The sequence below is a fragment of the Cydia strobilella genome, chromosome 9 (assembly GCF_947568885.1).
Source record: "Cydia strobilella chromosome 9, ilCydStro3.1, whole genome shotgun sequence".
Classification (NCBI taxonomy): Eukaryota; Metazoa; Arthropoda; class Insecta; order Lepidoptera; family Tortricidae; genus Cydia; species Cydia strobilella.
Genome location: NC_086049.1, coordinates 15,148,992 through 15,263,951, shown reverse-complemented (window position 1 = coordinate 15,263,951; position 114,960 = coordinate 15,148,992). Strand labels below are relative to the sequence as shown.

General features: G+C 37.7%; 7 protein-coding genes across 8 annotated transcripts; 5 read left to right on the top strand and 2 right to left on the bottom strand.

Moving 5' to 3' along the window:
* Positions 1 to 24,638: 24,638 nt before the first annotated feature.
* LOC134744356 (uncharacterized) lies at positions 24,639 to 27,650 on the top strand. The gene is made up of 2 exons (XM_063678134.1): positions 24,639 to 24,770; positions 26,189 to 27,650. The coding sequence occupies exons 1-2, from the start codon at positions 24,720 to 24,722 to the stop codon at positions 27,482 to 27,484; spliced, it is 1,347 nt and encodes a 448-aa protein (XP_063534204.1). The 5' UTR covers positions 24,639 to 24,719; the 3' UTR covers positions 27,485 to 27,650.
* Positions 27,651 to 28,234: 584 nt separating this feature from the next.
* LOC134744357 (uncharacterized) lies at positions 28,235 to 29,294 on the top strand. The gene has a single exon (XM_063678135.1). The coding sequence runs from the start codon at positions 28,520 to 28,522 to the stop codon at positions 29,276 to 29,278; it is 759 nt and encodes a 252-aa protein (XP_063534205.1). The 5' UTR covers positions 28,235 to 28,519; the 3' UTR covers positions 29,279 to 29,294.
* A 3,870-nt stretch (positions 29,295 to 33,164) lies between these two features.
* LOC134744355 (E3 ubiquitin-protein ligase RING1) lies at positions 33,165 to 37,780 on the top strand. The gene is made up of 4 exons (XM_063678133.1): positions 33,165 to 34,009; positions 34,990 to 35,162; positions 36,518 to 36,690; positions 37,646 to 37,780. Exons 1-4 carry the CDS (start codon positions 33,264 to 33,266, stop codon positions 37,688 to 37,690), a joined length of 1,137 nt encoding a protein of 378 aa, XP_063534203.1. The 5' UTR covers positions 33,165 to 33,263; the 3' UTR covers positions 37,691 to 37,780.
* A 6,282-nt stretch (positions 37,781 to 44,062) lies between these two features.
* On the top strand, positions 44,063 to 57,416 carry LOC134744418 (large ribosomal subunit protein eL22-like). Of its 2 annotated transcripts, XM_063678229.1 has the most exons (4): positions 44,063 to 44,179; positions 44,269 to 44,555; positions 45,316 to 45,499; positions 57,405 to 57,416. In XM_063678229.1, the coding sequence occupies exons 2-3, from the start codon at positions 44,276 to 44,278 to the stop codon at positions 45,477 to 45,479; spliced, it is 444 nt and encodes a 147-aa protein (XP_063534299.1). In that variant the 5' UTR covers positions 44,063 to 44,179; positions 44,269 to 44,275; the 3' UTR covers positions 45,480 to 45,499; positions 57,405 to 57,416. The 2 variants fall into 2 exon arrangements, with proteins under 2 accessions (XP_063534299.1, XP_063534298.1); XM_063678228.1 differs by lacking the exon at positions 57,405 to 57,416 and having other exon boundaries at positions 45,316 to 45,510.
* LOC134744386 (exocyst complex component 6) lies at positions 47,360 to 65,147 on the bottom strand. The gene is made up of 16 exons (XM_063678183.1): positions 64,948 to 65,147; positions 64,665 to 64,811; positions 63,955 to 64,060; positions 63,500 to 63,638; positions 62,752 to 62,932; positions 57,590 to 57,665; positions 57,249 to 57,387; positions 56,314 to 56,467; positions 55,481 to 55,617; positions 53,587 to 53,722; positions 52,314 to 52,399; positions 51,523 to 51,733; positions 50,776 to 50,868; positions 50,196 to 50,407; positions 49,564 to 49,764; positions 47,360 to 48,224 (listed from the first exon to the last, which is right to left on the bottom strand). The coding sequence occupies exons 1-16, from the start codon at positions 64,966 to 64,968 to the stop codon at positions 47,984 to 47,986; spliced, it is 2,280 nt and encodes a 759-aa protein (XP_063534253.1). The 5' UTR covers positions 64,969 to 65,147; the 3' UTR covers positions 47,360 to 47,983.
* On the bottom strand, positions 60,149 to 62,135 carry LOC134744396 (uncharacterized). Its single transcript, XM_063678200.1, has 2 exons — positions 61,894 to 62,135; positions 60,149 to 61,786 (listed from the first exon to the last, which is right to left on the bottom strand). Exons 1-2 carry the CDS (start codon positions 62,031 to 62,033, stop codon positions 60,409 to 60,411), a joined length of 1,518 nt encoding a protein of 505 aa, XP_063534270.1. The 5' UTR covers positions 62,034 to 62,135; the 3' UTR covers positions 60,149 to 60,408.
* A 990-nt stretch (positions 65,148 to 66,137) lies between the features above and the next one.
* Positions 66,138 to 88,328, top strand: LOC134744425 (probable aconitate hydratase, mitochondrial). The gene is made up of 16 exons (XM_063678238.1): positions 66,138 to 66,322; positions 66,634 to 66,714; positions 66,853 to 66,996; positions 68,128 to 68,319; positions 69,375 to 69,561; positions 70,402 to 70,488; positions 75,822 to 76,000; positions 76,328 to 76,450; positions 76,878 to 77,075; positions 77,695 to 77,814; positions 78,866 to 79,046; positions 79,394 to 79,543; positions 83,864 to 84,065; positions 85,490 to 85,708; positions 87,067 to 87,196; positions 87,624 to 88,328. The coding sequence occupies exons 1-16, from the start codon at positions 66,290 to 66,292 to the stop codon at positions 87,765 to 87,767; spliced, it is 2,370 nt and encodes a 789-aa protein (XP_063534308.1). The 5' UTR covers positions 66,138 to 66,289; the 3' UTR covers positions 87,768 to 88,328.
* The last annotated feature ends 26,632 nt before the right edge of the window (positions 88,329 to 114,960 follow it).

The following is a 114,960-nucleotide window of genomic DNA, read 5'->3' as shown; positions in this document are numbered from 1 at the left end:
ACAGCACTCCTCTCTCAGACATTTTTCATTTTTATCGCTCTTCGAATCACAACTAAAGGACATATCGCTACATATTAGCTTCTTATTTCACTGAGACAGCTAGCAATGAAGGTTTGGTTTAAGTTATAAGCTACTTTATTGCTGCCCAATAACTTTTATATCTCAATTCAGTGTCACACGTACCACATAGATACACGATATATTTCTCATGGTGCTTTTGCGTGTTGTTTTCCGGGTTTTGTACGTGCCCGTAACTAATGTTACCCATCCTGCTGGTAAAAGGTTCGTTATATCTTTTCTAAAGGAATTTTTTTATAGGTATGTTCCGTTACTTGCCTCATGTTAGGTGCCTAGTTGCCTACATACCTACCAAATGTTATGTTATGTTTCATTTTACAGTTTAGGTATTTACCTATATATATCGATATATTTTATTTGTTGGTTTTATTTCTTTTTATCTTTTATTAGAAGGGGTATTCTTTTTATAACTCTCATATTACATATCTTTTGGTATTCGTTTTATTTAGAATTAGTTTATTTTTAAGTAATTATATTTAATGCTAGTTTAGTTTTTGTTTTGTTATTCTTGTTTATCATTTTATCATTTATCATTTATTTATTGTATTGTCATGTACATAATAGGTGTTACATAATATAAAGTCAGATCATGACACCCTGTAAGGGCACACAATAGTAATATTATTCTAGGCTAATTACATTTACTTATTAGTAATCAATTTAAATTAAAATAAAATAAATGACCGCAAATCTTAAAACTAAATCTAAGAATATATCTTCAAAAATAATTATATTGGTAAATAATTAATTGAATTGATTTGTCAGTTTATTATTAATAGTTATTACTTCAATTTATTGATGTCGTATAATAATAAGTAGGCTAATGGTAGAAAAAAAATGTCAAATTGCATTGTAAAATCCTAATTTCATCAGTGTCTTATTCACAACATTACTACATACTTAGCTAAAATAATAATATAATGTATTACTGGAATTTATTATGCGCATTACATTGCTGTGAATAGTGTGAATAGAGGCAGACCGACGATTTTTATTTGTTATGTTTCTTCGATATCATCAATAAATTCTTGAAGGCTATAGTAGTTTTTATTTATTAGAAATTGTTTGAGTTTATCTATGATTTTTTTTTTTCAGATGTTTCGTTCTTTATTTTATCTGAGAGCTTGTTATAGATCTTAATAGCCATCATGTTTGGGCTTGCTTGGTACAATTTTAAATTAATATTTGTTGTAATTGCTAAATTATTTTTGTATCTCGCGGGGTATCGTCGTGGTTGTTCATAGACTTTTGTGAATAAGTGGGGATATTTCCGAAAGAATTTGCATATTTCGAGAATATAGATTGATGTTAAGGTCAGTAGTTTGTGGTTCACAAAGAGCGGCTTACAACTCTCTGGGCTTTTGATGTTGCCTAGAATACGTACGCATTTTTTTTGAAGGATGAATAAATCTTCAATATTTGTAGCATCACCCCAATGTATAATACCGTATTTTACCGTAGTTTAACTTTATTGTAGTCTCCTATTTAGGTATTATATTGTATTGTAATCAAGTAGGTACTTAACGAAGTAATACAAGTAATGCAATGCTCGAATTTTCAAGAACGATAGAGAGGCAGATAACGAAATTTCGATTCGGTTTTCATGGTAGACCCTTGGACGCTTTCAGCATGCACTAGTTCAGTTCAGTTCAGACAGGGCGGTAGTGCATCACTGCAGCTGGCTGTCTTTATCAGATATTTCGCACGGGTTGCACAATTATACACAGAAATCTTCCTCAAGAATCAAGCAATTGATAGGTGAAAACCGCATGAAAATCCGTTCAGTAGATTATTTTTTATCGCGAATATACATACACACAGACAGACGCGGTGGGGGACTGTTTTATAAGGTGTAGTGATTATTATAGTGCTTCCTACAGCCCTAGCAGTACCGGATTTTCACAACAGTACGGGAAAAAATCAAACGCACTTAATGTACTTTCACGCCTTGTAGGTATATTGCTACTTAACTATTTATTATATGTATCTACTTCCTCAAACTGGGTGCAAAATAGCGCTTCAAACATGGAGCCGCGACCACAGAGTATGATTGAGTTACTAGCTGCCCGACGGTATTAGGCCTTATTATAGATCATTGGAGCAAAAAGCCCCGCTCCTAAACCATGCTGCGATGCAGGTTAAGTGAACGGGAACGGTTGCAATATATAGTCCTACAAGGAATTTTAGTTGAATAAAATGGACCAGTTGACTAGTCACAACGATCACATAAAATCAGACCGTAACTTCAATTGTATGATGGTGGCTAGGTTAAGTGCTAAGTATACCACGAGAAAACCACGAATTGTGGAGAAAACCCTACACATAATAATAATAAAGACTAGATACATTTTCTTGTGATTTCAGATTTCCGTTTCCATGAACTGTTAAACCATTTCCCGTCATAAATTCTCCAAGTAAGGTTCCGTCGATTACTTCTACTTATTGAGAGATAACAGCAAGTAAGGAGAAATATGTTCTACTTTTGTATTATCTTATTGGAAAAGCGGGAAAAGCAGACATACCTACCGATAGTGGCGTTAGCCACGTCACAGCATGTTATTCCGAAAAGTCGAATAGAACCCAAGGCGTAATGCGAACAAAATTGGTCTGCTGTTACTAAGTCCACGCAGACGTAGTCGCGGGCAAAAGCTAGTAAAAATGTAAAAACGGATTATATCGCGTATATTGAATTAATATAGGTACATCCCGACGTTTCCAACCCTTTACAGCGTTCGTGATCAACGGGAAATATCAAATACAAATTAAACACTTGTTTTTGGAACAGTCTGATCCAAATTAAAAAGTTGCAACACTGTAGTGTCGTCCCGTTTTTCTTAGATTGATTTGAAAGGGACGACACTACAGTGTTGCCACTTTTTAATTTCTACTCTTTTTTGCCAGACTGTAGTGACGTCACTAATAGCCAGACTGTAGTGACGTAACATACAGATAATAAAACTACGATTTTAATTTTTAAATTAAACATAAATCTTATGTTTTTATAACAAAATAGTATTAAAGTCGTATTTCTTTGGTGAAAACTATATAAATAACATACATTCATAATTTAATTTTGATAGATGAAACTCCTGTATTTTAAATTTAATTCTTAATTTATAAATATCGCGCCTACATTTTTCAAAATTGCCGATATTTTAAACTGACAAAGCTGGCTTGCCAGTTGTTTCCAGAGTAAATCTTGTAAATTTTCTAAAATCGTAGTAATCGTACTTTTTCAGGAGTTTTAAAAGAACATCACATCACATCACATGCATGCACAATCGTGTAAGTAAACCAATTCAGAGGAAAAAGCTGTATAGAAATAGGATCATTTGGAAACGATTCATTATGGGAAAAAGTTTATGTCAAACGTAAGAGTGAAATGCAAAGTGAATGTAGCAGTAATTATTACGCACTAGATCAAGAATCATAAATCTCAACAGTTTAAAATGACTATATTTTTAAAACTAACTACATTTTATATTTAATAGCCTCGCAAATCTCTATATTTATGGGAAATGTATGCAAATACAAATGACCATGAAAGAAACCGACTTGTAATAATTACGAGTAACGTTCGCTACAGCTAATTATTACTTACAAGATAAAGCTATTTCACGAAATATAATTAAAGTACAATTTATTATATTATTTATTACCGTAGAGCCGTACCGTTTTTATGAGTCTTTGATTATTATCGTTATTTGTGAGTAATTTATACGATATGGGCTCCTGGAGCCCAATTCAGATTTAACAACTTGTTACGGTTTTGATCTTATTTTGATACGACTTTGAAGATTGCTCACGCTGATTGGCGCATGCGAAATGAAGTCGTGCGTGACGTGAGATGCGCGCCAATCACCAAGACAATGTCGTTTCAAAACCAGTTCAAACCTAATTGTTAAATTGTTAAATTGGAATCGACCTCTATGGCATCTAAGAATCCGTTCAGGGAAAGAAGCTGTAACTGAGACAAGAAATTAGATTAAAAATAAACTTGCAAAGGGTGATAATACCATTTTTACTCCTTCTGAGTAGGAGTTAATTCTTTCATATGCTCTGATTACACCTGACCAGTACAGTGGCGAGTCAGTGCTCTTGACCGAGCTCTGGCAATGTCTAAACACTTCGCCCCTCGCCGCTCGCTGTCCGTCTGTTTTTAAGTTACGAGTACCGTGATCAGCCGGCCTAGCCAAGGTGACAATCGATATCGCTTCGACAACGAAACGCTTTGTGTCTCTTTATCACTCTTCCATATTAGTTTGACAGTGACAGTTGCGTTCCGTTCGCTCCGTAGCGTTAGCGATTGGCATGTTGTCTACAGGGCCAAGTTTCCTTAAAATCCATGGCCTCGTCCAAATAGGACCCTTTACCCGCTCCAACAATTCTTTTAATTTCTCTTTTAGAGGTAGTATAACAAGCTTCGTATATTTCCAAAATATTTCTGTGCGATTCTTTTTGAACAAACTGACTGGCTCTCCACAAGATTCAAAAATAGTCATTCGGCCATTTTATTCTCTCGGCCGAGTGACATTTTGTTGTCTCGCCAGTGTACTCGTTAGGTGTAATCCAGGCACTAATCTCTATTTGCAACGCAATGTTAATCTTATTAATTAGATGAGTTGTGAACACATAATTTTCTATACAACTTGCAAACTACCTAATTAAATTACGCTGATAACATAATATGAATGTAAAATTAAAGCAGTCATGCATGTGGCTACATTTAAAAGTATGAGTTTCTTCGCGATTATAATAGAAAGCGAATAAGTAATTTAATTTGTTTAGTTTCGTACCGAACGTGCGAAACCGTGACAGACTAAGAGCCCAGCTCCGAATGGTCTGTCTGGTACAAACGATATGAGTAAGTAGTTAGGTACTATTCCTCAATTGCTGGCAATTCCGGGGCTAGCTCTCCGGCTAGGCTAAATAGACGGTTAGACGTAAAAAAAGTAATATTAAAAAAATTAAGACGATAAAATATTGAGAGAACATGTAAGTGGGCATAGTACGTAACTGTCAATGTCAATTTAGTATGGAATTTTTTCAGTTCCATTTTATTTAATTTCTACTATTTTATGTCGCGCTATATGTGACATAATTTCTAAAACCAAATATCCTAAGTACGAAATTCCTAAAGACAGAACATAGAGAATCAAAATTTTTAATGTACGAAATTCCTAAAGATACATGTCCTGAAACACTTAACCGAACGATCTCATTTTCGAAAATCAATATTCCTTTGTACAAAACGCCTAATGACAATACTTTGAAAGTCAATATATCTAGTGCTCAAAATAGCTGCACGACGTACAACCGCCGCGGACACTCGTGCCTGAGGATGGATTCCCAAATAATCCGAAACATGTCGCCAAAAGCGACTAAAAATAATAGTGAGTAAAAACCGTACTGATAAATATTTTGAAATATGTCTCACGATAATTTAAGTGCGAGTACTTTGAAACTCAATATTTTCGAGAACATTTCCTTCTTGCCCTTAGTCGACTCCTATTTCTGGCCGGTTTGCCCTTCGGGCATCTGAAGCTACCTAACTAACCCATACTACCTATCGACAGTGTGACTATCGTGTAACTTGGGGAAAAAAGCGACTATGACGTACACCTGTAATCAAATTCTTCTTCTTCCTCGCGTTATCCCGGCATTTTTGCCACGGCTCATGAGAGTCAGGGGTCCGCTTGACAACTATTTTTTATTTTATTTTTCTTTATTGGGGAAAAAAACAGACATAGGAAGATAATATAAAACGAAGAGAATGGTTTTTACATTAATAGGTGCAACCTACATCCTGAGACAATTCCCACTAAGATTTATAAATCAAGAGTGTATAAGTGGCATTGTCATCGGATTGAGATACTTATAACATGTGTGGTAGGTATAGTAGATAGGTACTAAACTAATAATGATACACTGACGATTATAGTAGTAATTACAGTGCTGACAAGATTCAATCACATAACATTTGAGAACTACACATTTATTATGATGAATGTAAGGCTAAGTTTGTATTGGGCCAAAATTATTTCGTTAATATGATGAACCAAAGTTTAAGGAAGTAGGTACATAATGCTTCATAACAGTAAGTTTACTTTACGTTTGAAATTTGCACGATTTTCGTTAAAAATGTCAACCGAGACCAGGTCGTTATTGTACATTTGACATATTCTGCGAAGCGGAGCACGGACTCCAGCGTTGTTCGATGCAGCAGGCAACGCGAACAGGGCTTTCGTTCGTGTTCTATAGGTAGGAGCACGGAAACCAATACAATCTAGCAGTTCTGGACAGTTATAATGACCCCTACATATGTTGAACAAGGCAACAGCGTCCTGGGCGTTACGTCTGCTAGTCAGAGTTTTGAGTTTGTAACGTTCGAGGAGCTTGTCGTATGACAATGGAGCATGGGTCATTCTATAATGAAGAGCTCTCAGGAATCGTTTTTGAACGGCTTCAATCGCGTTTTTGTAAATTTTGTAATGGGGGTTCCAAACTTGCGAGGCATATTCAAGGTAGGGGCGGACTAAGGAGTTATATAACAACAAGTAGGATGAGGATTTTTTTAGTGGTTTGGCTGCCCTAAGAACGAAACCTAACATTTGATATGCTTTGGTTGTAATTTTATGAACGTGTTGATCGAGAGTAAGTTTTTCATCTAACGTAACCCCTAGATCCTTAACATGATTAACTCCCTGGACAGGTTCTCCTCCTATGTTGTAATTTGTTAGTATTTTACATTTGTTTTTTGTAAAAGTTATATGTACGCACTTATCATAGGCTAGATACAGTTTGTTGGTTAGACAGTAGGCATGGAAGCGGTCCAGATCATCCTGGATAAGTTTGCAGTCGCTTTGGTCTTTCACAGCTTTGTAAATTTTCAAATTGTCTGCAAACAAAGCAAAGTTACAGTTCAAAAAGCACTCATTAATGTCGTTAATAAACAAGGAATACAGCAACGGCCCCAGTATAGATCCTTGGATTACCCCAGATGGCACCAGGGATGCTCGAGATTCGAAGCCGTTTATGGTTATTTTTTGTGTGCGATTATCCAGGTACGAAGCGAACCATCTTAGTAGGTTACCTTTGATGCCATTATACGCTAGCTTACGCAGTAGCAAGACATGGTCGACCTTGTCAAAAGCTTTACGAAAGTCTGTGTAGACCACGTCAACCTGAGTCCGCTTGTCCATAGAGGTAAAAAGAAAGTTCGTATATACAAGGAGGTTCGTTAATGTCGATTTTTGTTTCATAAAACCATGTTGTTGAGGTATAATGTTATTTTGTACCAGTGGATAGATTACATCGTGGATTAGGGATTCTAGCAGTTTGGGGATACATGATTGTATAGAAATAGGCCTGTAGTTGTTTATTTGAGATTTAGACCCGGATTTGTGAATAGGAGTAACATAGGATATTTTCCAGCATTCAGGAAATATTCCCTCTATTAGGCATTTATTGAACAAAATTACAAGTGGGAGTATTATTGCTGGGGATGTATGTTTGAGAAAATAGGGGCTAATTTTATCAGGACCTGGGCCTTTGTTGGCGTCCATTTGACGGAGCTTGCGCTTGATATCTGCGCCGCGTATGAGTATGCCGGGGATAATATTAGCATACGATGAACATGGAAGGTCATCGAAATCGGATATATTATATTTACTTTTATTTTCGAATACTGAGCTAAAAAACGTCGAAAATAGTTCGCATACATCATTCGGGGTACTGGCAGAAATATTGTTCAAAGACATGGTATGAGGGTAGTTTGATTTAGATTTTTTTAAGGATGAAATATATGCCCAAAAAGATTTAATGTTAGTCTTCATCGCGTTTTCAGTGTTATCGGTATAATTACGGAGGCACGTTATCATCATATTTTTGCAGCGTGTCCTTAACAGAGAGAATTCTCTATAATCCCTAAGGGACTGGTACGTCTTCCACTTTAGCCAAACCTTTTCCTTACGTTTGAGTGTTTTAATAAGTGCTTTTGAGAACCATTTGGGGTAAGCAAGATTTTTATTTTTACAAAGAGGAACATAACTATCAATTATTTTATTAATTATGTTATAAAATTTGGTAACAGCATCATTTGTTTGTAATGCATTTAATTCAGCCGACCAGTTTGTGTTATTTATTTCGTTAATGATTTTCGGGTAGTCAGCTTTGTAAAAATTATATTTTGGTACGTTCGTTAAGGACAGTGTGGGAGCAAGTGCCAGACTAATATTAAATTGAAAGGGTGGATGGTGCATATCCATATTGCTCAAAACTACATCTGGAGGGGAGAGGTTACAGTCCATATTTGAAAATAGCAGGTCTAGTGTTCTATTATTCTGGTTGGTCAGATAATTGTATTGTAGCAGGCCGAGGAGATTACTTGTATCAAGCAGATGTTTAGAGGCTTCACTAGGGGTAGACTGTAACTGGGCCCTAACCGAACCCTGGGCCGCAACCCATTTTAAATCAGGTAAATTATAGTCCCCTACTATGCAAATTTTACTGTTAGGCTCTAAGTCGCATATTCTTTCGAGATTTTTGAAGTGTTCAAAGTATATATCTTTATGTGACGCGGGAGGGATATAAACAACACATAAAATCAATCTAAAGTTAGCGGTAGGTATGACTAAAAAGAGATCCTCGGCGCCTTTTGATTCATAGTTCGCGTATCGGGTCGCCTGCATGGATTTCCGCACTCCAATAAGAACCCCACCACCGTCCTTTTTACGGTGGGTACAAAGGTCGCGGTCCCGCCGGTGAACAACGTAGTCACTACCTAGTACCTCGGCATCTAGTATGCCAGATTTTAACCATGTCTCAGTTAACAAAATTACATCATATGAGGAGTTTAATACGTTGAGTCGTAGGTCCACCAGCTTAGAACGCAATCCACCGCAATTTTGGTAGTAGAATGATATTGCACTTTTACCGTTTATTATATCTATATGTATATAATTTATAAATCAAAGCAATTTCTAATAATAAATGCGCGGTGGTTTTTGCGTAGCTGGGACCCTCGTAGTGACACAACAACATAAATGTGGTACGATAGGTATAATATGTTATTTGTGCTTGGTAAACATCAAAAGTATATTTGTACATATTTAAATAGCAATAAGCAATATTTAATTTTTTAAGTAACAGTTTTGTTATATACGAGTATAGTGCATTATTACAATATTTAGTGGTGGCCAGTGTGGTTATATTTATTATAAACTTAAATCTATCATAACTAACATTCATTCGGAGGCTTTTGGGCCAAACAACAAACACAGGTGAATGTAAATAGACGCGTCACAAACGATCTAGTTACTAATCCCAAGAAATGACGTAAGCACTAGTTTTTACGAAAGCGACTGCCATCTGACCTTCCAACCCAGAGGGTAAACTAGGCCTTATCGGGATTAGTTCGGTTTCCTCGCGATGTTTTCCTTCACCGAAAATCGAATGGTAAATATAAAATGATAATTTCGTACATAAATTCCGAAAAACTCATTGGTACGAGCCGGGGTTTGAACCCGCGACCTTCGGATTGAAAGTCGCACGCTCTTACCCCTAGGCCACCAGCGCTCTTCCTAACACCTGTAATCAAATTAACTACTGTTAAATGAACGACTGACGGGGAAAAATGCGAATGGAACAAAAAATATTGGGGAACAAAAATTTTGGGTAGCTAATCTAAACACTCATTTTAAACCAAGGTCAGCTAAACGTAGGACAACTGCCGTTAGAAATTTTGCAATTTATTATACGTTTCAAACTTAGGTCAACTGGACGTCGGAAAAATGTTATTTGTATTTTCGTGCACTAGCAGTATAACCGTAGGACATGCATCTTTAGGAATTTCTTACATTAGACATTTTGAATTTCGATGTTCTGTCTTTAGGAATTTTGTACTTTGATTTTAGAAATTATGCTACGGACTCCATTTAGTACGTAGCTACTAAGAAGTAATGTCATGCCTGTTGAGTAAAATGCCGTGTTACAAATACATTGCGTAATCACATCTAAACAAGATGTGGGCCAAAAACATTTACAGTTTTATTACAAGTACAATGTAACGTACACGATAGTAAATAGTACTCAAATAAAGGCTCGTAACAGGCCAAAGCAGCATTTCATAGTTTCCATTTACTCTAGAGAGCCAAAAACCGAGCTTCTGGTAGCTTTTTAAAAGCCTACTTATTCAGCTTGCTTGTCTTGGCAAGATTTACCACGCGATTTTTTTTGTGATCTACAGAATAGAACGGATTACTTAGTACAAAGATTCATACAAACCTATCCATTTTATTTGCTCCTGTGTCGAGTGTCATTTACACCCGGACGAAGGCAAGGCACTATGTAGTTAGTCCATGTTCTTTAAACATGTAAGCCATAACGTACGTTGCGTACGCAAATGGTCCTTTAATTACTCTCATTAGCGAGTGCGAATGTAGTTTTAATTGCGACAAGATCTAAGACGAGTTATTTTTGTCACGCTCTAGTGGCCGCTAATTACAAGTCAAAATAGGGTTAAACTTAATTCGTAAATCTGTGTACCTACTAGCTAATTAGCTAGTCAAGGGGCAAAGAAGCTGCTTTACCGCAGAATGTTTTGCAGTAGGTACGCAGAACCGCGCACGAACAAAGAAGATTTTTGATTAAGCATAATTTTTACTAAATTAAGAAAACAATTTTTGTAAGTGAGGTATTTTTCTAGACATTTATCTATCCAACCATCACGTTGTCTGTGTATTTAGCGGTGTTTTGTGATAGTACAAAATATTAGATAGTACACAATTTTACCGAAACTCTGGAATCTTTAATATTTATTTTTTTATAATGAAGTGAATTCTACGATCTGGCTACGACAAAATACCTAGGTAGGTACCTAGCCCTCACACTCTTAAGATAAAATCCATCTATTTAAGTATCACTATTGTTTTTATCAAATTATACAGAAAACGTTGTAGAGCTGTTGTTGTTGCTTACTTAGCGTACGCATGTCTTTCCCTAGCTTAAACGGTAACCATAAACATTCATAAAAGCTAAGCAAAATGTTCGTAAATTAAGTTAATTAAGCAAAATGACTGGAAAGTAATCAGTTTCCAATACAGTACGTGCTGTCCGTTACACTTTCCAGCTTGGACGAGTCAGAAAGACGAAGACTTCGTAATTTCAGTATACAGTGACAGTGATTCGTCGACTTTGAAATGTGAATTTGCATAAGAAATTAGAAAATCGTTTATATCTCAAACATGAATAAATGAGACAAACCGACTTCTTGTGATTTAAATCAACTAATACCTACTACGTAAAGCCTGACCAGTAAAGGATGACTCACGTTAGACCGGGCCGTGTCCGGGCCGGAGCTTCCGGCGCTTCGTTTTCTATGGAAAGCATCACGTGATCACCTGTCATGTCATAGAAAAGTAAGCGCCGGAAGCTCCGGCCCGGACACGGCCCGGTCTAACGTGAGTCATCCTTAATATGATCACGGGTCATGTTACGGAATTTCACTGGAACTAATTTTGTCATACTATAACCTGTCACCGTTAAATTATTCAGAATAACAGCGCCCTCTTGACAATAATCATATATTACTGGTCAGGCATTATATTTCAATTGATTTCAAGATCTTTCCATATTTTGAATAGGTACTGTTTGTTGGTGGGTGCCTAGAAATAATTTTCGTTTGTGATTCAAATAACAATGAATTCGGTATTTTCCTTATTTATTCTTGTAAGAAGTTAAGCTCAGTGTTACAAATCTATACAAATCTAAAGGGCTTCTAAGACTTCTAAGACAAAATTAACGAGATGGCTTCAGGAACATTGTTTCTACTCTGTTAAGGAGTATCTGGACATGTAATTATTTTTAAGTCTTGTGCTGCTGATGTTGCCAAAATTTGCATGCCAAATGGCTGAATATTGTTACTCACTATTTATAAGGACATCTTTGTACATACATATTCTTGCAAATAAATTATTCTTATTCTTATTCTAAGGAAGATTCTAAAGGTATATCTGAATCATGGATTAAAACTTCTGATACAAAGTTTCTGATTCATTTAAATCCAAATAATTTGCCGAATTCTAAATAAGCACAAGGTTAAAAGAGACCCGTCATTCGAAAAGTCGAACAATCCACTACAGTTTCAGAGAAATAGAGAAATTTTCCACTCATTACTAAAATGCTTGTTAGTAATCTACCTACAATATACATACATGTGTAGCGCAGATCGCTTTTCACTAGAGAGATCTTACCCATCTTTTACTAACTGTATTCAGTAGAGAGGGCTGGGTAGTCTATCTCGCGGGCGAGATACTGTCGCGCCAGAGCTGCAAAAAAAATTACCCTCCCGTAGAAAATGGACCAGCCAAAATGTATGAAACAGCGAAACTTTTATTCGTGATTCCAGGGTTGGTGATTCAACTTTTGCTCAGTATAATCCCAAAACCTCCCTGGCAACGGGAATGCACTGATTTTTTAGCCACCGTGTATTGACTGTGCCTCCATAGTGCGGTATCTGCGACAGGAAATCTATGATATATAACCACATACGATTAGGTTAGTAAGATGAGCTCTCGATTATCCCTAGCGTATGAGCTCGGTGAGTGGGTCAGCCTGCTTCTCGGTACCAGGACCGCTATTACATCTGGACTGTTAGGGCGCGCTTGTACTGACCACCACGCTGCAGGCTCTATTGAGTAGCTGCCGATAGATGGTGCAATGATGTGCAATCCTCTGGACTTGGATCGTATTACCGGGGATCCTAGCAAAGAATCCGAAAATCCCTATGCAAATCCTGGTATCGGAAATGCCGTGGACTCTTTTGCAGAAGAGAAGCATGTGTGATTGCCTCAAATTCTCAAACTTTAGCCATTTTTATTTAGAAACAAGTAGCCCAATATGTTTGCAAATTCTACCATATTCACTTATTCTACATTTAATATGCATTTTAGTTATACTAAAAAAATATACACTATTATATTCACACCCACTCACCTACACTCACACACTAATTAACATATACACACTCAATATCTCAGGCTACAATTATAATTATCAAGTGGATGCGCCGCTACACTATACTAGTCTCGCACTTAACCGCCGCTTTATTAAGCCATGGCCGGACTAGACTTATTAGGAAATGAACTTGATAACTCATTCCCTGTAAACTGTCATGTTGCTGAATCTCCGGAGCACTGCTTGAATATTATAAAGCCTAATTTTTCTTTTAAAGTCCTTACATTTAATATCAGAAGCCTTCAACACAATTTTGATCAGTTCCTTGTAACATTCAACCGAATAAAGATAGTTTTTGACGTTGTAGTCTTGACAGAATGCTGGCTGAAGGAGGGCTCGGTTATAGGTCAGCTCGAGGGTTACTCCTCTTACCGCACTGAAAGATCTCACAATCAAGCTAGCGGAGTAGTCGCTTATGTTAGAAAAACCTTAAATGCCACAGTCACCGAACCAGTTATACAGGATACAGATAGTCTTTTTATATATGTACCGGAACGTTTTTCTTTGCTGGGCTTATACCGTTCCCCCTCTTTTGTAAATCCTATCCCATTCATACACTCATTAGATTCTTTCGTTAATAATAACTCACTAAATCCTAACTGCTTTATCGTTACGGGTGATATTAACATTAACATTAACTCTCTCTGTTCTGACACTCATGCATCCGAGTACTTATGTATGCTGGCTAGTCTGGGGTTTATGCCTGCAATTGATAAACCTACGAGGAACAATACCTGCCTGGATCACTTCTTTGTAAGGTCAGTGACGAATTTTGCGTCGGTGGTCTGTGTCTCTGATATTACAGACCATGACCTAATTATGATTGGTGTTACAGCCCCCAATAAGGTTAATCGCGCCAAGCCATCCAGAACCGTGATCAGCCATGATTTTGAAGCCATCGGAGCGGAGCTTAAAGAAGAAAACTGGCAGCCGGTCACTAGTAAAACATCAGCTACTGAAGCCGCAGAAGTTTTTTACTCCATATTAACTAACCTAATTTCAAAACATTCTTCATGTAGATCTGTAAGTAATTCAAAATTAATTTTGAAACCATGGATGACTCCAGGCTTGATTAAATGCTCTAGAGTCAAGGACAAACTACATGTCAATCACAGAAAAAACCCCTATAATGAAATAGCCAAAATTACTTATACTAGATACAGAAATTTTTATATAAGCATTTTACGAAAAACCAAGGATGATCATGACCGAAAACAACTTTTGGATAACAAAAAAAACCCGAGGAAACTTTGGAAAACTATTAGAGACATAGCTCACCTCAATCAGGAGAGGCATACTCCCCATGAACTAGCCACCATCAAGCCTAACTTTTCTGACTCCCTTAATCACACCAATGAATTTTTCTCATCAGTGGGCAAAAACCTAGCAAATGTTATACTCTCTGATAAAAACACGAGTGAGATGACACTTGCGACTAAAGTAGCTTTAACCAAATCCCCTCTTAGATCTATTTTTTTAAATCCTACCGACGATACTGAAGTAGAGAAATTAATCATGTCCTTAAACCCAGATTGCGCGTCTGGCATTGATAAAATAAACACTCGTATCTTAAAAAATCTAAAAAACTATATCGTCAAACCACTCGTTCATATTTTTAACCTCAGCATTTCATCGGGTTCTTTTCCGGAGTGTTGGAAAGTAGCTGCAGTGGTTCCCGTTCATAAAGGAGGTGACAAGAGCTGCCCCGGGAATTATCGCCCTATTTCTCTTCTCAGCAGTCTATCTAAAATGCTGGAAAAGATTATTAATAATCAACTAATCAATTTCCTTGAATCAGAACACCTGCTCTCCCAAAGACAATATGGTTTTCGAAAAAACAGATCTTCTGAACAAGCCGCCACCTTACTAGTTAACCTTGTTTCTTCCTATCTTGACAGAGGAGAAACCTGCGTGGGAATTTTCCTAGATCTGGCTAAGGCATTTGATACTGTCTCAATACCGATATTGCTAAGGAAGCTTGAACTGTTAGGCATTCGCGGTATCGCATGGAACTGGTTCAAAAGCTACCTTACAAACCGGCAGCAGTGTGTAAGACTTGGCACTTTAGTCAGTGACTCAGCTCCGATAACCTTCGGTGTCCCGCAGGGAAGCATCCTCGGTCCCACTCTTTTTCTGATCTACCTCAATGACTTAATTTCTCTGCCCGTCAGTCAGGCAGAAATTATCTGCTACGCAGACGATACTGCTCTGCTGTTTCACGATGTGTCCTGGGAACGATGTTTTGCGGTAGCTGAGACAGGTTTGTCTGTGATTACCAAATGGCTCGCTAACAACCTGCTCTCACTTAATATTTCAAAAACAAAATACTTATGCTTTCATAAAACGGCTTCTTCTGCCCCCAGCTCCCGGCCAGATCTCAAGTTTTCTCGTGCCAATGCAGACGTCGATTCAGCCAGTCACTCGAGTAGAGTTTTCGGTGTTGTTAGTAATTGTACCACCATAAAGTATCTGGGCGTTACGCTTGATGAAAATCTTAATTTCAAAAAACACATCGAAATAATGTCTACTAGAGTCAGAAAGGTGATATTTATTATGAAGCTGCTACGAAATTCTGCTACGAGGGAATTGCTTAAGATTGTATACACTTCGATATGCGAATCCATCCTGTCTTACTGCATTGGCGTGTGGGGTGGCTCCACTAGCTCTGCACTACTGCCTCTCGAAAGGGCCCAAAGGTTTGTGCTCAAGGTCATGCTTGGGAAGCCTCGGTGGTTTTCAACGGTCACCCTTTATAAAGACGCGGATGTTCTTAGTGTGAGACAATTATTGATCCTACGAGTTGCAACTCACGTGCATCGAAAAACTATAAATTCCGAAGAATATCTTACCCTAATCCGTAATCGAATCTTCAAAGTTCCTACTCCCATCACAAAATCCGCATTCGCGAGGCGTTTGCCTAACTCCCTGCATCCTTATATTTACAATACAGTAGTAAAGGCCTGCAACATATCTAAAAAGTCTCCTCTTGTAGCAAAATTCGTAATTAAGAACTGGTTGAAAGGTCTTAACTATAGTCCAACTGAAATGCTGCTGAAGGTCGTCACCTAATCACTTACGTATGCTAACAATCTCTGTAGCCTTAATACATGCGCAACCCAACACACACTCACACACATACACACACACACACACACACACACACACACACACACACTTACACACACACACACACACACAGAGAGACAAAGTTTTTCTTTAATTTTCTTTCTTTAAATTACTTAATTTCTTTAATTATTACTTCTATTAATGTCACCTAGTTTTTTACTTAACCTTTGGTTGTTTAATGCGAACCCGGCTACCACGTGACAGGCATTGCCTAGTGTGGGGCCACTGGATATTGTCGAATATTATTAAGGTTTTTTCTTTTAAATAAATATATTCTTATTCTTATTCTTAGATTAAATTATTGCTCAAAGGTTCTTCTTCTTCTTGCTGTGCCATATCCTCAGCGGATGTCGGCGACCATCTTACGGAACTTGGTTCTATCCTGTGCCAGTCTAGACAAACTGGCAGTGTCATTAATATTGGACCAGCTCAAAGGTTAGCTGGAAGAAATCACTGTTTTGTTTTTCTTATTTGTACAATAAAGTACTTACCTACTACTGCATACTATAAATGGTTTGTTGTAAACCAGCCGTCCCGAAAGGAAATACACAGAATAAACAAGATTAAGCCTGTTTTTGTGCTTTGTTTCATTGTTCGAACAACTAATAACTGCCTGAAAATATATTTACACGGATGATCAGCCTCAAAATAACTACACAGACTCATACTCTCTTTCGAGCATGTTCAGGGGCATTCCACAAAAAGGTCTATTTTGTCTGGAACGCAGCTACCTTAATAACCTGCAGAAATCCGTATTTTATACCATTGAATTTAAAGTTAACAAACGTTATCATGCCAAATATTGGCTTTTTAGCTTCAGGTTTTTTTTTATATACCACGTCGGTGGCAATCAAGCATACGGCCCGCCTGATGGTAAGCAGTTACCGTAGCCTATGGACGCCTGCAACACCGGAGATATTACACGCGCGTTGCCGACCCTATCACTCCTCTCCCTCGTTGAGCTCTGGGAACAACATGATGGGATATTTCGAGAAACCCAAAAATGTAAATGTGACACTGATACGCCGCTTAGTATTAGGCCGGCCCTAAGCTCCGTCGACCCTTTAAAAACCTGTACACTCCTTTTTTGAAGAACCCCATACTGTAGCCCCTCGGGAAAACCAGGTACCACAAGTGTTAAAAAATAGCGTCATGTACCCGACACTTTTCTGGAATGCCCCTTATGTAAAATCCTGTTGCCTCTGGTAAGGCCAGTGGACGGCGGCCCTAGTAAATTGATGGAAATGATTGCCCGGCTCATTACCCGTGCGATTTGCCTGCGGTAAACACGTGGCCAGGCGGCCGGGTTTGTTTACTGACGAGCACAAGAGGGCTTACTGCGAAACACGAAAATCGAAGTTTCGTTATTTTCGTTATCTGCTCGAGTGATAGAGAGGCGGATAAAGAAATTTCAATTACTTATCGTTTTTCGCGGAAGTGCCTCAGACACTGAGGATCATCTTATATGGAGAAATTGGCTTGCTCGGGCCAATCGATCATTCAATCAATTGTGTTGACATAGACAAGCGTAACCTGTGTTACCATCAGGGTAACCATCAGGTTTTCAGTTAGAGTAAATTAAATTGTCTCCGCAATATCATTTCATAACTTTCATAAGAAACGTTGCCCGATGTGCTGTCGGATAACTGCTAAATTTCCACATAGTAAAATTTCGGAAGCTACTCATATTTTTGTATGGGAATCTAGATTTTCCATGTCCGAAATGAAAGTTTCCTTTTTTTCTTGAAAGTTTTCTTCAACTTTTAGGTACTTATATATTGTACCATTTGTACCTATTGCAAGTACGTGCTGTTTGGATTAGTCCGGTTTCCTCATGAAGGTTACCTCCATCGAGCTAGGGATACCTATCTTATAGTATGTATATGAATTGTGATCGTATCTACTCATATTAAATCATAATTGTAGCCTCTACCACCATCATGCCATTCATGCCCCTGCCTAGCCTGCGTTGAAACGTAGAAAATAGGTACTTAAACAAAATAAATTCGTGGGAGACCGCTAAAATTTGATTCTTTTATGTGTTCAAAACGCGAAAGTTTTAAATGCTATTGATTTCGTACTCATTAGTACAATCCAGAATTCGAATCTACTTACATTCAAAATCTGTACCTTATATGCATGTATGAATAACGAATGAGTAAATAGACAAAGTGGCAAATACCAAACTTAATCAAGTCGTTAACAGTTACACTCCACAACCGCAGGAGTAGCGTAAGAAAAGTCATTAGGAACTCCCAAATTGTCTCTGAGAAACCATTATTAATTTGTTAGATTAATGATGATTTGTGTAGTGGATGATTATGAACTATAATCGTGTTTTGCGCTCGTAGGTACCAATGTATAGTTTATTTAACACATTCACAGCCCCCAACGCACATGTGCGTTCACCGTCATACAAGTTTGTTCCTAGGCCAGTGTACATAACAAGAGCCTGAAAAAAATTGACTTGAAAGAGATAAGGGATTAACTACTAACTACTAACATTCGTTTAAAAAGAAATGCGTTGAAGTCTAGTATATTACATACCTAGGGCAGTAAAGTAAAAAGTGTCTCAGATCACATGGAATTGTCGGTCGAGACGAACCCGAGGTCGACAAACATGTGATCTGAGGGTTTCTTATTTACTGGCCGAGGTGTATATACTATTTTTCTTTTCGGCGAAGCCGGCAAGCAGCAACTTCGTTAAGCGCAGTGTGCCCAAAGTTGACGCTTTGTCAAAAATTGTAAAATAAGTATATATGTCGCAGGCATTTTGTAAGAATCCGCCGTTTATAAACGGCGCCGTCATTTTTGCAAATTGCAAATTACCGAAGGCATTATGTTAGTGCGTCAACGTCAAACGTTGTGGGTTTTGTTAGGGTGAACATGACTTAAAGAAAACTTAAACTTTACACCTAGACGGAGCTCCGCAAAGGTTAGGATCGTTAGGTAGTTACAATGCCCGCAGGGCAAACCGCCCAGAAAGTTGTGAAGGAAATATTTTTTGAAAAGAAACAGTCCGACGAACTTCAGATTTAATGGAAACCCCGTTTTTCATAGTTTTGATGTGCAGCGCCACGCGTGGTAAATCAAAGAACTAATTCGACTCCAAATGCCGCGGCAAAATGCAAACGGCGCCGTTAATGCCATAAGGTGTTTTACCTTATGCTTCGCGTTTTTTACATTGACGGCGCAGTTTGTAAACGGCGGATTTTTACAAAATGCCTGCGACATAGACATATCTACTCGTAGTTAGTTTAGTTAGTGGTTACTGACCGCCTATACGTCCAATTCTAATATATGTCATAATAGCTGTTATTGTCGCGAAAGACGGTCTATTAAATGTAACACGTCCTGTAACCTTTGTTTAAGTATTTTTCAAGTAAAGCAAATTACTATTTAATAATTTTTATCACTAAAAGTGTAAAAATAAAGTGCTAGGTTTAAAGTTCTATTTAAGTAAGTAGGTACAGTTTAAGTTTTAACTGGTAAATCAATTTAAATTTCTAGCCTCACGATATTCTTGGAGAGTTATGATTAAGACTCGCGGAAGCTCCAGTTATGATGAACAATTACCCTACATATATAATATATGATAATTCCCCGATGTAATAATACTCAGAAACAGACTTAAATATTTATAAGTTAAAATTATTAAGTTTAAGTATATATTAAGAAATAAAAGGAAACTGTAGTACTATTTAAACTTTCTAGAAAAGTCATTGGCTCATTGGGATATTTCTCCGTTCCAGCTTGGTTGGACGTAGATACGCCGTAAAAAATATAGTGTGCCTACAACAAATTCAATAAAAATGACAAAAAACGTAAACCGGTATAGATAGACTGAATTTGGCTTGACGCTTTTAGTGACATAGTAACTTTAATATGTGTAACGAAATTAATTTATAAATATTTATCAGTACGGTTTTTACTCACTATTATTTTTAGTCGCTTTTGGCGACATGTTTCGGATTCTTTGGGAATCCATCCTCAGGCACGACCGTACCGATAAATATTTTGAAATATGTCTCACGATAGTTTAAGTGAAATTAATTTATTTTTATTTACATTTTTTTGCAATTTCTATTTTTAAATTTCATCTTAAGATCAGCAGTCGCCTGTCACTTTACTTTTATTAGATTAGATTGATCCACATGTTTGACACGGCGCAACGCATCTTGACACATCGAGAAAGATCTCTGTACTTAATTGCATTACACTTTCTTTGATCATGTCACTTTCTTTTATACTTTGACAGCTGTCATCTGTAGCTTTCTGAATTAAATATAAAAAGACTATTAGAGTGATAATTGAATAAATTATGAAATAAATTTTAATCTATACCTATTGCACACGCAGTTAAAAGATCCTAAAAATCAAATCAACAAAATGTAGGTACCTACTGAACTTAGCCTATACCACAGCTGTATAGTCCTACTCCTATTTGTGCCATTTTCAACCAAGAGGGTACTTATTGTCGGTTGTCAATAAGGCGCTATTTCCATATAGCTTCAATTCGAAATCAACCTTATCGACAAGCGACAATGTCACATTTATCTTCATGACGGCGTGATAAAGACAATTTAGGTATCTTGTCTCTTTCAACCGCGTTATTTCAACCACGAGGATCAATCCATCCATAATTTGCCCGCTGATTGACACATTTCACGGCCTATACGTGGTTGTGCGTGTATGAAACTGTCAGTATCATTTTAAACTTGTATTTATATCTCCATACTTTTTCCACCTGTGTGTGTTCCGTTCATTCATCATTCATCCGTACTGTCATTCGTATAACTCATACTAGCGACCCACCTCGGCTTCGCACGGATAGTTCAACTAATTTACACAAAACCTTTACAAACTATACATATAAACCTTTCTCTTGAATCACTATCAAAAAACCGCATCAAAATCCGTTGCGTAGTTTTAAAGATCTAAGCATACAAAGGGACAGACATACAGACAGCGGATAGTGACTTTGTTTTATACTAAGTATGTAGTGATTTTCAAGACCCGGTGGAAGTATTGAATTTTATACATAAATTCATACCGACGAAGCTTAGGGCCGGCCTAATACTAAGCAGCGTATCAGTGTCACATTTACATTTTTGGGTTTCTCGAAATATCCCATCATGTTGTTCCCAGAGCTCAACGAGGGAGAGGAGTGATAGGGTCGGCAACGCGCGTGTAATATCTCCGGTGTTGCAGGCGTCTATAGGCTACGGTAACTGCTTACCATCAGACGGGCCGTATGCTTGATTGCCACCGACGTGGTATTAAAAAAAAAGAGTGTTTTTTTGACTGTACCTACTTTGATATAAGTATTAACAGCACTCTCTAGTCGTTTACATAAAAAAATATGTCATTTTAATTATAAAGGTGCCTAAGTATAAGTAACATTATTAGCGTTTACGAGGGAAACTCTTTGGCTTAGAATGGCGAGTGGATATAATTAAAACAAGGCTGATTACACTTATTTAGAACTAGGTACTTTCAGTACTTTGTTATCTTAGAAGAAAAAGGGTATAACTTGTTGGAAATTTTCAGACGTTACAACCTTTCTTGGACGTTTTGATATATTTGAGGACATGCAGGAGAGTGAAAAAGAAAGTCATCGCGTGTTAGTTTCCCATTTGCGATTGATTATTGACCGTACTGACCATATTGATACCTAACCTAACCATCGGCTTATCTAATTTAAGTCAATGACCTAATTTCTAAATTAAAACTGAAGACATGATGCTCGAAGAATACCTATGTATCGTACGCAATACATCAAAAACATAATTAAGTAGTTACCAGCTTACATAAGCCTGGTACTCTTCACTGTGCTGCATGCAGGTCCGCAGAGAGGCAGCTATGTACTAGACTCTAGTGTAAAAAAAAGATACTTAAAAAACTAGAGTAAAAAAAATGATAGTTATTACCATCACACTCTTGACTGCTAGTAAAACTAATAGGATGAGTAGGTACTATTTCTGCTACTAGGTCTGCTTTACAATTTCGATACAAAAGCTTGTAAAAACCATAATTGCTAGAGATACAACTGACAAGTGGTAATTCCCGATGTCAGTTGTGTACTTACATCCTGTATCGAATGATGGATACTATTAGGATTAATTCCAATTGCTTGCTGAGTTGAACCAAAGCTAAGCGCTCGGTCAAACATACAGGATGCTCGGAAAGAAAGAGTTTTAATAATATCGTCAGCTTTCATGATTTTAGCAAAGTTTTATAATCTTTTATCAAAAAGAGGTAAGGCGGGTATTTTTTACATTTGTATATACGACCATCTTACGGTCTTCCCATCGCGATACAACCGGCTGACGATTTTTTTAAATTTACAATAACATATCTAAAAACTGAAATAAATGTCATATACGAAGGAAAAAATTACCAAAGCCTCCAGTGTCCAGAGCTGGAATCGAACCAGCATACCCCGTTTACCGGACAGGTGCCTGAACCGCTCGGCTATCAGTCACGGTGGTTCAGGCACCTGTCCGGTAAACAGGGTACGCTGGTTCGATTCCAGCTCTGGACACTGGAGGCTTTGGTCATTTTTTCCTTCGTATATGACATTTATTTCAGTTTATAGTTTAAATAGTAGTGTGTCTACTTGAAAAACCACAAATTAAAATATTTTCATAGAAAATAATTTAATTTGTTCTTAGAACATATCTAAACTATATCGGGAGGCGATGACAAATTTTTTTACGTGTGTGGTTGCCGTTTCTCAACTCACCAACAGAGAAAACTTTTTGCATGCGATAACTCAAAATAGTAACATTTCGATGCTAGTGCGGAAAGTATGTATGTATTACTTAACGAGTACCAAGATATCTTGCCACGAGCCGTAGGCTCGGGACGCGTGAAGAATGACATTTCCGCACGTGTATCGAACGACGTTTTTTAATACAGTTGCGAAAAAATAATAAAACCAACAAGGAACTTTCGCAGTGGAATTTTTTTGACATTATGAAGAGGTGTTTTTTTTAGCTTTTATTCAACTAGAATGGATTTGGTTATTATTATTGAACCCACTTCAATGAAAGTTTTTTTTTTTCAAATGCATCATGTTCTATAAGACAGAAACAATTGTATTAAACATTGTACTATTATTACCTAAGTATAAGTACCTTTGGGTACGAAAGCCTAAAAATGGTTATTGAAAACCCCTATTCGTTTTGAAAGACTAATCCAACGACACTCCATACCATAGGGTTGAGGTGAAAAAAAAAACACTTTACGTGCACCCAATTTTTTACTACTTTTTGTATAACTTTGTCGGCATGATTGATTTTTCATCCATGGCAAATTGCAGCTTTCTAGCACTAAAGATCTCCGTGATCGTTAAAGTCTTGGACGGACAAACGGACATAGCGAAACTTCCGAAACCTTCCAAGCACCATGTACACGGCCTGTACTGTACCCAGTACCCGACGATAGATCAGGTAGCGAGCGCATCGTCAATCAGTATCGGTGCGGAGTGATGGACGATGGGCTGACTGTGGAAGGTCGAACAAATTATCCCTTTACAGTTAATAACGCTACTTGACACCGAGCCGATTCCGAACATTTTTTAAACTGAGCGCTAAAGCGAAATGGGACACAGGAAAAATCAGAAACTATACCTAGGTGGTTAGTTTTCAAAATTATATTCAATGTTTTAGTGACATGTATTCGTTTCAAAGTTATAAAAAAGAAACTCACATATATACATACATGAACGCTGAAAACATTACACTCTCTTTTTTGCGCAGTCGTGTAAAAATGGCAACTCGTCAATCGAGAACGAATGAAGGCATTAGCTAAATAGTTCCGAAGTTGGCGGGTCGTTGTCTATTGGCGGAATATTAAAAAAATACAAAGAATTAGAAGTTGTTAATATTATGATATACCACGTTTTACCTCTTTCACATGTGACACACTTATTCAATCTCGGTACGTGATCAAACACCTAGGTATAGGCACATGTCACAATATAACATGCGTATTACCTACACTAGTATTTCGTATTTGCCAGACACACGAACATAAAAAGACTGTTATTCTTCATAGTTACATTTTATGTCATGTAAAAACACTTTTGACAAAACCGTAGTCCATAAAGGACTAATGGCTGTCAAATTAAATAGTTTTATTGCATGTAAAAGCATATTTTTGTTATTCTGCGAATTTACCACATTCAGAGAAATCGAGTGACTTGGCCATACTTACTTATAATAATATATTGTTCAGCCATAGTCATCCGTGAAGGATAGTTTGTGTAATTTGTGTTACGGCGTGAGAAGAGAATACTCGTAAACTACGCAACCGTAATAATGATATTCAGTCTTCATTATTGACTTGTACTTGGTCCTATTATCGGGTTTTGTAGTGAACCAATGTAGGTCACTAGGTTGTGATGAAATTGCCCTAAATAAATTCCTATATATATTATATATATAAATAGAACGTGCTTCTTTTTTTTAAATATCAGCCTTACGTAAACCATAGCTATGGTGTACGTTAGACTTGTTTTCTTGGCTTTGATAGCAACCCTATGGGAGGTGAGTGCCCTAAATATTTTATTAACATAAAATACCTAAAGTTTATATCCGATTACTATATGAGTAGGTACAGGTACTGTTGAAAGAAACATTTGACGTTAAGACCTCTTGCATCCAAAATAATTTACAACTGGTTTCAAAATTTCGAAAGAAGGAAGAATATCGTCGTCAATTCATGGAGGTTTTCGTTTTTAGGTTTCCGTAACAAAAAGGTACAAAAGGAACCCTTATGTTGTGACTGTCCGTCCGTCCGTCTGTTACATTGCTAAATATCTGGAGAACTTGAAATTTAGAATAGTCATGAATAACGCTAACCCAAATACATTGACAGTGTTATTTTTTTAATTAATTTTTATTAACCATGGAAAATGCCCAATATGAAGAGGGGGCAAATTTTCAAAGTTTAGTTACTAGGTCAAATGGGGTGTCATTTGAAAGAGCCTAATTTGTACATTCCAAAACAATTATTCAACGACGGGACTTTTGTCGTTTCGAGGACAAAATCGTCCGAGGTAAATTTAAAACTTATTTTACGCGATTAAGTCCCGTTGTTGTGAATAGATCGATTTATGAATGAAAATGTGAAAAAAAAATACCATTCCCCCTTATCTCTGAAGTTTACCAACGAAAAATTATGAATTTTTTACATAACATTAACATTATCATAAATATTAGACCAAAAATATCGTCACACCTCTATCTTGATAACCTTTTTTTTTTATTATCAAAAAACATTTCAAAATTTTATTTGTTATTTAACCCCCTTTGCAAGTGTTTATCATACTTGAAATTTCTATAAGATTACACTAAAAACACATTTTTCAAATAAAAAAAAAAGAAATGGAATTCGGTTCACATGATAAAGAATTATCCTTGAAAAACCAATATACATGGAGGTCGCGCAAATTAATCAGATTTATAAATCAGTTTCTAATGAAGGGATCCTGAAGAAATCAATCTATTAATATGACGAGGGGCTAGCCAAGATAGCGATCGTTGTTATAAAACGCCATACAAACTTAAATAATGTATGGAAATTAAATTAAATCAAATTGTGGTGGTAGCGAAGGCAATGGTGGATCTGGCTCTGTATTAGGAGTCGATGTAAAAGCGATCGGACGGTCGCTGCTAGACTTGGAAGTGCTGCCTGACAGCATTGTCGGCTAATATATGTAATGTTCATGTCAAGAACAAAAATAAACAATAATATTAAATTAGTCACGCGAGTTTTCGTAACACCTTGTCATCCCGTTTTTTTTGTTTGGCCTTTGTCGATGTAACTACGCCTGACGATGTAGGCCTGCACAGGTATTTCTATCGTACCTCGTGTTTACCTACTCTCGGAAGAAAAGTCGCTTATTTTTTTTCTCAAAAGTTACTTTGTCAAAAAAAATTACCTATCAAATATTTTCCTCCAGGTATCGGAATGCAGGTACGTACTGCGCCGCGCCAGGCCCTGCGGTCTGCAGCCGCGCGTCGTACCTCGCGTTGTCTGCTCCTCAAGATACGAGCACGCACTGGAGAACATCGTCTCTAAACTGATACAGGCTTTAGTAGTCACTAATGTTGAGAGTGGAGGGTCTGGAGGTGCCGGCGGCGGTGGTGGTATCGGTGGTGGAGCTGGCGGATCTGGTAGCGGATCTGGTGGCGGATCTGGTGGCGGATCTGGTGGCGGATCTGCTGGCGGATCTGGTGGCGGATCTGCTGGCGGATCTGGTGGATCAAATAAATCGCTATTAGGTGTCGAAGTAGATGCGATCGGACGGAGGCTGCTAGACTTGGAAGTGCTGCCTGAGAGCATTGGCGGATCTGGCAGCGGATCTGGTGGTGGATCTGGTAGCAGATCTGGTGGCGGATCTGGTGGGACCGGTGGTGGTAGCCAAGGAAATGGTGGATCTGGCTCTCCTTTAGGATCGGTATTAGGAGTCGACGTAGATGCGATCGGACGGTCGCTGCTAGACTTAGAAGTGCTGCCTAAGAGCATTGGCGGATCTGGCAGCGGATCTGGTGGTAGATCTGGTAGCAGATCTGGTGGCGGATCTGGTGGGACCGGTGATGGAAGCGAAGGAAATGGTGGATCTGGCTCTCCTTTAGGATCGGTATTAGGAGTCGACGTAGATGCGATCGGAAGGTCGCTGCTAGACTTGGAAGTGCTGCCTAAGAGCATTGGCGGATCTGGCAGCGGATCTGGTGGTAGATCTGGTAGCAGATCTGGTGGCGGATCTGGTGGGACCGGTGATGGTAGCGAAGGAAATGGTGGATCTGGCTCTCCTTTAGGATCGGTATTAGGAGTCGACGTAGATGCGATCGGACGGTCGCTGCTAGACTTGGAAGTGCTGCCTAAGAGCATTGGCGGATCTGGCAGCGGATCTGGTAGCAGATCTGGTAGCGGATCTGGTGGGACCGGTGGTGGTAGCGAAAGAAATGGTGGATCTGGCTCTCCTTTGGGATCGGTATTAGGAGTCGACGTAGATGCGATCGGACGGTCGCTGCTAGACTTGGAAGTGCTGCCTGAGAGCATTGGCGGATCTGGCAGCGGATCTGATGGTGGATCTGGTAGAAGATCTGGTGGCGGATCTGGTGGGACCGGTGGTGGTAGCGTAGGAAATGGTGGATCTGGCTCTCCTTTAGGATCGGTATTAGGAGTCGATGTAAAAGCGATCGGACGGTCGCTGCTAGACTTGGAAGTGCTGCCTGACAGCATTGTCGGCTAATATAACTATTTAATGTTACGTTAAAATTACAAGCATGTTGTGTTCATATCAAGAATTAAAAAAAAAACAATATTATTAATTTTTAAATTGTCAAAATTGTTAGTATAAACTTGTTTGTGTAACGTCCACTTTTATGAATCTAATAAATAACTGGAGTAGTTATTTATTATTGCTTATTCATTCATGGTAGTGTTTCAAAAAAATCAGATCTGTAGGTACGCACCTTATCAATTTGCCCGTGTTTTTCCGGGGTTATACCCATTGATTTATAATGCCTATAAATAGCTATTAATCGTGATAAGTGTTAAATTCATTATGATCAAATTAACACTGTTAATGAAAACTATAAAGCGAATATCGCTGCCTTCAAGGCTCATTAGTGAGATATTAAGGCTGCGATATGGACCTCAAATTAGCAACTGTTTTAACGGTAAGTTGACGTAGAAAATAGTACTTAGAACTAGTAAATAGTAAATACTATATTAAAGCTGAAATAACGACTGTATTTTAGATATAACTTGCTTGATGCACGCCAGCCGCACTGATTCATTTGTCTTTTTAGTGGAAATTTTAATTCTAATAAATTAAAATTTGGCAAATGAAACCTTCACTGGTATTACTTATTTGGCAAATTATTTTGACATTATAAAGTAGGATAATGTGTACTTGTAGAGTAGGAACTAGAGTAGGAGTGTAACTGTGTAATTCTTTTCTTTTGTATGACAATACAGGATGTCATTTTTCTGATCCTTATTCCAGATAACGGCAGCATTAGCCGCTTCTGCGACCGGTAACCCAGTTCCTCCTGGCAACCCAACAGCCTCCAATAACCCAAAATACGTTCCAGTGTTCATCTCCGCTGATGCCCTCAACCGTATAAACGAGAAAGACGGACAAGCAACCCAGCCTGTCGAATCTGAGCAGAACAAATTAAACGATATCAACAAGGAAGCACAGAATGTTCTATACGGCCCCCCAGCGCCGGTTTACGAGCATCAGCCTGACCAACAGAAACCCAGCTACACCCCACCACCAATGCCACAAACTTACCAAAACAATCAGCAACAGTACCAAAATATGCAAACTCCTATACAACAAGCTTATCATAATCAACAACCGTATCCTAATCAACATCCGATTAATCAGCAACCTTTCCAAACTCAGCAACCAAATCAGATCCAGCAATATCAAATCAGCCAACCTCAGTCTCAGCCTTTTTATCCGATGAATCAACAACCCGCTCAGCAAAATCAACCGATCTTAGTTGCTCAACAAACAGGGTCACAACCTTTATACGGCAACCAACAGCAAATATTACCTCTTAATCAGCAACCACTTTTAAACCAGCAACAACTGATAGCTCAACCAATTCAGACATATCAGCAACCAAACCAGCTACTCATCAGTCAACCCGGAAATCAACAGACATTGTTAACCCAATCCACTCAGCCTATTTTGTTAAATCAGCATTCTCCAATGCCGAACCAGCAAATACTTCTGCAGCCAAATCAGAACGGACTAATTCAGCAAATACCTAACCAGCAAGGGCAGCAAGCCATAATCTTACAGCCAAATCAAAACGGACAAATAATTACCAGCAACATCAACCCGGCGATTAACCCCCTTCCTAATCAGGTAAATCCAGGGTACATTCAAAACCAAAACCAACATGTGTACGCGGTTGTACCTTTAAATGGGCAAAATTTGGGATCGAACCAGAACGTGGGTTCGAACACTTATCTAGTGCCAGTGCAACAAGTGCCTAAGCAAGTTTTTGCTATAAATTCTGGATAATAAATTACTTTACCACTATATAACTGCGCGTTTCTATACCATTGCTTAACGTATGTAATATCTAAAATAAAGTTTGCAGTCTTTGTCAATGTCCAGCCAACTCCTACGAGTAAAAATCTCATCTATACCCTAAACTAAAAGGTATCTCTGGTCTATTTAAATACGACTCTCCATTTATTCTCTCCCTCTCTTAATAGTTGTCGACAATGTGACTATTAAATATACTAACAGTAACAATTTTATCTTCTTCTTCTTCTCAGCATAGGTATTTATTTGCGTCCACTGCTGAACCTATGCCTCTTTCATGGACTTCCACATTGTTCTGAAATTCCTGAATGCAGCGGTTCTATGCCAGGTCGGCCCTGCCGTCTTTCTAATGTCGTCCGACCATCTGGCTCGTGGTTTTCCGTCCCTTCGGCTTCCCAGCCGAGATCTCCAGATCAGTACTCGCTGGCCCCATCGGTCGTCATCCCTGCGACAGATATGGCCGGCCCATTCCCACTTTAGTTACGCAACAATTATAACAAACAACAACTATTATATACTGTGTAGGTACTGTAAGTATACAGATACAACCTTTGACAGATATATTGTTTTACATTTTAAACACAAGCGCAGTTGTAGATACTGTTCGGTTCAGACGGCTAAGTAGTTTGCTATGCACTCACGAAGTGTATCTATTTAACGTTAAAACCTACACTTACGGTAATTTCTGTAAAGTACGAATACCATTTTATCTAGGGCCGGCACACATTAAAACCGTTAAAACCGTTTCAAGGAACATAATGGCCAACCATTTTACAATCTAATTGCACAAAATGACCATCTTAATCCTGCAAGGGATGCAAATGTTAATGTTAGCATAAGACTGTCGAATTAATACATTTATTGTTCATAAGCATGAGTAGCATGGCTGCTTAGCGATTAGCGGTTATAGGTTATGGGCCACATTAAGTTCAGATAATCCGAAATTTTTAGATTGCGCATAAGTTGCGCACGACCACGACGCATATGGACGCACCTTTGACGGGGGGAAAAAAACGTATAAAATTCTCATACTTTCCGCAAAAGTTTACAATGTGAATATTTATAACGTCCATGGCTACGGTGAACGCTTAGGCGGATCGTTTTATTATTTACCATTATCATGAAAATTTAATAGTAAGTGGCAAGTTGGCAACCCTAAAACTAGGTTAGCTGGCTAGATAGACTAGTAAATGGTAAAACTTAATTACTCCCTAACGTACCTATACTCGCAGGTACTTACTTTACTTAGCATTCTAATGCGCTTTAAACTCCTCTGTCTAATTGACTAAATGTACCGAATGGGTCTTCAGTTACATAATACCTACTCGTTGCGGATTTAGTACTTTTCGCACTTATATCGTAAATCGTAATGTACTTAGCACCAATGTGGTTTGTTGAGCTAGGTAGATTTAGCTTGAAAGTAATGAAAGTTAGGTACATTCAAAGATAAAATAATGGCTACATAATCTCCAATTATTATTTTTAACTATCTTGATATTTTAGCATGCCAAAACAGATGTGTCACGTCATGTGTGTAATTTGAATTAAACTAATTATTTTATAAATTATGAAGCACTTATTACAGTTATTACATCTACAGGGAGGCCGACTGACTTTCCTATAAAAAGTGCCCGGCGACCGCGTAAATATAATAAGCGCTTAACATTAGTATATGAAACTAGACTAGGTGCCTACTTACTTAGTCAAAACAGCACCTCTCTTAGTTTTTTTTTATACACTTTAACACCTTTTATCAAGTCTAACAAGCTGCTGCGGAAATGTAAATCCCTAATTAGCCAAGTTTTTTCTTAGAGACATCCTACAGTTTGTAACTAGCAAATAACACTCATTACACTTCTTTGCCAACTGTAAAAACGGTGTAATAATACACACGTCAGCCAATCCCTAACGAGGGTAACCAGTTCTACATCACTTTACTTACATAACATTTTCCAAAGAAAAACTAGATCTTTGTAACTGCTGCGTTTAGCGAGATGGGTTGGCGGTTCATAATAATAAAGCAAAACGAATTATTGTAGCGCGCTTAGATAAATTGAAATGATAAAAGGAGAAGCAATTTAGTCTGGCTCGTGAGGTTGCCGAGGCAGCGTGACACTTTTTACAAAAATGGAAACAAAAATGGTTATAATGGTTATTAACCCTTAAATGCATGATTTTTTGTATAACTTTTTAATAAATTGAAATAGATGTGTCATGCTGTATAAAAGTAATAAATGTGATTTTGGATAGCTGCATATTGAGCCACGGACCATCAAATATACGATGCATATATACATCATTATGCATTTAAGGGTTAATGTCATTATAGGGATATAGGGATTATTAAACGAGGTATTCTTTTCGGAGACTGAGCACGAAGATGGCACGAAGTTTAAGTTTTGTACGCGTGGACGCTAGATTCTTCTTATCGTGTGAAGGAATTACTAGATATTTTGCCAATATCTTGCCAACTCTAACCCCCGGGGGGTAACTTTTATGAGGTTCTAGTTGGACACAGGGAACACTGCATCATATGTTGCGTTGCGTTGTTTTTAAGTCGCCACATTCGCGTAGTAAATTCCCGGGTTGATTCCCCATTTCAGAAAGGTTGTCTTTGGATCGGCCAACTCCCGAACTTAAATCTCTTCAAAGACTTCCAGGTCACCCATATTTCTCTTGCGCGAGGGCGTAAGTGCTCGTTAGGTGTTATGTTTAGTGTTTAGCGAGTCTTCATTGAGCTGCGATTTTCATGCTTCAAGACAGGCATAAGACGGGCCAGACTGGCCAAACTGGTCAGTTTGATCATCCCGTCTGGACGCGCCTTTATATTTTATGCTGCGAATACTGTGAATCTTCTTCGTGGTATGTTATAGCACACGCAGTGCAAGTGTTATTTATACCTACGTCATAATGTCATAGAAGTTTGATCAAAATCGTTGCAGACTTTTCTTGGTCAGGGATCTGCCCAAACATTCATTATCATCTCTTGTATCTCTTTCTTTAGTATAGCAAACCAAAGTGATGCACCATGCACCAGCACCACGCTACGCAAACCCGAACCCACAACACAAAATGAATAGCGAAGGGGGAGCCACTACCACAATCTGAGACACGAGAAACAAGAAAATCGAAATTTCGTTATCTAACATCTCTGTCACTCTTGCATTATTCGAGCGATACAGAGGCAGATAGCGGAATTTTGGTTTCGCGTTTCCCGGTAGGTCCTCTTGAGTCTGTAAACAAACCGCCTTGATGCATCAATGTCATATTATATTATCTCTGCAATCTTGTCAAAAACCTGTTAAAGGTACAGTTACTATATGGTTTACTAAAAAGGCTAGTGCTGCACTCTGGTGGCAGAACATTGCAGTATTGCGCTAAGGCCTCCTCACGAGCGCTTTGTAACGTGCGTTAAAAAAAGTGCTTGAATCTGCCCTCACGCTAAATGAGGGCTATCGTTTTTTGCTCACCAGTTGGCGCCTCTGTTGATGGTGGTCCAAAAGACAAAAGAACAACTGAAACTGTCATTGAAGTGACAAGTGACATTTGACATTTCGAACTATGGAAAAGACCACCATCTACACTAGCGCCCCTAGCGGCGAATTCATACGCGTTAGCTCTCATTCGATTTAAAGACCAAGGCTTAAAGTTGAAAATCAATTTGATAAAAAGCGCTACCGCCACCGTGTGAATAAATAATACACAGGTTTCCATATTTGTGTCATTCAAACGCTTTTTTAACGCGCGTTTAAAAAGCGCTCGCGTATGAAGCCTAAGCGACATTGTATTGGCTGAATGGTTGGTTACTCATCACTGCAACTTTAGTGACAGCCGATAAAAAAAAAAATTGAACATGGCGGCGGCGGCTCGCCCTCGGTAGGAAGTGTTATGTCAAAATTGTCAAAATAAGTTGTAATTGGTGTTTTTAATTGGGATAAACAAATATTTCTGAGTAAAAATGTCGTCAACAGAGCCACCACAGAACAAAACATGGGAATTATCCCTTTACGAGTTGCACCGGACTCCTCAAGAAGTGATAACGGACGCTACCGAAATCGCGGTGTCCCCACGAAGCTTGCACAGCGAATTAATGTGTCCAATTTGTTTGGATATGCTGAAGAAGACGATGACGACGAAAGAATGTCTCCACAGGTTCTGCTCTGATTGCATCGTGACCGCTCTGCGATCAGGGAACAAAGAATGCCCGACATGTCGTAAGAAACTAGTGTCGAAACGTTCTCTGAGACCGGACCCTAATTTCGACTTATTGATATCAAAGATATATCCCAGCAGGGATGAGTATGAGGCTCATCAGGAGCGAGTGTTGGCCAAACTGAATATGTCTCACTCGCAGGCGTCTTTAGTGAATTCGATAACAGAGGGGATCAAATTGCAGTCTCAAAACAGGCCTCAGCGGTCGCGTAAAGCAGGCGCGGATGATAACAGCAGTCTGTCTAATTCTAATGGGGCGTCGGACGCTCAAAATGGTAGTAGTTCGTCGGCTCCTAAGGATGGCACTGCGACGTCAACGGGTAACCCCACACCTCCTGGGCAGTCAACGTCCAACCCCCCCTCTGTGAGGAGCACGCCATCGCCGGTGCCGTCCAATATTAGCTCCATTTCAAAAAACACGAGCATCACTAAAAGAGCCAAGTCTGTTTTGACTTCTGAGCGCAGCGAGGAAAGTGAATCTAGTGATGGCAGGTGAGTAAAAGACTTTGTTTCCACTACCTTAATTTTATCGTCATAATGTTTTCGCACTTAAAAAACCTATGAAATTATCTAATTTTTTTTATGGGGTTTCGTCACTCAGTGACGATGTCACCCCCGTGCTATGGCACTAGTGTTTCTGTCAAGTCACAACTGTTATGGTGCCTTTTCTACTTTGATTTTGTTAATAATTTACTTGTATACATCATTTTAGGCCTTCATAGGATACAATAAGATATCCCTGACTCCGGGAGTATAGATATATTTAATGATTCTGAAACTAAATACAGAAACTCTATTGTCTCGCACCTAAAGTCACATTAGAGGAATTGTCTCTACATTTAATCCCATGGTACTTTATTGTTACTTTAAGTCTATGTCTGCATGTTTATCTTCTCTACCTTAAGTAAATGTAATATTTAAGTTAAGTTAATTTATTCAATAAGTTACATTAGTTGTTTATATACTCTCTTTGAAATATACATGTGTGAGCTGTGGTCACCTATAAGTGGCTAAACATCAGTCAATGTCAATTATCCTTGTTGTAATGTACTAGTGTTGATGTATTATCCGTTGGTGATCCTTAAATAAATAAAATAAATAAGGAAAAAATGCCAACCCTATAACATCATCTTTTTGTATTTTTTCCTTAAATAGAATTTTTAGAACTATAAAGTAGCAATCAGACTTCAATTAAAGATTTCTTATAATCTGGTCTGTTAAAGAGTTAAAACAAAACAAAACACTTTTAAAAGCAACAAAGAGTGTACAGCCGGGCTAGTACATAATTGGCGCGAGAGTATCTCGCCGCGACATAGACTACCCATCCCCCTTTAATTCATACAGTTCGTAAAAGACGGGTAGTCTATCTCGCAGCGAGATACTGTCGCGTCAATCATATGCTCAGCCTACAGAAAGAATTTAAGTATTTTTCACATGTCAAAAATCTTCAAAACCCAAGGTTGTTGTTTCAGGACAGAGGGTGAGAACTCCATGGACACAGAGGGGGAAGGCGAGCCCCTGAACCCCAATGAGATTGAGCTGGTCTTCAAGCCACACCCCACAGAGATGACCGGAGACAACCAGCTCATGAGGGCACTGCGGGATAGCTCTGTCAGATACATTAAAACTACTGCTAATGCTTCTGGTAGGTTGTTTTCTAATACATTGTTTTATCAATTGTATACTCAGTTATTTTAATCTCTTTGCAATACAGATATTAACATTAATGTAAAAGTACATAATAAGTTAAAGTTAAGTTTTAAATTTATTCTAAGCTACATAATAAGTATTTAGCACAGTCTTGGTCCTGACTGTAAAGCTGATGGTTGTGGGTTCGAATCCCAGTAAGGGCATTTATTTGTGTGATGAGCACAGATATTTGTTCCAGATTTGAGAGATTTGTTTTCTATGTATTTAAGTATTTATATATTATCATTGTCTGAGTACCCATACCACAAGCCTTGGGTTTACCATGGAACTTAGTCAATCTGTGTAAGAATGTCCTATAATATTTATTTATTATTTATTTACTGTTACAGACGTTGTGAACAATCCTTAGCCGTCGTATTTTCTTTGGAAACATTCGTACTTGTCATCCTAGTTCAGTCTACCTCAGTACTTTTTGTAATGAGACCGGCTGATAGCATTTTAACACTTTAGTGTGTTTCTGTGAAAATACGATCGTTCACTACATGTGTATGATATAGTCAAAATTTAAGTATTATAGTACAACACACATAACTTTGCTAGTAAGGCAAAGACAAAGGCAAACCATTAGTAACTTTGTCTGTCAACACAGTAGGTAAATTAATACAATTCTTATTAGAAAAATTTGAACCAACCAACTCAAATGCTCATTTCAATAATAATAATAAAAGGTTTGGTTGGATTGAAAAAACCTTGACTAAATAAACATGACATATGACAAATAAACATATTGTAGACATTGTAGTAATTAGTATAATATGTATTAGCATAGAGTAACTTATACTAGAGCGGTACTGTCATAGTAAATTTTGTAACCCCAGTAAATTCACTGCCATCTGTCGACACACTTTGAAACTAAAAATGAAGATTGATAAAAATATGATAGAATGTATTTAAATATAGATAAAGGTTTTTTTTATTTTGCATTAAATTATGATTTTGACCCATGTTCTTTCACTGATATGTGTTAAAATTGTTAAATAACAAACGAAACCGTCAACGCCATCAATACGACTATAGGCCAAAACTAGTAGCGCCCTCTGAACGAGAATCAAATTTTCTTGATTTTCGAGGCACGTTTTTTCCTTAGACTGTATCCATCTATTACGGAGTTATATCTATCTTTGGTATTAGTTGTAGTGGCTGTTTGTTTACCTAAATAAATTGAAAAAAAAAAATACGAAAAATCCTAACTACCCCCCCTTGGGACCTATTTTGCTGCTATTTAGTTTATAATTTCATCTTAATTCTGTCCACACTTCTTTGATTCCAATTGACCACCAATGTTTTCAGTGGACCACCTGAGCAAATACCTGGCAATGAGGCTCACGCTGGACCTCGATGCAGAGCTTCCTGAAGCATACCGGTTGCTCAACTTCTGCATATATGTTGCTCCAGCACCAGGGCAGTTTGTGCCACTATCTGGCTCGCAGACCCTCCGCCAGATTAATGATAAGTTTTGGAAGGTAATTGTCAAAACGGAATAGGCAGAGTATAAATACCTAAACTTGGTATAACTAAGTCATAAAAAAAAATAGTATGTTGCCGGGACTTTAGTCCAAAAAATTTTATCGCAAGGCAGTCTCCACTTTATGACTTTGTTCTACCAAGTTTAGGTATTTATACTCTGCCTATATCACTGATTATAATGTTTATTTAACCTTTCCATACTCTTATCACTGACCCCCTTGCTTGGATCTATCTAGAGTTCAATATTGACAACTTGGTCATTATTCATTCTTAAACTGAAAACCTAATAAACCTATTGGGACCAATTTCTATTTGGCTTATTTCCAAATCAGTGTTATTGTGATTCGTAAGTATAATAATATTTTTATTTACAAAGGGTATGTGTAGGTACTTATATTTAATAGACTGTAATACTACTGCTGATCATGACATTCATGAGTTTCATGACTAATTATGTGTTAACTAGCAACCCTACTAATGTGCCTTCGGAAAGTTTCCAAGATTGCGAAATTTCCTCATGACAAAATTTCGGAAGCGTCTCATATTTTTGTATGAGAATCGAAGTATTCCATTTCCAAAATGAAAATGTTAGCTTTCTATAAACACGAAATACCTTCATTTAGACTTTGACGCGTTAGGCTCCGAAGTTTGAGCGACGTGCAAATCGGACGCAGTGTGCCACGCCCCTGAGTATTCCTCTCTGAACTAAAAGGATGTAAAAAAGTAGTAGTTTAACACTGATTTAAACTTTCACGATTTTTACTCATTATTTTATTCACAACGACGGGACTTAATCGCGTAAAATACGTTTTAAATCTACCTCCGACGTTTCAAGAACGGCGTTGTCCCTTTATTAAGACTTATTTTACGCGATTAAGTCCCGTCGTTGTGAATAATAATGAGGAATAGTTCAGTTTTTAAGTGTAGCACTAAATCAATTATTTATTTCAGGTGAACAAACCACTGGAGATGTACTACTCATGGAAGAAGACCTAGAAGTGCAGGCAACTTGAATCTAGAACCTAGTGATTTATTTTAAGCAGATATATATGTATTTAAAACGAAATTATTCGAGAATTGGACTCTACTATTATTGTGATAAGATTTTATTGAAGTTTATATAATTTGTAGATAAGCAGGTAAATGTATTTTTCACCTCAGCAGCTCGAACAAGCCTACTTTCCTTACTCCAGGGAGTGAAACAAAGTAGCTTTTTAATTTAGTGAAGTCCATGAACTGCCACTTCATACTTTGATAACATTTTTTTTTTCTGAATTATTCTGTGTAATTCGAAATACATTTTAACCTTTAATATGTTCTCACTACTGAGGTGAAAAATTATGTGTGCAACACGAGAGCAAATTTATTTTACATCTCGTGTTTTTGAGTCCCTCGCTGCGCTCAAGATTCTAATTTAGAATCTCTCGCTTCGCACGTGATTCAATTATAGAATCTTTCGCTTTCTCGGGACTCAAAATAAACACTCGCAAGAAAAACCAACTTTCCTCTCTTGTTGCACAAATAACTATTGTAAGTTAAGAGGCCGGTGTCGATTTTAGTCGCAAAAATGTAAAATTGATAGATTTAGTCGGTGAAATTGTACACCTTTTGTTACCTAATTGAAATAACAAGTACTGGTTTCTATTAGCGCATCTTCTTATCTTACCTTTTATCAGATCAATTTGTTGAAAACAGACTCACTAAATTAGTAATGTTTGCTTTTCTGATGGACGTTTAGGTAAACGCGCGTAAAGCACTGATTTTGTCGCTCTTATTTGTAAATTTCGTAAAGTTTGGACGGCTAAACATGGTAATTTTGTATTACACATATCCTGTACTTGACGATTATCAGTCTACATTTTTATTATTATGACTTTGAAGTAGTGTAAATGAAAGTTAGACGAAATCAATTTTCTCCAGAAATTACTTCAAAACAAGTGACAATTTCTCTGAAAATCGACTTAATTTCAACGTAATTTTGATACTTAAACAATCTACAACATTTGTTGAAACTATTCTTATACATAAATTTGTATAATATACCACCATAAATTTTTGATGAATTTTTAAAAACTGTCCCTTGTTTTCATATATTACCGGTGACGCACGCTTGCGACCTCATTATTAAAAGGCAAGATGAGAAGACGTGCTAATAGAAACCAATACTTGTTATTTAGATATTACGTAACAAAACGTGTATAATTTCAACGACTAAATCTATCAATTTAAAATTTTTGCTCCAAAATCGACTACGGCCTCTTAAATGAAAAGCAGTAATTTATATAATTTGATGTCAGTAAATTATGCATTTACAATATTTTAACAATACTGATTGGATAACATTAATAAAGGTAGGTGTCATTTTAAATGTTAGTTACTATGTCTGTATTTTTAAGACGTTAAATAAATGTAAACAATGTGTTTTTACATTTTTGGGTACTTGAAACATTTATCAGTTAACCAACCAAATAGAAAACTGCCTGGATCTGTTCCTCATCATTCTGGCTTTAACCTATTTCATTTAATCGTGTAATGTTTTCATCTACCCTCAAATGGCTAAATATTCGATCTCGTTTTAGGTTCTTTACTAGGGCAAAGTAATAGCAAATATTACAAAACTAAGTTATTATTGATTAATCAAATCATCCCGATATATGTATTCCTATTAACAAAACAGCACGATTACAACAGCTTCGTTGTTACGTTGAGTAAGTAATATACTTTAAGTTTTGGCACATCAAGTTAAATTAATTTTTCTTGCCCAATAAAATACCTAATTGTGGTTTGTTTACATTATTTTAAATACCTAAAGATACAGACTATAATTTAATGTGCAGTATTGCAGTGTTTTAATCTCATTTTAGTCAGGTTATAATAAACAATTCTTAATTATGATTTGTTTGTATTGTAACTTTATGCTTAATACTTTTAGACCACATTGTGTAGTATTGTGGACATGGAGACTATATAAAGGAGCCAAATCTCTATGTATGAAAAGTGTCCATCAAAAAAGAGTAATTAGGCGGCGCCACCATACACCGAAATACTACCAAAAACAACCTACGTAATTTGGTCGGGTTATTTGTTGCCTTATATCTCAGAATAATGACTTGAGCCTTATATGGTTCATGTTATTCTCATGTCCCAGAGCCTAACTAGCGCCACCGGAGAGATTAGGAACTATTATTTAAAGCTGAAAGCAGTCACTTTTGCAACAATTCTGCCATAAGAGATTGGCATCCTTTCTATACCATCCATAATTGTGGACCTACTGAAAATCTAAATAATTTGACAATTGACATACAAGCAAAGAGTTCTCTACATACATGCTATGGAAGGTAAAGATAATACATGCCCCTCAGCTTGTCATCCCTAATGTTTTCATTTACGCATACGACAGTAAAGGAAAATTAATTGGAAGTATTTATACCCCACCAGCTAATTATTAAACGTCTCAAGTCTCAATTGTGTCAGCTTTTCATTATATAATATTCCTACAAGATATTTTATCCCGTTAGGGCATTCAACTTTTGTGATTATGTAAAGTCGCCATCAGATATATCGGAGCGGCCGGGGTGCTCGAAAATATCTGAACACGCAGAAAATTACAGACTTGGCGTCTCCGTTTGGTTATATCCTCCTAGGCAGATATCGACAGATATAGTTTGTCAAAGGACTGTCTCATTTTAAACATAGAGAGAATCATACTATATTTGTCTTACACTAGTACTAGCATACAAAAGAAAAGGATGAGTAGTTTTTTTTGTTCTTACATACTGACAAATGGGTTTGACCAACTATATCTGCGAGTAGCGCTAAGCACCGCACACGCAATGATACCAAAATATAGTTTGTCAAAGGACTGTCTCATTTCAAACATGACAGAGAGAATCATACTATCTTTGTTAGTAGTAGTACCCAAAAGATAGTTTTTTAGGGTTGCGTACCGCGTACCCAAAGGGTAAAAACGGGACCCTATTACTAAGACTCCGCTGTCCGTCTGTCTGTCTGTCACCAGGCTGTATCTCATGAACCGTGATAGCTAGACAGTTGAAATTTTCACAGATGATGTATTTCTGTTGCCGCTATAACAACAAATACTAAAAAGTACGGAACCCTCGGTGCGCGAGTCCGACTCGCACTTGGCCGGTTTTTTTTGTTCTTATTTACCGACAATTTGGTCCTCCTGTCTAGCACCTACATTGTGAGTTGTAAGATAGACGAAATATACCGACCGATACATCGCAAGGCATTTGCAATGCCTTGCGATAAGCAAGGGCCTGACACTCTTTGATAGAGAAAGACAGTTTTATTGCGATTCCGACAAGAGGAAAGAGAAAATAGTGCCATGCTTTGTCTTTATTACCGACCGGGCATTTTTATGGTCGGGTTATAGCATCATAGCAAGGAGGCGATGGCGAAATACCGAAATTTACAAGTGAAAGAGAAAATGGATGGAATGGATTATGCTGCCATACATGAATATGGTCGCTCGGTTTCATGTCTATAACTACTTGTATATACTATGTCTATGGTGATAAGGGTGATAAGATATCGGCAGATACCAAAATATATAGGTAGGGTCATTGTGGGATCAGTAAATCACCTTTTTTTCAGAGCGACATAAATACGACACATATATACCTACATATTATGGAAAGAGGTAATTAAAAGTCGCTTAAATGTAATTAAATAATGTATTTTCCGGTGAATTGTCTGACTAAACACCACTTAACAAGGCAACTAATTTATTAGGTGCATAACTGACCTACTTAAATTAAAATGTACATCAATTCCATCATGTTTGTACTTTTCTTACAATAGATAAGCATTACGTAGGCTAAAATATACGTGTCCAATGAATCATGCTTCAAACACCCATATTTTTATAAAAAACAGTCTAACAGGGATGGCGCCAATTTTAAAAATGCTTCAAATGCAAGACACTGCTAGTGCTCGAAAAATCTCATTTCTTAATATATTGACGTCTGAAAGCATTATATTCTCTCCTAAGTGCTTTAGTGGATTCTACTTTCAGTAATCTGAGTGCTTCAAATATCTGTTCTTTGTCTTCAGAATCGCGGGCGATCGTTAGTTTCTCCATAGTAGCGAAATCAAGTTCCTCTATCCTCTCAGCTTCATCTATTAACCGGTCCAAGTCTCTCAGATACGAACGATAAGATCCACTTTCAGTATTTTCTTTGTAATTAAGTAGCCTCTCGACATGTTCCCAGAAATCTAGTGTACGCCGACCGTCTTTCATCCTCGATGTAAACATAAAATTTCTAAAGAACTTCCTGCCTTTCTCATCGTTGAGCACATTTTCTATCTTGTCCGTATACCGGTCCAAATCGGCTGTGGTTACTCCTCCGTTATCATCACAGCCACATGCGACGAAACAATTATCCATCTTTCATTTGTCTGACATCGTGACCGCTCTCTTATCGATTTATTTTAGTTTCTCGCACGTCATTTTCTTCTAAACTAAAACCGATGCCGCAACTTTTCACTGTTTTGTCTCACATAAAGTACTATATCAATTTTACATTGCTCCAAAACACTGTTGTTAAATGAATCACCTCTCACAGGTAAAGTGAGGTTAACTTCAAAAATAGGTTTACATCACTCGCGATCACGACGGAGCGCGTAAATAAACTGCATTTGTGTGCGACCATTTTTCCTTCACGACGAAGTTCACGATTTCGAGATAAGTTTATTACGCATGCGCTAGTTTGTTTAGTTTGAAAACTCGCGCTCAATTTAAGTCGTAAATCTTAAGCACACTATCAATTTTGCTAAAATCTGGTTAGCAAATGAAGCTTCAATTAAATCTTAGTTAACATAACGCTGAGAATGCGAGTATCAAAAACTCAAGGGCATTACATCACGTCTCAGGTAAAAAAAATGTCGTGACCTCGACAAGCGAATAGCATGGTTCATTCATGTCATGAGAAATAAAAATCATCGAGGTGGGGCGAAGACAATAGCAGTACAAGCGGGGCAGCTACGACATTACGTGCCCTCTTTGCACTGATTCTTTTTATTATTTAGATACCTACCAGTTACTTTAGTTAATGTAGGTAGGTACCTAATGTCTAGGTACTATTAAATCATATAGGATAGGTATATTAGGTATGTTATTAGAACTAATTTTTCGTTAAAACTCAATTTGTTGATAGGTAAGTACAAGTACCTACCAATTTTATTCTAATTCTATGTACATACTAGCTAGTATGATGATGTAAGTAGACTGCAAACTGCAATGAAAATGCTACTATATACATCCCTGTTATGCCGGGGCCACACTAATGGGCAACGCCGGGTATGGGGGGCGTTTCCCGTTAGTGTGGCCCTGGCCCCGGCATTACTACCGTCGAATAAAACAAACATTCTTCTGCGCATAATTATTATTAATATCTTAAGCCCACTCCAGGGCCCTTTAACTTATTAATTAGTTTTGGTTTTATTTATAAATTACAGGAAACGATTCATAGGTGAGGGCAATCATGAGTCAGGAGCGTAAAGCGTGATCAATGATCATGTATCTAGTATAACTGGATCAGACATGATGGGTGGGGGGGAAATGACCGAACGGGATAGTCTACGTATCTTTTGGTAGGAGTAGCAGAGAAAGAGCTATCATTGTTTGTCCTTGTCACAGTCTCACATTTTTTTAATTCCCCACCGTAAATGAAACATTTTGAAATTGTTATTACTATGGAGCTATGGAGTAAAAACGTCTGTTCGGAAAGAGAAGAGTCGTGGAATGTATTGGGCTCCATAATTTTTCACATTGTATAGTTTGTCAAAGGACTGTCTCATTTCAAACATAGACAGAGAGAATAATACTATCTTTGTCTTACACTAGTACTAGCGCCCAAAAGAAAGGGATGAGTATAATTTTCCTGGTTGTTACTGACTGACAAATTGGTTTGACCAACTATATTTTCAATATTTCTTTAATTGAAATGTGATTATGGCAACAATTATAGCTATTTATTGGAGAGAGCAACATCTCCTTTTGACATTTCTTTCTGAATTGCCACAAATGAAAAAAAGCGTTGCGTTCCGTTAACATTATTATATTTTGTTGAATAAAATAAAACAGCTTTCGTAAAACATAGCTTTGGAAAATGTGCTTCATATGTATTGAAATGTTTTTAAACTTTATTTGATCAACACTTTTTTCAAGTGTTTTATCAGAAATATTTTATTCCAGAGATACTAAGAACCAAATTTCAATAACCTGTAATATTTTTTTGGGTTTATTGAAATTAAAAAGAACAGAAGACCTACTGCTAACATCGAAAATAGTTATCTGCATCTCTATCGCTCGAATATGCAAGCGCAATATATAGGTAATTCATTCGTGGAACGAGACGTTTCTGTCAGATAGTTAGACTTGACTTGTGGTCGCTTGGTGTAGCAACACAGCTCAATTCGGCCATTTTGCTGTTAACGCCGTGAACGCTATACACGTGTTCGGTAGGTTAACGAGATTATTTCACAAATAGTTTCATTCCGTTTAAAATCTCGTTGGTGTTGTGCAGTAAATAACATTTTTTCACCTATAGGTCCAAGATGGCAGTGACGAAGAAACCGGCACCCAAGAAGACCCAGTTGCACCAGAAAACTGGCAAGAAAGGTGTGAAGGGCGGTAAAATCCGCGGAAAGGGAGCCAAGAGGAAGATCAGTCTGAAATTCACCATCGACTGCACGCACCCGGCCGAGGACAGCATTCTCGATGTAGGAAACTTCGAGAAATACCTCAAGGAACACGTAAAAGTTGAGGGCAAGACCAACAACCTGGGCAACCACGTTGTCGTCGCCAGGGACAAGACCAAGGTCGCCGTTAACGCAGGTTAGTGTCTAATCTGGCTTTTCTAATCCCATTTTTCCAAAAGTTTCACATGACAAAATTTTCCTTTGATACTGTGCCACAAAATTTTGAGGTTATGTCGTGCAAAATGGCGCAAGTATTTTCAACTGATATTTTTTAAATGAGTCGCTAAAGCCTTCATATGCAACCAGAATCTTTTTTATTTTTATAAACATTGCATTGAAGAACTATTGCCTCGTTGTTGGATGTGACAATGAGCCCAAAGATTAATGTTATTGGTTCAGGGCTATAACCGCGAAAATCGAATTGCGGGCATCTTTCTCTGACACTCTAATTACGCCTTCATTGGAGTAAAATTACAAACAGGATTGTATCTCTCCTATGCTGGGGCCACACTAACGGGAAACCGTTGATTATCGCGATAATCCCAGTATGGCCGTATGAAAAACGTCGAATTAACGCGTTGCCCTGGCACTATAACTTCCACACTCAATTCTCATTGTATAATGTTTGTAATATAGTGTTAAAATGGGTTAAGACAACATATATCTTGCAATGCCTTTGGCTAGTCAGCCATTAACCCGGCCGTAGGAGCTTCAGAGCCCATTCTCTGTAGCTCACTGCGGCAGCCCTGCCGGCGCGTCCACGCCGCGGGGGTGGGCACCGCTCACCTCAGTAGGCCGGGGTGATTCGGTGGCAGAGTCCGGCAGGGACCCAACCGTGGGGTATATCACGGTACAATCAAATTCCAGGTCATTGAAATGTTTCCAACGCTTTACAGACATTCCTTTCTCCAAGAGGTACCTTAAGTACTTGACGAAGAGGTACCTCAAGAAGAATAACCTCCGTGACTGGCTGCGTGTGGTCGCTTCGGCTCACGACTCCTATGAGCTCCGCTACTTCAACATCAATGCCGACAGCGACAATGAAGATAACGAGGATTAAGCTGTTTGGATAATAAATTAGTTATAAACTATGATTTTGTTTTATTTCCTTTTAAATCTTGCTAAAAAAAAATTTTTCTTAAAATCACTGTCCCAAAAGTATTTCTAAAGTTTGAAATGATTCAGAATTATTGTTATGGAACTATGCAATCTGAAATAAATATATTGAAATTTAAAATTATGGTGACTAGTACTTGGAGGACTAGTATTCCCATTTTCTGGGAAATCCCATTTTTTGATTAAAATTAAAAATTTTAGCTTGTCTATCCTTATACTGAACTTTCAAATATAAAATCGGTTAGACGGAAAGAATAGATCAAAACCGATTTAAATTGCTAAATACGGGAAAAGAAGATGAACAATTGTCATTGTTCCGAGGAAGGTAAAGCAATGTGTAGATCTACAATATTATAAATGTGAAAGTACTTAATTCTGTCTGTTACCATCTGTTACTCAAAGAGTAAAGTAAGTATGCCGTGTCAAACACAAAAGCTGTCACTCGGACGCCACGTCACCAAAGTGTCAAAACTGAAATTGAACTTTATGCACATCCACATAGGTCTATGGTTGCTCTGTGGTCTTTGACCGATTAATCAGTCTTGGCGTTGGACCTGCGGTGCCGATATATCCGTCATTGGCGTCCAAAAGGTTAAATCGCTGAAGACATTTAGATGATATCTGGTATAGGGATAGTTTGACGCCCAGGGAAGGACATAGGATAGTTTTCATCAATTATCATCCCATGCAGACGTCTCGGGCAGAGGCTAGTTTAAAATTAACTAATTTCACTAGATTTAAATCTGGAAAAAATGATAAATCAACTAAGTGACCAAAGCAAAAAAGTAGGTCTTTCAATGAACAAAGACAAAACAAAGCAAATGACCAACAGCTCCGCATATATAATAAAACTCGAAGGGGAGACACTAGAATACGTAAATAAATACATATATTTAGGAAAAGAAATATCCTTCGAAAAAGAAGAGGTAGACCGCCGAATAAAGATGAGCTGGAAAAAATACTGGTCCCTGAAAGAAAAAACAAATATCCGCTCCACCTAAAAAAAAACAGTAATGGATACATGTATTCTACCGACCCTTACGTATGGCTGTCAAACGTTGACCTACAACAACAGAATAAAAACAAAACTAGTGAACTGCCAGAAAGCGATGGAGAGAAGCCTTTTAAAAATAAGGAAAATTCACAAAATAAGAAGCGAATCCATACGGAAGAAGACAAAATTAATTGACGCCCTACACTACTGTCTACGCTTAAAATGGCGATGGGCTGGCCATGTAGCACGCTACAACGATAAGCTATGGACAGCAGAAATAACTAGATGGAAAGGTCCCAGTGGAAAAAGACGACAATCACGACCTGCTAAGCGATGGAGCGATGACATCATAGCTACAGCTGGAAAAGAGTGGATAAACCAAGCAAAAGACAGAGAAAACTGGATAAAACTGGAGGAGGCCTATACCCAGACAGGGGTTCCTATCCAAGAAAATGATAATGAAACAAATAAATAGTAAAGCAAATAACCTGAGATGGGAAATGAAACGGCTTAATAATAAAATAATAATAATAATAATTTCACTAGAACAGTACAATTTATTATTTAATAAGCAGGCAGGCAGTTATGGCAACTGATATGGCCTGTATCCAGTAATCATAAAGATATGTAGTTATCATGAACGAGTATTAGATGTAGTAATTTCGACAAACAGTTTTTCTTTTACTCTATTTTGAAACCATTTGAATCATTTATTTCCTGTCTAGATTTCTAAAAACTACAGGCTATAAATAACCTAACAAAGGTTAAAAAAAACTCACAAAAACGGTAGGAAGAAAACAACAATAGAAACAATACTCTATATTGACGATAAGTATGTATATTATAAATAAAATTGCCATTACATAATTCAAAATATGTAAAATTGAATAAAATATATCATTTAACGTAAGTAATTTATTGATATTATTTCTAAAAACCTATAAATGCTCTCTATCACTACATTAGTTGATTTATAAATTACTTAAATAATATCAGACAAGAGAATAAAAAATTGCGTTCATCCTCATAACTGAAGATGACGTCACTGAACTCTACAATAATGGTGTACAGATGTGCATAATTTTTTCCATCGTATTTTCTCGGAAACGTTCGTATTTGTCATGCCACTTCAACACATGTTGCTCTCGCATGTTGATGGCGTGTATGATGCCACATGTTTTGTGGTAACTTTTGACAACCAAAGTTCACTACTTAGATCGTCTTCTACTTATAGTATTATTCAGTAGTAGTTATAGTGTTTCTCAGTACTATTTTGCAAGATATTTGAGTTATATATAGGTAATATTTTCAAACCGCACGGGTACGGTGACAGATGTCAACTCAGTGCATTTTTGCATGAGCGCCTTTTTGGCGACGCATCCGTGTGAATCTTAGCTTTGACATGAGTACAAACCTTCACGAAAACTATTAGGTAAGTTTTTTACCTAGGTGACCTAGCCATCCTGATTTTGCAGCTGTTTCAACTGCTTCAAAACGGTATCGAGCAGCTTCCTCCTGTCCCTCTCGTTCTTCTTCAAGACAGCAAAGACAGAAGATTTCGACTCTGCTTCCTTCAGCTTTTCAAGGAGCGTGGCGGCGTCTCGGGGTGTTACGAGGTTGTACTTGTTGCCCTCCATGTTGATGTCGTGGAGGTAGGACGACCAGTCCCAGCCGGTGATCAGGTCGAGGAGTTGGCTGGAAATAAAATGTTATTAATGTTAGAGGCCAATACCTCTTAGGAGGGTTCTGGAGTAATCTTTCAATATTATACAAATTAGGTTTAATTTTTTTAGATTAAGTTTCATTACCCAGAAATAAAAGGCTTTTATTTTATTTATATTTTATAATATGAATTAACCACCCGCCCCGGCTTCGCATAAAACCTTAACTAATTATACACCTTCCTCAAGAATCACTCTATTGATAGGTGAAAACCGCATGAAAATCCGTTCAGTAGTTTTTGAGTTTATCGCGAACTTTTATATAGGTACAGACAAACAGACGCGGCGGGGATTAGAAGAAAGCATTTTTTTTTAGAAAATAACTTTATTTTATACCCAATGCACTGCAATGGTATGCTGAGTAATGATATACAATTAATAATAAACGAAAATAAGACATGTTTTCGTGTCTGTCGGAAAAATTAGTCCCAGTAGTTACCACCAACTCGGTAATCGACTTGTAATTATTTATTAAAGCACTATATTTATACTATACTATTTATACTGTTTTTATTAGTTTTGAACTCTAAATTTTGGTAAGGAAAAAAATCCCTAACTTTACCAGTGGTAACTACTGGGAAAATTTATTTCCAGTAGTTACCACCAACTCGGTTTGGTAGAAACTGCTGGGAATTTTTTTCCTAGTAGTAAAAGGTGGGAAAAAATTCCCAGTTGTTACCACTGGTAAGGTAACAACTTGGTGGTAACTAATGGGAATAACCCATTTTTTCTATCGAGCCAACTTTAGACGTGCACGTGCGGCCGTGCGTGCACGCTAAAATGTTGAAGCCGTGCACGCACACGTCACACAAGTGCGTAATACAACGTGCATGTAATGTGCACGTTACGCATCCGGTGTGCACAGGCCTTTAAGGTTTGTTAACAAAGGGCCTACCGGGATACGCGAAAATCGAAATTTAGTTATCTGCCTCTTTATCGCTCAAATATGCAAGAGTGATAGAGAGGTTAGAAAACGAAATTTTAATTTTATTGTTTCGCGATAGACCATCGGATTGTGGTAGTGGCGCCCCATACGCAAATTTCGCGTAATATTCCCTATTAAGTCCCTCTTAATAAGTATGTCGCGTCGGACATCTTCGTCTTCGTCGGGCTTCTTTTAAAATGTTTATCACCATACCTATATGTAATACAACTATGTTCTTGCAATATATTATTGTTTGATTGATTGACACTCCACTAGTCGCCGCTCGAGCATCCACTCAGCTTCCACCCTTATCTGCTTACCGAAGACTAGTAAACTACTCCGGTAACTTCGAGCAGGTCGAGCTGGTGCTGGGTGTAGGTACCCTTACCGTAGACTAGTGAACTGGTCCAGCAGCTCCCCCTCCCGGAGGCCGGGCACGGGCTCGCCGGCGGCGAACTGCTCGCACTGCATGACGTCCAGGTCGAGCTGGTGCAGGGCTCCGGAGGAGATCTGCTTGACGGCGGGGTCGAGCAGCAGGTTGCGGAGGCGGGTCGCGATGCGGTTGGTCGCTGCGCGGACTGCTGCCACTCTGTAAGTGAGACGATTAGGGTTCCGTACAAAAAGGGTAAAAACGGGACCCTATTACTGTCCGTCCGTCTGTCACCAGGCTGTATCTCATGAACCGTGATAGCTAGACAGTTGAAATTTTCACAGATGATCCAATGTATTTCTGTTGCCGCTATAACAACAGATACTAAAACAGAATAAAATAAATATTTAAGTGGGGCTCCCATACAACAAACGTGATTTTTTTGCGTAATGGTACGGAACCCTTAGTGCGCGAGTCCGACTTGCACTTGGCCGGTTTTTTAAAGTTGTTCCAAAGAAGTCAGTACCCCGGACAGGTAGCTCAGCAAGTCAGTAACAAAAGACGAGGGCTGTCCAGTCGATTTGACTAGCAACCAGTTGTGGTTCTTGAGATTTAACTCATCGACATCCTCTACATGTTGTTGTACTTGCCTGGCCCGTTCTGGTAGCTGTTCCAAAGAAGTCAGTACCCCGGACAAATAACTTAGCATGTCTGTAACAAATGCCGAGCCCTGTCCGGTCGCTTCGACCAGCAACCAGTCATAGTTCTCGAGGTCGAGGAACTCGTCGACTTTCTTTTCGAGGTTGTCGCAGATTTGTTTCTCTGCGTCGTCGCGGGCCGCTTGGAACATGCTGCCTGCAGCCTGCAACACAAATGGGGATGATGACATGTTGAATTTTATAACAAAATCAAGTAAAATATATAACAAATGAGCAATTAATCGCAATAATGTGGATATTAAAATAATATATGGAAATGATAAAAAAATACATGACCCAAAAGTTGAACCGATTTAGTTGAAATTTGGTATAGAGATATTTTGAGTCCCCGGGAAGGACATAGGGTAGTTTTTATCCCAGAAATCATCCTTTATGGGGGTGTAAAGGGGGGTGGAAGTTTATATGGGGAATCGATAAAAAGCAGATTGGATAAAAAATTATCTACCCAAATTACTAACTCCACGCAGACAAATGAAGGCAAAATCTTGTAATAAAATGTAAACAAAATTACCTGTGTAGTGACAAGCTCTGAACCAGTGATGTTGCTAATGAACTCGTAGAGACATATGGTCGCGTCTTCCAGATAGTGGGTGTCCACGATTATCTGAAAATAAAATGACGTCGTCAATGAAATAGTACGAAAAATTAACAGGTCAAATTCAAACGTACACTGATATCAGACTGACATCTAACTGATGTCATTCAAATATCGCGCATTTCGCTTGTACTTGTCCTTACATGTTGTACGGGTGGTACATCTGAGATTTATATTAAATGCTGACGCGAGAAATGTGCGATGCTTGCATTGTACACATGTATTGGGGCGGGCGGGACGCATAATAACGATGATGTACTTTTGTTGCCGCTATACCAATAAATACTAAAAAGTACGGAACCGTCGGTGGGCGAGTCCGACTCGCACTTGTTTATGTTGTAGCATAAAAACCGGCTAAGTACGAGACGGACTCGCGCACGAAGGTTTCCGTACCATTACGCAAAAAACGACAAGAAAATTACGTTTGTTGTATGGGAGCCCCACTTAAATATTTATTTTATTCTGTTTTTAGTATTTGTTGTTATAGCGGCAACAGAAATACATCATCTGTGAAAATTTCAACTGTCTAGCTATCACGGTTCATGAGATGAGGCTGTCCTGGTAACAGACAGACGGACAGCGGAGTTTTAGTAATAGGGTCCCGTTTTTACCCTTTGGGTACGGAACACTAAAAACAGTTGTTCATAAGGTAGATAAGAATACCTGGACAAGTTGCATCAGCGGCAGTGGATGTCGGAACAAGGCCGACAGGCAGCCCGTGAAGGAGCGGCTCAGCAGCAGCGAGGCCGAGTGCCGCGCCGCGGCCGCGCGTCGGCCCCCGCCGAGGCCGAGGCCGGCCGAGTACTTCAGCCACGCGTATATGAACTCCTTCACCTGCACGTACACCGAGGGGACTATTGACGAGAATGGGAACCTGGAACGATTAACGTATGCTTCACCACAGAATAAATAATAGTACTACCGTACGTAGAAAGGAAGCTTCTTACAAAACCGAAGTTTGACAGCGGTTCAGGGTCGAATCATGATATCCCTTTCTAATATTGTGCGACGCACCCATAAGTGCATAAGTGTTGGTGCGTCGCACAATGACCTTGGTGCGGTGCGATGGTGTGTTACCGCTTTTAAAGTACAACCCGGTTGGAACCCGGCGACGAGTCGTGACTGCAGATGTTAACGTTACGGCGTCATGTCGCTGTGTTGTAATTTCGATCCTGACTGCATAACGGTAGCGCCATATGCAGTTGGTTCCGAGTAAGAGTGAGAAAGGCAATATTGATCTGCGGTCGGACGACACGTCGCTGACTTTGAATGGCTACTTACGGTTCTTACGGCTATAAGATGCACCCAAACACAATATAACTGTTTGATGAAAATCCTGAATTAAAGATTAACATGATTGTGCAGGTGCACTTGGCATCTCCACTGGAGTTTAAACATCTATATTTTCAAAAACCTAGTTTTCGGGTACGGGTCGAGAATTTTCGGGTACTTACTTCCTGGGGAAACCCTGAGCTTCCAATTCTTCCCCGTCGTAAGGGAATGTGTCCATTACACCATCGTATTGCTCTTGATCGGCCACCTGATTTAAAATGAATTAGATATCAAACTAATATCGCGACATGTAGCTACTACTATAGCAAACTAGTGTGAAATCATAGCACTGAAAGTTAGCGTTGTAAGTTACAATAGATTACTTTTGTTTAAATATGCTTTTTTTTATCGCGTATATATATATCTTTACTTGAAAATAATTGTAGTGTATAACTAGCCTTATGAACCGATTTTGCATGTACAACCAGCCTTAAAGTTTATAGTCTATGATTGTTCATTATTTTAGTATGTGGGTATTTTTGCACTTTGTAATTTTTCCTCAGTCACCCGTTGACCACGAACGCTGTAAAGGGTTCGAAACGTCGGGATGTATTATAAATTCAATATACGCGATATAATCCGTTTTCATAGTTTTATTTCATGAGTAACTATCGCGGTAACCGAAGACAATATTATGGTTTATTTATTACGACCCGCCCCGGCTTCGCACGGGTGAAATGCTGATGTATTATACATATAAAACTTCCTCTTGAATCACTCTATCTATTTAAAAAAACCGCATCAAAATCAGTTACGTAGTTTTAAAGATCTAAGCATACATAGGGACAGACAGACAGCGGGAAGCGACTTTGTTTACTCGAAGTCGTTCACTATGTAGTGATTTATTAACCATCTTACACACCAAACATAATCCTTTATTGTGTCATGCGTCACTCTCACACTTACACATTAGAAAGTAGCAGCCACAATGACAGTTGATGAATGAGTTGAAACCGGCCAAGTGCGAGTCGGACTCGCGCACGAAGGGTTCCGTACCGTTACGGAAAAAAAACAGAAAAAAAATCACGTTTGGTGTATGGGAGTCCCACTTAAATATTTATATTATTCTGTTTTTAGTATTTGTTGTTATAGCGGCAACAGAAATACATCATCTGTGAAAATTTCAACTGTCTAGCTATTACGGTTCATGAGATACAGCCTGGTGACAGACAGACAGACGGACAGCGAAGTCTTAGTAATAGGGTCCCGTTTTTACCCTTTGGGTACGTAACCCTAAAAAGGATCTTGCGCCCGCTGGCGGCAAACTTTATTGACCACTTGCGTGAAAGTTTGTATGTTTGTTTCTTTAACAAACGCTTTGTATAAATAGTTGCTCAGAAGACTGAAGTGCCCATGTGCCCTAATAAATAATGTGAGAAATTACAGTACGCTCACCTCAATAGGTGAGAAGGTGGCGTTGTCGAGAATATCCCTGAACACGACCACCCACCGCTGCATCAGCACCTCCGTATAGTGCTCCGCCATCTCCTGAAGGAGTAGTGGGAGCGGATCCGCGGGCAGCCCGTAGCATCTACAAATTAATGGTAAATAGTGTATTGGTGCATCTAAATCGGGCGGTCTGGGGGCCTCGTCACAGAATAAGTAATAGTATTATCATACAGAACGGCCACGCACCGCCCCGCCCCGCCCCGACTCAAACTCGCCCCGCGACAGAAGTCTGGCGGACTTCTGGCGTGCTCTCAGTACTATTTTTAAGCAACTTACTCACACTATGACGCATGACGCGTGTACGGACGTGCCGTTCACACATAGAAATGAGAGTGATTTTTTATATATAGCGTGTCCGCCCTGTGGCCTCGTGACAATCAAAACTACGCGTCGACTATCATTCTCTTTTTGTCGTAACAAATAGTGCAACAATTTTTTTAACCTATTAGAGGGCGGCAGATCAGATTTGTGCCGTGTTTTTATATAAAGTACCAAAGATTCATTGATTGGATAAGATGAGTAAAGTCTAACCCCCAAATTCATAAAACCTTATGGGCCTGATTTAGTTAAATTACGTTTTATCCCTTTCTTACAAATACATAAGTTAAAATGACAGATAAAGTCAAACGACTCATAGCTAATTCAGGCCTGTATCGCGATTATAAATAACAACATTTTCGTGCGTCTAATTTGACAGCAGTACGGGATAGCGCTGTATATACATCTACTATTATTTTCAATTGAATGATACAATTTGTGTGGGTAGATTGAAGAAATTGTCAGGTAAATCACATATCAGGGACCGGCCCGCTATCCCTTATCGGGGTTTTATAAGGGTATTGCATAAGGCTTAACTCACCATACCCTTTGCCAGACGAAACCCTTTGTTTTGGTTTTAAAAACCCTTATATAAAGCTACCACATTTGAGTAATCGGTAGCCCAAATACCCTTACAAAAACCCTTATCATCAGCTCACCAACACCTTGCATATTGCTTATAAGGGTTAGCCTTATAAAGGGCTTCCCTTTTAGCATATAAGCGTGCTAATTTAAGACGTCTACCTTGTTCATAAAGCACACATTACTTCGAATCCGAGCGATCGTCGGCGGCGACGGCGGCATTCTTTGACTAGGCACGTATTTTCTTTCCTTTTCATACACTACCGTAGATATATACTAATCCTGTCTCTTTCACGCAAAGGGAAACCTTTATAAAAAGCGCTTAAAGATAAGGGTAACCCTTATTAAGAGCTAGCCTTATTTTTGGTTAGCTTTTCGGTAAGGGTTAGTCAAAGGTAAGGGTATGAATGGGCTTGCAGTTCAAAAGGGAAAGTCTTTCAATGTGTTAGCCGTGTTTAAGTGTCGCCCATTGAAAGGGTTTTATCGCGGAAAGGGTTGTCCGGTCCCTGTCACATATTAAGTTTTGTCCCTATTCACCCCAGCCATTCCTATTCACCTCGGTTGACGGTAACTTAAAAGTTGATGTTTGACAATTCAGTGACATTAGCACCATCCGTTTCGCGATCAAACTAGGGGGGCTCGTTTATTTCTTAGAATTTATCTCTCTATTAAAATCAATATTATGAAATGTTGTCTGGTCCCAAAATCAGTTAAGCATAAAAGCATAGACATAGTATATACAAGTAGTTATAGACGCGCCACCGATCGACTTATAAATTTCAGTATTTCGCCATCGCCTCCTACCTATGATGCCACCCGGTCGGTGATAAGGACAAAGCATGGCACTATTTTCCCTTTCCTCTAATAGGAATCGCAATAAGACTATCTTTCTCTATCAAAGAGTGTCAGGCCCTTGCATAAAAGAGATATCCGTACTCACTTGAGCGTGTTAATGAACAGCACTATCTGATGCTTGATGCTCAACATGAGGGTTGGGTCTGTGATGAGCGAAGTATTTGTCCGTAGAGTCGAAGCTACTTTAGTCACGGACATACTCCACGTGTCTAGAAGCCAATCCTGAAATAATAAATCATATTAAGCCTTATAAACTGAAATAGATGGCATATATTAAAGAAAAAGTGACGAAGCCCTCCAATGGTGAAGGCCGGATTCGAACCGGCGTCTTTAGCTATCGCGGCTAACGCCTTGAACCCCTAGGCCACCCCGCCACGGCGAAACCGGTCCGAATTTCTCGACTATATGCCATCTTATTTGTTCCCAAAGTTGTTCAAAAATATTTAATAAAATAATTTGATTTGTTCCCAAAAGTTGTGCATGTTAGGCCTTTTTAGGGTTTCGTAGCCAACTATTAGGAACCTTTATAGTTTCGCCATGTCCGTCTTATCCTTCACTTGTAGTACAGTCAAGGGCATAAATATATATACATTCACAAAGTTGCAAAAACATGTGTACGCTCTTACACCTTAGACAATAAAGTCGTGTTCACATATTTTTGAGCCATTTGTCTGGATCGACATTTTTGCCTTCGACTGTACCTACATACAGCCAGCCAACCAAGTTTAAGTTATCAACTTAGGTACCATCATTTTTTTCCTATTTGGACGTTAGATTTTAAAACTGAAGTTGTATTTATTTATTATTCCCATATATTTTTTAAGTTTCCAATTTATTGTGATAAATTGTTCATTTTATATCTATTTAACTAGATTTAGTTATAAAATTCAACATGTGTCAACATCCCTATAATAATACCTTGGAAACCAGCCCCGCGCCAGTGCTAAGAAGATGCTCCTCCAGAATAAAGAATCCCAGCACTGCGTTGAGGTAACTCTTGACGCTTTGTATGTTGTCGTGAAGGTTACCCGAAGGGATCAGCACCAAACGCGCTTGCTGCTTGCGCTGAGCTCTGTTCACATTATTTACAATCATTACTAAGAAAACAAACAATTTTACAACCCTAACATTGTATTAACCTCCTAAGGCCCAGGGTCCTACTTCTTCGGTTCGATGAAGTTTAAACCATATTCAATTGGAACAGAGTTGCATTTCTTTTGTTTCGTTTAATTTTCAAACAAATAAAAATAAACTATTCCCTACACTATAGGTTAAAATTTTGGGTTTTTCATTTGTATAGCTGGGCCTTACGAGATTAAATTTTATCAGTGAGAACATATGATAACCTAATGAAAATCGTTATAGATCGTAATGTTCATTCAAAATTAAGTATCAAAAAAACATTAAGATGATTTACAAATATCTATAAAATAATGCACCACTCAATATAGTATGTCGAATTTTTCTTTCTTTTTACAAGCTTTTTATTAACTTGCAATGTAACTATGTGTGTATCATGTGTGTATGTACGGGTCAAATCTTGCAAGTTTAATTTGACCCGGTTTCCGATGAAGCTGAAAATTTGCATAGGTGTGTAAGTCGGATGACAATGCAATATTATGGTACCATGGAGATGGAGCTGATCTGAAGATGGAGACAGGAGGTGGCCATGGGAATTTTCTGATAAAACAATGAAACCTAATTGTGTTTGGGGTTTTTATAATTGTCCCGATGAGTATTAGTTGTCTGTGGAAAGAAAAGTACAGTCAGCAATAAAAGAAATTTGTAATGAAATCTTATTCACGATATGGCGTCTGATTGTCGCCATTTTTTATTATCATGTTTTTCAGGACCTGTAGTACTGTATGAAGTCGTTCTTGGCACCCAGCACGCCGTGGATGTGCAGGCAGCGGTGCAGCGGGCTGAAGTCCACCAGCTCGTGCGGACACTGCGGTCCCAAGTTCTCTCGAGCGATGCCGAGGACGGCCATGTCTGAAAGTAACCGTCAGTTGATAAACTAATTTAAGATAATAAGATAAGATATAGAAAAAACAGAAACCCTATATCTATGTACATCTTTATTACACATACACAGATTATACTTCCTAATGGTAAACATATTTAACTTAGTTTCACTTTCAGTTAGAACAAATAGGTTTATATTTGATCAATAATCAAATCATTTGACACTTACCTTTCTTAGTTTTCACTATAGTAGCCAAGCTCCTTCCAAGCATGTCTTGAGTTTGCTTCAACGCCATCGCACCAACCTGCAGTATGGAATGTCATAATTATAAAACGGATTAATGGTGACAAAATCTACAAACTTGGCAAAAATATTACAGTGCCAGGTGTTAAAAACTATAATGTCACACGTCGCCCTGACTAGGGTCCTATTTACTCCAGTTCTCAAGCCCTACTACCTACTACCCCAAGTGTCTGGTTAATTTTGGAGCTATCAAATTCACTCACTCATTGCTACTCGCCGATCTGCACCACTGGTCTAACTACTAAATAGTAGATTGAAAAAAAGATAAGAATATTAGATTGAATTGGGACCGTGCACGACGACAGCGCCGCCTAGCGGGCGCAACTTTGGGATAATCTGTCACAAAATTTTCAAACGAGAAGTAAGTAAACATCGTAATAATTTCAATGAAATCTAATGATTTTACAGTATATTAGACATATTTGGACGGTGGTTGTATTGCCAATTACATTAGCATTGTGGTTTTCAGTTAAAAATGAACGTGCTTGTGACGGAAACAGGGTTTCGTGCCATTACTCATGAAATTATCTTCCAGCCCGAAACAATGAATAAGGGCAAAAATTTGGTGTTAGCTGGGCACGTAGTGGAGGTGCAAGACATCCGGCAAGGCGACAGGAGCTACATGATCAAAGCCAGAGTGGTTCGTCAAGCCTCTGTGACGGCGACAGCGTACAAGACAGCCTTAATTCTTAATACCAATCGTCATGTTACAAGTGTAACATGCGATTGTGTTTATAACAAAAGTGGAAAATGCAAGCACATTGCAGCACTAATTTACTACATCAATCATGAAGAGAGTTCCACTAAAACCAGCCAGGAACAAAGATGGGGCAAGCCAAGTGTCCGACAATTTACGAACGAAAAGTATTCCAAAGGCAGATACTTCCACGAAATGTATCCTACATCAAAAAAACACAAGTGTGAGGCTTTTCAGTTTGGTGTCTGAGATTTTAAGGAAGATTGTGCCTTGAAACGTGTACTGGAAGCTGCTGCAAAAAATTGTGCAGAAGATATTGAAATTTCCGTTAGCAAAGTTGTCCAAAATTTAGTAGAACAGACTGATATTAATATTCAAAGAGAAGATTGTGTGACATGCCTTGAAAACTTTAATATTTTTAGAAAAGAGTTTGAAGTATACAAAAGTGATTCTAGTCTAGTTATAGAAAAAACATTAAAAAACTTTTATGAAACAAATGTTGTGTTGGAAGATAAAGACATTTTTAAATTATGTAGTGACACAATAGAACAATCAATGTGCGAAGAGTGGTACTCGGCGAGGAAGCTAAGAATTTCTTCCAGTACTAATGTACACAACATAAAAGTACGTAAAACAAAAACAGTGGAGAGACTAGCACAACAGATTTTATTTCCAAATCCAATTGATTGCTCAGCTACTCAGTATGGTAAAAATAATGAAAAGTATGCATTGGAAGAATACCAAATTTTGACAACCTGCAGAGTAATTAGACTCGGAGTGATTGTTAGCAAAGATCAGCCTTGGTTGTGCACTAGTGTAGACGGTGTAGTTGTATGCGATGAATGTGTCAGAATGTTAGTAGAAGTTAAATGTCCTATATCTTGTAAAAACCAACCTATTGTAGATTTTGATATAAAAAAATGTAACGTGCAATATTTGGAGTTTGTGAATGATGAACCAGAACTAAAAAGAAGCAAATTATATTATACCCAAATCCAAGTGCAAATGTATGTCACTGGTATGACTATATGTGATCTCTTTATATATTCACCAAAAGGTAGTTGCATAGTAAGAGTAGACAGAGACGAAGACTTTATTAAAGCAGCAATTTTAAAAAGTGAAGAATTTTACTTTGCTTATTATCTACCGCTCTTGTATTCTACAAGAACAAGCCAAAGTGAGAAAAACCAGCGTAGTTTTACAGGTAAAAATATAATTAATACAATGTTAGGTAATTAACATTTCAAATATGTAATAAAAGGTAACTATTACTGATCTCAATAAGTACAGTTAGCATCATTATTAAATATAAATGACATAAGTCAACTTCTACATTGTTTTCCTCTTCCAAGTCTTTGTGTTATGTTTTGAATTAAAGATGTTTGTGTAAAAAAGAATCACCTATTTATGTTGTTAGCTGTACTAAATACTGATTAATTATAAAATTTTAGTTAACAGAGTTAAATTATATTAATGTTTAAATGTTGTAATTGAAAATGTTTATTACTGTTTTTTTTATATGTACTTATAGGTATAGTAAAGTAGCTGAATATTGCAGTATCACACTAAGTTCAAAATTGCAATACACATTTCTAAATGTAAGTAAGGAACTTAACATTTTAATATCCTAGAATCCTAACATACCTAAATATATTACAAATGGTAGGTATGTACAGTCGAATTCATAAATATGCATACATTTCTTCACCTAATCCATTGCAATATGGTGATAAAATTTACACACATTTATGAACTTGACTGTACAGTAGACTTGTGAAGATCTTGATCAGTCCAGTGCTAGGTCATAACATACCTTAAATTGATTATCACATTTTCATAGGTCCACGGGCCCATGTTATAAATATGTGGCGTTCAATGCCTAATAATGGTTCCTTGTGCTCCATGTGCATAAGGGTCCATCAGGCATGAAAAGCAACATAACATTTACAGGTTTTATGTGTGAAATAAAAACAAATTAAAATGCAATGTTTTAATAGCTTTTTCAATAATGTACAAATACATAAGTATTGTAAAAAAAACTGTTGTTTTATTTGTTGGAAAATATAGGTGGTTGCAGGTTTACCAGTACACAACAAACATGTAAAATATCATCAATGTGATAAAATAAATTTTCAGGAATTTTATGTAAAATCTGATAAATTTTTAGTCGCTGCATTATTCTTTCAACATGAATTCTGACTCGAGCTATTTTATAAGTTGCATCTGTCTCTTCTCTTGTAAATTCACTTTTATTCTTGAGAAAAGGTGGCATAATAATAGCAATTTCTTTTCCACTTTCATCAATTACCTTTTTTATTGCCGGAAATCCCTTATCAGCCAATACAATGTCCCCATTTTCTAAGTAGTCGACTAATCCTGACTCTACTGTTATTTGTGAGTCACTTTTTCTTCCACCACTTACTTTTGACTTGAACGAAATGAAGCCTCCTGGAGTAATACCAATAAGCACTTTAGCTGTAAAACCCTTCTTATAGTGTGAGTAGCATAACACACGATTATCGACACTTGATGGTACTTCTATAGGAAACTCTGTACAATCAATAATTACTCGAGTGTTACTATACTCCGGACGGAAGCATTCTGGCATTGTCTGCTCCACAGCATTTTTGTTTGGCCAAAAAACCAAATTCGATGTAGCAGCTGCTATTTCTTCAACGTATGAGCAGAATATTCTTGACACTGTTGTTCTATGAATACCGAACAAAACACTCAGTGCTGAAAATGTGACACCAAGTTTCATTTTCATCAAGAAAAGTAGAAGTCTATCTTTTTCGCTCACCATATATTTGTGATTTTTTTGTGTAGTTTTTAATAAAAAGTAGAAGTTGTTAAGAGTAACACCTGCAAGATCTAGAAGCTGTTCATCGGTTTTAATAGATTGAAATCCAGCAAAATATTTATTGTCAGTTATGGTGGCTCGATCCACAGAAATACTTTTAGCAGTATTACAGCCTCGGTGTTTTGTTATTTTAAAATCCTTCATAATCTTTGTACTGATATCTATTTCTGTTTGAACTTCAGCATCACATGTTTCTTTTCCATAAAATATGTACCTGTTACAGGTAAACGTCTTTCCTGGATTTTGTCCATCTGGATATAGGTCCACTTGACATTCACTATCAATTTTTAAAGACACACTAACACTATTTTCTAGCAATTCAAACTCACTTGTATTACTAGCACTAGCACTAACTGCTTCTATTTTTTTCGCGTTTCTTCGTTCCATATAACGTTGAAACCTCGATATTGCGGCATTTTCGTCAATCCGCCTTGATTTGTACTCAGGGGGAAATATCCTTGGAACATAACTGGGACTGGCTTGTTCATCAGCTTTTCTACCACTGATAAATTGAGCACTGCAAATTCTGTCGTCCGGTTTTGGGTGCCATAGAGATCCATCGGGACTGTAACAAAATAATTCACCGTCAAAACTTCATACGATTACAACATAAATCAAATTATTGCGTATTTAAGGAAGGTATGATTTTAGAGGTTAGGATAGGTGACTTACTTTATTCTTCTTACGGCAATTATCCATTTATTGCGCTGTTCTTGTTTCCACAATGTTGTAGGAAATCTATAAAATTTGCAGTCACTATTTCTGCTAGTGTTTTCACAATTTATAACAACACAGCTTGCTGTGTAGACCATTTTTATCTTAAAAACATCGAATGTTTACTACAAAATCATACATTTGACAGGACATGCCTCCCGACGTAGTTGACTTTTTTAGCCGTAGTGAGCGCTGTGATCGTTTCGGCTTCCCTCACCACCCGCTTTGCACGGAGCGAATAGTAGATTGAAAAAAAGATAATAATAGTAGATTGAAGAAAAAAATAAATAAATAAATTGTTAACCACGGGATGAAAGGCACTTACTCGTGCCGAGGTTGTTTGGCGCTCGAACGCAGTGAGAGCGCCAATAATCCGAGGCTGAAATGATGCCTTTCACCCAACTTAAACACTACTTTTCATTTCGAATACGAGGAAAATAAAATGCATATGTTGTTTTAAAAACATGACTATGTATAAATCCTTATAGTATTTCTTGAGGGTACTTTTAATTAACAATTTAGGCAAAAGTATCGTTATTTATGGAATGGGGAGTTAAATATCAGAATGGAAATTTTATAACAAATTCATTTAAACCCAAATTTCAATTGCTTATCGTATTATTATTTTTAAACCGTACTTGGAACGTAAAATGCTCTAGTGCTGAAACGTATCATTTTCTGCACACCTTTTAGAACAACAATGACCCTCTTTCAGAGCATGAGAAATGAAAAGTTAATTTTCTCTACATTTTGGGAGGGTAAATACCAGATGGGGCATTATGAAAGCGAAGTTAGCTAAGAGAATGACGAGTGTACCTGCGGACTGAGCCGGCGTATGTTCTCCAGGAACCCCCTGAGGTCGGCCATGGAGGCGTCGCGGATGGCTTGCCGCAGCCGCGGGATGGCGGCCGCGATCTGCGCGCACCACTTGTAAGGTCCTACGCGCGGGAGGAGAACGTGTTCTAGTTGTTCGAGGGTCTTCAAGGCTGGGTAGTATCTGAAAGACGATTTAAAAAATATACAGTTAGCGGCAGAAACAGAGAGATGTAGACGGTATTCAGGGATCTTTCAATAAGGTAGATGAGTAAGGTATTCATGGTTTTTAGGGTTCCGTACAAAAAGGGTAAAAACGGGACCCTATTACTAAGACTCCGCTGTCCGTCTCTCTGTCACCACTCTGTATCTCGTGAACCATGATAGCTAGATAGTTGAAATTTTCACAGATGATGTATTTCGCAACAACAAATACTAAAAGTACAGAACCCCTCGGTAAGCGAGTCCGACTCGCACTTGGCCGGGTTTTTCTAATTATTTCTGACAGTTCAAAAGCAACATTCATGGTCACAGAGAAAGGCTAGTTAGGGTTCCGTACCCAAAGGGTAAAAATGGGACCCTATTACTAAGACTCCGCTGTCCGTCTGTCTGTCCGTCTGTCACCAGGTTGCAATATCCAAGTCAAAGTCAATATATTATTTATTCAAATAGGCCTAGCAACAAGCACTTTTAAATTGTCAAGTTTTACAAACTTTAAACTAGTGAAGTCAAGTCAAACAGTAAACCTGACCTCTTAGCGTCGACCTGGGTCTTCAACTTGGAGTAAGTAGTAAGTAGCGGGAGGCAGAGCTCCATCTTCTCAATAGTGGCTGCGATGTTCAGCTCCACACGCCGTGCCCTGATCAACTCCTCGGCCCGGGAGCAGAGACCTGGAATTATAGAACAGATATTGAACTAATAGAGTGCAAGTTTAACAAGTATATTTCCAAGTATTTCTATAAATCTAGCCACTTCTGTTATAATCAGTTCAACAGGCCCTCTATTTAGCCTAATGCATCTCACTGCACAATAGAGGCTACCCATCTTTTGCTGGTGGTAAGTACTTAGTACTGGGTAAAATAGATGGACGATGCTGTCTTGCACAACTGGTGACTTGAAAGATAGCTGCATTGGTTTGGGTAAGAATTTTTAAACTAATATTTTTCTTTCCTCTAATTACTTTTGTCCATCATGTATAGTTTTTACCTTCTGTGGTCTCCTTGACATTGGCATCCACATTTGATATCTCACCATGCAGCTCTTCTGCATGTGAGCGGACTTGGAGCAACTCACGGATTGAGTCAATGAAGCCCTGGAAATCAAATTTGAACTTTTGGGTAATAGGAATAAGGTGACTATCACACTGGCACCCATCTGGATATGTTGTTTACATAAGTTAAAGTTATGCCAACCCTAATAATTGCTCGGAGCAATGCTGAGCCAAACGGAGCCGAGTTTGCCCGAAAGGAGGAGTGGCTCCCCACTGGCTTAGGTAAAACTGATTTTAGTGAGTCCAACGAATAGCAATTCATAGCTGTACAATTCTTATAAACTTATGTACCTGATATTCATTATTTAATTTTGTCATAGCTGTAGGATTACATTATTACTCGTACTCTGTGACCATGATAGTTTAGTTTCTAGTATTTAGTTCAATGTTTTTGTACGCCGTTTGGTAAAATATAGTGGAACTGTACATATATAAACTGACAACCACAGTAGACCGAGCACATGATTGACGCGACAGTATCTCGCCGCAGTATCTAGACTAGCCGTCTTTTACTAACTGTATGAATTAAAGGGAGACGGGTAGTCTATGTCGCGGCGAGATACTCTCGCGCCAATCATGTGCTAGCCCGTATGTAATTCTACCTATATTTACAAATAAAACACTGACTGTATCTAAAGTGTATTACCTGGTAGTGGAAGTTGCATAGTTTCTCGATCTCCTTGTCATGTTGCTTGATGCGCTCGTCAAGTTGCTGCACAAACGCCTCATGTCCGTCCCCTTCGTACACCGAACGGAACGCCGGACCCCAGTAGTCATCTATCCCTTCAATTTCCTGCAAAATTCATACCAAACAAGGACATAGAAGACAAATATGACCCCTTTAGTGGTGATATCAATCAAAAACATAGTTAATTTGCAAGAAAAAATCAATTCACTAAGTGGGTGTATACATAGAGTTTGGTGTATACCTGAATAGTAGCACTCGTCATTTTAGACCGGTTTTTTTGATTGATGCCGCTTTCAATAAAGATCTAAGGAGTTGGAGTCCGTTAACATTTCAAGAACGATGTGTTATTTTGTGTATAAACGGAATTTTCTCATATTTATAACATAAAAAAACAAGTAACGTAACAACGAAATCACAGAAAAAATGTTGACAATGTTGACATTGACTTAGAGTTAGACATTTGAGTTTTGACATTGACAACACATAAACGTTTTTATGCATTCTTTTTAAAAATAGCACGGTCTTGCGAATGTAGCAACCACCTTGTAACTTGCTTATCCGGTTTGTTTCAAAAAGGTCAGCGTAATATAACATCAATTTTAGTGTCAGACATAAAGCAGTACTAAAATATAAACTTTGTTAAGATTTTATCCTACCAGTATTTTACGTAACCGATTCGAACACGTATAAAGTTAATGGTTGTAAAAACACCTCATGGTTTTGACGTACGTTCAAATACTAGTATTATCCCGGTTTGTCCTTTGTAGTTACGTGATTTGTATCGGAAAAGGCCAATTATTTGCATGCAATTACAATAACGTGCACTTCTAAAAATCTACTTATAATATTTGAAATTCCCTGTAATCAAATATAACTTGAATCAAACGTTTAAGCCAATTACGACAAAACTATGTTCCGAACGGTCTTATAATGGTGCCGTAATAAATTTATTTTTTCCCTATACAATTTTTTTTTAAATTTTATTTTAAGTTTTTGTCTCAATTTATTAACCTTTAACAAAATACTAAATTTGTAAAGTTTGATTACACAATGGGCAGTTATATATTATTTCAATATTCTCAAAATGAGGCTCTTATTTCTGTACATATCGTACGCGAGTTAAAAAAATAGATCATTAACGAAATTACAATAAACTATAGTTGGTCAAGCAAATCGTGTCAGTAGAAAAAGGCGCGAAATTCAAACTTTCTATGGGACGACATCCCTTCGCGCCTACATTTTTAAAATTTGCCGCCTTTCCTACTGACAAGATTTGCTTGTCGAGCTAGCTCTTTGTAGCCTTACATTATCCATTTAAGTGATGTATCATTTTTTCCACAGTGTCAGCATATATTTTTGTGCTGACAACCCAAACAGGGCTATCTGCCAAATTCTACCGACCGAACGGTGAACTGCCAATTCGGCTGAAGCCCTTGTGCGGTACGTGTTATATATTAGAACTGCATATTGCAGTCGAAAAACGGCTAGATACCAAGATATCTAGATCAATCCATGTTGCCGTAATTGATTTTTTTTAACAAGTGTTATATTACTTTGTCATTGGTGTTCTGAAGTCCGCAACCATGGCTCACTGTATGAGAGTTTTGCATGGCCAGGTAAGTCTTTCGCATTCCTAAATTTTCCATGCTACTTTAATTAATATAATTCCAAAATAGTTTTTATAGTTATCGGATTTAGTCCTCGTATGTTTACATCGTTATCAATGTTGATTGAGAAATACGATTCCGTATGTCGCATATCTGAATGGATAGGTCAGGTCACGGAAAATAAAGTTAACGAGAGGTCACACCGGGTTATTATTAGTAATCATAAACCGGATTTTCTTATCCGAGACGTTATTCATGATTATATTGCTTGTGGTACAGTTTTTTTACGTAATTTAATATTTTTTTAATATTTTTTTCAGGGTGGTAGGACTAGAACAGTGCTCTTGGAGATCCAGCAGAGATGTTTCAGCGTATCGCCCCTCACGGCCGCGGCCGCCCAGGTATGAAAAACCACCATAATACCCGTTTTATCACTGTTTTCTTTAAAAAAAAGACATTGTTATGTAACCATCAGTGACCTAGATGTGTTGTTTGTTATGTGATTTAGTGGTGTTTTAATGAGTGATATATTGTTTTAGGTCGCGATGTCGAAGCTAGACAAGGCACCCCTGCCTTACTCGAAATTGTCCCAAAATTTGGAGATTGTCAAAAAGAGGTTAGGTCGTGACATGACCTTGTCCGAGAAGGTGCTGTACTCCCATCTTGATGACCCCAAGGGCCAGGTGAGTTTATTCTTATTTATCATTTCTGAGCAGATCCGCGATATTGCAAATAATTGAGAAAATTAAGTTGCTAATATGTGACATGATAAGTGCTGATAAAGTTATATGTAAACAAACAAGATATTGCATATCGGCACTACTTTAAAAAATATTAAAGTATGGGACGCATAATGTTTTTCAACTGTGAGTAGTTGTGTGAGATACGAGATTTATTCAAAGTAGTGACAATATGTGAATTGTTGGTAGTTAAATATGGAAAAGTATGAACTAATGTTTGAACTACTCTTTTATCAAATTTCTTGGTAGAATTTATACATACTTATTTATTTTTATTCTAGCAGGTTAGTTTACATATTATTATTATTATCTGTCTTACCATATCTCGGGACCATGGGGTTCCGGACCTTTGGGAGGCATGCGTGGGGCTGAAGCCAACAGCACAGAAGCCCTTTAAGACAAATTAATCTAAAAGCAAGGGATACATTAATATTATATGTGAATGCACAGGCAGCTTAAAGCTGATATGTGCACATTGATTTAACACTGATTTAGCATTTTGTTTTTCATTAAACATCAGGCTGTGATATTTAGATCTAAACCCTCACCATGAGTTTAAGTTAAATAAAATTAAATATCATTTTTAGGGTTCCGTCTGTCTATCACCAAGCTATATCTCATGAACAGCTAAGACAGTGGAAATTTTCACAGATGATATATTTCTGTTGCAGCTATAACAACAAATACTAAAAACAATAGATAATGGTATGAAACCCTTCGTGCGCGAGTCCAACTCGCACTTGTCCCGTTTTTTTTAGTTGCGTACGTAAAGGGTAAAAATGGGACCCTAGTCTGTCTGACAACAGGCTATATCTCATGAACTGTGATAGACAGTTGAAATTTTTACATGATCATGTCAGGATTCGGTTGCCGCTATAAAAACAAATACTAAAAAGAGCATAAAATAAATGGAGTACCTACTTACATGCAGTAGATATTAATTTTCTTTACAATTCAAGTCAATTTATCCTATAGTACTGGAATCTTATTAAATACATGTCTGATTGAAAATGTTTGTTCGTCCTTGGAAATTGTTAAAAAAAAAATTGATCTATTGTTTTTTTTTTATATCAGGAAATCGAGCGCGGCACAAGCTACCTCCGCCTCCGCCCCGACCGTGTTGCGATGCAAGACGCGACCGCTCAGATGGCCATGCTTCAGTTCATCTCGTCTGGACTGCCGCGCGTCGCCGTCCCGTCCACCATCCACTGTGACCATCTTATTGAAGCCCAGACTGGTGGTGTGGAGGATTTGGCTAGGGCTAAGGTAAGATACCGACCAAATAAAATCCGCAGTGGGAAACCGCGTATCTGAGTGTGTCAGACAGTCTGCCAACAGGGAGAGATGGCGGGAGATCGTGCCTGCCTCTACTACCGATGCGGACGCCTCAACGTGATGACACTCTGTCTAGAGCGATACGACAGAAAAGAAGAAGGTAAGAGACTGCTCAGGGTAGGCACATAACAACTAGAGATGCCACGGTTAGTGGTTTTGACCGAATACCGAATATTCGGCCCCTCTCTCGGCCGAAGCGTCGAATATTCGACATAACATGCCTACATTTTGAGTCACATTTTTTATGAAAGTTGTTTGTCAACAAAGCACAATGTTTGCTAAGATTTAATTTTTGCTGCTCAGATATAGTGTAGTAGTTGGAGTCAATCAAATCTAAGCCAATCATGGCTAAATCAAATAATAAATAATTATCTAAAAATAAAATTATTTGTAGTATAAATAATGCTCAAAAAGGGTCTTCGTCACCCCAAGAATATATTTTAAATAATTTAAATATGAAGTGGATTGCGGTTGGTTTTTTTGGTAGGTTAATAAATATTCCACAACATTCGGCCGAATATCGAATATGGCTGAATACGCCGAACACCAAATAAAACGCTGTTCTCTTAAGTGACAACATTCACCTTCACAATACGTGTATGTGTTAGCAAACACAATGACGCTTCTGATAACTGCCAAATGACACGTAAATATGTAGAAAACACCAGATAACTATTAACACAAAAAATAATTGATTGTAAGATAAAAAATAAACAAATAAAGTTCAAATAATATTTATTTTACTACTGATGTGTTGTCGGAAAGTTTCCAAAAATGCGAAATTTCCACATTGTGCAACTTCGGAAACTTCTCATAATTTTGTATGGGTATCGATAAATTTTTTCAACTTTTTTGAAACTTTCCGCAATTTGCATCTGTAATTTTTACCGCTGGTTGGATCTGCCTATGCCTGCGAATTAGGCCCACGAGGTAAAAAAGTTTGTAGGTCCCTATTCTAAATCATAACCAGTCGTAACTCTTCCCAGGACATCAACCAAGAGGTATACAAGTTCTTGGCGACCGCGGGTGCCAAGTACGGCGTCGGCTTCTGGAAGCCCGGCTCCGGCATCATCCATCAGATCATCCTGGAGAACTATGCCTTCCCCGGTCTACTGATGATCGGAACTGACTCGCACACGCCCAACGGTGGAGGTCTCGGTGGTCTCTGCATTGGTAAGTGTCTTCTTCTCCATCAGATCACCCTGGAGAACTACGCCTTCCCCGGTCTACTGATGATCGGAACTGACTCGCACACGCCCAACGGTGGAGGTCTCGGTGGTCTCTGCATTGGTAAGTGTCTTCTTCTCCATCAGATCACCCTGGAGAACTACGCCTTCCCCGGTCTACTGATGATCGGAACTGACTCGCACACGCCCAACGGTGGAGGTCTCGGTGGTCTCTGCATTGGTAAGTGTCTTCTTCTCCATCAGATCACCCTGGAGAACTACGCCTTCCCCGGTCTACTGATGATCGGAACTGACTCGCACACGCCCAACAGTCGAGGTAGTAGTAGTCGAGTCGAGGTCTAATATACAGCGGGTATAAATACTGTATCAAAATAAATGTCCATGAACCGTATAAACTAACTATTCTCAATTTGATTGGTTATTTCATACAATGTAAATTATCGTAATCAAAATTAGGGGATCAGACGGCACACGCAACTTTAATAAGAAGGAAGTTTAATTGTAAATGTGACCCGGACATATTATTTTGGTTCCGAAATTATATAAATTGTATCATTAAAACCCGAAATTGTAGCTTGTAATTTCTTGTAAACTATACCTTTGTAATCTTAAAGAGATTATAAATCTTATACGTACTTGTCAATACGTGTTACCCAATGCTAACAGAAAAAGCTTTAAGTATAAGTTGTTATTACTAAGAGTTAATTTTATCTCAATAAACATAATATTCTACGTAACTTGTACGTAGTGAGTGGATTTCTTCTATGGAGGACGCTTTGGAAGCCTGTTTTTTCAAATTTAGTATAAATCACATTTTCTTCATTAGGTGTGGGTGGTGCCGATGCTGTGGACGTAATGGCTGACATTCCCTGGGAACTCAAGTGCCCCAAGGTCATCGGCGTCAAGCTGACCGGTAAGCATACAGGATAATAACCTCTAAGGTATTGGATATAAGGTCTTAATTCTAATTTAATAAACTTTGACACGTGTGCAGATAATCTTAAGATCTATATTTGCATAGCTACATCTGTTGTCAAAGCAGCTGTGATAGATCAGAGTACTTTGTCAAATAGTGCTAATTATTATTGTTTTGGCAATAAATTCAGGCCTGAATTGAGTGACTACATAAGTATAACTATAACTGCGTCAACATATTTATATTTCTTAGTATAGTAAAATCTGTTTTTAGTAAAATTTTCATGTCAAAACAAATGTTTGATGACTTGCAGAACAAAATATCATTCCATTTTAAAATTGGAATAAATAGTTAGGTACAATAAAAAAAATACAATCCTTAAAAAATACCTAAGAACTAAAAATAATCTATAAAAAAAACTATTTAATATATTATTTATTTATTTAATTTAATTTTTTAAGGATCGTAGACATTGTAGTTTTATTTTATTGTTAGGTACTTAGGTATTGTTAGGTTGTATAATTGTAGATTAAAATCTCCATTCAATTATGTGATAACGGATAATGTAAGTGTATATAAATCACAACTACTTTTTACGCCATACTACAACACTTAAGACAAAAAAGAATTAATTATTTTTGTAATACTTCAGCACTTAAGCCTTTTTCAAATAAAGTGGTTTGCACTGATATCATTATCCAACTACGAAATATAATTTTGAGGTGTTGCCTTCTGCCTTCTGCGACTTGATAATACTAAAGATAAACTAGGTATATCAAAACAGCATACGTAAATGAGATAAAAATGCAGCGTTTCGTATAAAAAATCGAGTAAGCAAGTCTTACGCTTTGGAACAATATAATCTGAAGCAACCTTACTGTCATAATAGAAAGGTTCAAATCGCTTCGATTTGCGCATTTCATATAATACCAACAATATACTATATATATATAACTAGGTATATCAAAACAGCATACGTAAATGAGATAAAAATGCAGCGTTTCGTATAAAAAATCGAGTAAGCAAGTCTTACGCTTTGGAACAATATAATCTGAAGCAACCTTACTGTCATAATAGAAAGGTTCAAATCGCTTCGATTTGCGCATTTCATATAATACCAACAATATGCCACGGTGTAAAACCAAAAGGACGTATGTATTTATACTTTTCAGAATACGCTTACGACTTTTAAAATTTGGTAAAACGGTATGGCGTCTCGCCAAATAATCAAAACGGCTTGTTTATCTTCACTACTAAAACGCACTTTTACTTTATTTTTAGACGGTATTTTCAACTCGCATTTTGTCCTTGAACTTTGTACCTATAGTAAAAATCATTTGAGAAAATTCATATTATAACTATAAGGGTTCCTAGTTGACTACGGAACCCTAAAAACGAAACCGGTATGTAGGTATGTAATGGTGACAGTTTCAAATATGAATCCTTGGGTAGTTCGTAATGATAGAAAATTATCACCACGAGTAATTTCGACCTAAATTGCGCAGTCTGTTATCAGCGTATAGTAGTAGACAAACTTTTACGTCTTAGGTTCGTATTCCATCTGTCCATCTTTGTCCAATCTGCATTGCGTCTCACTCTGGCATTAAGCAAAATGTGAGACCCAAATTACCATTGGACCAAGATATTGGACAGATGGAATCCTTACGAACATATTTTAAAATAAATGTCGGCCAATTAAAATGGTAATGTAAGCATTTTGGTGCTTAGTCATTGAAATTTTTTAATTTGACGGTCAATGCCGTTCAATGACAAAGTAAGGTTTACCTGTGCTGAAAAAAAACTGACAGTTACAGGCCCCACCCGGTACCTATTTTTTAGGTTATGGTTCTGATTTAAAAAAAATGTGCGTAACGGAATTTAGAACAACGATGGAATGGTATTATCATTAACCTATACTTAGACACATCCATCTTGTTAGTAGAAAAAGGCGCGTAATTTTTTTTTTATGGGAAGTCAACTCTTAGCGCCTACATTTTTTAAATTTGCCGCATTTTTCTACTGACAAAGTGCGTGTGCCAGAGTATATTTATGATGAGTTTATGACATGATTAAAAAAAGTACATCATAGAACATTAAATACGATTAACAATATGTACCTAGTAAATGAGAAGAACCCACCAATGATGATGATGATGTAAACTCGTCCTAATAATGAGATAATCTCAACTAATGAGAAATTATGCACGTGTCCGACCCGACTTCTGGAGAATGTCTTCAGTCAGTCAGTCAATCTGTTAATAACAAGTACAATGTCCAATTATTATCACCAGACCTAGTAATCTTGTTGATGTTATGACGCTTAATATAAAAAAAGAAAGCTCCATAATCATGATTTGCCAGTTTATGTTTAAAACGCAAAATGTATTTAAAAAAAAAACAATAACGCTAAATGTATTTAAAAAAACAATACTTTCATAAAACTTAGCAACCTCTTACAAACCTCTGTTAAATTTCGTCCCTTTCTAATAGGGTTTGCTCCCGGGAAATACCGGTACCGAAGGTACCGGTAATTCCCGGGATTTCAAAATAAAATCCCGGTTCTGTGCTTGGCTCTAAATCCCGGGAATTCCCGGTACTTTCGGTACCGATATTTCTCGGGAGCAAACCCTAATAATAATGTAATCCATAATTTGTTATTATTATTATAGCATTTAACTATAAAAAAATTATGTAAAATTTAAAAAAATACATTTAAGAAAAATCTATGTTATATGAAGACTTTTGACTGGACTAAGAAAAAAACGGGCACCTACAGAAAAAATCTGCTATCATTTCGTATTCTATAAAAGTAGGAAAATAAAGTCCTGAAAGGTAGAAGACGGGTTCGCTAATAGTTTCCGAGAAACAAGATACGAATTTTTGAGTCCCATAAATAAAACAGACTTAATTTTTTACTGCTTTCAATATGCCTTATTTTGAATAAAATGTATACCACATTTTTAGTTCGTTACGCAATTCTCCATCGAATAGCATTAAAAAAAACGATTTTCTCAAAAAAGTACGAATGTCCTCTTTTCGGCCGATCCAGCCCACAGTGAGCCGGTGTGATGTGACGCTGACATAGTGCACCATTTTGCTGCCGTTTACGGCCCGGCCACGACATCGCGCGGCGACGGCAGCGGCGAGCGGCGGCCATAGGTTGGAGCGAGACACAGCGATCGGACCTTTGCTTCCCACCTATAGCCGCCGCTCACCACTGCTGCCGCCGCGCGATGTCGTGGCCGGGCCGTTAGGCTGAATCCCCAGTCATGCTCATGCGAGCTCCCAGTGCTATATTGCCTCAACTTCGCCTCCCCCTCGTAGTCTCTTCTTCCTAGTCCTTGCTGCAGGATATGCTGGCTGGAGCTACCTCAAGTATCAGTATCAGTATGTCAATATCCAAAGAGGAAAATGGGGAGTACGTTTGTACCAAAAAGCGGTCGTCCACCACCTTCTTAGCAAAGTAAAACTACGTCACATGACCCATATCATCGCAATACGCAACTAAACCGTAACACGATACGAAAATAACGTTTGCCCCATTAATTTAAAGAAGACTTGTAGAGTAACTTTCAATCCACGTTTGAACCAAACTCTTGTGTCTTATCGTAATGGAGATACGTGTGAAATTTGCATGCGCGTCGGTTATGTCATGCGACATTGATACTGTAGTCAGTCTATTTTTATCGCGGGCGATCTACATCTAGACATTCCTATCATAGTATAGTTGAATAATTGTAGATTATTCAACACGTTGTCTTTCTAACTTATAACGAACAAGGGATGCATTATTGTGCACAGTGCGACCGGATATTTAAAACAAAGTTCGGTTTTGCGAGCCATATACGTGCGCATCAGAGGAAATTGTGAAGGTCGCCGTTGTCGGACACTATATGGAGGACTATAGTATAGTCTTTCTAACTATAACTAATATGTGCGAATATATAAATATATAAACGGTAAAAAAACTCGCGTTTTGGTTGCCGAGTGTGGCCGATGCGGAACTCGAACCTGCGTCTTCAGCCGCGTAAGCTGAATCTGGGTTTTGAGCTGTTGCCAAATACGTTTATTTACCTTTTTCTTAGTGTTTTGCGTAATAGTAAACATTGTGATTGGTACTTCATGTTGACTTCATTTAAGATTAAGGTATATTTATGACAATTAGTCACAGTAATTAATTTATATTTCTACGGCGCTATCAGAGCAAACAAAGATCGCAAATCGACATATTCGACATAAAGTCAAGGCGTTACAATTCAGATGTTTTCGAGTATCAGATGCAGTAGGGATACTTATTATAAAGTATATGCTAGACCTAAGTAGGATGTTTTACAGTAGGCTTCTTAATATGACGACCTTCAAAATTACATACTCAAATCAATCCTAGGAGACGTTTTATCGCGATAACTTATCTCATAATAATATTGGTCTTGGTCTAATTAATTTATATTTCTACGGCGCTATCAGAGCAAACAAAGATCGCAAATCGACATATTCGACATAAAGTCAAGGCGTTACAATTCAGATGTTTTCGAGTATCAGATGCAGTAGGGATACTTATTATAAAGTATATGCTAGACCTAAGTAGGATGTTTTACAGTAGGCTTCTTAATATGACGACCTTCAAAATTACATACTCAAATCAATCCTAGGAGACGTTTTATCGCGATAACTTATCTCATAATAATATTGGTCTTGGTCTACTAAGATTGTATCAATATCATTCTGACTGATATCTCGTATCATGGATACGCATGGGCGTATATACATACTATGTACGTACTTGTTGTACGTCATTCAGCGGCGTACATAATTTAATACATATTATAACGCAATTAACTAATATTGCAAAAAAACCTACTTTGGAATAGTTCGATCCTTTCTTCGAGTAATTTTCTTAACACCAAATATATATTTTTTAAATTGAATGGGCTAATACATATTTTCTTGTTACTCAATGCCTGATATAAAACAGGCATTTGTGGGATAGGGGGCAATTCCATTGTGAGTTATTTACTGAGTTTGTGAATTGTGTTACAACAGTTTTTCTAACAAATTTTGTCATTAGAGCATTCCACTAGTGTCTGTTACACGCTACTCATTTATCTGCGAATGCCATAGAAGTCGAATCGTGGGTTGACACTTTTTTAATACCATGTCCAAAATATTTTCTGATCTAAAATTGCCTTCCTAGTATTTTCAAAGTATTCAATGTAAGTGTAGCATTCATAAGCATCACTGATGGAATGTTCCTGTTTCCCAAGAACAAATAAAAATATTTATTACGTTCTAAAAATCTTCGAAGCGACTAAATATATACCTTTCCACAGGCAAGCTCTCAGGCTGGACCAGCCCCAAGGACATCATCCTGAAGGTGGCCGGCATCCTCACCGTCAAGGGAGGCACCGGCGCCATCGTGGAGTACCACGGCCCCGGCGTCGACTCCATCTCCTGCACCGGCATGGCGACCATCTGCAACATGGGCGCCGAGATCGGAGCCACCACCAGCGTGAGTGTTTCTAGATGAAGGAACAACTTTCCACCGCCGCCATTGTGGAGTACCACGGCCCCGTCGACTCATCGGCATGGCGACCATCTGCAACATGGGCCACCACCAGCGTGAATGCTATATGAATGCTTTCTTAGGTCCTCACAGTCAAGGAGTCTTTTTAAGCATGGGCATATTTGCGGCGCTTTATGTAATTTACCGATAACAATGCACCCACCAGTCTTGTAAGTTGTTTGCCACCGCAGTACAAAATATAAGCAAAGAGGAGCTAGTTTCGTCACAGATCAATACAAACTATTAACTCACTCGTAACCTTTATTTAAACAGGTGTTCCCGTACAACTCGCGTATGGAGGCGTACCTGAAATCCACTGGACGTCACGACATCGCCGCCGCCGCCAGTGCCTCTAAACATCTGCTCACACCCGACGCGAAGGCGCCTTATGACCAGGTAATACAGCTGGGTTTTTCATGGCAAGGATAAAGCTGATATCGATCGCCAATCATGAATAGAAAAATTACTTATGTCAGCTTGACGGCTAACACTGACTGATGTCAAGATTAGAAAAACTTTTTATATCGGTCTTTAGTCATGGTCAGAAATCGGAATTTTAAGGTTAATACTAATAACTTAAGTTTATATCTACAGACATTGAGCATGAACGTGCCGTCGCCGATAGACCACTGCATAGAAAAAAAATGTCTGCCACGGCGCGTGTCTGGCAGTCTGTAGATATAAACCGACGTTAAGTCAATAAAATGACGCTTGTGGTAACATTAAGATTTTCATTTAATTAACGAAATATGAGGGTTTGTGGTTTTTCATAAACTCAACACACACATTGACTAGAATTACAAATCAAAACTTTTTTTTTCAGCTGATTGAAATCGACCTGAACAAATTGGAGCCCCACGTGAACGGTCCCTTCACCCCCGATCTAGCCAACCCCATCTCCAAGCTCGGCGAGGCCGCCAAGAAGGCCGGCTGGCCCATGGACATCAAAGTCGGCCTCATCGGCTCCTGCACCAACTCCTCCTATGAGGATATGGGCCGCTGCGCCAGCATCGTCAAGGAGGTGAGACTATTTAGAAGTAGGTCTGTGAACGGTGGATCCGATCTATCCAAACGCATTTCGGCGAGACACCAAGAAGGCCGGCTGGCCGATGGACATCAAAGTGGGCCTCATTGGCTCCTGCACCAACTCATCCTACGAGGACATGGGCCGCTGCGCCAGCATCGTCACGGAGGTCAGCATTATTTAGTAGAAGTAGGTCTGTGGTCGAACAAAACTAGGTCTGACGCTTCGATTGTGACATTACTTCATGGTTTGAGTTACCACTTACAAATATTGAGGGAAAGAATTATGTGTGTTTGGCCTCAAAAGTTTCGGGGTACCTACTGACACACTGACATACTGCATACTATGATGGGGCATACTGTGATTTTTTAATGAAATATTTAACCTGTTGTGGTTGTGTCCTAATTTAATCCCAAGCGATGAGTAAATTCCAATATCTATTAGATTTGATATTTCCACGTCGCTCGGTCCTTAATCAAGATAACAAGTTTCTTTACCTTTTAAAGTGAAATATGTAGTAGATTTAGACTACAAGGTGGGAGACCATTGAACGCACACGGTCCGTATTTGAATAGAGTTTGTAAACAAACGGCCTAATTGAATTTGTGTTCCCCAGGCCCTGAAGCACGGCGTGAAGTCGAAGATCCCGTTCAACGTGACGCCCGGCTCGGAGCAGGTGCGCGCCACCATCGAGCGCGACGGCATCGCCGGCACCCTCCGCGACTTCGGAGGAACTGTTAGTATACACCACATTTTTTTTATACCACGACGGTGGCAAACAAGCATACGGCCCGCCTGATGGTAAGCAGTCACCGTAGCCTATGGACGCCTACAACACCAGAGATATTACATGCGCGTGCCGACCCTTTAAAAACCTGTACACTCCTTTTTTGAAGAACCCCATACTGTAGCCCCTCGGGAAAACCTCGGCAGGGAGCTCATTTATACTCTGACATCGCTTGTTTTTAACCTTTTCGACGCCGCGTCAAACACAAAGGCTTTCACTCGGACGCCACGTCACCGAAGTGTCAAAACTGAAATTGAACTTTATGCACATGCACGTAGGTCTATGTTGCTCTGTGGTCTGTGACGCATTAATCCGTCTTTGGCGTTGGGCCTGCGGTGCCAATATATCCGTCATTGGCGTCCAGAAGGTTAAGAGTTTGCTTTAAATCAAATGTAGTTTTACGGCCCTTTCTAATGGCCTCGAGAGTAGTAATACAGTATCGGTCAAAAGTTTAAGTTCACCCTTTGTTTTCGGGACAAATGAGTACTTTTGTGCAATATTTTTTTGCAGTTCGATGTCGAAATTTGTTTCCAACTGATCCGTTATTGTTGCCAAAAATGTGTTTGATTAGTCAGACACAATTTACGTACATTTCTAAACAACTCATTCCCTAAAATCTTAATAGGAATGACGGCAAGTGCTGGGCCATATGGCGTTGCCACTTTAAACGTACAAGGCTCAGAGATTTTAGGAAATGAGTTGTTTAGAAATGTACGTAAATTTTGTCTGACTAATCAAACACATCTCTGGAAACAATAACGGAAGCAGTTGAAAACAAATTTCTACATTCGAACTGCAAAAAATTATCGCACAAAAGTTATAATTTGTACCGAAAACAAAGGGTGAACTTAAACTTTTGACCGGTACTGTAGGTTTCAGTGTCAGACTACCTTAATCTAGTTTCAAGCAAGTATTTTTTTAGGGTTAAACTTCATCTTAGGAGTTCTTTACCAGTGATACGCGCTCCTACTTTTTATTAAGGAAAACTTTTTTGATTCAGGTCCTGGCTAACGCTTGCGGCCCCTGCATCGGCCAATGGGACCGCAAGGACGTGAAGAAGGGCGAAAAGAACACCATCGTCACCTCCTACAACCGCAACTTCACCGGCCGCAACGACGCCAACCCGGCCACGCACTGCTTCGTCACCAGCCCTGAGCTTGTCACTGCTCTGTCTCTTGCTGGTATCTATCTTTTATCATCATCATTATAATCATCTTTAGATTACATATCGCCCACTGCTGAGCCCAAAAGCGGCCTATTATTTTCAGGTACGCCATTTGTCCCGATTCCGAGTTAATCTTACCCAGAAGTGATCCACTTGCGGAGACTTTAAATCATCTAGGTATTGGATGATCAGTGCTTCTTTGGTCTGACAACTGCCATCAATCGGTTTCCTGTGATTTTGATTAGATAATCGGTAAATCTTGTTGGGATGTCCTATGTCCGATCACTGCCACCGAATATAAGATTGATGTAACGTATTTTTAATCTTAAATATTGACGATATTAATATTTTCGTCTTTTCCAGGACGCCTGGACTTCAACCCGCTGACTGACACCCTGACCGGCTCGGACGGCAAGCCCTTCAAGCTGTCCGACCCGTTCGGCGACGAGCTGCCCGCCAAGGGCTTCGACCCCGGCCAGGACACCTACGAGCACCCTCCCGCGGACGGCAGCAGTGAGTACATTACACAAGTGAAATTAGTCTTTATCCAACCCGTCCGCATGTCATTTTAAAAATTACACGAATTTCTTACCCATTGGATAAGGAACACGTGTTTGAGGGTGCCGCATATGGTCGCTAAATCGCCTTTTTTAAGAAACGAAAAGAATTTGGATGAATGTGTTGCGTACCACTCTGAAAACATCTGGAGGTAGTGATGCTAAAACACCATACCAATTTTTACAAAATAATAGGGTAGTTGACACATGTTGAATTTTATAACTAAATCTAGTTAAATAGATAGAAAATGTGCAACTTCTCACAATAAATTGGAAACTTAAAAAAATTATATATAGTCCATAAGTTTCGAAAAAAACTTTTTTTTTAACTTTCAAATACGAAAAAATAACAGTACCGTTCGATTCCTTACATAAAAAAATATATTGTATAACAGTAAAATACATAAACGCAACCGACAAAATCGCAATTTCCTTGTTTTCCATACATCGAAACGGCTTCTAAGAAAAGTGACACAGTGACGTCACGATGTGTTGCCATTGACTGAATGGTCTGTAATGATGGCATTTGTGACTTTTGTATTGCTTTAAGGTGGTTCGATTTTCATACAAAATTCAATCTGCTTTAATTAAGGCACTACACACTATTACTACACAAATATTTGCTCATTTATCTACTTTCGAATATTTGTTTGCGCTAAATTAATAGAAAAACTTTGTTTCATACAGAAATCATACATAAATCAACGTAATTTTTTCATCAATTTTACGTATGTGTGTGTCACAAATGTCGTGTACAAATACGTTGCGTGCGGCGTTGCCACTCTATGACGTTGGCGACGTTGCCTGGCCGACCTGGCAGGATTTGCAGTGCCGTCATGTTTAGTGCATTTTTATTTGACAGTGTTGACACTGACACATAGGGTCATGTTTATTGTGACATCAATTTGTTTGTATAAATTGAAAATGATAGCAACGCAAAGAGTATAATAATATATGTAGCAACGTCTAAATCAAGTTACAAAAATCATCGGTGTTCTGGTCCGCGAAAATCCAGAAAAATTCAGACTCAATTGAAGCGGAATTCATGATGGTGAAGTTTCGTAAGGTAGGTACAGTTTCATTCCTTCATTGTACATTGTAATTTTCTCGTGCCGATCTTTTCAGAAAATAATTCTCACTTCTTCCGTAATGGTAGATATAAGCAGTGAACAATACCTATATAATGTAATTATTACTGTTTTGGTTGCCGAATAGTCAATGTGTCACTAACTCAAGTTTTTTTTAGGTATTGTGCAAAACGAAGAGGCATTCTTGGAAATAAAATGTTTTCCTTCATTAGCCAGAAAAAATCAGGACATCCTCACTGCAATAAAGTAAAATAAAACATTTCCTGCGGATGAAAATTATGGAATTTTGTCTATGAATGAAAAACACAATTATTACTAGGTAAGTAAATGATAACTTTATTAGAATCCATATTGTTGCTTCATCTTTCTTCCTATAACATTAGAGATTTTGTGCTATCATGATATTATTTTTCTTTCAGGTACAGGGACAACTACGGATAACAAATATGAAAAATGTTATTTCATTTGTTGTGTGAATCCATCTACACCAACAAGACATCCACTGCTGGACATAGGCCTCCCCAGGGATCTCCACAACGACTGGTCTTGCAAGACCGGCCAAAATATCGAGAAATAAATAATATAAATAAACATGATAAATATCCCGTTTTCTATAATAGTTATAATTAGAAGGCCATGCAATGTTGTTCTACTGTTACTCACTGTACCTACTTGAATCCAAAAAAAAAATATAAAAAAAGTTTTAATTTTATTTTACAATTACTACTTTATTATTAGTACATTACGATACAAGTGCGAAAAGTAGGAAATTGGCAACGAGTGGCGATAAATTGAAACACGACCGAAGGAAGTGTTTTAATCGACACGAGTTGCAAATTACCTTTTCGCACGTGTATTGTACAACGTTTTACAGTACATAATTATGGCCCTTTACATTTTCGACATATGCACGTATTGTACTAATTACCGCACTAGGGCGGTTACGTATATGTAGCACCATATGTACTAAAAAGTATTTTACAGTACATATGGTGCAACTTTCTCGCCCTAGTGCGTAAAGAGCACTTTTCATGCATATGTCGAAAGTTTAAAGGGCCATATGTACTGTAAAACGTTGTACGATACACGTGCGAATAGGTAATTCGCAACTCGTGTCGATTTAAAACACTCTCTGCGGTCGTGTTTTAATCTGTCGCCACTCGTTTCGAATTTTCTCTTTTCCGCACTTGTATCGTAAATAACTATTTCAAACTGCAAGGGTACGATGATAGATCTCAATTCAATGTAATTTTGCAACATTTGGCATTATTAGGTTATAAATTGTATGGAGATGAAATCTATCATCGTACCCTTCCAGTTTGAAAAATACTATAGAGGCTGGGCAGTAAGGGATTGCTTTACTTGTAGAACTATATTTAGCGCTTTAAAAAAAAACTGATACCTGACACTTACAAACCTGGACTTCCTTGGGCTAGTGCTACTAAGAATCGTCAGTATTCTCCATCCTTTCTGAGTTGGAAGAACCCAAAGAGGTGAGATTTGTGAAAGTCAGGTTTTCAATATGTGGCGTTTTCAACCAAACGGGTACCTACTTATTGTTGTCATATTTCCATAAAGCTTCAAAATGAAATCAACCTAATCGACAACCGACAATGTGGTACCTTTTAGTTCAAAACGTCACATATTTTTATAAAACGTTATAAACTAATTTATTAATAATACTGAATATCTGGGAGAAAAAGAAAACATAAGTAAAAACTCAAAAATGCTCGTTTTCCCATAGATAAGACCTAGCTAGATCGAACCCCTTACCTACAGCAAATTTCATCGAAATCGTTAGAGCCGTTTCCGATATCACTGAAATATATTTCGGTTATATCGGAATCGGACAAGAATTCGAAGAATAAAAGGTATAAGAAACATAAGATAACACAAAAAGGACAAAAAAAAGTACCCCTGACGTACCAGTCTCGAACCCGAATCCTCTTGCACGTATTTCCACGAACATACCGCAACGCCATTGCAGCATACTTACACTGCATGAAATTGTCTACTACAAGCAATCACGGAAACACTGTTTGCATGTGTGAGTAATAGTAGGAAATAGCATGACAGAAACACTCTGTCGACTTTAAAAGTGTTTTTTTACACTAATGAAGTATTCAATGTTTATTATAATAGTTCAATATATATGTAAAGAGTGCGCTAAACATACTTTTAAGTATACAGATACCAACACTATTCCACAAAAAAATAAAACCTGAAAATTTGCGAAAGTGACGCCATCTAGCGGGGTTTAAGCTTTGGGTAACCTAGTCGAACCACCTTAAGACAATGGGTCCCATACAGACATTTGTGCCATTTTCAACCAAAAGGGTAGTTATTGTCGCTTTAAGGCGCTATTTCCATATAGTTTCAATTAGAAATCAACCTTATCAACAAGCGACAATGTGGTACCTTTTGGTTGAAAACGTCACATTTGATCCTCAAAACAAACCTAATCGACTGATACTATTAAAAAAAAATTCGACTACCCAATTCATGGCATTTTTAACCCCAACGTGTATCATAAAGTAAATAATTTATATTACCTCTTGTGGCCTTGAACTTGAAGTTAAAAAAATTAAAGTATAAAATTGCGCAAGTGCCTGATTCAGGTTTCGCTATAGTCGAGCGGATAATAGGAATGCAGTATTAAAGGTCACAATAAAAAATTTGGTAAACATTATGTATGTATGTATGCCACTTTATTGCACATAAACAAGTTTACACATAATAGACATAACAGAGTACAAAATGTAAGTATATGTACAAAGGCAAACTTATCCCTAATAGAGATCTCTTCCAGCTAACCTTTGAGAAAATGAGGGAGGAACAAACACTAAAAGGTGAAAGACAACTAAAAATTAACATATAACAATATTAAAAAAAAAATTTTTTTTAAACATTACAGGTAACTCAAAATTGCGTGCTAGTTGGAAAAAATTCTCTAACGACTCTTTTTGTTCCATAGGGGACTCCTTCTTCTTCTTCCTAGCCTTATCCCTTCATTTGGGGTCGGCTCTCCTCGTCCTTAGGTGCCAGGATCGCCTGTCCTGAGTTGTTTGCGTTTCAAGCTGAGCCCGTTCCAGGTCTTTGGATACGGTTGTCCACCACGTAGCTAGGGGGCGCCCTCCGCCTTTTCTCTTTTCCGGGATTGCTAAAGCCTTTCCTTTTCTGTTCCATAGGGGTCAACGTCGACGTATCCCCTAGCTCCGACCGTCTTCAGCTCCTCTCGCCCTTCGACAAGTGGGACGGCAAGGACCTCACCGACCTAACCATCCTCATCAAGGTCAAGGGCAAGTGCACCACCGACCACATCTCCGCTGCCGGCCCCTGGCTGAAATACCGTGGACATCTTGACAACATCTCCAACAATATGTTCATCACGTGAGTATTTTTTTTAAAGGTCAAGGGCAAATGTGCCACACAATATTTCTCCTGTCTTTTCATCTCGCGCCCTTTGACAAGTGGGGCGGCAAGGGTCTGACCGAGATGACCGTCCTCATCAAGGTCAAGGGCAAGTGCACCACCGACCACATCTCCGCTGCCGGCCCCTGGCTGAAATACCATGGACATCTTGACTACATCTCCAACAGTATGTTCATCACGTGAGTATTTTTTTTAAAGGTCAAGGGCAAATGTGCCACACAATATTTCTTCTGTGTCTTCATCTCGCGCCCTTCGACAAGTGGGGCGGCAAGGGTCTGACCGAGATGACCAACCTCATCAAGGTCAAGGGCAAGTGCACCAGCGACCACATCTCCGCTGCCGGCCCCTGGCTGAAATACCGTGGACATCTTGACTACATCTCCAACAGTATGTTCATCACGTGAGTATTTTTTTTAAAGGTCAAGGGCAAATGTGCCACACAATATTTCTTCTGTGTCTTCATCTCGCGTCCTCAACAAGTGGGGCGGCAAGGGTCTGACCGAGATGACCATCCTCATCAAGGTCAAGGGCAAGTGCACCACCGACCACATATCCACTGCCGGTCCCTGGCTGAAATACCGTAGACATCTTGACAACGTGTTCATCATGTGAGTATTATTTTTCTATTTAAAGGCCAAGGACAAATGCACCTTTTGTTTTCTTGAATTTTGAAACTCAGGTCCTGTATGTATTATTTCCAAATATTATTTTAATATCTACATTATCATAGTAAGTATGTTATCTTTATACAACGCACCGCGCGCGACTTGTATGTGTGCGCCATAGTATCTATGCGTCGCCGCACGCACACTCAAACAAAATCTCGACCCGTTGCTCAGTGCGCCAGTAGAGATTTTGTTTGAGTGTGCGTGCGACGACGCATAGATACTTATGGCGCACACATACAAGTCGCGCGCGGTGCGTTTTTATGAAGATAACATACTTTGCCCTAATATTGTCTTCGGTTACCGCGATAGTTACTCATGAAATAAAACTATGAAAACGGATTTTTTTATCGCGTATATATATATATATCTTTACTTGAAAATAATTGTAGTGTATAACTAGCCTTATGAACCGATTTTGCATGTACAACCAGCCTTAAAGTTTGTAGTCTATGATTGTTCATTATTTTAGTATGTGGGTATTTTTGCACTTTGTAATTTTTCCTCAGTCACCCGTTGACCACGAACGCTGTAAAGGGTTCGAAACGTCGGGATGTATTATAAATTCAATATACGCGATATAATCCGTTTTCATAGTTTTATTTCATACTTTGCCCTGTTTATACAATGACATTATTGCGATAAATTGTTCATTTGCTATTTATTTTACAAGATTTTGTTATAAAATTCAACATGTGTCATCATCCCTATTTCCAGCGCCACCAACGCCGAGAACGGCGAGCTGAACAAAGTGAAGAACCAGGTGACGGGCTCGTGGGGCGCGGTGCCCGCGACCGCCCGCGCCTACAAGGCGGCCGGCGTGCGCTGGGTGGTGGTGGGCGACGAGAACTACGGCGAGGGCTCCAGCCGCGAGCACGCCGCGCTGGAACCCCGCCATCTCGGCGGCAGGGCCATCATCGTCAAGAGCTTCGCTAGGTGAGGCCATTTTTCTCAAACATGCGATAAAATATCGCCTTATGTGCGTTATAACAGAGTTCAAAGTATCACGTTTCGGGCGGAGCGACTCGAGAGAACTGTAAAGGAATTTCATACAAAATTTAAGGCCTACGCCAGAAAGTAATTTTTACCAAAGATAGATATAACTCCGTAATAGATGGATATATAGTCTAAGGAAAAAACGTGCCTCGAAAATCAAGAAAATTTGATTCTCGTTCAGAGGGCGCTACTAGTTTTGGTTTACTGTCGTATAGATGGCGTTGACGGTTTCGTTTGTTACTTAACAATTTTAACGCATATCAGTGAAAGAACATGGGTCAAAATCATAAAAATACTTAATGCAAATAAAAAAAAATCATTTATCTATATTTAAATACATTTTATCGTATTTTTATAAATCTTCATTTTTAGTTTTAAAGTGTGTCGACAGATGGCAGTGAATTTACTGGGGTTACAAAATTTACTATGACAGTACCGCTCTAGTATAAATTACTCTATGTTTTTACCTACTTGTACAATCGGCGCACTAACATAAGTATCCACTTTTCTATACAGCTAGTATGGCGACGTGATGGGTAGGTACATAAGTTGGGGCGCTGCTTGTATTTATACTCGCTCTGGAACGGAAACGGATGAAAATACATTGCTTTAGTGATTCGCTGGCCCGGAATGAATGCGCGTTGCTTAGTAAAAGAGTGACAGTCTTATAATCCTAGAAGAATAGCAGTCTCGAGAACCGTCCCGTGACCGTGAAGAGCTTCGCTAGGTGACCCTTCCAGATGATCCCTCTGCTGCGTTAAACGCTGATTTACAAATATTAATCAGGGAATCGTACCCTGAAACAAGGAATACAAAGTCTTAGTCTAAATTAAGTAGCAAAGCAAACGTAACCTTAAAAACACAATGATCATTGTTATGTAAGCTAATGACTCAGGACTTTTCCCACTGTTAAGTGTTAACAGTGGAAAAAGTGTTAACACTGTATCTCTATCCTGTTCTTTTTTTCCCTCTTTTGTTCTTCTTGTTAACTGTTTAAACCAATTTTCCCTCTCTAGTAAGATAAGTAAAGTATATTTATAAGTTAGTAAGTATTATTAGTTGTAACTTCGCACGCCATGCACTTTACGCAGTTTCTATCTGTGGAAACTTGTAATTGGCTTACTGCTTCTATGTTATTACCTAACGTGTTACTTTAGCTGTAAGTTTTCCTAATAAAAAAAAAAATTAAACGCCATCATTCAGCAATGGACATTTTATTGATTTATATGATAATATAGATGTTAAAATTGTAGATGAATTGAAGCTACATGACTAAATTTTTAATTATCCGTCTGCAGGATTCACGAGACCAACCTGAAGAAGCAGGGCATGCTCCCGATGACGTTCGCTAACCCCGCCGACTACGACAAGATCCAGCCCACGGACAAGATCTCGCTGCTCGGCCTTAAGGACCTCGCGCCCGGCAAGGTAACAAACTCTTCATTCATCTTACCTGTCATCATTAAAGTGTTCTTTCGCCTTTTTCTAGGTCAACTATTTACATAGGTATATTTACGTAGCGTTCGCCCAGTTGCTTTAATAAGAACAGAGTTCAATAAAAGAAATGTGATGTGAAAGACCATAGGATCTCTGTTATAAAATAACAGAACCTTATTAACTTAGGGCTCGTTAGACTCGGGTCGAATAGATGGGGATAGAATGCCTGTGCAAATGAAAAATCAGTAATAAATGCTCAAATAAAATAAATATTAGAAGGAATTATTTTCTTTGTAGATTAGTATCTAGCCAGCTAGCAACAAAAAACCTAGTTTAGGTTTCCATACAAACTGTTGAAACTGTACCCGTTTGGGGTACTCTTAAGTAGTTCAATTCCTTATCCAATTTTTTTTTACAGCAAGTGGAATGCGAAATCAAACACAAAGACGGCAAGAGCGAGCGCATCAAGCTGAACCACTCCTTGAACGAGCAACAGATCGCGTGGTTCAAGGCCGGCTCCGCCCTCAACAGGATGAAGGAAATCGCCGCTGGCAAGAAGTGAACACCAAACCTACACACAAACTAGGTAGCTAGTAGCCGAGATCATACGAAAACCACGCTGGTACAGTGAATACTATTAAATAGCCATACAATACTACCATGGAGCGACCTTCAACGCGCAGGTCAATGACCGCCCGCGCCGGCGTAACAACACTAGGGTTGACAACGCTTTGATTCTCTTTACTTAACACATTCGCGGACACGAATGCTATAGCATTCGCGTAGTTTTTTGTTTCCTTTGGCACATGACGTCACTGTCCGCGAACGTGTTAGTAGAGTACACTTTGTGTCAGCGTGGTATTTGATCGAACTAAGTATAGGTTTGTGTATGGTTACCGTTACCATCTAGAATTATCAATTATTCTAGTAGTATTTCCATTCTCAAGTTTTGGACAATATGCGGCAGTGATGAATCTTATACTTAGCTCAGTACAAATAGATGAATTTAGTATTTAAGCTGAACGTCTTATTTTATTTGAATACGTTATTTTAAATCGATTAAGTATTTTTTTTTATTTATGTAAATAATATTTACCAAATCGATGAATAAAGTTATCTATTACCTTACTGTTGTTTTTCTTATTTGTTACCAATTTATATATGCAAAATGCAAATTGAAGGCATGTGATACGAAAAAAGCGGCATACAAAAAGCATAGTGTCATCAAAAGATACGCGTCGTCGCGGCGTAAGTGGGGAGACTGCTGTAGTTATTGACCAGTCTCAGTATTGTGTAAGACTTCTATTGCCTTTTTTCCTGTGAATGTGCACTTGGCTGCTTTTATTTATTGGACACTAGTCTGGCAAGCCAACTTTGTTAGTAGAAAAAGCCGCAATATTTCAATTTTGTACGGGAGATAAAATCTTCCTCAAAATTTTAAAATTAATATGATAAAATATGTTACTTAATGGCTATATTATTTCATATTTTAGAGCCATTAGGATTTGCGAGCAACTTTTCTAGCTTGCACGCCAGGGTCAAAGCCTACGACCTCGGCGCCGTGATAGATAAGTAGCGCGATACAATCGACTCACGCGCAGCTTCATCATCATCATCATCATCACCATGTCAGCCGATAGACGTCCACTGCTGGACATAGGCCTCCCCCTTACGCGCGCAGCTTATCTACGATTAACTTTCCATTTTCTCTTAGAATGACACATACTCGTAGAGCATAAGAATAGAACAGTGCATAGGGCTGGTGCACCAATAAGTTGGTCCCAAAGCTCTGGTTTAAGTGGTTCACAAAGTAAATGGGGTATATGCAGGCTAAGGTTCTATTTTAAAAGTATTTATTTACTTACTACAATATAGTTACAAACATTAGGTACATTAAAATTAAATATAAATTAAATTAAAACTCAACAAAGCCACAACTTAGTCAGACAACTCGTCCCGAGCCCTATTTTGTATTTGTGATATTTTCTATAAAAAGGGACCTTATTGTCGATGGCGCTTACGCCATTATTAACGATGCTCCGATATAAATACAATGCTGTGCGGCGTAAGCGCCATCGACAATAAGGACCCTTTTCATAGAAAATGCCCCATTTTATGTTTACAAAACTAGCAGTGGCGTAGCGTGAACCAATCTAGCCGTGGGCGATAACTACATCTGCGAGGCCCTTTACAATGTGTTTTCCCAAGCTAATAAAAAGGTTGGCTTTGCGAGGCCGTGGGCGAAGGCCCCATTCGCCCACGCCGAGCTACACCACTGACAACTAGAAAAGCTTTACTTTTTTCTGTTTGTATCTCTGTGTCTGCTCCGTGTCTTGCCCAAATGAATGTGACTTTTGTCTCACATAAGTTTTAAAATAATACTTTTTAACCGTTTAACGGACCAGATTAAAGAAAAAAAACTTACAATATTCAACCCTCGTCGCTTCTTAAAGTCCTAATAACTCTGCCTATGAAAAAAATATTGTTGTCTGTAAAGTCGGTTTACGGACGATAATTTTGCGTGATAACGTCATTAAGAAAACATTGATGAAAAATTGCATACTTTTATTTATGAATTGAATTGAATTATTATCACTGAATTATCATTATTTTGTATAATACAAAAAGTTAACGTTACCATGGAGCTCTGTCCACAACGTTACCATGGATTGTCCTGTCCTGTACCTGTCCACAGCGTGACACTTTTTCGTGCATGCTACCGGTGTTCATCGATTTATAAAACGTTACCACGTCAAAAATACAATAAGACGGTGTTATAGGTTGGTGTAATTTTCGCCGTATAAAATCTAAGTGTGCCCTTTAAATGGTTAAGGGATTATTGATTGCTTATTAGATTTATCCTTTCGCCTGATACTTTCTGCTAGGTATCTAGCTGCTGAGGTACAAGGAAACAACATATACTTTTCTCTGTCCCTGTCAGCAGTGTCCTGAAAAAGGATAGATGTAATAACCCGCTGTAGGACTTGCTCACAACTTTTCTAGCCTACCTACAGGGTCACGGCCTAACCTTGATGGCGCCTGCGATAATGCGATACGATCAACTCTTACGTCGCTTGCGAAACTAACGTGTGCGGGACACGTGTAGGCGTTGTAGCGCGGTTTGGGGAAATGGTTTAATTTAGCCGACTGGCGACTGGATATTGGAGGTATTTTGAGCTTGGAGTGCATGTAGGTGTTTATACCTTTGTGTGTTTAATTAAATGATATACATAAATTGCAAGTTGAAATCTTTTAATTTGGTACCTTAAAAACTAGGGCACGGGCAAAAAAGAGCTATCGCAGCAAAAATTTGCAATAATCTGTAGCTCAAAGGGACACAAGTAAACAAGTATTGTTGTCAGTGGTTTAAGTGTCAGTGTACATTTTTTGTGTGGCTTAAAGAGCCGCAATTGTACCTTCAAAGAGCCGCATGCGGCTCGCGAGCCGCGGTTTGCTGACCCCTGAACTAGAGCATAAAACGTCATTGCTTAATGTCACAGAAATTAAGTTTCCATACTAGCATAAGCATACATACAATACATATTACAGATTACAGAGGACAAACAAGGTATCCATTATATCATAAACAGCCACAATTCACTTAAGTAGCGTAGTGAGGTCAACCGCTATTGACCGTTGATATTGACCCGATAAAATATTGCAGATCATTTTCGACTGAATGCTAGTTATCAAAAGATAATATAAGTTACGAGTATTAAGTACCGACCGACTTAACGCGAACCGTGCATGTTAAATTGTGTATACCATTGTTTAGAATTAAAAAAAAACAGAAGTGACCCGAAGTCCCGAAGCGAGACGCGAGTTTATTGAACTTAATAGGAACCACATATTATGTGATCTTTTTCTAGAAGTTAATAATAGGTAATAGGTATTTAAGTTATCCTTTATGTAACTATCTTAATATAACTAACTAACGTCCGAATCGTTTCTGGTGCAGAGGTAGTCCATAGCCATCCGGCGGGGTAATGCCGTGAGCATTATGGGCACTTTTGCAGCGGAAGCGATAAGCGAGTTACCTCATGTAATTATATAATGATTTGTAAGAAATGTAAAATAAATTTATTCAGTATTTTATAGCTATAGTTATGGACTAGTATTTATTTTAGTTTTATCATTTTCTTATTTTAGAAGTTACGGGCGGGCGACACACATTTTACCACTTTGGAAGTGTCTCTCGCGCAAACTATTCAGTTTAGAAAAAAATGATATTTGAAACCTCAATATCATTTTTGAAGACCTATCCATAGATACCCCACACGTATGGGTTTGATGAACAAAAATTTTTTGAGTTTCGGTTCTATGTAACCCCAAAATTTATTGTTTTTTTTTCTATTTTTGTGTGAATATCTTAATGCGGTTCACAGAATGCATCTACTTACCAAGTTTCAACAGTATAGTTCTTATAGTTTCGGAAAAAAGTGGCTGTGACAACGACAGACAGACAGACATGACGAATCTATAAGGGTTCCGTTTTTTGCCACTTGGCTACGGAACCATTAAAACATCGTCATATTTCAACTCGAAAATCACTCTAAAAATATCATGAAAATCCGTGGTTTTTTTAGTTTTGGAGTTGTTTTATAAGATGTAATGAATTGACATTTTCGGATGCTAGGTCGCGTGAGAGTCGTGCACGTCGCGATATCTTAACATACGTGACTTGGTGTACGTAGGTAGGTATCTACGCACGTAGGTAGTGCCAGATACATAATATAGACCGCGGGCCAGAAACAGCTTTCCATGACCAATCGCCTCCCGGGCGAAAACTCGATCGTATAGTGGTTAACGGCTATGTATGATGAACCCTCGTGAACGTCAGCTGTCGCTCCGTTGGTGGGTTGAGGAATGGCAGCAAATAAAGTCTATAAAAAACTTAGTCCTCGCCTCTAGCTTGATACCTTGTCAGATGATAGTTTAGATGCTATTGTGAATAAACAAAATCGTCAGCCGATTGTATCGCTGTGGAAAGACCGTCAGCTGGTCACATGAACATGTAAAAAAGAAAATTCTTTTCAGTCATCGGCGTCATTGCCTCCCGTTTGATACTTTGTCAGATGATAGTTTAGATGCTATTGTTAATAAAACAAATCGTCAGCCGGTTGTATTACGTTGGAAAGAGCGTGTTACGCGTTTCGGTGGCTGCCATTCCTCAACCCACCAACGGAGCTGCAGCTGACGTTCACGAGGGTTCATCATACATAGCCGTTAACCGCTATACGAGTTTTCGCCCGGGAGGCGATGACTGATGATATTTGCGTCTGGCTCGCGGTCTAATATTGGACACTAACAGATTTATCACCTAGATACCAACACGATTAATTGCACGTCACAAATTAATATCACGCTGCCTAGATACACTGTCAGGTGTCAGGTCTATCGCAAAGCAGGTCCTGGATCTAGACTAATAATTTCACGGTTCGATTTTGACATATCAATCAATCATTGACCGAGCGAGCGCGAAGCGTCTACATTTCAGCTTTGGTAAAAATACTTTTGTATGTTTTCATCACACTCGCGCAGTAAATGTGGAATTGCACGCAGGCTTCCGGGAACTATAGAAAAAGCGTTTTCCCTAGGGAGTTATGAAGTTTCTAGTATTACAATTAACAGTTTTTTGTATTTTACTTCATTTTTGTATCGCAAGTGTGATGAAAAATATTGTGTGTAACTCGAGGAGTAATAATATTGCAAACTCGAGTCTATAAATCGCTCCGGTAAGCCGTCACGATTTAACTATACTCTCGTTTGCAATATTTAACTTACGCCCCATGTTGCACAATGTACTATTTACTCTATTTCTCTAGAGGTCGCATTTCTCAGCCGATTCTCGTGAAATTTTGTGAACAGGTTCGTGTTTTTTTTTTTGCAAAATTAAAGAGCCACGGTCCTTAAGATTTACAACTGACTGAGCCACTAGGTAGGTAGTTTAGTAATAGAGATGACGAAGGAGAGTATTAAAGTGCCCAATTTCTGATAGTTTAACAATAGTTATTTGTTTTACAAGGGGGAAAGGTTGCTGTTTAACCTCTCGTGCTAATATTGATAACATGAATAGCAAGTGGTTCGAAAAATGGAATCTTGAGCGATGCCAGGGTTCAAGGCACGAGGGTTAAACAAATTTTTCCACCGAGTGAAACATAAAATTGTTCACCACACCAACACAAGGAAAATACTAGCTGTGAAGTATCAAACAAATTCAAAGCAAATCGATTTAAAATGAATGTTATTTTATATGTATATTTATATATTACATTCAAAATCATCTTTTTAAAGTCAATTCTACCAGCAAACATAAGAAAACAACTAAAAAGTTGCATATGATTACTTTGCCTCGCGTGAATAAAATGCAACTTTCTTATCAGTTTTTGAACAATCCGGAGAGCCTTTACCAGCTGGTGTGGTGAAAAAGTAGATTGTTAACCAAGGGATGAAAGGCACTCATTTCTGCCGAGGTATTTTGGCGCTCGAATACAGTGAGAGCGCCAATAGTCCGAGGCTGAAATGATGCCTTTCACCCGAGTTAAACACTTTACTTTTCATTTAGAATACGAGGAATTCAAATACGAGGAAAGACAATGCATGTGTTTTTTTTAAAAACATGACTAAGTATAAATTTTACAGTATTTCTTGAGGGTACTTTCAATTAACAATTTAGGCAAAAGTATCGTTATTTATGGAATGGGGAGTCAAATATCAGAAAAGAAATTGTATAACAAATCTATTTAAACTCAAAATTTAATTGTTTATCGTAAAAAAATTAAAAATATCGTACTTCGAGCGTAAAATGCTCTATAGTGCAGACGCGTATCATTTTCTGCACACCTTTTATAACAACAATTACCCACTTTCAGAGCATGAGAAATGAAAAATTAAATATGCCTCTATATGTAGAACAATTACAGTATCGCAGATACTATTCAACGAGAACAGTCATATTACTATCATGCAAACGTATTCGAGTGTTTCATCCGCTATTCATGCTGACTGTAGTACTGTACACTGTTAGGCCGTTCGTTTGCAACTCGCAGCAGGTCCTGGATTAAATCAGAATTTCACGGCTCAGATTTGTCATATAGGTAAATCATATTTAATTGCATGACATGCAGTAGCGTGTATGTGGAACAGGATTACTTAATAAACTAGTGCTAGGCTGGGGCTCGCTTGCGACATGTAACATGGCAGGACTTAAGTGGACTTGTGTTATTATTAAATTTTGCTGTCAACAATTTGCTTATACAGTAATTGCGACACGGACAAGGAACACCGACTTCAAAAGGGATAAAATAATATCCCGTTTTATATGCCCAAGCTACTGAATCGTTTGAAGTCGGTGCCAAGCCTAATAATTACAATACTGGTTTTTTCTTATCAAACTTATCAAACCAGGGTTGGTATTCGGTTTGACCGGGTGTAGACGTTTTTAAAATTTGGCTTGGCACCGACTTTAAACGTTTTAGTTGGTAGGGCATATAAACGGGATAATATTTTATTTTATCCTTTTTGAAATCGGTATTCGGGAATATTAGGCAACATTCGGCCGAATACCGAATATTCGGCAAAGTGGCCGAAAAAGCCGAATACCGAATAATTGCTGAATATTCGTTGCATCTCTAATAAAAATACTAGTAAGCAGAATTATCCCACCTATGCTATCAAGACTAAAACAATTTTGATAAGACTCGTGTTCCCGACGAGTCACAGACATTTTTGGGTGTATTTTGACTGTTTGGTTTTCGGTCACTGATATCTTACCGCAAAACATGGCGCAATACAGTGCCATCTGTTTTGGATGTTAAACTAAGGGGCAAGTTTTTTTCTTAGACTTTACCTCTCTATTACAATTAATTCTCTTTGCTGATACATACATATGTCTTAGGTGTTCACTGTTCACATGTAATTAATAAATGGGTACTTTGAAGAGACATTTAAAAGTGGGTCGAGTAACATACCGTGTATTACCAGTAGATATCTAGTTAATGTATGTAAATAGAGTAAAATCAGCAAGCGAATCAGAATCAGTGCTGTCACGAATGTCTTCATATCTTCGGATTAGCCTAACTGCGCATGCGGATTTCAATATCTCCAGATTATAGACCAACTAGCTTTTGCCCGCGACTTCGTCTGCGTAGTTAGTAATTTGGGTAGCTTATTTTTTTCCCCCAATCGGCTTTTTATCGATTTCCCATACAAACTTCCACCCCCCCCCCCCCCCCTTCAACCCCTTAAAGGATGAGTTCTGGGATAAAAACTACCCTATGTCCTTCTCCGGGACTCAAACTATCTCTATACCACATTTCAGCTAAATCGGTTCAGTGGTTTAAGCGTAAAGAGGTAACAGACAGACACACTCGCATTTATAATATTAGGATGGATTATAGTATAAATTATTATAATGGATATTTCTCATTCGCTTGTAGAAATACTAATACATATATGTTTTAAGAAATACGCTAAGCTCGTAGGTGAGTACAAGAACGATTCAAGAACACATAAATCTTTGAACCATTTTAGCACACAGTAGGCACCTAATTCTTTATTAAAGATACAGGTATTTTTATAAAAAAATTAATACGCAAGCGTTAAGGATGACTCACGTTAGACCGGGCCGTGACCGGGCCGGAGCTGCCGGCGCTTACTTTTCTATGACATGACAGGTGATCACGTGATGCTTTCCATAGAAAACGAAGCGCCGGAAGCTCCGGCCCGGTCACGGCCCGGTCTAACGTGAGTCATCCTTTATGGTTTGAGCCCCTTAAAAATTGTCCGGTAGTTTTCGGATCAACGGGCTGACCAAAAACAAAATAATTCCGTGGGGCTGACATTAGACATACCTAAGGTTGCCACCATGTTGCCACCAATAAGTCCCGTAATCGCGTGTATAATACGATGTAAAGCCTGAACAGAAATATATGATCATTGTCAAGAGGGCGCTGTTATTCTCAATGTATAGGGTTCAGTATAGTATGATTTTTTTTTAGTTCCAGTGAAATTCCGCAATATGGCGCGTATATTCCTGGTCAGGCTTTTACTTAATTTTATAGTTCTCAAAATATCTGCACGGTTTGCGATTTATTGTAAAGAATTGCAATACAATTAAATCCCACACGTGCGGACTGCGGACCAGTTAATAGTTATGTAATAACCAAATTATCTAATAGGGGTAATGGTTTTTAATCCTCGTTAATAGGCTCTGTGACAGGCACGGGTCAGATTAAACATTGACATCTGTTGCAATTTTTTCGCCAATAGAATCGAGTAAGTATGAAACTATATGAATATCTAGTAGGTATTAATTAATATAAATAAATAAATATACGGATAAGCCGTTCGGGGCCAGCTACAAATCGAACCACTATGACAAGCAAACATCAAAAGAATTTGAGCCGCGAACCACGTTCGACGTGTTGCCTCCCTGTCACACTTACGTACGAATTTACAAGTGCGACAGAGAGGCAACACGTCGAACGTGGTTCGCAGGCCCTCAGATTACAGATTATTGAAAGTTCTCGGTTCGGGTCGTAAATTATTATTTTCAATTACCTGCACAGAGGTCTTTTAAATACCTACTGCTTACTTAAACATAGCAAGGAAACGTTTACTTCGTACCAATAAACAGTGGCCTTTATAGTTAATTTAATCATGTTAACCTCTGATAGGGTTGTCCCGATTAGTCACAGTTCCGTTTAATATTCGTAGTTCGCTAAATACGCATTGTGTTCGTATCGCCGACCGAATTCTGCTTAAGGATTTCTTCTCAAGGTCCCACCTACATCCGTCTTGTATAGTCAGCTACAAAAGTCATTGTTACTTAAATCTACAATACTACAAGTACTACAACTGTTCAATGGGCCTACCGAAGATGACAATCGTACATCGACAAAAGTCCAAGGAAAAGATAAACTGTAGGCTAGACCGCGGCGAACTGGATCACAGGGCGAATCGGATCAAAGTAAAAATACATCTTGCGTGGCGTGCGGTATGGACCTCGAACCACTTTTGACGTGTTGCCTCTCTGTCGCATTTGTAAATTCGTACGTATGACATGGAGCCCGGGCGCAGCCTGGATCCATTTTTATCGCCTGTCACTATGCCCGTCACTTTCGCACTTACATACTTTAGAACGTGATACGCCTGGTGACAAGCGATAAAAATGCGACCGTGCTACCAAAACTCGCTCGCGAGAACGCAAGTTACGCAACTCATGCTAGCCGATATGATGTTCGTATTCGTCTGTGATAGCGTGATAATGACAAGTGTCTTTCTCTTTCAATTGGATGGTGTTAAAAAGTGACAGTGAATTTATCACGTGTATAAAGCCATACACAATGTTAGTGTGTGCGCGTCTGTACGCATACGCACACGCCGTGGGAACTAAAGGTGGTGTGTTATTGTATCGGATACAAACACTAATACTTTATGTGTAACATATGGTAATGAACCCATTGAAACGTGAGAGCCGGTAGCGGTGACTCTAGGGTTCTTTTATTTACTTTATTAATTAGGAAGTGTCCTTTCATTGTGGAATAGGTAATATTTTAAATCGCTGGAACTTAAAAGTTTCTGCGATAAGTTGGTCTTTGTTTTTGAGCCAACAGACGGGCAGACAGACGGACAGCGAAGTCTGTAATAGGGTCCCGTTTTTACCCTTTGCGTACGGAACCCTAAAAAGTAACATTTGATGTACTTACCTAGTGGAAATTCTGATGAAGACCAGAACGGAACACCTCAACGACACGTATTTCATGTTTGGCGATACCTATGTCTTCTGCATGAAGTTTGTTTAGCAAGTTAGGTTTTTATGCAACATTTTTGTCAAGGTCGAGTCCTGATGATGGATTCCATGACGAATTGAGGGTAATTTTCAACTTATTAAGCATATTTATATTTTTTATATGTTTTTAGTGTTCCGTAGCCAAATGGCAAAAAACGGAACCCTTATAGATTCGTCATGTCTGTCTGTCTGTCCGTCCGTATGTCACAGTCACTTTTCTCTAAAACTATAAGAACTATACTGTTGAAACTTGGTAAGTAGATGTATTCTGTGAACCGCATTAAGATTTTCACACAAAAATAAAAAATAAACAATAAATTTTGGGGGCTCCCCATACTTGGAACTGTAACTCAAAAATTTTTTTTTCATCAAACCCATACGTGTGGGGTATCTATGGATAGGTCTACAAAAATGATATTGAGGTTTCTAATATTTTTTTTTTCTAAACTGAATAGTTTGCGCGAGAGACTTCCAAAGTGGTAAAATGTGTGTCGCCCCCCCGTAACTTCTAAAATAAGAGAATGATAAAACTAAAAAAAATATATGATGTACATTACCATGCAAACTTCCACCGAAAATTGGTTTGAACGAGATCTGGTAAGTAGTTTTTTTTAATACGTCATAAATCGTAAACCGCAATTTGTGGTAGAAGGGATCGGCATACTGAGCCCGCACAGCCCGCCGCAGCGCGTAAAATACCTAAACTCGCTCAACGCCGAAATGTAATAGCGCTCTTAAAATGATGTAATGTACGGAACCGTCGGTGCGCGAGTCCGACTCGCACTTGGCCGGTTTTTTTATCTTTCTAACTGCTCATGCAAGACCGGAATTTAATTCCGAAGTACTTATTTGAACTCGTAATTGTTATGAAATGCATAGTGCATTGTAAATAAATAAAATGGCATTTCAAACTGTTTCGTGATGTCGGTTTTATTCTATTAAAGATTATTTATATGCATTGCCTATCTGTTTTAAAAGTGACAAAACGTGATGTATTAGGACCGATTCTGCAAATAGATAACGCAAACAAAATATCGTTCAAGGTTCAAGGTAAATATGTATGAATGAAGATGAATGGCCATAGACATAGATTAAAACTAGTTTGACGTTGGAGTTGTTGGAGATATTTTGAACTGGCAGTCTAATAATTAAGCGGGTTCCTATATTAGACATGACTTTAGTAGAGTCTGTGGTTCTATGGTTCCCATTCATTTCACGACTCTTCTCTTGCCGCACACACTATATATTATCAGGAGTGCGAAACTCCTCGTTTCGGGCAAACTCGGCTCCGTTCGGCGCAGCATTGCTCCGAGCAATTATTAGGGCTGGCACAACTTGACGTCCCTTTGCCTGCACGACCACAGATAAGATAACGACTTGAATTTTTTACAAGAATTACGCGCCTTTTTCTACTGACAAAGTTGGCTTGCCAGAGTATACCTTGAGCTTTAAAAAGCTCGTCATGGAAACGGAAACACGGAGATTGATATCGTGGACATAGCTCAAGTCACAGCATAATAGATAGGTAAGACCAGTGTTTTTCAAACTTTACGGTGCCACGGCCCTTCATGATAATTAAAATTCTTTCGCGACCCCAACACTCTGTTTCAAAAAACCTTGTTTAAAAAATCTTTCTATCATTCAATTAGCTACATAACTTGCATATGCGTTTTGGTACGCATACGCAAGCTACTTTTATAGGAAGGTAGCTTTCTGTTTCACATACTACCAATTTTTTAACTGGCTTCAAGATTTCAAAAGGAGGAGGTTCTCAATTCAGTTCTTTTTTTAATTTAAAAATTTTGTTATTTTATAACCGTAATTTTTTGACCGATTTTGAAGTTTTTTTTTTATTGAAAGGCTAGCTATATTATAATCCGGCGGATTATACGATCTGACTGCGACATATACATATAAATTGGTTCCATTTTGGTAATGGGATCCATGAGGAATCGAAGGAACTCCTGGAATCTTAAAGGCATAGGTACACATATATAGTGAGTTTTGTATTTTTATCAACAAATCAAGCACTTACATTAAAAAAGTGACATTTGATGAAGCCACAGACTACATATGAAGCGGAACTGCTGCTGATGAATCCGAACGGAAATCTTCTACAACGCATAGTTCACGTTTGGCGATTTGTTCTCTTCGCTATGTTTGTTAAGAGCGCTATTACATTTCGGCGTTGAGCGAGTTTAGGTATTTAGACCTGTACCGCTGGCTATATTTTGACCCCTAGGTTATAAAAATATTAAAGTCAATTCTGTTTTCGCTTATGAATACTTTGTTAAGATGTAAATCTTACATTTTGTTTTGTGTCATATATATAATTTGCTTTTCTAGTAATTTGTTATTTTGTGGTAATTATTTTTTATTTTGAATTATTTTGGAGAAAAAAATATTCGAGAGAAAACATGTAACTGTGTTGCATTTAGGATAGTGTTTTTAGTGTGAAAACATAGTTTGTGTCAATTACGTCCACTGCAATCTGATACTATGTCATAATATTCTAAATGACACAAAAAAAATAGAGTTAAAAAAAATTACTTAGGTCGAATTTAATCGTTTAAATAGGTCCATTAAATGATTTTGTGTCTTATTAAGGCATAGCTTCATAAGATATTTGATGATTTTTATGTAACAGGCTGTCACCGTTACAAAAGAATATTAAAGATATTAGAGTTTACATCTTATTAATTTGAAATGCGGGATAAATAAGATGTATGAATTTGTGTCACTTGCATCCACTGCTTAAACAAATATTACAAAAATATTATTTGCGTTCGAACGAAGCTAGCGGGCGGTCTGAATGGGCAACGGAGGCCGTGCAGGGTGGGGCCGCGGCGTGACCTTGCCGTACGCAACGCATGTTTACTTCGCCTGTGCGCCAAATTAACGCAACTTATTCAAAGAAGTTACGCAAACAACACAACAACAAGCAACAAGCAAGCAAAGAATGCGTCGAATTATCTTTTACCTATTTAAAACTTATAGATATTGTACAATGTCACCATTATGCAAAAGAACTGTAAGTACATGTTTGATTTGCGAGCGAGCTGGCAACATTGCGCAGGGAAATCTTAAAAATATCGCGTTTACGTGAACGCCACATACATTTGTGACAGTGATAGGGAAAAGGTACCAGTACCACTAAAGTAAAATTTGGTTATTAATACCGTGACTTTCTTTCATTCTTTGATAAAAAAAAAATTGCTATTTATGCAACAAGTGCGGAAATCATCTTTACGCACGTGTATCATACAATGTTTTACTATGCATTGTGCGAGTAAATAAAAAAACATATCATGGCAAATAAGTTTAATTATTATAAGGAGTGTTTTAAATCGACACGAGTTGCGAATTACCTATTCGCACGTGTATCGTACGTTTTACAGTACATATGGCCCTTTAAACTTTCGACATATGCACGGTAAGTGCTCTTTTCCGCACTAGTGCGAGAAAGTAGCACCATATGTACTGTAAAAAAAAATTGAAAACAAAAAGCACTAGTGCGGAAAAGCAGTACTTTCCGCACGATATGGCTCCGTAGGAAACGCACTTTTCGAGCACATGCATTGTAAAAAAAATATAGGACTGTATCTCCTAAACCATGCGTCGTAGCGCAAAAATAATAAAATTTTCGCTCCCCTTTAAGAAGCCCCTAATTAAGATTTAAAAACGCAAAAAAGAAAAAAAGAGGAAAAAATCTTTATAGGGCTGTATCTCCTAAACCGTGCGTCGTAGCGCAAAAATAAACGTTTCGGTCCCGTTTATGTAACCATTAATTTATATTTAAAAACAACGCAACAAAAAAAAACAAAAAAAAAACTTTATAGGGCTGTATCTCCTAAACCATCGTAGCGCAAAAATAATCAAATTTTCGTTCCCCTTTATGGAACCCCAAACTAATATACAAAAAACACAATGAAAAAAAAAACAAAAAAAAATCTTTATAGGGCTACATCTACATCGTGCATCGTAGCGCAAAAATAATCAATTTTTCGTTCCCCTTTAAGAAACCCTTAATTAATACTAAAAAAAAAACAGGAAAAAATCTTTATAGAGCTATATCTCCTAAACCGTGCGTGGTAGCGCAAAAATAACAAAACTTTCGTTCCCCTATACGGAACCCCAAAGTAATATACAAAAAACACAATGAAAAAAAAACAACAAAAAATCTTTATAGGGCTGCATCTCCTAAACCGTGCATCGTAGCACAAAAATAATCAAATTTTCGTTCCCCTTAAGAAACCCTTAATTGAAACTTAAAAAAAAAAACAGGAAAAAAACTTTATAGAGCTATTATAGCTATATACATAGATATAATATCTCCTAAACCGTGCGTGGTGGCGCAAAAATAATACAAGTTTCGTTCCCCTTTATGCAACCCATAATTTATATTTAAAAAAAAACGCAAAAAAAAATCATTATAGGGCTGTATCTCTTAAACCATGCGTCGTAGCGCAAAAATAATAAAAATTTCGTTCCCCTTTATGAAGCCCCAAAGTAATATACTAAAAACACAATGAAAAAAAAGAAAAAAAATAAAAAAACTTTATAGGGCTGTATCTCCTACACCGTGCATCGTAGCGCAAAAAAAAATAAAAAAAACCCCTTTAAGAAACCCCTAATTAAGATTGAAAAACGCAAAAAAGAAAAAGAGGGAAAAAATCATTTTAGGGCTGTATCTCCTAAACCGTGCGTCGTAGCGCAAAAATAATAAAATTTTCGTTCCCCTTTACGGACCCCAAAGTAATATACAAAAAACACAATGAAAAAAAAAAAAAAACAAAAAAAACTTTATAGGGCTGTATCTCCTAAAAGTCGTAGCGCAAAAATAATCACATTTTCGTTCCCCTTTGTGGAACCCCAAACTAATATACAAAAAACACAATGAAAAAAAAATAAAAAAAATATTTATAGGGCTGCATCTCCTAAATCGTGCATCGTAGCGCAAAAATAATCAATTTTTCGTTCCCCTTTAAGAAACCCTTAATTAATACTTAAAAAAAAAAACAGGAAAAAATCTTTATAGAGCTATATCTCCTAAACCGTGCGTGGTAGCGCAAAAATAACAAAATTTTCGTTCCCCTTTACGGAACCCCAAAATAATATACAAAAAACACAATGAAAAAAAAAAAAACAACAAAAAAAATCTTTATAGGGTTGCATCTCCTAAACCGTGCATCGTAGCGCAAAAATAATAAGAAAAAAACCCTTTAAGAAACCCGTAATTAATATATAAAAAAAAAACCAGGAAAAAAACTTTATAGAGCTGTATCTCCTAAACCATGCGTCGTAGCGCAAAAATAATAAAATTTTTGTTCCCCTTTATGCAACCCATAATTTATATTTAAAAAAAACGCAAAATTTAAAAAAAAAAACATTATAGGGCTGTATCTCTTAAACACGAATTAATAAACTAGTGGATGTGAAATGACTCCTATTTAGTATGAAAACCAGTGTCGCTAAACTCACACATTCATAGCCACGTTAAAATACGTCACACACTTACAAAATTGCTCTGATTCGTAGCAACTTTCCATACCAAAAAGTTATTACCGGTGGACATTTCTCGAACGAATATCAACTGTAGGCTACATGAGTGACGGTTTAAATTATAATGTCAAAGCTATATGACATACGACTCTTTCATTATCTCATTCATCTCACAAAAGCTCGCTCAACGTTCACCTAATACAACTACTCAACACCAGATGGCGTTATTTTATATAATTTTAAAATCACTTACTTAACAGGCGAGAAAAGGGCTAAAAAACCAGTATAAGTAAGGTCTAATTACGCATGGTTTGTTACGGATCTCACGGTCACGTTACACTGGTGTTTTCGAGACCTCTACACGCCTGCGAGTAGCTAACCGTTGGAACTTCTTTCCATTCGACGATATAGGGAGGGGACAGTGTAATCGGAGTGTTTTATCGATATTTGTGTGTTCAGTTAGGTATTGATATTTCATTACCGTATGTTTTAACACATTTAGATGATACTTTATTTATGATTATAATATAGGTAGTGATAATCGTGATTGTATGAAAAATAATATGTAGTACAGTACAACAAATATCTAACTAGAAATTTGTTTCTTATTAATTGACCAACTAGGTTGTTAATGTGAACATTAAATATATCTTAAAGTCAAACAGATAAAATCATAGTTCTTTAAAGGTCTATTAACTCGGTATTGCTGTTATTTTGTGATCACAAATCTGCAATTACTTACATAGGTAAGTATTCGTCTTTAACAATATATTTACTTGTAGCAGCATTTAAGGCCAATCTAGACGGGACAACCTGATTAAATTGTCAAATTAATTGTATGGTGTGAAAGCATACATGAAACTGGCTCATCGATCCCACTTGATTTGATTGTAAGATTGTGACCTATCAAATCAGGAAGGGGGGCGGCAAAATTCCAATATTTCACGCTAGTTTGCGTGGTACACTTTTTATTAATTAAGTGAGCCCGAATGTCACTAATAATTACTAAATTAGTAACTAAGTTTTAGGCGTGTGGACGCTAGATGAGATGTATGGCAATTTTATCCCCAGAAATCTTTCTCTAAGAAATGCTCCTAGCAAATGGTGCTATATTTTTGCGGAAACTAATTTTCTTGCCCAGTAGCATTGACCCATTTATTTTTAATATCGGCATCTTGTGGTAACCTACAATAATTAATAATAAAGAAATAGAAAATATAAAACGTTTATTCATGGCACATTGCATGCATTGTACGCATAAGTGCATTAAGTACCTAGTCTAATTATATTAACGATGAAAATATGATGGGTGTAAAAAACAAAAACGTATGTAAAGGAATACGAAGGTTTGAAAGGTTGCCATGAAATGACCCCGACTTAACTTAGTGCTTGATGACCAGAGCTGCCATATTTACTAAGACATTGATTATCCCAAATAATAATTAGAAACGTGTCTAAAATAATAATTTATTACCGAACTACCAAACATCAAACTTGAAACATCGTAACTTTAACTTTATCGATATAAATATCGACATTGCGCAGCATCTGAGTAGCGAAGTTATTTGACATTTAGGATAGCGAATATTCCAGATAAACGTAAAGAATAGTGACAAAGGATTGTGAACTCTAAGTTCTAACTGATAAAATATAGATTTACTTAACGAACATTCGTAAATAATGCAATAGAAACAGATTTTTCGTATTTATCGGATTATATTTAAATAAATAACCACCGGTGATAGGAAATACCTCCACGTGAAAGATTTTTTAAACCGCTGTGATTTCTGCAGCTTAATACTGCACAATACGGCATTTTAAATTTAATTATCAATTTTTGTTAGACGAGCGTACGTACGACGTGAATGCCATTCGAGCATGAAGTTTACACAACAACTGAGCATAGTCTGTGCATAAAGTGAGTCGGTCGCTACTAACTGTCGGATAGACGGGAACGCCCACTTGCCATCTCCATCCTACTCCGTGCTCTTAAACCATGCGTCGTAGCGCAAAAATAATTAAAAAAACCCCTTTAAGAAACCCCTAATTAAGATTGAAAAACGCAAAAAAGAATAAGAGGGAAAAAATCATTTTAGGGCTGTATCTCCTAAACCGTGCGTCGTAGCGCAAAAATAATAAAATTTTCGTTCCCCTTTACGGAACCCCAAAGTAATATACAAAAAACACAATAAAAAAAAAAAAACAAAAAAAAACTTTATAGGGCTGTATCTCCTAAAAGTCGTAGCGCAAAAATAATCACATTTTCGTTCCCCTTTGTGGAACCCCAAACTAATATACAAAAAACAGAATGAAAAAAAAAAAAAAAAAACAAAAAAAAAAATCTTTATAGGGCTGCATCTCCTAAATCGTGCATCGTAGCGCAAAAATAATCAATTTTTCGTTCCCCTTTAAGAAACCCTTAATTAATACTTTAAAAAAAAAACAAAAAAAAACAGGAAAAAATCTTTATAGAGCTATATCTCCTAAACCGTGCGTGGTAGCGCAAAAATAACAAAATTTTCGTTCCCCTTTACGGAACCCCAAAATAATATACAAAAAACACAATGAAAAAAAAAAACAACAAAAAAAATCTTTATAGGGTTGCATCTCCTTTTTTTTTTTTTTTTTTTTTTCGTATGGCTTTTTGTGTTACTCTACTTCAGAGATTTACAGTTTGTAGATATTGTACCGCTTCCTTGGTTAAGGTGGTGAAATCCTCCACCTGCCCATGGTATCTGGTTAGAGAACAATCAAATACCGTGTGGTGTACGGTCTGCTCGGGTGCTCCACATCGGCATACTGGTGACTCGCACCAGTTCCATTTGTGCCATAAGTAAGCACAGTTTCCAACTCCGGTCCTTATCCGATTCAGCATGCACCAGACGCGTTGCATCTCCTAAACCGTGCATCGTAGCGCAATAATAATAAAAAAAACCCTTTAAGAAACCCGTAATTAATACTTAAAAAAAAAACAAAAAAAAACCAGGAAAAAAAACTTTATAGAGCTGTATCTCCTAAACCGTGCGTGGTACCGCAAAAATAATAAAATTTTCGTTCTCCTTTATGCAACCCATAATTTATATTTAAAAAAAAACGCAAAATTTAAAAAAAAAATCTTTATAGGGCTGTATCTCCTAAACCATGCGTCGTAGCGCAAAAATAATAAAATTTTTGTTCCCCTTTATGCAACCCATAATTTATATTTAAAAAAAACGCAAAATTTAAAAAAAAAAACATTATAGGGCTGTATCTCTTAAACCATGCGTCGTAGCGCAAAAATAATTTAAAAAAACCCTTTAAGAAACCCGTAATTAATACTTAAAAAAAAAAAAACAAAAAAAAAACAGGAAAAAAAACTTTATAGAGCTGTATCTCCTAAACCGTGCGTGGTACCGCAAAAACAATAAAATTTTCGTTCCCCTTTATGCAACCCATAATTTATATTTAAAAAAAACGCAAAATTTAAAAAAAAATCTATAGGGCTGTATCTCCTAAACCATGCCTTGTAGCGCAAAAAAAATAAAATTTTCGTTCCCCTATATGCAACCCATAATTTATATTTTAAAAAAACGCAAAATTTAAAAAAAAAAAACATTATAGGGCTGTATCTCTTAAACCATGCGTCGTAGCGCAAAAATAATTAAAAAAACCCTTTTAAGAAACCCGTAATTAATACTTAAAAAAAAAACAAAAAAAAAACCAGGAAAAAAAACTTTATAGAGCTGTATCTCCTAAACCGTGCGTGGTACCGCAAAAACAATAAAATTTTCGTTCCCCTTTATGCAACCCATAATTTATATTAAAAAAAACGCAAAATTTAAAAAAAAAATCTTTATAGGGCTGTATCTCCTAAAGCATGCGTCGTAGCGCAAAAATAATAAAATTTTCGTTCCCCTTTATGAAGCCCCAAAATAATATACAAAAACACAAGAAAAAAAAAGAAAAAAATAATAACAAAAAAACTTTATATGGCTGTATCTCCTAAACCGTGCATCGTAGCGCAAAAATAATCAAATTTTCGTTCCCCTTAAGAAGCCCTTAATTAAGATTTAAAAACCTAAAAAAGAAAAAGAAAAAAATCTATATAGGGCTGTATCTCCTAAACCGTGCGTCGTAGCGCAAAAATAATCAACTTTTCGGTCCCCTTTATATAACCATTAATTTATACACAAAAAAACGCAAAAAAAAAGAGATTTTTTTTTTATAGGGCTTGATCTAAACCATGCGTCGTAGGGCAAAAATAATTAAATTTTCATTCCCCTTTATAAAACCCCAAAGTAATATACAAAAAACACAATGTAAAAAAGAAAAAAAGAAAAAAAAAACAATAAAAAAAACTTTATAGGGCTGTATCTACTAAACAGTACGTCGTAGCGCAAAAATAATCAAATTTTCTTTCCTCTTTATTCAGCCCTTAATTTATATTTAAAAAAAAACGCTTTCACTAAACTGCTGTAACTCGGAAACTTAGAATCCACAAAGGGGACTACTAAATTATGACACATATTAAAGCCTGACCAGTAATATATGATCATTGTCAAGAGGGCGCTGTTCATTCTCATGTATAGGGTGACAGTTCAGTATAGTATGAAAAAATATTGTATTTAATGAACATCATCATCATTGTAATTAATGTTGCTTGCCACGCTTAAACATAACAAAAATCGCAATAAATTGCGTCTTAAAATAAACTTAAAAAGTCTACTAAAAATCGAAACAAAAGTATTTTTTAAGTCGCTGATTTGACATTCTCAATCAAAAGGTAGGTACCACTTTGTCGTTTACCATAAAGACGAAATTTGATTATATCTTTATACAAATAACCTGTCAGAGAAATTGGTACCTTTTGATTAGGAACGTCACAAATGTTGGTCAGTATGAGGAGTGCAGCCTACAGTTTATTTTTAATTATATTTATATACCTACTACGGTAAGATTGATAAGACAATGTAATTATGCCTCCGAATGAAATAAATACACTGTATCGCAAAACTAAGTGGCGAGACAGCTCATAATGCCATCTCTTTCACTCTTGGTTGGTCTTAACAAGGGTAAAGGAGATAGTATTAAGATCTCAGTCGCCAGCTGATATTGCGGCAAGTATAATGAGCACCCCACCCGCGTAGGTACCCTTCCCCGCGCACGCCCTTCTTGCTCAATTGAGTTTTATTTTGCCAGATAGTAAAAAAACCGTGGATCAGAATGACCCAAATTATGAATGATGTCTCAATGTGGTATTATAATATTGTAGACGTAAACTTAATAATATGAATTTTTTTTTGTGGCAGATACAGGGTGTTAATTAGAAAAAATTTTTTTTTAAATAAAAGCGGTGGATGAATTTGACACAGATTTGTTTGAATAACATATAACAATGTTCTGTAAAGTACAACACTTCACTTATCGACTCTAATATTTTTTTAGGCGTTTTAGGATCAATATTAGGTATTTATTAAATGCCATTATAGCCGTGGATGAAAATGACACAAAATGCGTGTGTACGTCGGAAGCCACTTTGCCTTTACAGGGAAACAAAGAATTTCGTCTCGAATATTTTTTTTACAGAATGCTGATTGAAAAAAGAAATACCTAAATTTCTACCTAAGCAAATACCTAGGATGACACAAAATATTATTTTTAGGTTAAGTATATGGTCTGGAAACTATATATAAAAAATAAGCAACATTAATATTCTTATAACCTCAGAAGTTATTGGTACAGGTCTAATTTTACGCGCTGCGGCGGGCTGTGCGAGCTCAGTATGCCGATCCCTTCTACCACGTTTTCCCTCTCGCTCGCACTACAATGATGGATTAAACAATTTTGATCCTTCGTGAAGCATACTGAAAACAATTATAACGACACTAACTGTACTTAAATTTTAAAATCCTAATTATTGTTATTTGGTACGAAAATACTAAATCCAGTGCAAATGTACTTACTTTTGTATTATAAAAGAATTATTTTATACTAGAAAGAAATTATACTCGCTTGTTTACATGTTTCGTCATTATATTTGGTACAGGTACAGGGTAACCGTAACGCTTGGGTAGCGAAACTATTTTAGCTATATGTAGCAGTGTTGGCCGTAATTGTTAATTTTAATTAACCATTGATCACTTGCATTAACCATTAGTTCCGCCATTAACCAATTGCATTACGCACCAATTGCATTAAAGTTAATTCGAATTAAATTTTTGAGACGTTAATGGCCATTGAAGTTAAAGTTTTGTTTAGTGTTGTTTGACATATCAGTCAAATTTGACAGGTTGACAGTTTTTGTCTTTTTTAGTGAAAATGAACATGGTTTGTTTGCTAAATTATATCCCAAAAAGATAATTTTCACTGAAAATTACAAAAACTGTCAATCCGTCAAACTTGACTGATATGTCAAACAACACTAAACTATGTCACTTAGTACCAAACTTAAAAAAAAAACTCTACCACCAGCTTGGGATCCTGTAGTCCACCTGATAAAGGAGCAAGCGAGACATAGACTGTGAGACCTTAGTGTTGGATGATGCTGGACATTCTGATGTTTTGAAAAGATGTGTCCCGCCGAGTTTGTTGCCGGTCCCATATTGGGATACCCTCCTACAATTTAGGAGGGAATTAAATCTTCTCGGGTCCGTGGTGTAGGGTTGGAGCCGGCATAGTTTTTATCGCGTATATATATATATCTTTACTTGAAAAATAATTATAGTGTATAACTAGCCTTATGAACCGATTTTGCATGTACAACCAGCCTTAAAGTTTGTAGTCTATGATTGTTCATTATTTTAGTATGTGGGTATTTTTGCACTTTGTAATTTTTCCTCAGTCACCCGTTGACCACGAACGCTGTAAAGAGTTCGAAACGTCGGGATGTATTATAAATTCAATATACGCGATATAATCCGTTTTCATAGTTTTATTTCTTAAAAAAAAAAGTTAATTTTCACAAAAAAATACAAAAACTGCCAAACTGTCAATTTTGACAGTTTTGACAGATGTGTCAAACTACATTTTCCATCCCATGACTAATGATGAAGGTCCTATCAAAATCGGAGAAGCCGTTTCGTTTTGGGATCCAAAACTGTCAAAATGTCACAAACTGTCAATTTAGACAGATAGTATAAATCTACACTTAACAATGTCACTGGGTGATAAATTCTATACCAAAAAGATAATTTTCACTGAAAATGACAAAAACTGTCAATCTGTCAAATTTGACTGATATGTCAAACAACACTAAACTATGTCACTTAGTACCAAATTTAACAAAACATGTTAATTTTCACTAAAAATGACAAAAACTGTCAAACTGTCAATTTTGACAGTTTTGACAGATGTGTCAAACTACATTTTCCATCCCATGACTAATGTTGAAGGTCCTACCAAAATCGGACAAACCGTTTCGATTTGGGATCCAAAAATGTCAAACTGTCACAAAATGTCAATTTTGACAGATTGTATAAATCTACACTTGACAATGTGACTTGGTGCTAAATTATATCCCAAAAAGATAATTTTCACTGAAAATGACAAAAACTGTCAATCTGTCAATTTTGACTGATATGTCAAACAACACTAAACTATGTCACTTAGTACCAAACTTTAACAAAACATGTTAATTTTCACTAAAAATTACAAAAACTGTCAAACTGTCAAGCCACATTTTCGCCCAGAAGAAAATTAAAAACTAGAAAAAATTACCATGACTATTTCAAATACGATCTTACCGTGAGACCAAGAAAAGTCTGCAGCGCAATATTTTGACAGCCAATTAAAAAAACCGGCCAAGTGCGAGTCGAACTCGCGCAACGAGGGTTCCGTACTTTTTAGTATTTGTTGTTATAGCGGCAACAGAAATACATCATGTGTGAAATTTCAACTGTCTAGCTATCACGGTTCATGAGATACAGCCTGGTGACAGACAGACAGACGGACAGCGGAGTCTTAGTAATAGAGTCCCGTTTTTACCCTTTGGGTACGGAACCCTAGAAACTATATATATTGTTTTTTAGCAGTCACTAAGGGCCTGTTTCACAATGTCCAAGTAAAGTCCTGAATAAGCTACTTGCCACTTACCTGACGAATAAAGTCATCTTTGGCGTTTCACAATCTTCAAATAAGCTTAACTGGTAGATACCTTTACAACTGAATGTAATTTTATCTGGCAGTTAATTTATTTGTTAATTAACTATACTTGGACATTGTGAAACAGGCCCTAAACGTCATTCACATAGCATGTGTGTTGTCAGAACCGTTTAAATATTCGTTGTGTTTTGTGAACCATGGGTCCAAAAATATGAAAAAAAAATCGTGAAAGTAATGCTTATTAAAGACTCAAGGAAAACTATAGCAAACCTGATCGGTTAGTGGTTAAGCCATTTTTGAGTTTTTGCAAAAAGTATATTTTGACGGACGGGTAACTACGGACGTACGAAACCATACACTGAGCATGGCTCGACATGCTCTTGGCCGGTTTTTTTTTTTAATTTTTGATCAGCAGCTTAACTTGCTTATTCTATACTAAAAAAATTTAGTTATGATGAACAACTACGAAAAAGCGACGTTTTCTTATATATATCGTCTATTTTTTATATCTTTGTTTAACATCCTGTAGCTCCTAAAGTATTTTACGTCAAAAATGTGACAGTTACGTAGGAAGTGGCGCCCTCATTTATTTTCTACTCTTTTATGTCGCACTGTAGGTACCTTCTTACGTTATTCTATTTTGCTGGGTTATCCGTCACTTGGGCGTTTCAGTCTAGCCGTATTAAACCGGCCAAGACACCTGTTTTTTGCACAACGCTCCACTTACACTCGTATGTGAGTTAACCATTTCAAAAGTCACAGCCGCTAAACGTAAGGTATTTGGGATGGGAAATTTAAATAATGGTTTAGAATAATAATGACTAGAATAATAGCCATTGTTGAGAATCCTAACTCCGTGATGGTAGGGTGCTGTTGTGAGAAAAACTGCTGTAAGTGCTAACTAGGTTTCCCTTCGGAAAATTATAACTAATTATAAATAATTATACTATATTGTGATAAAAATTCAAACAATTGGAGACGACTACATACTTCTGAAGTTATTACATAGATATTGTATTGTTTTTTTGTTATAGGTACTACATTAGTGCAAAAGAAATGCCCGCCTGTTAAGCGTTATGTAAGTACGTAAGGGGAGAATAAAAAAAAACAAACAAAGGGCATAGCGGAGATATTTGTACATTAAGGCCCAGTAAGTTCGTTTCACGCCATTTTTTTTTAATTTGCCGCCTTTTTCTACTGACAAGATTTGCTTGACCAACTATACGACTAATACGTATTAATAAGCGCAACGACTTTTTAAAAACTCCGTTTTCTGATACTACAAAGTAAAAAGAAAACTACACCACTTATACAATGCGAATTTTTTAGTTATTTGACATAACACATTTCTTGTTAAATATGAACAATGTTTTCATTTCGCTTCAAGGCAGACAAAGGAAACATGTAACAAACTCAACCATGAATCACTTAATAAATGTAACAACCGAAACCCACTGTTTTTCGTCGTTACGTTCACTTAGCTGGTATTTCAGACATCCTGTTAAACATTTCCCAATGATTCAACAACAACATTCTTAAGGTGCTGATAGACTTAAGCATTCTCGCGAACAGAAGAATGTACTAGCCTTCGTCGAACAATTCGACTAATCTGCTTAAAACTGCGAATGCTCGATGTTCTGCACGAGTGGATGCTCAAGTCTATCAGCACCTTTACCGTATCGTATGTTACTCTTGACTCATTCCTTAATGTTAGTCTAATGTAAGAAACTTGTTCTGGAGTTGTAAGATTGTAGGTATCCATTGGGTACCTAGAGTAACCCAACCACCATCAAGTCCAACAACCAAGGATACCTATTTGAGAGAGACATCAGCGTTAGCGTTTTCACAGTCTAACATGTTGTAAGATCCGATATCAGGGGCCCGTTTCTCAAAAGCTTGTAACTTGTAATATAAGCTGTGTTGCATAATAAACTACAACTAATATTACAAGCGGAACACTTTTTCTAATAAGTGAAATTAGAAAAGGAGTTCCGCTTGTAATATTAGTTGTAGTTTATTATGCAACACGGCTCTGCTGTTACTCTTTGACAGCTTTTGTTAGAAAGGGACTTCCACTTGTATTACAAGCTACAAGCTTTTGAGAAACGGGCCCCAATCAAGGATCGAATAATTGGAAGTGGGTCTAATTTAGCTTGCAAGATTTGACCGGAACATATTACACACACAAACATTGCAAGTTAAGTAAAAGCTTGTAAAAATACAGGTACCTAATTACAAAGACTCGAAAAGCTGAAGACGCCGCCGCCGGTTTCGGCCGCGGCTGTGGATTCGGCCATGGAGGGCTTAGACACTTTATCTTTATTTCTTCTATTTAAATTTGTTACTTACAGTATTTTATAATAACTGCAATTTAAACCACCGTTATCATATTGATCGTCAACTTTACTTACAAAGCTGTGACTGTAGTGTATTAGTTGGTATTAGTCTCATAAATTACAAGTTACGTATCGATTGATACATTTTAAAGTTTAAAATGGAGTGGTTTTTGAAAGTGGTTCGCCGAGATTTCTTGAGAAAGGTCGTGGTCCGGCCCAGGGGAGTAGGTTAGGGCTCAGCCTTTACAAAAATACGTAATAATTGGCAATTAAAATACGAGAGCATGACATGAGTCACTCAGGAGGTCAAAATTTAAAGCTATTTTGGCTGAACCTTGAAAATATGTTGCATGATTTTATTATTATTTACAACTAGTAGGTAGATAGGTATTTAAGGTAAGTGAAGAAACTACATCGGAACGTATATATAAATTAAGTATTCGATTTATAAAAATGTTAAGTTATTAGTATTAATAAAATAACCAAATACGAATATCAAAATATTTTAATAATTTAACAAAATTGTATCCCCTTGAACCGACTGTGATTCAAGATAAAATTGACAACATGCAGAATATATTCTCAACATTTGCATGAACGTATTAAAGTGCTTGTTACTTACACTTATCTAATGCGTAATCTATTTCAGTTAAGGCTTGGCCAAACCAAATGTTTCAATGACAAGTCACAGCATTTACGTAACTCTGTTAAGCCACCTGAGCTCATATTAGCTTCCAGCTATCTTCATATTACCAGTCTATAAGCAAATGCTATGCTATGATTAACTACTACTTTACAGTCTTAAATTCTTAATGGTTCATTAAGCTCTTAAAGTCAATGCAGAACGCATATAAATCAAGTCACTCAAAGTCCAGATAACGATTTAATTTTAGATCCAAGTACTTCGTAATAAAGTTAATATTAAACAAGGTTTTGTTACCAATTGTAAGTATATATTCTAGCGTCGAAACTCATGAAAGGGTGAGGTGAGCATAACGTAATTTGCCCTAAGCAAAGTGTGGTGTCACCATTGCATGATTCATTTT

What these genes read in the sequence shown, in the direction of transcription:
- LOC134744356 (XM_063678134.1), top strand. Translation starts at nt 24,720, where the DNA reads ATGGTGTACGTTAGACTTGTTTTCTTGGCTTTGATAGCAACCCTATGG. An exon ending in TGATAGCAACCCTATGGGAG is followed by an intron (nt 24,771 to 26,188) that starts GTGAGTGCCCTA and finishes ATTTTCCTCCAG; the next exon opens with GTATCGGAATGCAGGTACGT.
- LOC134744357 (XM_063678135.1), top strand. Translation starts at nt 28,520, where the DNA reads ATGCCACAAACTTACCAAAACAATCAGCAACAGTACCAAAATATGCAA.
- LOC134744355 (XM_063678133.1), top strand. Translation starts at nt 33,264, where the DNA reads ATGTCGTCAACAGAGCCACCACAGAACAAAACATGGGAATTATCCCTT. An exon ending in AGTGAATCTAGTGATGGCAG is followed by an intron (nt 34,010 to 34,989) that starts GTGAGTAAAAGA and finishes TTGTTGTTTCAG; the next exon opens with GACAGAGGGTGAGAACTCCA. An exon ending in TTAATGATAAGTTTTGGAAG is followed by an intron (nt 36,691 to 37,645) that starts GTAATTGTCAAA and finishes TATTTATTTCAG; the next exon opens with GTGAACAAACCACTGGAGAT.
- LOC134744418 (XM_063678229.1), top strand. Translation starts at nt 44,276, where the DNA reads ATGGCAGTGACGAAGAAACCGGCACCCAAGAAGACCCAGTTGCACCAG. An exon ending in CAAGGTCGCCGTTAACGCAG is followed by an intron (nt 44,556 to 45,315) that starts GTTAGTGTCTAA and finishes AACGCTTTACAG; the next exon opens with ACATTCCTTTCTCCAAGAGG.
- LOC134744396 (XM_063678200.1), bottom strand. Translation starts at nt 62,033, where the DNA reads ATGGTCTACACAGCAAGCTGTGTTGTTATAAATTGTGAAAACACTAGC. An exon ending in ATTGCCGTAAGAAGAATAAA is followed by an intron (nt 61,787 to 61,893) that starts GTAAGTCACCTA and finishes ATTTTGTTACAG; the next exon opens with TCCCGATGGATCTCTATGGC.
- LOC134744386 (XM_063678183.1), bottom strand. Translation starts at nt 64,968, where the DNA reads ATGACGAGTGCTACTATTCAG. An exon ending in TATGCAACTTCCACTACCAG is followed by an intron (nt 64,061 to 64,664) that starts GTAATACACTTT and finishes TTTGATTTCCAG; the next exon opens with GGCTTCATTGACTCAATCCG. An exon ending in CAGAGCTTGTCACTACACAG is followed by an intron (nt 50,408 to 50,775) that starts GTAATTTTGTTT and finishes TTTGTGTTGCAG; the next exon opens with GCTGCAGGCAGCATGTTCCA.
- LOC134744425 (XM_063678238.1), top strand. Translation starts at nt 66,290, where the DNA reads ATGGCTCACTGTATGAGAGTTTTGCATGGCCAG. An exon ending in ATCGTCAAGAGCTTCGCTAG is followed by an intron (nt 85,709 to 87,066) that starts GTGAGGCCATTT and finishes ATCCGTCTGCAG; the next exon opens with GATTCACGAGACCAACCTGA. An exon ending in AGGACCTCGCGCCCGGCAAG is followed by an intron (nt 87,197 to 87,623) that starts GTAACAAACTCT and finishes TTTTTTTTACAG; the next exon opens with CAAGTGGAATGCGAAATCAA.